Source organism: Moschus berezovskii, chromosome 14 (genome assembly GCF_049115385.1).
Source record: "Moschus berezovskii isolate FMDL1 chromosome 14, NW_MosBer_1.0, whole genome shotgun sequence".
NCBI lineage: Eukaryota > Metazoa > Chordata > Mammalia > Artiodactyla > Moschidae > Moschus > Moschus berezovskii.
In genome coordinates, this window is record NC_142473.1 from 35949289 (window position 1) to 36093467 (window position 144179).

The 144179-nt window shown below is 43.6% G+C and overlaps 1 protein-coding gene across 1 annotated transcript; it reads left to right on the forward strand.

Moving 5' to 3' along the window:
* The first annotated feature begins 2488 nt into the window (after window positions 1–2488).
* TECTA (tectorin alpha) lies at window positions 2489–84799 on the forward strand. The gene is made up of 24 exons (XM_088843023.1): window positions 2489–2670; window positions 5851–5984; window positions 8669–8956; window positions 13026–13163; window positions 13499–13664; window positions 19852–20264; window positions 26277–26847; window positions 28809–29401; window positions 30706–31279; window positions 39138–39739; window positions 48630–49191; window positions 59039–59238; window positions 63679–64062; window positions 66192–66478; window positions 67412–67414; window positions 68461–68765; window positions 71724–71834; window positions 73056–73258; window positions 74401–74564; window positions 75490–75738; window positions 80811–80973; window positions 82294–82381; window positions 82695–82811; window positions 84099–84799. Exons 1-24 carry the CDS (start codon window positions 2607–2609, stop codon window positions 84197–84199), a joined length of 6480 nt encoding a protein of 2159 aa, XP_088699149.1. The 5' UTR covers window positions 2489–2606; the 3' UTR covers window positions 84200–84799.
* The last annotated feature ends 59380 nt before the right edge of the window (window positions 84800–144179 follow it).

The following is a 144179-nucleotide window of genomic DNA, read 5'->3' on the forward strand; positions in this document are numbered from 1 at the left end:
TGACTAATTTAGACTGAAAAATCAGTTCCCCAAACCTCTTGTCCATTTTAGGACAACGTACTCAAAACTGAAGTTATGTCTTTCGACACAGCTGGCATTTAAATGTCTGGTCAGAGATAAATTTGGAGCAATTTTTAAATTTCTATTAATTTACAGAGAGTTTTTCCCTGCTTCATTCAAATGATTTCCTTCTTTTAAAACAAGTCTCAGTTTAATAATTTTGGATAATAAACTTCGTTTCTACCTTAGACAATGTTTCTCATTCTGCATCGACAGAACTGGAAATGGTTTTAGCCTTGTTCATGATGTTTAAATACCTAGAGCAAAATTTCATCAGGAGGGGTTCTGCCTCCTCCACACCCTCCAAGGACCCTCATTGGGGGGTCTGTGGAGGTTTTCAGAGCCTTTGATTTTTCCCTTGTGAAAGATCATGGCTCACGCTGCTTACCTGTTCCCTGGCCTAATCCTCTGCCCTGAGATGAATCAGAGAGAAATTGGCAGGAATAAAACCTAGAAAATTTTGAGAGCATTTCTTTAAATACTTCATGCATACCTGTGAAAAAACAAGAGTAGAGTCTATCAGTGGCAACTGTTCAAAACCAGAGAGACAAAAAAAGACTTTAGTAGCAAACCAACTTCATTTAAATGTTGGAGGCAGCAGCTTTGTTTGGCGTTTTAATATCATGCTGGTGGATGCTAATTCTGTAACATTATACAGTTTCCTTTTTTTTGGGTACAAAGGTAGAAGGGGGGGTTTCTTTTGTGTTTTCAGTGCAAAGTGATTCTGATCAGAAAGGACCAAGGTTTCAGCTCCAAGTAACTGACATTTCCATCTGAATCTACTTTTTTTTAAAGGGGTGGGAATGGGGAGGGGGGGAGAAAAGGTCTAGTTTTTCAGGAAAAGAACCTCTCTACGCAATCCTGAAACTGATCTTTAGATTTATTTTTCCTTAATCAATAGGAAAAAAAACTTGATTGCAACTCAACACTTATCTGACTCTAGCACAGGGCTAACTGAATTTTTGGTTTTAAGAGTAGGGGATTCAGACATCATTTCAGGAATCAGAAATAATTGGGAGCCAGTGGGGGAGAACTGCCATGAATTCTTGTTTTACCTAATTTTTTCCGGGTTTACCAAGATTTGGCTTAATATTTCCGACTCGATTCCTCCAGTCCCTGCCGAACAGGTTAGTGACATTTTTCATAAATACAAATATTTAAATGAATCCTCCTTCCTGCTCTCTGAACTCTTTCCCTAAGGACTTCAGTCTTAAACCTGTCTGACATCTCCTTCTGCTAAAAACTGTGTGTGATCACTGCTGAAGTCTTAGTCACGTTTTCAGCAAAACTGACGAGTATTTATGATGTGCTGGAGATTTCAATGCGTGTGCTTGACAGCTGAAGATTTACAATAAAACTCACAGAGGAGGTTCACTGATTTTTCCTTGGAAGTTTGGCTGATGAATTGTGATAGCTTCCAATAATATGGGAAGGGTTTTTATTTTTAAGAATGCTGCCGGGAGCAAGCTTCAGGGTTTCCTCTGCACTCGCTTCAGTTCCAGGTGTATGTATAACTGGGAGCTTGCATTTTAGCTCTACAGAGCGGCACAGACTGTCCAAGGGTAAAGCCACTGGTTCAACAGATTGTAACTAAATGAAAACAAGTTCACTGTTGTGATGTTCTTTCTGTAACTTGCTGCGACTAATGACTTGCTTTTGTACTGGATTCTATTTGTATTGTAATTTCAAAGAGCCATCCTGACATGATGCTTTTTCTGTTATGTGTCTATTATTTATTTCACATTTGGATGGTCACTGGACAGAGTCTTATACTGCCTGTGACTCTGGTCAGCACTTCAAAATGATGGCCTGGCTCCATACTTTAGAAAAGGGGTTGCATGTGCATGCTTAGTCGTGTCCGACTCTTTGCTGCCCCATGGACTGTAGCCCGCCAGGCTCCTCGGTCCATGGAATTTTCCAGGCAAGAATACTGGAGTGGTTTGCCATTTATTCCTCCAGGGGATCTTCCCAACCCAGGGATCGAACCTGAGTCTGTGGCGTCTCTTGCATTGGCAGGCGGATCCTTTACCACTGAGCCACCCTTAGAGGAGGGGACAGGAAACTCTAAATCCTCCTACATGTAGGACCACCTGTACTTTAACTGACTTTTATTGGCTCTTGAATGAAAGCTGTGGTGAAAATTAGATAGCCTGGTCTCAGAGAGGATGGATGTCTGTTCTAGAGACACACCAGACGTCTTTAGAGTGAGGTGTTGGTTTTCAGGGCTCTAGTAGCTGGAGCGGAGATGCCTTTCCTTGACTGGTTGTTTGCTCATTGATTCCATATAATTTCCTGACAACTTAAGTGATTCATTACACTTCCAAACTGCTTTTCATGGGGGAATCTAATTTGTCCACCAAGTATTGAACTTAAGAGGCCCCACCAGCATCCAGGGCACTTCAGCCTGACTCAGAACTGTTGATGCTGTTATGTGAATGCTCTGTGACGGTTGCGATGTGTCTTGGGATTTGCCACCAAATGCACCTGGTGTTCTGTTTACTCTGGCAAGCTGGGGATTTTTTTCTTTTTCTTTTTAAAATTCCAGGATGAATTATTCATCATTACTTAGAATTTGGGTCTCTTTCATCTTCGCACTTGTATGGCACCAAGGTGAGTACTACAAAATTCCATAAAGCTCGTGATTAGCACTCTCTTGAATTTATAAAGAGACGCTTTTGTTGGAGCCATAATTGTCAGGGCAGGTGTACATGTGTCTACTGTTATAACAAGAAAAATGTAAATTAAATTCTGTTGTCAAGGGCAAAATATATTAACTTTGAATGATGTTCACTCACATCCCTACTTTTTCTTATTTTACTTGGAACACAATTTGCTTATACCAGGTTGCCCCATGTAAATGGAGTTGGTCTTTAAGATAATGCAAATTATTTTCATTAAAAGTATACAGGGTTGGTGCATGTGCACCCTGTCCCTGATGACGGATTCCAGTGAAGGCACTGAACTGGTGGCACAAACTTTAAAAAAAAAATGCACTTATTTAAGCCAAAACCAGGAAGGTTCAGTGACATTAATGTCAGTGACTTGAGTCTCAGTGACCATTTACAGTGGTCAAAAATCTAAAACTGCAAGTGAAATAAGAAAATTATTCCCCTCTGTGATTTCTCTTTTTTCTCTATGTAGCATTGCCTGGGATAGGTAAAAGATTGCATGGATTTCTTTCTACAGTTTTTGAAACTTTCCTGGCTAAAATTCTAGAGCATCTGTCTTGGTTTTGTTTGTTTAGTTGAACGGACACATGATCACAAGTCTGAGGGAACAGGTGTATGAGGCATGTGGAGCCCTACCATTTTTCTAGGGTTGGATAAATTTAAGCAGCTATATCGGGCAGGCCATGGTGTGAAACCCCACAGTAATGAGTCCCTCTGCCCCTCACCTACTGCTACACTAAGAAAGTATGTCTTATTTGTTGGGGAAAAAACTCCTGGAAACATAGTTATGTTTACTGTAAATTCCCTGCTTAAAATGAGCATAAATAAGGAGTTTTCTTTTATTAACTCTGATGCTATCAATAAGCCATGTTGTTAACAAGTCATATTTTTATAATGGTAATGACCTCTAAAGTGGAAATTACTGTAGTTTAAACCTACTCTCTTTTATCTTTTATTAAACATCTCTTTTTTTTTTTTTTGTCATTCAACAAGTATTTGCTACATACTGGCAATATTAGATATCCTGATTCTTTGTATTCTTATATTGAAAATTTTTAATCGTCCACTCTTTTCCTGTCCAAAATCATGAAATAGTTAGGATCACTCAGGAAGAAAGGATTCTTGCAAATTTTCATTGCCTTTGGAGCAGAGAGAGAAGTTAGAGACAGTCTCTCTGACCATAGTTTTCTGTCTCCTCCAAGAGGGGTGAGGAGTTTCCATTTCCTTGGCAGCTCAGCCAGTGCTGCCCTGAATACAAATTACTCTTTCCATTCAAATGATTACAATTCAGTGTGAATCAGGCCCTTATTTACACTTGGGCATCACTCCTGAAAAGTTCCCCATGAAGGATAAATCCATAACAAGATTTGATTTATTATTATTATTAATTTGAGAAAGCTCATTACCCTTCAAATTTAATAAGTACCTATATAGAATACTATGATAAGGATCACAAAGAAATTTTTAAAAAAATTCCTCCCTTCTCGGAATTTGGAGTTTGTGACATCTATGTAATTATGACTGTTGGAAAAGAATCCTTCCTTGTCTACTGATTGTGACACTAAATAAAGCATGTGAGCTGAGAACTCCTGTGATGAAATTAATTATAGCACCTCTGAAACCTCCTTCCTTTGGCTAGCTTTGCATCGACTTTTGCAGGCTGGCTTGTTCACTAAAGACCAGACTCCTGTTCCCCGCTTTCCTCTTATATTAATCCTTGGCAACAGAGGTGCTCTTCCTCCAGGCAGACCTCCTGGAATTCCCTTCGTCAGGAGGAGAGAAGCTGGCACTTGGCCCTGCTGAGTGGCTTTCTGGTCACTCTGTTTCTCTCCTCCATGAACTGCTATCTGCTCACTAAAAGACTCCCAGAGGAGCAGGGCAACCATTGGCCAATTGCTCATTAGCCTATAGGCTCTATCAACACAGAGCAGGGACTTTTCCTGGGAGGGCCCCCCGCCTCCACCCAACCTGAGGATAGGGTGTCAGCCTCTGGATTGTGGCAATCAGGTACCTCATGAACTGTCAGCAGAAGCCCCAAATGGATGCACCGCTGTCCCTGGAAACTAACACACAGTTTTAGAACATGGAAGAAAAGATGATGTCCTATTGCTCTATTTTCATCCAAGAAGAGAAAGGGCACAGGCAGAGAAAAAGTATTAGTGGAATGTAATTAATTAATGTAATCCCAAATATAGATTAATTCACACAAGCCATTGGACCTGATCTTTGGTAATGAAGACCCTAGAGAAGCTGTCTAATTTCAATGAACTGGGCCACCCTTTGCAAGAGTTTGGATGAGAAACTTTTGAGAAATAAGCCAAGTTGCCAACAGAAGTGGTGACAGGGTTGCAGGAGGTGAGGTGTATGTGTCTGTGTGATGACTCTCACCTTTGACCAGGGTGATAAGTCAGATCCCCCAGCCTTCTCTCCAGAGAGCTCACAGAGGCCCAACCTCCTGTGCCCCAGAGTATCCCATGTCTGTCTTTTTAAACAGGAGCCAGGCAGGGAGCCTTCTCACGGGGCTGGAGCTCAATCAGGGTCATTCACGGGCCACTTACTACAAACCCTCTCTTCCCACCCTTGTCCCAGATCCAACCATTGTCTGTTTCCTCTGGGATCTGCTATCTTCTCCTATTGCGCAGTGGGAAGAAGGGGACTCCTTTCAGGAAAAGCCTTGATAGTAGAATTCTTGAGCTAGGAGGGAATTTTAGAGCCACTGGCCACGTTCTCTGTAAGCTGCCTTCTGATCAAGGATCAAGCCGGCTAAGCCCTGCCAGACCCAGAGGCACCTCTCAGTGCTCTGAGAGCTCCAGGGAGGGTCAATTTCACAACCTTCCAGCCAATGATAACCATTGCTGTCTCCTAAATGTATGAAAATATAGAATGAAGCAGGAAGTGATTTCTCTTAAGGAGAAACATCATCACTTCCATGCTCCTCTTTCCGGAGGCAGAAGATCACTCACTGTGTCCAGCTGAGGTTTAGGACAAATAAAAAGTCCACCTGATGTGTGTGCCATTTGTAACTTACTGGAAGAAGCTGTCTCTAGTGGGTGGGAAGGAAGCAGCTTGCCTAATGGAGGGGGGGATCTGCCGTCTACCTAACCACCCTCTCTCTTGACAGTTCAGCCCAGGGAACTCATGTATCCATTTTGGCAGAATGACACCAAAACCCCTAAAGTGGACGATGGAAGCTCATCTGAGATTAAGCTAGCCATTCCTGTCTTCTTCTTCGGCGTTCCTTACCGTACTGTCTATGTAAGTGAGAAACAGCTTAGCTGTTGCTCTCTGGCTCTCCCCACCTTGTTTGTCATTAAGGAAAAGTATTTTAAATACCTTTTTCCAGGGCTCTGGGAATGGAGGATTTATTGGCAGCCCAGATGACGAGTTCTGAGATTTCATGAGCTGATAGGTTTTATGATTAAGGAAGTCAAAGGTATATTTAATGGCTAATGTTCATAGTAGAGGAGTATACAGGGCAATAAATTGCTGTTGTGGGTGATTAAACACCGAAGAGAAGCAGAGGCCCCAATGCCAGGAACATTATTTCTGCCACTAGACAAGATAAAAAGATACAGTGAACCACCAATAGGGGTAATCTCATTTTTCTTTCCCTTCTGGGGGTGTAAAGAGTTTAGGCATCTGCTCTTCTTAGACTTCCTACCAATTTGGAGCAGAGTCAGAGCAGAGAAGAGGGGTAATCAACTATTATTTACACGTTGTTTGCAGAATCAGCCACCCTCAAAGGGTCTGAGATCCGCCTTAGGGTCTCCTGTCAAAGCTGCATGAAGAAATGGTATCATTTGCTGTCAGAGCTCTCCTGGGCCCGTGTTCTCAGGTTATTTTTTATTTTTTACCATTGGAATTGCTGCTAGTGACACTATTGCACATTGACAAAAAGGTTCAGAGCAATCAAACCTGTCTTTATCTTTGGCCTTAAAGAATTGAATGAAGAAAATGAAGATTATATTACATTCCGATTTTTCCTATGTTCTGCCCCGGAGGAAGAAATCAACCTCTGAACACCTCTCTCTCTGGTCATGTCTGTGTCTGGGACCTCTGTCTTCTCTGCTTTTTGTTGATAGCTTAGGACTGAGTCCCGCCAGAAAACAGTTTCCTCTTCCATTTCATCACCCATGGTGCTTGAACTTGCAGCTTTAGCACCACCGGGGCACTTGCTAGAAATGTCACTTATCAGACCCCACCCCAGACCTATGGAATCTGGGAGGTGGGCAGCAATCTGTGTGTTTTTTTTTTTTTTTTTTATACGTTCGAACAATCTGTGTTTTAACTAGCCCTCCAGGGGATTCTGGTGCCCGCAAAAGTTTGAGAACCACTGCCTTTAACTATAGAAGATAATCGAAACACATCTGAGTTATCATAAACTTCCTCTGCAAGTTTCTGTGTTTTAATTACACCATTATTTCCTAGAAAACACATTGCTCTGGCATCTTGAAATGCCCTTTATGCTCTACTTACTGTATAGCCTCCTTGGTCTGTAACAGGTGATGGTAAGTTTCTGAATATATTGACCTGATTTTGGAGACGAGAGGTATTCTCAGGGCTTCCATTCTGGAAGCTTTGGTCTTCTAGACCACTAGCCAAAACACGTGTATTTAGTTAAGCTCCTCTTTCTCCTTCACTGTATTATGTGACATGGATTCTGAAAAATTCTTGCTTTTGCAGAAGGAGGGTCCTTAATTTGGGGCAGACTTATTTGAGGGCAAATTGTTCCCTGAGTTTCCAGGGTCATATAGTGTTGTTCAAGATTCTGGGTTGTTCTCTGACTTGCAGGCTCTCAATATCTTTGTAGTTAGGTCTCCAGCTTCTTTTTCAAACCACACACCTTTGCTTCCAAAATAAGTTGACATACCCGTGGCTCAGATACTGATAACTAGCCTCTAGGATCTGGATCACCATTAATGTCCATAATATTTTTAATTAATACGAACCTAACAATAGAATATTTCTGTATTGAGGAATTGGAAGGATTCCCATCACTGACATTCCTGCTGTTGAAACTGTACAAGCCTTTGAATTAAATGAGCTTCATGAACCAACTTATTGAGCTGCAGACACAGACAGAGGCGAATTTTTTACAGATCCTGTTTATGAGTATGCATATTGGCTTGTTACTTGCATAAGGTTGAGTAATTCAATAAGCTTACTAAGCCATTTACAAATCATGAAGAAATCATTGTAAGATAGTCATTTACATATTCAATGTAAAGCTTTCATGTCTCCATTTTGTGCAGAGATTACACAAAGAAGTCCCCAGACTACAAGAGCTATAATGGAATTGGGCTTATCTGTAGATTATTACCTTGTCCCATTTCTGGGTACAGAGTGGTTGTGACATCAGTAGAAATCCTTTAAATGTCTCAGAGTGGGATGTGGTTCATTTGAGATCTGTGTTTGATGATGGAGTATTTGATCTATCTTTTACTGACACTTCTCTCTCGTCATATAATAGGAATCAAGGTCTAATACAGAGTTCCTTAGGTTTTTAATTTAACTTTTGGCTTCCATGTTGTTGTTTTTTTTTCTGTCTATTTTGCATCTATAACTCTAGACCTTCTTTATTGTCCACATAAGCCACTGCCTAACTCAACACACACACACACTCAGACACACACACACACACACAATCCAGTAGCGTTTGATAAGTGTAAACAAAGACAGGAGAGAGAACATGAAAATGAGACTGATTGTTTAAGAAATGAAGCTGACTACAAATTGAAAGTGAAAGGAAGCTGATGAGTTTGTCTGGAAGCCAACGAACCTCCCAGCTGAGCAATGGAAGCTGCTGTCTGCAGGTTCTAATTCAGTGGTTTAAAAGTTGTTTCCATTCATATGATTAGGTGAACGTCTGTTTTGGTTTATGACTCTGAAATTGTCACAGTCTCAGATCCATTGTACAAAACTTCTCCTATTTTTCGTAGGTCAATAACAACGGAGTTGTTTCCTTCAATGTGCTCGTGAGCCAGTTCACACCTGAATCTTTTCCCCTGACGGATGGGAGGGCCTTCATTGCTCCCTTCTGGGCAGATGTGCACAATGGGATTCGAGGCGAGATCTATTACAGAGAGACCATGGACGCTGTCATCCTGAAAAGAGCCACCAAGGACATCAGGAAGTACTTCAAAGACATGGCAACCTTCTCTGCCACTTGGGTTTTCATTGTGACCTGGGAGGAAGTCACATTTTACGGAGGGAGCAGCACCACACCTGTAATCATTCATATTTTCCATTTTCCACTTTCCACTTCATATCCTGACATCTAATTCTTATCCATCTTCACTACTCTGAAGGAGCCTAATTGATAGAGCTGAAGAATGTCGGTTTCCTTGAGTTAACTGAGGAGTCTTGCCAACTCACTTTTTAGGAAATAGAGGGAGATGTCACACCTAATCAGTCTGGTCAGCTGTAATAATATTTCAGAAGTTGTGTCATCTCTATCACGGATCATCACAAATGTCTAAAAAGAAGCGCTTCTCACTTTCCTTGTAGTGTGTAGCATTTCCGTTTTGCAGGAGAGTGTTTTGCACTGAGACCCTTATGATTAGGGAACAATCAGGAAACCGAAGGTCCTTTTCTCTTAAAGAGGCACAAAAGCCTCTCTCCATCAGCTAATTTCCTTTTTTTACCCTTTTTTCACAAAAGCTGATAGGAAATGGAAAATAGGGTGCCAGTTTTGGGCCAAATGATCTGGTTCATTTTATTATGTTATGACCTTTTTTTAAAAAATTGTGACCAGGGCTAGAATTATTCATCTTTGATGCTAATTGGAGTGGGCAGTTAAAGCATTTTCATGAATAAAGTTTAAACATCTGCCCAGAAATCCCAAATGAGCAATCAAATAAAAGTCAAATAAGAAAGATTATCGCTGGCATTATTATAGAGATAATCAACTTTCTATATAAAAGGACAGAACAGAGGTTTCAGGAAAGCTTGCCACGTGTTTGGGTGACTTTGGCAATGGAGATCTTTGAAGTAGCAGATGGGTCTTCGATGTATAATTTCCAGTAAGCAAAGACACTCAAAAATCTGCCCTTCGCTTTCTTAGGATTGTTTCCAGTTCCATCTGTTTTCCAATTTCCTTGGCGATGAGTCAGTTGTTTAAGGGTGGAACAGAAACTACTGAGTTGAGGGAGAGAAAGACAGAGGGAGGTGAAAAAGTGCTGTGTTTGCAGTGTGTAGCTGCCAGGCTGTGAGCACCCTGTCTCTGCACCTCCTGACCGGAACATCGAGACGCACTGTATCGCTAAGATGTTCTGGACCACAGAAAGAAACAAGTTTAAACAAGGGATGCATTGGCTAGAAATAACCTCTAAAGAAGCATACATTTCCCTCTGTCATGTTATGGGTTGCTAACAACTCCTTGGGAGATGTTTTATGTCCTCAAGTCTCACACCTTACAGTGTTAGAATGCAGGATGTCAGCGATCAATAAATTTTAGTGTCAGTGGGAGAAAAAAAAAGAGAAAAAAATGCCCATCAAATGCTGACCACCTTTTTTTTTTTTAAAAAAAAAGTGCTTCCATTGGCAGTAAAAATGGCAAGATAATTTAGATACTTTCTGGTTTGTACTTTGGAGTAAATTTCTAAACTAGGTGAAGACTCTTTCCATGAGGATGAATGAGGTAACATCTAAGTGCTTTGAGCTCCTGGGAGAGAAAGATGATAAAAATCCTCCAGAGCTGCAGGAGTGTCTATCCATACTTGTCTTTGAAATCTGCCCCCTCTCCTGTTTACCCTTATCCCAGGCCTCCGCTTCTTTAGAAGAACACATAGCAACAGGCCAATTAAACATAGGGCATGCGAGATCTTTTAGAAGTCCAGTAGAAGATCAAGGGGACCGGGACCTGTTTACTTTAAGGAAGGAAAACTAATATTTATTGAGGCTGACCATGAACCCCGGACTGTATTAGGCTATGTCTGCAAATCATTTAGTCCTATCTCTGTAAATCATTGACCCGTGGAAGCTCGCCTTCCACTTTAAAGGTGAGGGAACAGGCTCAGAGAGGTTAAGTAACTTGCCCAAGGGTCAAGAAAAGGGATTCGAACCTTGCAGAGCAGGATGCAAATCAAGTCTCCTATCTCTGAATCCTAACCTCTCTCCTCTGTTGCCCCTGCTATGTAACATTAACAGTCCTCTGAAGTATCATAGGGGCTTCCCCGGTGACTCAGTGGTAAAGCATCTGCCTGCCAATGCAGGAGATGCAGGTTAGATCCCTGGGTCAGGAAGATCCCCTGGAGGAGGAAATGTCAACCCACTCTAGCATTCTTGCCTGGAGAATCCCATGGACAGAGGAGCCTGGCGGGCTACAGTCCATGGGGTCACAAAGAGTTGGACACAACTGAAGCAACCTAGCACGAGCACGAAATGGCACAAAAAGATTTTTCAAGAATTGAAAACATGGCTTTACAAAAACAGATCCAGAGGAGTCGTAAACTCAGGTTGTAGAATTACCTATGTGTGTGTGTTGGGGGGAGTAAGTGAGAAGTTGCCTGAGGGTGAGCCAGCTTCTGGAACGTTCTTAAGGATGATTAGTTGGTTAGGACTGACTTCTGGGGTCAGACATGCCTTGCTTTCAAGATCTGCTTGGATCAAAGATATTTCCAAATTCATTTCAGAAGGAATTCACATCCTGCAGGAGCATGCTGGTCTGAAGGAGGGTTTAGCCTTGGTCCTTGCGTGACCTTGATTTCATGCCTGTCTCTTGAGCCTGACTCACAGCGGCCATGAGGCTGACTGCTTGGTCCCTTCTGTGTCCCACTTTGCTCTTTTGTTGCGCAAGGCCAGAGAAGGAGGCATATACCTGGGCGGCTCTATCAGAAATGCCATCGGCTGTGGCAGGCACGGAGCTTGAGGAGAAAGTTCTTGGTTACAAAAAGGGCTTTTCTTCACTTGTACCTCTTCTGCCTCCCTGGGACTGTCTAGGATGGGAGATTTGGGGCTTCCGAGATCCTCTAGCCCAGTTTGATTACACAGGATAAGGATGTGGGTGTTCCTCTGCGTCTGACAGAATGTTAACCAGGATGGTATCAGGCAGCTGGGGAAATGCTGGGTTTGAACGGGAAAGGTCAAAGCCACCTCTCCTTTTAACTCTAGTTTTACTTGAATTTCCTGAAAACACGCATCAAGGGGTAGGGATTAGCAAAGGAAAACAGTAAAGGACAGAGTTTGCTACAGCTTCTTTCTGGAAACTGTTTGCAGGGCTGCTTTGAATTTGTATAACATCTCTGTCCTTAAAAGTTGAAAATTAAGACAGTGTGTAATAACAGTGCACTCGGTTCAGACTGGGAGCTCTGGCTCCAGTCCCATTTTCTGTTGTTGGATCATTGTGGCATGTCCAACAATTTGTTTCCTTTAGCCCTCAGTTTTCCTTCTTTAAAAAAAAAAAATATTTGGCCACACTGAGTCTTCATTGCAGCATGCACCAGCTCAGTAATTGTAGCTCCAGGGCTCAATTGCCCTGCGACATGTGGGATCTTAGTTTCCCTACCGGGGACGGAACCTGGGTCCCCTGCCTTGGAAGGTGGATTCTTAGCCACTGGACCACAAGGGAAGTCCCAGCCCTCAGTTTTCTTAGCTCCCGAGATGTTAATGGGCCAAAAAAATTGCCCATCTTAAGATTGGTTGAGGTACAGATGGGAGGGGGGACGCAGAGAGAATTTTGCAGATATAAAGTGATGCATGAGTGCTCCATTAGAGGAGCAATTTCTCCCCACAACGTGCTTTTTAAAAAGCACTTTCCAAGCTTCACTTAAGAGAGGGGAAGACATCTCACCAAGGTTAGCTGTGTTTTCCAGGAAGCCAGAGAGCAGGGCCCACGCCACCACTGGAGTCACACCGACTGGCATTTGCGTGCCCTGTTCCCCCACCCCACCCCACCCCAGAGTTCTGGGGCCAGGTGCTCGCAGCCCTCTCCCCGACCTGACGGCTTCCTATAGTTTATTCTCCTGCTGCCATCTACGGGCACTCAGGATTATCACACGCTGAGCCGGCCTCTGACTTTCCCTTCTGGTACCACTCAGAGATGTTAAGAGGGGTGCTGAGTCAGCCTCTAGGTAATTCTCAGGCAATTTCTCTTCTGGATGCACAACCCTACGTGACTTGCTTTTCCCACTGGAGGCAAGAACATATTCGGGGAGAAGGCAGAGCAAGAGGTAGCCTGGGAGCAGCTGTGGGCAGCTTGGGGGTGGGCAGAGGGCAAGGTAAAGGAAGCTGCTACTGGGGAGACGATGGGGAATGCGAGTCATGAGACCCCCGCACCCACCCATTCTCATCCTGTAGGTGAATACCTTCCAGGCCGTCCTGGTATCTGATGGCTCCTACACATTCACGCTCTTCAATTATTATGAGATCAGCTGGACCACTGGGACTGCGAGTGGTGGCGATCCCCTGACAGGCCTTGGGGGAGTGATGGCGCAGGTAGGTGGTACTCTGGGTCATTCTCCTACGTGTTTCTGAAGCACTGCACTCTCTGCCTACACTCTCAGCATCCCCGGGGGGATCTTGTTCTGAACTGGAGAAGCACGTCTGGTCCAGCAGGTGGACCGAGGGACTAGTCTCACCTATCTTTGCTACCTTGATCCAGGTGTGGGCCTTTGTCACCTGGAATGGTGGCCCCAGGGGCTCCAGGAATAGTTAAAAGTTTGTCTCTTGATTTCAGGTTGTGCTGGGCTCTGAGAATAAGACATTGGACAAGTAAACCAAATGGGGATGGTGTGTATGCTCAAAAGTCTGCTCTTGCTTTTGTGCTCTAGGCGGGATTTAATGGTGGAAACCTCACCAATTTCTTCAGCCTGCCAGGGTCAAGAACCCCTGATATTGTGAACATCCAAGAGACAACAAACGTCAATGTGCCAGGTCGCTGGGCATTTAAAGTTGACGGAAAGGAAATTGACCCAGCCAATGGCTGCACCTCCAGAGGTAAAGGCATTTCCTCTTCTCTGAGGCAGAGCAGGGTTTGTTTAGTTTAGATTGACAGGCAGGCTTTTAAGCCACGGGGGCGGACTCGTTGCTGATGCTGTACTCTTTTGACACCGCTCCGCTGGATAATGGAGATCAAGGTAATTTTAGCATGCACATTCATCACTCCAGGAGCTGAAGCCTGCATTGGCCATACTGCGATTTCTGAAGTCTTTGCCTGGGGTGTGAACACAGCTCCCCATTGGGAACTACTGCAAAGTGCATGAGGCTCTTGAATGATTTCTCAGCCAGAGGGACAGAAGGGAGCCCTCCTGTTTAACATTATTTTTGTTGTGGTGGTGGTTGCCATTTCCCCCTTTAAATTTTCCTTCTCATCTTCACTCCTGCTCTGCCATCTGCACTTTGTAGATCCACGGGAGTGGGCGAACTTGAAGCAGCGCCAAGTATCTACGACAGTAAATCAGTGCTTCCTAGTATGATTAGAAACAAAGGGGAAAAAATGTCATAGTCTTTAGGGTAGCTTCTCCTAAAATCCTCGAAGCAGTGGCAAAACATGCAGGATTTTAGGGAGAATCAAAGCTGGCTTTACATCTGTGTGAACAAGCTATAAGTGAACCTCAGTGGGTTTCCTTTACATTGGCATCCGAAGTTTGGAGCCTTCTCTGAAATATCAAAACCTCTTTGCGTGTGCAAAACAGCCCAGGACTCTCACAGGAATGTCCTGGTTTATAGATTCCTGCTTCTTATATGTCTAAAAGTATTCAGAAAACAGGATTTCTGTTCATATTTCTGCTTCTAGAAGTGGAGGCTGTAGCAAGCTGAATTAGTGAATCAGCCATCCATCTCTCTACCCATCCACTCACCCACTCACCTATGCACCGAACTACCCATCCATCCATTCAGCCATCAAACCACATCTTTCCAAATGAGACGCTAGCCATTCTCTTAGGTGCTGAAGATGAAGTTGCTCTGGACTCCTCTGACCCTACAGTAGAGAAGACAGCCATGGGCTCGGTGATGAAACAGTGCAAAACCTATCACAAGAGATGGGAGTGCAGGGTACTGTGTAAGCACAGATGATCCAGGGAAATGCGTCCAGATGCATAAGAAAGTTATGGTTTGGGATGGAGCTTTCAGGAGGCCTCTTTCCGTCCTTCCACTGAAAGCAGGGCCTGGGGACCTGTGTGTCTCAGCAGCCCTGGGGGCTTCAATTTGTGTAATAATCAGAAGAGCCATAGTCACCTTCCCTGGTAGCTCAGCTGGTAAAGAATCCTCCTGCAATGCAGGAGTCAGTCAGTCAGTTCAGTCGCTCAGTCGTGTCCGACTCTTTGCAACCCCACGAAACACAGCACGCCAGGTCTCCCTGTCCATCACCAACTCCCGGAGTTCACCCAGACTCATGTCCATTGAGTCGGTGATGCCATCCAGCCATCTCATTCTCTGTCATCCCCTTCTCCTCCTGCCCCCAATCCCTCCCAGCATCAGAGTCTTTTCCAGTGAGTCAACTTGTCTCATCAGGTGGCCAAAGTATTGGAGTTTCAGCTTCAGCATCAGTCCTTCCAATGAACACCCAGGATTGATCTCCTTTAGAACGGACTGGTTGGATCTCCTTGCAGTCCAAGGGACTCTCAAGAGTCTTCTCCAGCACCACAGTTCAAAAGCATCAATTCTTCGGCATCAGCTTTCTTCACAGTCCAACCCTCACATCCATACATGACCATGGGAAAAACCATAGCCTTGACTAGATGGACCTTGGTTGGCAAAGTAATGTCTCTGCTTTTTAATATACTATCTAGGTTGGTCATAACTTTCCTTCCAAGGAGTAAGCGTCTTTTAATTTCATGGCTGCAATCAGCATCTGCAGTAATTTTGGAGCCCCAAAAATAAAGTCTGACACTGTTTCCACTGTTTCCTCATCTATTTCCCTGGAGACCCCAGTTCGATTCCTCCGTCAGGAAGATCCACTGGAGAAGGGATAGGCTACCCACTCCAGTATTCTTGGGCTTCCCTGTAGCTCTGATGATAAAGAATCCTCCTCCAATGAGGGAGACCTCAGTTCGATCCCTGGGTTGGTAGGTTCCCCTGGAGAAGGGAACAGCTACCCACTGCAGGATTCTGGCCTGGAGAATCCAGGGACTATATAGTCCATGGGATTGCAAAGAGTCAGACATGACTGAGCGACTTGCACTTTCACTTTCATAGTGACCTGGCCTGAAATTCCCACACCCTCTGCCCCCATCCCCTGTGCTGTGGTCACACTTATCAAACTGCTGCCTTTGCTCTGAGGGAAGGTCGTTGGTGAAGGTGGCCTGCCTGGGCATCCTTGCCTCTGTGGACGCTGTCAAGTCCTCCATGTTCTGAATAGCAAATAAATGCTTAGAGCTAAGCCAGTATTAAACCAGACTTTTGAACCTAGCTCCAAAACTCACCAGGATTTCAAAGACTGCACTCTCCTCCCTTACACAGTGTAAATACAGCTTCATCTGAGGTCTATGAAAGACACCAAACCACTGTCCCATTCTCTGTCTCCCCTTTGTGGCCCAGGCTGGGGACCTACCCAATGCCTCTCCCCTTTGTCCAAGTGTCACAGACCTGACTGGCTGTGGCCAAGCTACCTAAGGGCTGGGTGACAGCCTCTCCTCGGGTCCCGGGAGTGAAATGCTGTGATAATGGAAAACTACAGACTCACAGAGCTGTGGGGTTGGCCAGATGCCAGCCATGCACAAAGTCCTCACTTTGACTTCATTCTTTCTCCCACTGAGTGATGGCTGTGGGTTTCATCTACAGGACAAATCCAATCTCCTTATACAGACTGCTGTGCATTTTAATGTGCCACTGGACATATATCAATCTAATGAGATGGGGATTTGGCCTGGGTGATAACAGGGGAAGTGTTGCATAGAGCGGGTTTATTATATCATCATTTTGCAAACAAAATTATCTCAGAGAGTCTACCTTTTGGTCCAAACCTCCTCTATTCAAAGGCATTTCCCCCTCATTTATTGGAAGGCTGAGAAAGCAGAAACTGGAAATTATACCGAGTGGAGGCTGTTACAATATATGCAGCCTGGGTTAGTGCCAAAGAGCACTGAGGTTGGAAGGGCCTGTTTTCAAGGCTGATGCATATGACCTACTGGGAATGTGAATACGTCTATTATCTCATTCGGGGGCCCTATTCCCAACAGGTATGAAACAGAACTGCCCGCTGAGACCTAATTGTTCCTGTTGGGCAGATACTGAAAGGACTGTCACCAGGGCAGCCCTGCCCTCTGCCTGGCTCACCTGGTAGCCTTGTGCTCTGCATTAGGTATTCGGGGTTTTTTAAATTTTTATTTATTTATTTATTTTGGGGACAGAGTCAGGTCTCAGTTGCAGAATGTGGGATCTTTCATTGCAGTTTACGACCTTCTCTCTGGTTGAGCTGCATGGGCTCCGTTGCTCTGCGGCATGTGGGATCTTACTTCACCAACTAGGGGTTGAACCCATGTCCCCTGCATTCGAAGATGGATTCTTCACCACTGACCCACCAGTGAAGTCCCTAGGTATTCAGTTTTATAAAAATTTGAAAAATCTTTTCCAACTACAGTTTCAAACTATAGTTATTCCTGGCGTATGATATTGTTTATCCTTAACATTGCATCTTTGACATTTTCCTTTTCAGACATTCTCAGTGTACAGATGCTTCTACCTTATCAACCTGTGCCAGTTTTTTCTAGTGTCTCTGTTCCCCAGGAGGCAGAGATGAGAACATAGTCTTGTCCACTTTCTCCAGGGTGGAGCACTGAGTCAGGAGGAAGTTAGGGCGGCGGTCTTGGCAGTGGATGGCAGACTTGTGACCACTGCGTGGTTCTTTTGACTCCAACCCCTGACCGAGGACTGGATCACAACCCCGAGCCCAGAGGTGATTCCATGTCCACTGAAGGTTGATATGAAGAACTGGCAGATTTCAAGGGTTTTGGTGGGGGGAAATCATTCATTTAGGGAAATGGTTTTAAAGACTGAGCACCTTCCAAATAGAGAGAAGTAAGTATTTTTAAAAATCAGCACTTCCCAGTTGTGTCAGGACGGGAAGTATATGGAAACTATCAGTACTTTGCACTCAATTTTTCTGTGAACTTAAAACTGCTCAGAAAATAAAGTTTATTAATTTTTTTAAAAAACTAGAAAAAAAATTAGCACATTGCTTAGAACCATTCCCCTCCCCACCTCATTCTCCTCCTGACCCAGATTTTGTCAAGAAGTTCTGTCCAGTGGATAAAGAGTGAGGAGGGCTAGACTTAGACAGAGGGCTGAGGGTGGGTCAGGAAGATCTTCTGGAGAAGGAAATGGCAACCCAGTCCAGTCTTGGAAATCCCACGGACAGAGGAGCCTGGTGGGCTATGGTCCATGGGTTGCAAAGAGAGGTGCATGACCGAGCATGGAGCAAAAAGCTGAGGGGAGAAGGTGACTCGTGTAGATGTAAGTTCTGCTTGAGTAGTGTCTGCAGGATTTGTGAGCCCACGATGGTGCCAAGTTAGAGGTCAGCCCTTTCCAGAATCTTCCCAGGGAGCCTGGGATTTAATTTTGCGGATCTGACTCCTGATTCTTTTCTGGCACCTACTTGTTGCCGAAAGATATGTATATGTGTGTCTGGCTGCTCACTGCTCAAAAGCCAATAGATAGGCCAGGTTGGTAGAAAGGAAAGTTTGCTTTATTTCAGATGCCAGCAACTTGGGGGAGGGGGGAGGATGACGGACATCTGTCCAAAGACTGATTCCCCCACTCCCTGCTGCCGACAAGCAGGGGGTGAGAGCTCTTATAGACAGAGTCGGTCGGGGGTGGGGGGTCATCCTAACAGTCATCTTCAAATTGGTCATCAGTGGTCTGACCAGCATCATCTTGATTGTTTTAGGTACAGTAAATCTTCAGTTCCAGGGTCCATTTGTTCGCATTTCTTTGTGGTCAGTTCTTGGAATTGTGGCAGCTCATGTCCTGGGTACAGTCTGGTCACCATGTAGTTAATTTTTCCACTGCTGTTTTAGTATCTATAAGACAGCTCACAGGATATGATTCAGAATACTATCTATCAGTTCAGTTCAGTCGCTCAGTCGTGTCCGACTCTCTGTGACCCCATGAATCACAGCATGCCAGGCCTCCCTGTCCATCACCAACTCCCGGAGTTCACTCAAACTCATGTCCACAGAGTCGGTGATGCCATCCAGCCATCTCATTCTCAGTCGTCCCCTTCTCCTCCCGCCCCCAACCTTTCCCAGCATCAGAGTCTTTTCCAGTGAGTCAACTCGTCGCATGAGGTGGCCAAAGTATTGCAGCTTCAGCTTTAGCATCAGTCCCTCCAATGAACATCCAGGATTGATCTCCTCTAGAATGGACTGGTTGGATCTCCTTGCAGTATAAGGGACTCTCAAGAGTCTTCTCCAACACCACAGTTCAAAAGCATCGATTTTTCGGCGATCAGCCTTCTTCACAGTCCAACTCTCTATAGCCCTTGAGAAAGAACTAAAGGTCTTTGATTATGCTTAATGACTACATTTTTATTATTTAGTCTCCTTTGACTGTTTTCCTTTGTTTCCACATTTCTCACTTCTCTGATTAAACTCATTCTTTGACTGAAGTTTTCCACAGACAAAAGGCAGGCAGGAGACATGGTGGACTGAGGGCAAGGACCATACGGTTCTGCTCCATTTCATACTGAGTCCCCAACAACTGCTTGTTGAATGAGCGGATGAGTGAATGAAAGAACCCACTGGCAAATGAACCAACAGTGTTGCAGAGTTACCTGAGGGGGCTGGGCCTTCTTTCTGAACACCCTTCCTCTTAATGTCAAAAGGAAGGCAAGGGCAGCTGTGTGTCCTGGCCTTTTCCGCGGAGTGAAACAACGTGTCTTTCCTTGAATGAGAGTGTGCTCACCAGCTGCGGAGACAGTGTTGCCAAGAGCTTAGGCTGGATTCACACACATTTGGCTTGGAATCCCAGCTTCGCCATTGAATTGCTAAATGATTGAGATGAATCATCTAACTTCTCTTCAGCCTCAAGTTTCCTCACTTGACAACAGAGGGCAGCACTTCGTATCTAACAGGGGTTTCTGTTATGGGTTAAATGGTATAAGGCTAGTAAAGCTTTTAGCCCAATGCCCGGCATAGAAGGTAAATGCTCAATAAATGTTAGTTCTGCTGTCCTTACTCCCCAGGACAGTTCCTTCGGCGAGGGGAGGTGTTCTGGGATGACCTGAACTGCACCATCAAGTGCCGCTGTCTGGATTTCAACAATGAGATCTACTGCCAGGATGCCTCCTGCAGCCCCTACGAGGTGTGTGAACCCAAAGGCAAATTCTTCTACTGCAGCCCGGTGGAGACCAGCACGTGTGTGGTGTTCGGGGAGCCGCACTACCACACGTTCGATGGCTTCCTCTTCCACTTCCAAGGCTCTTGTGCCTACCTATTGGCCCGACAGTGTTTGCAGACGTCCAGCCTCCCCTTCTTCAGCGTGGAGGCCAAGAATGAACACCGGGGGGGCTCAGCCGTCTCCTGGGTGAAGGAGCTCTCAGTGGAGGTGAATGGCTACAAGATTCTCATCCCCAAAGGAAGCTATGGAAAAGTCAAGGTGAGACCCTCTCCATCCTCCATGGGGAGATGGGGAAGCTGGAGATGCTTCATCCTGGGGAAGACCTTCCCAGATCTACTGGTTCTGCTGTTTGCTGTTGGTATCAAAGACTTGCATGGCTTTTCCTGCCTTGCAGATATCTTGTAAAATTGTTCATGAGGCTAAAGTCTGTTTGTGCAAGAGCTAAGCTTTCTCTTGGACACATCTATCTGCTGGGTATCTTAATGTACATTTAGGTTCTTAGTTCCCTCACACACACACACTCACATGCACATGTACATCCTCAGAAGTAACTGGGAACAGAGGTAAATTTAGTTTCTCATAGACCTAGCTTGAAACAGTGGCAGCCACATGGCCATGCCCTGGAGTCAATGTAAACACAACATACAAAGCCATAATTCACTACAGTCTTTGATTAATAATCCTCACCCCACCCACTCATTCTGTTTGCCAAAGAGCTGTGGCTTCATTCTCAGAGAAACCCCTAAATTGACTGGCGTGTCCACAGGCACTGTCTGTCCAGGCAGCTAGAGTGGGCTGGGTGACTTCTTTAGTGAAATCTGGATGGAAAGTTACAGTAATTGCCCAAATGTTCCTTTAACACCCCCCCCCCCACTCCTGCTTGGAATGTGAGAGAACATGGGTCTCTATGGTTTGGTTCGGTTTCATTCGTTTAACCTATGCAAATGAGTCTCGTCCCCATCCACCTGGATGTCAGGACAGGGCACTGACAAAAGAGAGAGAACAAAAAGCCACTAGCAATTACTCAATTTGTGGAGGCCCCAGTTTTCATGATGTTAAGGAAGACACTGTGGCAGCCGTGTATTTATTCAAGCAGTAATAACCAGGACCACAAGGGGCTGATTGCTGCAACCCCATGGAGTCCTTAATCCCCAAGCACGGAGGTCATCACAGAGATTACAAACCAGAACGGATGCCAACACAAGGAGGTCTTTCTTTTTATTTTAAAATACGTTTTGTAGTTTTAATTGATGCAATGTGCCCAACAAAAGGCAGGACCAAGGAACTAACCACATTTTCTGGCTCTGCCCTTCCTAGGTCTGTGCAGCGTATCAGTGTCATAATTAGAAAAGTGGGCTATTACTGTGGTTGAAATGCCAATTTGCTTGTTATTTGGTTAGTCTCCCTAGAGACAGCTCTGTAAATCAAATCAAAGGTAAGAATTCGACTGCGGAAGTTTGGAGATTTTTCCCTTTTAAATTTCTCTTGTGCTGTCGAGCAGGACATTTGTCCTTGCGGATAGATGCTAACATTTCCAGCTAGAAAAATGCTCACTAGCTCTCCCCTACCCCCTCGTCTTGTGGGGATCATGTGTACAATATCTATAGTTGAAAAAGAAAGCTTCATGCTTTATTCCTATTTTCCATTTTGATTAAAAATTCTTTTCCCCTCACAGTCAGACTCCTTTTTTATTTTTTTTTAGAAGGAAAGGGACACCGCCAGTGCTTTCAGGCCCAGCAGCTCTGCTAATTTTGCGTGGCTCTCTTCCATCGTCCGAGCGGAGGGCACAGATTCCTCAATTTTCTGTAGCGACAGGGAGGTGTGGATATGAATGTAAATGTTTCAGAAAGAAAAGGTTATGTGATTCCAACTGCAAGCGAACAATGGCTCCCTTTTCCTTTTGCCAAATGGCTTCCAAGTGTCTCTGAATACACCTGCTCTGCCGGGGGAGGGAGGCTCCGTGGATGGCAGAGCCCCCACCCAGGGTGACGTGGGGACAGGCCAGGAGGGGGTGTGAGGCAAGAAGGAGCCTGATTTGCCTGCAAGGCAGCCAACTTCCAGACAGGCCAGGCCGGCAAACAGATCTTAGGAACGGATTGCCTTTCTCCATATGCTGGGGTTAGGAACTGGGTTCTGAATATGCATTTTCCCCCTTTGAAATGTTCTTAAGTGACAAAATAAACAATTTAGGATTGTATATGTTAATAGGGGCAAAAAAAAAAAAACAACACCAGCTAGCACCCATATATAGAAAATGTCTCCTTCTAGCTAATACTTATCAGTTTTCATCTTTCTCCCTCAGATACAACTGAGTAGTTTAGGGTGCACCAGGGAAAGGAGGGCCAATGCCAAGTAGCTCATGGTGACAAAGAGATCAGACTCTGAGGCCAGATCTACCCAAGCCCGGTGCCACCACGCCAGCCGACAGGCCTCTTTGAACCTCACTATGTCCATCTATAAAATGGGGTCATTGTGTTGTGTCTGGAAGGCAGGGCTCTTGGCTATCATTTGGACTTGATTCCCTCTATTTAGCCCCAGACAGAGGCAGCAGGGAACAGTGGAAAAGTGGGAGGGTCCTGTCACCCACAAATTATGCAAGCCTCGAACCTCAGTTTCTCCATCTGCAAAGCAGGGAGATTATAAAGACCTTATTAGATTTTTCTGAGGATGAAATAGGACAGCCACATGTGTGACAGCTGGTACAGAGCCTGGCACACAGTAGGCACTCAATACACACTTGTTCCCACACTGCCATTCCCACCAAAATCTTTTCTCATTCTAAGACCTGTCCTTCTATGATGCTATTTCTCACTCCTCTTCTGGGAGAAATATAGTTGTGGGGGAGGGTTGCCTGGAACACAGGGAAAGGAAGAGATACAAATAGGGAGACTCATCAACATTGGCTCCTCGGAAGCTGACGACTGGGACACCAGGAATGAAATAAGAAGCCATGTGATGGTAAGAGTCCCCTGAGCTCCTACCCTGAGCTCTGTGGGGCACAAGCATAGGACTCTAACATGTGCTTGAAACTGGGACAAGTATGAGAGAGGAAAGGGGCGCAATGACCACTTATGTCAGGAAGAATACCTTGGGCAACAATGTCAGCATGGGGACACAGGCGTTCTGAGTGGACACGATCAGCTGCAGAGAAACCAGGAGGGCAGTAGCAACATCCAGGCACAGCCCCCACTCTGTGGCTTCTGCTCTGAGACGCAACAACTGTCCTTTTTTTAGCAGGAGCTGAGTGAGAGGAGAGGAGGACATTCAGCGAGGGAGGTATTTGGCATTTACAATTATACCACCTTGGAGAAGATGTCCCCCCCTACATCTCAGCACAGAACAATACACAATAATCACCCAGCGCTCTTGCTGGGTGACCTCCCTTAGAGCGTGGCTCTTCTCATCTTTGCAGGCTAACTTGCTACCTGGGAGATAAGGATGAATCAGTCAACTCTAGGGGATTTTTTTCCTATTTCTAACTCTCATCGGATGGCTTACATCTCAAGCCTGTTTTTTTTTTTTTTTTTGTCCCCTCCCCCCATTAAGTCTTACTAATCTCTAGGGACAGAGAATTGCAATTGGCATTGGCATAGTAAACCTTGGGAGCAATGCTCAGTCAGTTTGTTGTCTCAAACCCTAGACAACCCAGAGAGTAGCAGCAATGTGGCACTAAAGACCCTTGGTGTTTCCATGTACCAGAGGCCAGGACAGGTCAGGGCAGCCTGGACAAGCAGTTACAGTCAGCCCACCCTGGACTGTTCTAGGACTAACCTTCTATCCCAGCCCTCAGAAAGTGATGTCCAGAGGTGCAGGCAGGGTAAGTGTGAGAAAGAAGAAAACAAACTCTACTGAAGGCTTATCAAGCCACTTACTCATGGGATTCACTCTTGATTCTTTGCCCATTTCTCACCTCCCCCACCTCTACCCCCCCGCACACACCCTGCAAAAAGCGCCAGGCCCTGTGGAGTATCCTCCACCAGCTGGCCCTTCTCCACGTCTGTGGACAGGGCAGGCCTTGCCCTCCATTGCCCCTGGCCTCCAACACCAGTTACCTGCCTGGTTTCTCTGTTTTTAATCTCCACTTCGGCTTCCCAGGTGGCTCAACGGTAAAGAATCCACCTGCAAGAGACGTGGGTTCAATCCCTGGGTTGGGAAGATCCCCTGGGAGAAGGAAATGGCAACCCACTCCAGTATTCTTGCCTGGAAAATCCCATGGACAGAGGAGCCTGGCGGGCTACAGTCCATAGGGTCGCAAAGAGTAGGACTCAACTGAGCTACTGAGCAAGCACGCCATCTCTACCTACTTCAATACACCCTTGCCACTGGCCAGACTGGACTTCCTCAAATGCAAGTCTGACCATGTCATTCCCTTGCTTAAAACTTTTCAGAGCTCTTGCTACAGAAGAGAAATCCAAGTTGTTTTTTTGTTTTAGTGGAGTTTTGTTTTGTCTTAAAAACAGACTTTTCTTCTGAGATCTGTTCCCAACACAGAAGCCAAAGCAATTCTCCCAAAACGGAAGTCAGATCTTGTCCATCTTTTGCTCTGCATGCCCTCTCGGCTTCCCTCAGAGTCACAGCCAAAGTCTTTACAATGGCCAACAAGGCCCTGCCTGTTCTGGCTGCTCTTATCTCTCTGACCTCACTGACCACTGCCCTCTCCTGGCTCTCCAATCCAGCCACATGGCCCATGTGTCCCCAGTGTGCCCAGCATGCTCCACCCTAGGGCCTGACTGTACTCTGCCCAAGCCACTCTCACCCCAGGTAATGGCATGGACTCCTCCTCATCTCAAAGGACTCCTTCCCTGCAGGGCCTTCCCTGACCCTCCTATTTAAAATTGAAAACTCTCTAGCACTTTGGACCCAAATTCCCAGCTTTATTTTCCTGCAAAACACTTTCCTGGTGTTGTCACCTATTTTCCTTATTGGTTTTGTTTGTTGTTGGTCTCCTGAAGGGAAACAGATGTTCCAAGAAGCATATTTTTGTCCCCAACTCTTAGAACAGAGCTGGACACATAGAAAGGGCTATGTTGGCAACATCTGTGAATGAACAGACCCTGCTTGTGTCTCCACCTTCCTCTCCAGCCACCCCTTCCCTCTGCAGTCCAGCAACACCCGATGACTATCCTCATATTCATGTAGCGCTATCTAACTGTGCAACTTCATCCTCTTGTCCTGGAATTCTCTAACCCCTACTCTTCCTTCAGCCACTTCTGTTTATCTCTGAAGACTCAGGTCAGACTTGATTGCCCCTAAAAAGCTGATATGAATGCCCCCTCCCCAGGCTGGATCAATGGTCAGGTACCCTTCTCCCACTGCATCACTGCATCACCTATGAATGCATATTTTAACTGGAACATTAAAATAATTGATATTTGTGTCTCTCTTCCTCAGTAGACCAAGAATTCATCAGGGGCATGGACAATTACTTGTTTTAAATTTTTTTTTCTCAACACCTAACATAGTGCTTGGTACCTAGCAGGTGTTCAAATTTGTTGTGTTGAATGATGATGTGAGAATGTCCTGGTATCAGGAAGTGACAGGGTGACATACTCAGAGAATAACACCAGGGCAGCCTCAAGCTTGATGGTGTGGGATGGTTTATAGTGCCCCTGCCTGCTGGGAGGAGTGTCCAGGGGTTCCAAGGGCAGCACAGGGATCATGGAAAGTATGTGACTTGAGCTGAGACTTAAAGAATGGATTTCGAGGAGAAAAGAGGAAAAGCCAGGTAACTAGTCTTTCAAGAAAAGACTTGAAGCTGGCCTGAAAGCCAGGCTTCCCAAGGGATGCAGTGGTAAAGAATCTGCCCGCCCATGCAGGAGATACAGGAGACATGGGTTCGATCCCTGGGTCAGGAAGACCCCCTGGAGGAGGAAATAGCAACCCACTCCAGTATTCTTGCCTGGAAAATCCCATGGACAGAGGAGCCTGGTGGGCTATAGTCTACCGGGTTGGAAAGAGTCGGACATGACTGAGCATGCACACGTGCCTTGAGAGCCAGGTAGGAAGTGTTGACCACCACCTGGTCCCCAGAGGGGTTTAGAGTGGCACTAAGCAATGCATATCTGTCACAACTCAAATGCCAGCCTGCTCTCAAGGGTCCTGGGGGCCTCCGCCTTCCTGGAAGGCAAGCCCCACCCTGCAGTGCCTGAGCAGCTTGGGGGCCATGCACTCTGGGGCGCTGAGTTGCTCCTCCTCCTTTTTCTGACCTCGGCTGGACCCGCTACCCTGGCCTCTGCTCACCTGCCTTTTCACTATTGCTGTTGTTGGCAGGTTAATGACCTAGTGGCTTCTTTGCCCGTCACCTTAGAATTGGGGGCGGTGAAAATCTACCAAAGTGGCATGTCTACTGCCGTGGAAACGGATTTTGGGCTCTTAGTGACATTTGACGGCCAGCACTACGCCTCCATCTCCATCCCAGGCTCCTACATCAACTCCACGTGCGGACTCTGCGGGAACTACAACAAAAACCCCCTGGATGACTTCCTGCGCCCTGACGGCAGGCCGGCCATGTCAGTCCTGGACCTGGGAGAGAGCTGGCGGGTCTACCACACCGAGTGGAAGTGCGACTCGGGCTGCGTGGACAACTGCACTCAGTGCGACACGGCCACCGAGGCCCTCTACTTTGGTCCCGACTACTGTGGCTTCCTCAACAGGACGGACGGCCCCCTGTGGGAGTGTGGCACCGTTATGGACCCCACGGCCTTCGTGCACAGCTGCGTGTACGACTTGTGCAGTGTGAGGGACAACGGGACCCTCCTGTGTCAGGCCATCCAGGCCTATGCCCTTGTGTGCCAAGGCTTGGGCATTCCGATTGGAGACTGGCGCATCCAGACTGGGTGTGGTAAGCTGGCATCCTGTCCACACGGAAAGCCGCTCGTGTGCAGGGGGGCTGGGAGAGGATTTCCGGGTTCCTCAGAGAGCTCCCTGTTAAGACACATTACCTGAGGGTCAGGGTGAGGTTGAAGTATCACAAATGATAAACAATGAACGATAATCATGACCTTTCTCCCCAGCCAAAATGGTGATCAGAAAACAAGAAACCACTAATGAGCATCTGTGGTCTGGACACACGGAATGTGTGGCCAGAGTAGGGCCATTAGAAGTAGTGACCAAGGCAAGGTTGAGGGGGGTGGTCCAAGCTGGAGGTGTCTATCTCCGAGGCCACTGCAGAAATGTGGGCGCTGGCCTGGGGAATCAAGACCAGATTTGGGGAAAAGAATGCACCACCCAGATACTTATGTAGAACCCATGGCATTTTTGTCCTTGGCTCTTTCTTCTTCACTGCAGTCCCTCCAAGTTCCATGACTCTTGCTTTGGAGCATTTCAGCTGGTCACAGAAGGGGCAGTAGACAGAGCAGGTAGAGGCTTTCTAAAATGCTGGGTGGTGAGGAAAAGCCCCGACAGTGTGGGAAACCCACCTGTCCCCTTGGAATTACACTTCCGGATTGAGTGTTTGGAACCATTTAGCTGTTTTATGGTTTCCTCCTATGCAACTTTCTCTCAATAACTACTCTTCCTAGTAATGTAAATGTTAAAAACCAACAAACAAAAAAACCAAATCACCTGTTGGAACTTTGTTTCTTTCCTAGTCCTTGGTTTTCTCCACAAGAGTAAATAGAAAATTATACCCCATGCATTTGAGAGTGCTATTATGGAGGTGAAATTTTTTAAGTTTCTTTCAGTTCCGAGGCCAGAGGGCAATTTTTTTTCTACCAGTTTAAATTGGCTTCGTAGAAATTAATATGCATCAGAATCAATTCTTTCAGAAGTAATCAAGCTATTAAAAGACAATATATTTAAGTTTTGTTTTTTGCTCTGGGGAGTGGCCAGCCTCTATAATGCCTGAAGTATCCAAATGCTGATTCAAGCTGAGACTGACTATGACTTCCCTTTAATCCTTGTATAATCTAAGAGCATCCAATTGCCTAAATTTTTGCTTATCGTGGCTAATTTTTTCTAGTGGTACTGCTTTCCTACCCACCACATTACTCTCTCTCTCTTTCACTTCAGTGAGATGAATTAGATTTAATTCGGAGAACTAGTCTACCAGGCTCTAGAGCACCTGCCTGTTGGATTCAACCAGACCCAAACCAGAGTCAGATGTTCTTAAAATAAGAATTGAATGCTTCCAAGGCAAGAAGGGCCTTTGGAAGGCATCTAGTTCCAATCTAGTCTCCTGGGGGAACAGGCACACAGGTTCTTTTCAGATAGCCAAGGTTCTTTCTTATTTTTCAAATCCCAGAGAATTCATCTGCCATCTCCTTTGGTCCCTGTTAGAAAAATTCACTTTTTCAAATTCCTCCTCTAAGAGTTACCTTTTTCATTTCTCCTGCAAGTTGGATTTATTTCCTTCTAAGGATGGGTCGTGCTCTTTAAAATCAGACCAACTTATACGCCCATCAGCTGAATATCTTACACCATCTCCCTGGTTGTAGATCACCCAATACTAAACCTGTATTGAATAATCGGTCAAATCTAGTTAAGATTACTAACCTGAAGTTTTCTTCCAGTCTTTCTTGCATCTTTCTTTTTCTTCCATCTTTCTTCCAAGATGATCAAATGAGGTTCTAATCCATCTCGCTGTTCAGTAGTTACTACCAAAGGAGTTGAGCACTGTAGACACAACCTCCAGTCTCCCTTTCCCCAGAGAGTGCCGGCCAGACCCTCCTCCAGGAACCAACCGGCCCAGAAAGGGCGTTCTTCCTCCAGGCACCCCCCCTCGCCCCCCATGCGTGGTGGATCTGGCCGGTTAAGTCCCCGGGTCATTCACCTTGTCACACTCTCTCCTCTCCCCCGCGGCAGTGTCTACCGTGCAGTGCCCGAGCTTCAGCCACTACTCCGTGTGCACCAGCAGCTGCCCAGACACGTGCTCGGATCTGACGGCCTCGCAGAACTGCGTCACGCCCTGCACGGAGGGCTGCGAGTGCAACGAAGGCTTTGTCCTCAGCACCAGCCAGTGCGTCCCGCTGCACAAGTGCGGCTGTGACTTCGACGGCCACTACTACGCCATGGGCGAGTTCTTCTGGGCCACGGCCAACTGCACGGTGCAGTGCCTGTGCGAGGAGGGCGGCGACGTGTACTGCTTCAACAAGACGTGCCGCGGCGGGGAGGTGTGCGCCGTGGAGGACGGCTATCAGGGCTGCTTCCCCAAGCGGGAGACCGTGTGCCTGCTCAGCCAGAGCCAGGTACTGCACACCTTCGACGGCGCTGCCTACACCTTCCCCGCTGAGTTCTCCTACACGCTCCTCAAGACCTGCCCGGAGCGGCCGGAGTACTTGGAAATCGACATCAACAAGAAGAAGCCTGAGGCAGGGCCCGCCTGGCTGCGGGGCGTCCGGATCCTGGTGGCCGACCAAGAGGTCAAGATAGGTGGCCTCGGGGCCTCGGAGGTCAAGGTAAGACTCCTGTGGCCTTGGAGAGTTTTCCGATGAGTCCTGCGGTGGAGCCGTGTTCTCTAGGCTTGCCTCGATGCCTCTGACCGTGAGCGGATTCTAGGACTGCAATGACTCTGAAATGGGAGAGCTTTCAAACTGTCAGCACCAAGTATGCATCAAATGGAGACATGGAGTGAAGCTGGGATTCCTCAAATGAGAGGAGCAGCTCCTCAGAATAGCAAATGCTTACAGGACGCCTACTATGTGCCAAGCACTATCCTAAGCAGTATGGCATTTCATCCCAGGCCATAGATAACATTGTTCTCATTTTACAGATGAGAAAACTGACGCACAGAGAGGTTAAGTGATTTCCCCAAAGACACACAGCCCTAAAATGAGATTCAAGGCTGGGTCAGCTGGCTCCAGAGTCTGTGCTTTTTACCCTGTACGATGCTGGATCTTCTATTTATAGATGGAAATCGATGTGACACTAGGGTGCCTGCCATGGTGCCTCCCGTCCCTCTGTTCTGGTCTAAAATACCCAATACTACACATACAGGCTCGTAGATAATTAGTTCTAGAGGGAATTTTTGGAAATCATCTAGTGCAACTCCTCATTTTCATAGGAGAATCCCAAAAAGGCTAAGTGAGGGCCCTGGGTCTGACAACTGGGTGGTGGCAGAACTGAGATGAGGGAGGCTGGGGGAGAGGCAGTTCACCCTCCTTCCTGTAGTACATGCATTTCATAATATCACATGACATCTAATCTAGAAAGCAAAAGTCAATGCAGTAAATAAAACATCCATCCACAAACTGAAAGGGCTGTGTTTTTATTCCCACTGACATGCTGGCAGAAATTAATTTATTGAACTAGTGTTAGGTAGATAGGCAGATGGACAGCTGGATAATTAGATATATATACCATGTGCTTCCAAGGGGCTGAGACACAGGAAGAGTAAGATTTGAAGAGCGAGGAAAGGAGAGGAAGGAGGTAGGAGGTCGGGGGCAGGAGTAAGTCACATATCTACAATGACTGTTGGTCATACTTCAATGTTTGGAACTAGCTCAGGGTCTCACACACACACACACACACACACACACACACACAGACAGCAAATGTGTTGGATCAGAGGAGCCTGGGAAAAAAGCAGCAAAGATGCCCATGAAAAAACAGTTGACATCTGTGTGGTTTCCACAGACTGTCAGCTTCTCGACATTTTTCCAAGGGCTAGTCATGGGGCAGAACCACATCTTTATTCACAGCCTAGGAAACTGTGGGCATTCTGTGCGTATCTGGGATGAATGACAGTGATTTAATTTTTCAGGTGAATGGTCAGGAAGTGGAACTGCCTTTTTTCCATCCTTCGGGGAAGCTGGAAATCTATCGAAACAAAAACAGCACGACAGTGGAGTCCAAGGGTGTGCTGACCGTGCAGTACTCAGATGTGGGTCTGCTCTACATCCGACTCTCCACGGCCTACTTCAACTGCACGGGGGGCCTGTGCGGCTTCTTCAACGCCAATGCCAGCGATGAGTTCTGTCTCCCCACTGGCAAGTGCACGGACAACCTGGCAGTGTTCCTGGAGAGCTGGACCACTTTTGAGGAGATCTGCAACGGGGAGTGCGGGGACCTGCTGAAGGCCTGCAACAACGACTCGGAACTGCTGAAGTTCTACCGCAGCCGTTCCAGGTGCGGCATCATCAACGACCCCTCCAACAGCTCCTTCCTGGAGTGTCACAACGTGGTCAACGTCACCGCCTACTACCGCACCTGCCTCTTCCGCCTGTGTCAGAGCGGGGGCAACGAGTCGGAGCTCTGTGACTCCGTGGCCCGGTACGCAAGTGCCTGCAAGAACGCCGATGTGGAGGTGGGCCCCTGGAGAACCCACGACTTCTGCCGTGAGTTGGGGCTGGGTTATGGGGGAGGCCGGCCGGGATGACGGGCGGGGCAAGAGCTGAGACAGCCCATTGGATCTTCTCTTCCTGGTGGAATCCCACACTCAAAGGCAATCTAATTACCTTGCAGAGGTTCCCTGGGTGTCCTCTGGAAGGCCTGTCCCCCCAGACCAGACTGTTTCTCACCTTTATTTTTGTTTCTCTTCACACAGTCCCTCTTTGCTGTAGAACAGTTAGCTCTTGACCCTTGGTTTTATCTAGTGGAGGAGACACATCATGTCAAAGCACCAGAAATCTTTGTGACAGCTCAGTGGGTCCCTTCTCTGTTGGCAGCAGGACCCCATTCATTTCAACAGAATGTGATCAGTCGGGGTATCTTCTGCCAAGTAGAGATTAGCCCTATTCCCAAGGACAACTTGACAATGGTTACGAAGAGCCCCATGTAGCTGGTTTTCCATTTTGTCCCCAGAATATCTCACCCCTCTTGGCACTACTGGTAGTAATTAGAATAATTGCTGGAAAGAGGAGATAGAGAACCTCCTCGGCAGTGGGGGAGCCCAGAGGGAGGAGTAAGTGGAAAGGTAGAAGGAGGGGTGGCTGAGGAGGTGGGACCCAGGCCTGGAACCGGGGCTGACCCACCTGGACTACATCTCCATATCTCTTCCCTACCAAGAAGGTCAGACCTCACCAAGACCAGCTCCACCGTTGAGAATTCCATCCCTCATATCTGATTATCTCTCTCCCATTGTATTTCTTCCTATTTAACTTTTTACTTTGAAATACCTTGAAAGTTACAGGGAAGGTACAAGCCTATCTATATAACTTTCACCCAGATGAATCTACTGCTTGCATTTTGCCCCACTGGCCTTGTCATTCCTTCTCACGGTCTCTCTGTTTGAAAAGAAGTTGCAGAGATCATATCCCTTTGCCCCTAAATACATAAGTCTGTATTTCCTTAGAATCAAGACACTCATTCATACCATAGTACAGTTACTGACCTTAGGAAACTTAACATTGATGCGATAACTTAACATCTATATTTCAATTTTGCCAGTTGATCCAGTAATGTCCTTTATGGCTTTAGTCCTCTCTCAATACAGATCTAGTCTTAGGATCCCACATGGCATTTAGCTGTCATGTCTCTTTGGTCCCCTTAAACCTGGAACAATTCTTTAGCTTTCTTTGTCTCTAATGATCTTGTCATTTTTAAAGAATAGAGTCTTCCCCCCCTTTTGAAATAGAATGTCCCCCCATTTGGGTTGGATGTGTCTCCATGATGGGGTAACACTGTACATTGCACCAAGCTTCCTGCTTAGGAGATGCGTTTTCCTCCTGGTAACAGGTCACATGGGTGGCACACTGTGTAGAGCCTCCTCTCATTAGGGATGGGCATGTTGATCCCCTGGTCAGGAGTTGTCAAATGTCTTCACTCTGGGTCACTATGGGGTTTCTCCCATGCAGCTAATGACCACTCTGTGGGGAAATACTTTAAGAGCATGTGGTCCCTGCTTGTCCTGGGTCCCCCTACTCAATTTAGTGCCCACCGATGTCATGCTTGTATTGATCTTCAGATTGATGATTACAGGCTGACGGTTTCCAGCTCCTGTACTCCCTCCACTAGTACCCGTCAGCAGCTGTTATTTTACTGAGCCCTCGCTTCTCTTCTGTCTGCCTGTCACCTATCTATCATTTATCCATCCATCCAGCTGTTTATTTATGTCAATCATCTATCTATCTTTTGAGGGTGCACATTTTGCAGCTTGTGGGATCTAGCTCCCTGACCAAGGGTCAAACCTATGCCCCTTGCTTTGGAAACGTGGAGTCCTAATCACTCAACCTCCAGGGAAGTCCTTCATTTATCTTATCAATATGGACACATGGATTCCTGTTTTTTGTTTTTTTTTTATTCAGTTATTTGTGTTTCCTATTGCTCATGCTAATGCTCAGTCACTATGTCACATCTGACTCTTTTTGACCCCATGGACTGTAGCCCGCCAGACTCCTCTGTCCATGGGATTTCCCAGGCAAGAATACTGCAGTGGGTTGCCATTTCCTCCTCCAAGGGCTCTTCCTGACCCAGGGATCGAACCCACAGCTCCTGCTTGGCAGGCGGATTCTTTACCACTGAACCACTGGGGATATATTACATTTGTTAATTATTTTGGCTTAAAATTTTTTCAAATTTGGCCCGTGGGAGCCCCTTCAAGTTGCCTCCTACCTCCTTTTCATAGGCTTCTGTCATTTTCTTTCTTTTTTAAAAAATTAATTTATTTGTAATTGGAGGATCATTGCTTTACAATGCTGTGTTGGTTTCTGCCTTACATTAACATAGGTCAGCCATAAGTATACACATGTCCCCTCCTTCTTGAACCTCCCTCCCACCCATTTTCTTACTTTCTAGATTAACAAGATGCTCCACAGCATCTTTTAGCCTTCCCTTCCCCAGCCTAGAATCAATCATTACTCCAAGAATCCCAGGTTCCTTTTGGCGGAGAATGTTATTAGAAGTTAAGGTCTGGGTACTTGCCTGGTGGTCCAGTGGTTAAGATTCCATGCTTCTAGTGCAGGGGACATGGATTCGATCCCTGCTCAGAAAACTAAGAGGCATTGCAACAGGGCCAAAAGATTTAAAAAAAGAAGAAGAAACCAAGGTCTGGGTGAGGCTTACCTCTCACTACTAGAGTATCCTTACTTTGCCTCTAAGCCCTTTCAGTAGAAACTTCTTAGACAGAACTAAGACACACACACGCACACTCATCTTTATTTTATAATAATGCCCTTGTTTCTGAGCATCAAAAATCCAAAGGAGTGTCATCCCAGAGATAGGCGGTTTTGTCCCTGGTGACCCTGACCACACTGGGGAGGGTTTAATGGCAGAGGCTGTGAATCCCGGAGCTGGAATTCTGGGAATGCTCTTTTCAGAAATTCACCTAGAGGGAGGGAGGCTCCAAGGTTTCCACTGACCACCACACCTACTGGGACCTCAGAATGCCTTCCCACGGCCTTCTTATTAACCCACCTCTCACATCCTCTTCTGCTCTACCTCCAGCTTGCCTGCAGTGATCTCCATCCCTACCCTTGCACTCAGCTTTGTAGTTATAGTTCATTCATGTTACAGGATTACAGAGTCTGCCCATACCCAATCCATGTTGTTGCCAGGCTGTATCTGTGTCATCCTTTTAGACTATGAGCTCCTGCCCAACGGGAAATGTCACTGGATTGTTTTTGTACTGCACCAGGCACAGTTTGGTGGCATTGTTCATGCGAAGTAAGTGTGGGGCCATGGCAGTGATGCTTTCTTTTCCTGGTTGCAATACCTGCTGAGAATTGCTTCTCTCCATCCTTCACCAACAGTTCTATGAAGACCTATAAGACCTAGAACCAACACCAAAAAAAAAAAAAAAAAAATGCCCTTTTCCTCATATGGGACAGGAATGCAAAAGTAGGAAATCAAAAGATACCTGGAGTAACAGTCAGGTTTGGCCTTGGGGTACAAAATGAAGCAGGGCAAAGGCTAACAGAGCTTTGCAAGAGAACACACTGGTCATAGAAAACACCCTCTTAGAACAACACAAGAGAAGACTCTACACATGGACATCACCAGATGGTCAATACTGAAATCAGATTGATTATATTCTTTGCAGCTGAAGATGGAGAGCTCTATATAGTCAGCAAAAAAAAAGACTGGGAGCTGATTGTGGCTCAGATCATGAACTCCTTATTGCCAAGTTCAGACTTAAATTGAAGAAAGTAGGGAAAACCACTAGACCATGCAGGTATGACCTAAATCGAACCCTTGTTGATTATACAGTGGAAATGACAAATAGATTCAAGGGATTAGATCTGATAGACAAAGTGCCTGAAGAACTATGCACAGAGGTTTGTGACATTTTACAGGAGGCAGGGATCAAGACCATCCCCAAGAAAAAGAAATGCAAAAAAGCCAAATGGTTGTCTGAGGAGGCCTTACAAATAGCTGAGAAAAGAAGAGAAGCTAACGGCCAAGGACAAAAGGAAAGATATACCATTTGGATGCAGAGTTCCAAAGAATAGCAAGGAGAGATAAGAAAGCCTTCCTCGGTGATCAATGCAAAGAAATAGAGGGGGAAAGACTATATAGAATAGACTAGAAATAGAATGGGAAAGATTGAAGATCTCTTCAAGAAAATTATAGATATCAAGGGAACACTTCATGCAATGATGGGCACAATAAAGAACAGAAACAGTATGGACCCTACAGAAGCAGAAGATATTAAGAAGAGGTGGCAAGAATACACAGAAGAACTATGATCTTAATGACCCAGATAACCACAATGGTGTGATCACTCACCTAGAGCCAGACATCCTGGAATGCAAAGTGAAGTGGGCCTTAGGAAGCATCAATATGAACAAAGTTAGCAGAGGTGATGGAATTCCAGTTGAGCTATTTCAAATCCTAAAAGATGATGCAGTGAAAGTGCTGCACTCAATATGCCAGCAAATTTGGAAAACTCAGCTGTGGCCACAGGACTGGAAAAGGTCAGTTTTCATTCCAGTCCCAAAGAAAGGCAATGCCAAAGAATGTTCAAACTACCACACAATTGCACTCATCTCACACACTAGCAAAGTTATGCTCAAAATTCCCCAAGCCAGGCTTCAACAGTACATTAACTGAGAACTTTCAGATGTTCAGGCTGGATTTAGAAAAGGCAGAGGAACCAGAGATCAAATTTCCAACATCTGTTGGATCATTGAAAAAGCAAGAGAGTTCCAGAAAAGCATCTATTTCTGCTATATTGAGTATGCCAAAGACTTTGACTGTGTGGATCACAGCAAACTCTGGAAAATTCTTAAAGAGATGGGAATACCAAACCAACTTACCTGCCTCCTGAGAAATCTGTATGCAGGTCAAGAAGCAACAGTTAGAACCAGATATGGAGCAACTGACTGGTTCCAAATTGGGAAAGGAATACTTCAAGGCTGTATATTGTCACCCAGTTTATTTAACTTATATGCAGAGTACATTATGTGAAATGCTGGACTGGATGAAGCACAAGCTGGAATCAAGATTGCCAGGAGAAATATCAATAACCTCAGATATACAGATGACACCACCCTTATGACAGAAAGCAAAGAGGAACTGAAGAGTCTCTTGATGAAAGTTAAAGATGAGAGTGAAAAAGCTGGCTTAAAACTCAGCATTCAGAAAACTAAGATCATGGCATCCAGTCACATCACCTCTTGGCAAATAGATGGGGAAAAAATGGAAACAATGTCAGACTTTATTTTCTTTGGCCTCCAAAATCACTGCAGATGGTGACAGCAGCCATGAAATTAAAAGACACTAACTCCTTGGAAGAAAAGCTATGACCAACCTAGACAACATATTAAAAAGCAAGGACATTACATTGCTGACAAAGGTCCGTCTAGTCAAAATTATGGTTTTTCCAGTAGTCATGTATGGATGTGAGAGTTGGACTATAAAGAAAGCTGAGCACAGAAGAATTGATGCTTTTGAACTGTGGTGTTGGAGAAGACTCTTGAGAGTCCCTTGGAGTCCCAAGGAGATCCAACCAGTCAATCCTAAAAGAAATCAGTCCTGAATATTTGTTAGAAGGACTGATGCTGAAGCTGAAGCTCCAATACTTTGGCCACCTGATGCAGAGCATTGACTCACTGGAAAAGACCCTGATGCTGGGAAAGATTTAAGGGGGAATACAAGGGGATGACAAAAGATGAGATGGTTGGATGGCATTACTGACTCGATAGACGTGAGTTTGAGCAAGCTCTGGGAGTTGGTATGGACAGGGAAGCCTGGCTTGCTGCAGTCCATGGGGTCGCAAAGATTTGGACACGACTGAGCAACTGAACTGAACTGAATCCTTCATCAGGGCCTGCAGAGATGGAGCAAGTGCTTTTAAGTACCTCATTTAGAGGGAGGCATGTGGACAGCAGCAGCCACATGGGGCGTGGCTTCCTCGGGTGGAGGGTCATGGCACACACTTGAAAATGCCCTCGATGCCTGGATGGGTCTGGCGAGGCGGTCCAGAGCACATACGCTTGATAATCAAGTCTCTGGGTACTAAGAGGTTAATCTGGCTGGGGTCTTGCAGACTGGGGATTGGATTACGTGACAACTGCAAATCAGGAACACAATATTCTTTGGGCCTGGAGAGAGACAACCACTGCTTCTGTGTTCGGATATTTTTTTAACCAGTGCTCACTGACAGAGTCAGGCTGCCCAATTAAGTAATTTCAGAGGCATTTTGGGGGCCAGGAGAAGTTTTATTACTTTGTTTCTGTATATGCCAGACTTTCAGACACATTCAGACAACACAATAAGTCATAAAACGGGAGCTATTTAAATAAGTCATGTTATTTGCTATCACCATAAACTTGCAGTCAGTGTTAGAACATTCATAATTTAGAGACAAATGTGAAAATCCCTCTCTACAGACATATTTTATCAGGGCTGAACTAGCCTTCAACTAGTCAACGGAAGTGGAGACAACCCCTTAGCCCAGAGGGAAAAAAAAGATTGGCTTTCAGTACGCAGGGCAGAACTGTTGAGTTGGTTCTCATCGGCAGAGCTATTACTGCCAGGCACTTTATTTCTCTATAGTGTCCTTTGTGTCCTTGGATTATAAAACCCTCTTAAGGAGTGATAGTGTACATAATACCTAAAGAGAGCCTTAAAGGCAAGATCTTAAACTCCCAGGAGATGGTGAGTGAGGACCTTCACAGATCTTCAGACAACACAGACCTGGAGGTAGATTTCTTCTCTGTTCCTGGACTCACCCCTGCTCATACCAAATTCTGACAAACAAAAATAATAGAAATGGGAAGGTTACACAGAACCCCACAGTGAGCTATGTATGCTTTTCTTTTATGTGCTGTGCTTAGTGACTCAGAGACTTAATCCATCAAGGAAGGCTTCTAGACAGAAGCACAACTTGAAGTGAAGCTGGCAGATGGGTAGCATTTCGCTGGTGAGGGCCATGCCGGTGGGGCCAAGGGTGTGAACAGAGGAGGCGGGGGTGACCATTTCTGAAGTCAGTGAGGAGGCGGAAGGGGTCAGAGGGCACAGGAGCAGAGAGACAAAAGACCCAGGGTGAGTCCAGCTTGTAGAGTGGTGGCACCTCCCTGAAGCCTGTCTGTAATAGAGGGAAGTATAAGAGGGGAAGAGCACAGGGTTTACTGACACTCTACTGTGGGCTTGGCATATTAGGTTCTTAGTCCTCAGAACAGCGTTCCTAGTTAAGCATTGTCCTTATTTAATTAAAGAAGAAACTGGAGCTCAGAGACGGTACACCCAGGTCTCTGTGGCCTCAAAGCATTTGTTCCTTCCAGGACTCTCTTTCCAAAGTCTTTAAGTTCGGAGACTTAGATTCAGGAGACACAGGCTCAAATCTCTCTCCAGTACTTACCAGCGGAGTGAAGTCTCTGAACTTCGGTTTCCTCTCCTATAAGACAAGAGTGATTCAATTTTCCTTACCGTCCAGGTTGTTGGGGAAATTACACTAAAATGCCTAGAACAGTGCCTGGCATGTTGCAGGTGCTCAGAACAGGCCTGTCCTCCCAGAATCTTCTATGTAAAAAGTCAAGTGCACTAGAGGGGCACATGGCAAAGGCTCACGGAGCCTCGGCGTGCTGATCACATGGCATTCGCTGAGCCCACTGTGCTGGACAGATAAGAGTCACATGCAGCATATACACACGTGTGCACACACAGGCACACACCCATGAGTGCACACACAGGCACATATACATGTGCATGCACCCGTGAATGCACACACACTCGTGCATGCTGATGAGTGTACACAAGCTCCGTCTCTACTCTCTGTCCCTTTCTCAAGCCCCTCTTCTCCTTGCCCACCCTCAGCTCTGGAGTGCCCGGAGAACAGCCATTTCGAGGAGTGCATGACGTGTACGGAGACCTGCGAGACCCTGGCCCTGGGCCCCATCTGTGTGGACACCTGCTCCGAGGGGTGTCAGTGTGACGAGGGCTATGCCCTGCAAGGCAGCCAGTGTGTCACCCGGAGCGAGTGTGGCTGCAACTTCGAAGGGCACCAGCTTGCCACCAATGAGACCTTCTGGGTGGACCTGGACTGCCAGATCTTCTGCTACTGCAATGGCACGGACAACAGCGTCCACTGTGAGAGCATCCCCTGCAAGGACGACGAGTACTGCATGGAGGAGGGCGGCCTCTACTACTGCCAGGCCCGCACCGACGCCTCCTGCGTCGTCTCGGGCTACGGCCACTACCTGACCTTTGACGGCTACCCCTTTGACTTCCAGACCAGCTGCCCGCTCATCCTGTGCACCACAGGAAGCAGGCCGAACTCAGACACGTTCCCCAAGTTCGTCGTCACAGCCAAGAATGAGGACCGAGATCCGTCGCTGGCGCTGTGGGTCAAGCAGGTGGACGTGACTGTGTGGGGCTACAGCGTCGTGATTCACAGGGCCTACAAACACACCGTGCTGGTGAGTGGGCGCAGGGCCCCAGCAGGGGAGCCGTGGGGATGTGAGGACAGGGCTCCCGGGCCAGCAAGCCAGGCTGCAGCTGAACCAGGCAGGCCCAGGATCCAAGGAACAGCAGAGGATGTCAGGGCAGAGAGGGGCCCTGAAGATTTCCTGTCACTTTATCTTACAGATAAGAAATGAAGCCCTCAGACAGGAAAATACCCAGGTCACCAGAACCGAATTAGGGACAGAACCAGCTCTAGGAACTCAGCCTTTCATGTCACAGCAGAGCGTGCTAGGGACGGCACAGACCTAGATGGAGTCCCTGCTCAACTAGTGCCATGTGGCCTCAGGCAGTTGCTGTCTATGTAGGAGAAGGCACGCCTAGTACAGGCTAGGCATCTGCAAGTGTACTGTTGTTTAATCCATCTCTTTGCCTTTTATTTCATTTGCTTTTGTTGCACTGGGTCTTCATTGCTGTGCACAGGATTACTCTAGTTGTGGCGAGTGGCGGCTACTCCCCAGATGCGTTGCACAGGTTTCTCATTGCGCTGGCTTCTCTTCTTCCAGAGCACAGGTGCTAGGGTGCACGGGCTCAATACTTGTGGTTCACGAGCTTAGTTGCCACGCGGCAGGTGGGATCTTTCCAGACCACGGATCAAACCCGTGTCTCCTGCATTGGCAGATGAATTCGTAACCACTGGACCGTCAGAGAATCCCCTTCTTCTCTTCTTTGAGATAAAACATTTGCCTGCTTGGGTCTCCTTCTGCCTCTTCCAGTCTCCCTTTGGTTCCCAGGGAACCCGGGAATTCAAGAGTCTTGCCCACATTTGGAGCACTTGGGGACTCCCTTATAATCTTCTTACTTTTTCCCACATTTTCACTCTATTGACCTTGAAAACAAGAGCAGGTAGGGGTTGAGGAGTTTTGTGCACTCCAAAGTCCAACCTGTGGACATCGGCCCCAGCAAGAGCCCGGCCACCCCTTCTTCAAGGGCCCACCCTAAGCAGAACTTGGGACACTAACAAGTCGTTACTTTAACATTTTGGAGGCGTTGACTTAGGATGTCAGCCTTCTAACACTATCTTTCCAGGTTTGTGGCGTAATATATCTCTAAGGAGGTGCTTCTTCCTCTTGTCATATACAAGAATGAAGGGATGGAGCCAAAGCAAAACAAATACAAGACATATATTCCCTTTCAAATCCTGACTTAAAGACTTCCTTGGGCAGCTCTGCCGATATCTTTCCTTTCTTAGGATTTCCTTTAACCCCCTTCTCTGACAAACAGAGGATTATGAGCTTTTTTTATTGTCATAAAAGTCACATAATACAAAACATACTATTTTAAACATATTTAACTGTACAATTTGAGACTTCCCTGTAGTTCATACGGTAAAGAATCTGCCTACAATGGAGGAGACTCAGGTTCAATCGCTGGGTGGGGAAGACCCTCTGGAGTAGGAAATGGCAACCCACGCTAGGATTCTTGCCTGGAGAATCCCATGGACAGAGGAGTCTGGCGGGCCACAGTCCATGGGGTTGCAAAGGGTCAGACACAACTGGCTGACTAATGCTACAAACTGTACAATTCAGGAGCACTAAGTACATTCATATTGTTGTGCAACTCTCATTTTCCACCCCCGAATTTTTCACTTTTCTAACCGAAACTCTGTCCCCATGAAACACTAACTCCCCATCTCCCCTCCCCACTCCAGCCTCTGGCATCTACCGGTGTACTTTCTGACTCTGTGGATTTGACTGTTCTCGGTTCCTCACGTAAGTGGAATCAAATAGTATTTGTTTGTGCTTAGCCGCTCAGTCATGTGTGACTCTTTGCGACCCCATGGACTGTTGCTCGCCAGGCTCTTCTGTCCATGGGATTTCCCAGGCAAGAATACTGGAGTAGGTTGCCATTTCTGCCTCAAGGGAATCTTCCTGACCCAGGGATCATAACTGTGTCTCCTGCAGCTCCTGAATTGTAGGTGGATTCTTTACCACTGAGCCACCTAGGAAGCCCAAAATACTGGAGTGGGTCGTCATTCTCTTCTCCAGGGGATCTTCCTGACCCAGGGATCAAACTCAAGTCTTCTGCACTGGCAGGAAGATTCTTTAGCACTGAGCTACCAGGGAAGCACAAATTTGTCTGTACCCTCTGTTTATTGGAATGCATTCTTAAGGTTAACTTAATATATGTCTTAAAAACAGATTGTACCTTTTTTTCCCCCCCTGTGCTTTACAATAGGCTCTCACCAGCCATCTGCTTCTTAAACTGTCTTCTCTTTCACGTTTACTGGAAAATGTGCCTTTTTAGCACCTAAGATGAAAGTCTCACTATGGACATTCTTCTTCTCTTTCTTGGATATTTTACCCAAACACCCTACTCTTTCCCTATGTGTTTCCTTCTGACAGTTGGTCCCTCAGTCATTGAAGGCATTAATCATAGTGCATTTTTCCCTGATGTTCGTGTCTGGCTCAGTCAATACTCATTGTGGGCCTCTTGAGGGTGGGAACCACACCTAATCCATCTTTATGTTAAATGAATATACTGAGTGCCATGACACTGTAAACATTTGTCAAATAAAGGAAGCAGATGACATAATAAGCCCTCTCTTCCAAGGTTCCTACGACTTTCATTTTGCCGCTGGTCACTTCTTCAGCAATTGGGAAGATTGAATTGCCAAGTTAGGAATATATCAGATGCCTTGCTTTTAGCCACATAAGTTTTCCAACAGATGTCTGGATATTCAAAGTCACTCATTACAGTACCTTCTCTCTCCTTTCATCAATTGTGTTAAAACAAAGACATCAGTCATCTTGTCCATGTGGCTGCATCCTGTTTGTACTTTGCTCCTCTGATATTTTTCTGCCCTTAGATTTGTAAGTTTTGATGTCATTCCTGCTCTGTGACATTTAACGCTCTTCCGCCTTTCTTTTTTTCAGGGTGTTTTCTTCTTTTAAAATACAATCTGTTCGTAAGCCCTGTCTCACCCAGTGTACTATGAAATCATATTTTCTGCCTTGCATTACACACTCTCAAGGTTTCGTTATATAGACATCTGAGGTTGCCTGTGTTTTCTGACCCAGTTACCTTCACTTTTGGACACCAGATCCTCATGGACACTTGTTCTTTTTTCTGCTCTCCCTTCTCTCCTCCCCAATGGCTGATTCCCTACTCTCACTGGGTGTTTCCCTCTCTTTGGGTCAGCTCACCTTCCCAGGCATGTGTCTCTTGAGATGCACACATGGCTAAAGTCAAGAGCCGTGAGAACCACACTGCTGGTCTCTTCCTCTCAGAAAGAGATGGAGAGGGGAGAGTATGTTAGTTCTTAGGGCTCCCATCACAAAGCATCATAGACCAGGTGGCCTAAAACAGCAGAAACTTACTCTCTTACAGCTCTGGAGGCCAGGAGTCTGAAATCAAGGTGTTGGCAGGGCCATGGTCCCTCTGGGGTCCTAGGGAAGCATCTATTCCAGGCTTTCTCTCAGCTTCTGGTGGTTGTAGGTGACCCTTGCCTTGGGGCCTCCAGTCTCTGCCTCCATCTTTTCATGACCTTCTTCCCCCTGCACCAAATCTCTCTCCTTTTAAGACCACTCGTTGGATTTAGGGTCCACCCCTTCACAGTGTGATCTGATCTTAACTTGATTAAGATCTTCAAAGACCCTATTTCCAAGCAAGGCCACGTTCACATGTCCTGGGAGTTAAGACTTTAGTGTATCTTTTGGGGGGACACAACTCAGTGTACAACAGGGAGTAATTAGAGAGTCATGGGCAGCAAGGAGGAATTGATTAATGGGGTGGGGGGGACACTTTCCACGGCCTGCCTTTCTGTGTCCCCAGATGCCCTAAGATGCCCAAGCTGGGAATAGAGTGTATAACTTTCCAATCTCTGACAGGAAGACCAAGTTCAGGATGCTTGAAGGTTCTTTCCTTCGGGGGCCTGGGGGATAGATTTAGCATTTACTTTGAATTATTAACATGCACTACAGGATCTGCTTGTTCAATGATTTGCATTTGTTTTTCCCATGATGTTATTATTAGTCACCATCTCTCCCTGAGAAGAATAACGGCCGTCATAATGCCAGCGCACAGTCAAGCGCCGGGCAGAACAGAGCAACAGAGCCGGGTCACTGCTGGTGCACACACAACCAGAGGTGACCTGGAAGGGACTCCTGGGGACTCCAGGTCCCTCTGTGACTCTCTTTCCCTGCAGTACTGAGGCTATGGGGAAATCCACTAAGCCGAGGAAAATTAGAAAGAAACACGCTGTGTGTGTACCAGGCAGGGGGTGGGGTGAGCAGGAGAGGGGACCCTCTCCCGGGCATCGCACACCCCAAGCATCAGCCATCCACAGCCCGAGCTCCAGAAAGGTGGGCCCTGTCCTCCATCTCCCCAAGGCTCAACACAGCCAGGTCCTGAGTGGTCCAGGCCGAGGGGAAGGCTTTCAGGACCCTCCCAGCCAGTGTCTTTACCAGTGACTGCTCACCCTTTGGGCAGCAGGGAGGAGAGGAGCTTTGAACATCACTCTGGCTCAGCTGTGTTTGACGGGCTTGTGTTGATGTCTGTCCTGTGCCAGACCCTGAGGGTAGAAGCATGAGTCAGACAGGGCTCCCGTGCTAAGGGAGCTCAGGGTCTGGTAGGCGAGACAGGCGTGTTCGCAGGTAACGCTAACATGACGTGAAATCCCAGAAAAATGTGATGTGTGGGCGGGAAGGTGGGTGTCACGAGAGAACAAGTTGCCTGAGCCGCCTGGGGACAGAGAAGGAAGGCTTTCTGGAAGAGATGACCTGGAGCTGAGCCCTGAAGGTATCCATTGGCCAGGCCCAGAAGGAGGACCAGGAATCGTCCGTGGAGACCCAGAGGGGCAGCAAGCTAAGAGGGCTGTGGGGGACCTCAGAGCAGCTGAAGAGGCGGCCGCGGGTCTGGGCCGGTTGTTTCAAGGAAAGCTCTCCACTGAAAAGCAAGTTTGTGGCCTGATTTCCGATACTCAGGCTAGAAACAAACAGCCCCACACTGATCCCCCGCCCTGTCCTCTTCCTCCTCTATGCCCGCCTCCGTCCACCAGGCACTGCTTGCTTACTGACCTCTTCCTTCCTCGGCCTCCCACCTTCCCTCCATTCTCACTCACAAGGACAGACAGGGCAGGGATGGAGGGATGGAGGCGGCATTCACGGGGCTTCAGAGATGGGAGAAGCCACGCAGGCCTGTTTATGTTGAGGCCTTGCTTTCCCAGGTTCTCCTGGGCAATGACAGGACTTGATGCCTCTCTGGTGTAATCCAGGTACAAGACCTCCGCAAGGTATCGCCTGCTGCTTGACATCCAGCAGCCAGGAACAGAGAATGTGGAGCAACGCCAGCCGGCACATGTGAGCCATTTGGTGCACAGCCTTTCATTTATTCACGTGTGTTGTCAAGGCTGGTGGGGGGCCCTACGGCCTCCGTGTCTCTTGGTGACCCTGAGCACCTGTATTATGGGTCTACATGGAACCTATGTCACCTGAGCTCTGGGCCTCCTTATTGAGAGAATTGTGCCTACCAGATGTGATCTCCCTCCTCCACTTCCCTCCTCCACCCTGCCACTGAAATGACCCAGCACCACGTCATCTTCAGCTCCTCTCCTTGTTCCAGAGCGTAAGGCATCTCTTCCTCCTCCATGGCCACTACCCGTCTGCACCATCTCTATCTTGCCTTCTCAGGCTTTTGCCCATCTGTCATCTCTTCCCCATCCCATGTCTTAGGTCCTTCTTTTCAACCCATAAACATATTTATTCTAAGACAAACCTTGACCCCAGTTCAACCCGGCCCCTCTTCTATCTAATCCCTCTCTTCCCCTTTCTTACCAAACTTCTGGAGTCATCTCTGCTTCCGTCTCCCCTGTCTGCTGTTTAACTTCTCCATTCTAACCTCTGGTTTCATCACGCTACTGAAATTCTTTTACTAAGATCACTGGTGACTTTTTTGCAAAATGAGTCTCTCTCAAGCTTGATCTCATGGGACATTACATACGTGGCCTTCCGTGGTCCAGGAACCTCCCATCTCTCCATCTCCCATCATCCCCGAGGTCAATTTTATACTCCAGCATCATTAAATTGCTGTAATTCCTCATATTTATGAGGCCATTTCTCTCCTCTTGGCCTTGACGTGGGCTATGCCCTCCTCTTGGGATTCTCTTTTCTTCACTCTCATTCCTTCTGTTTTGTTGTTTTATTCTGCTTTTAATTTTTATTGAAATATAGTTGATTTATAATGTTGTGTTAGTTTTGGGTGTACACAAAGTAGTTCAGTTATACATGTGCATATAGCCACTCTTTTCTAGATTCTTTTCCCATATAGGCCATTACGGAGTATTGAGTAGAGTTCTCTGTGCTAAACAATAGATCCTAACTAGTTATCTAGTTGGAGAAGGAAATGACAACCCACTCCAGTGTTCTTGCCTGGAGAATCCCAGGGACGGGGGACCCTGGTGGGCTTCTGTCTATGGGGTCACACAGAGTCGGACACGACTGAAGTGACGCAGCAGCAGCAGCAGTTATCTAGTATGTGTATATTTTAATCCCAAACGCTTAACTTATCTTGATTGGCCAGCATCATTCAGAGCTGGGTGTGGGCACCACCTTCTGTAGGTATCCTTGATTCTGTTCCCAGGCTGAGTCTGGTTCCTGTGCCTCTATTTATCTCTACTGTTAACTTTTATCAGACAATGTTTTATTACCTGCTGGTGGCTCAGAGGTTAAAGCGTCTGCCTCCAATGCGGGAGACCCGGGTTCTGGGTCGGGAAGATCCCTTGGAGAAGGAAACGGTAACCCACTCCAGTATTCTTGCCTGGAGAATCCCATGGACGGAGAAACTTGGTAGGCTACAGTCCACGGTGTCGCATAGAGTCGGACACGACTGAGCGACAGAACGGAACGGATGTGTTTGTCTCGACCACACGCCTGTGAGCTTCTAGGGAAAGAGCCTTGTGCTTTATCCCAGCATTTAGCACGGTGGCTGGTGCGCAGTAGTGCCAGACTGGTGGCTACTGGATGAGTGAGTGAGTCCTGCCTGGACAAATATTCACAGACAAGGAGACAGCTGAGCTGAAACTTGAAGGGTGAATATTGCCCCAGAGAATAAGAAGACGAGGTAAGGGCATCAATGCTGTCTTAGGTTTGGTCCCCTAGAGGCAGAATCTGAGAAGGTGGTTCCTGAAAGTGAGGGCTATACCAGGAGCAGAGAGCTTAGTGAGGATGTGATCTAAGCTGGACACCAGCTTCAGCCACACATAGAACCGGTCCCCTGTGTTGGTCAGCCATTAGTCAACGGCTGCCCTTAGGGTGGGCGTGGGGCTGGAATAGGAGGTCATAATCTCCTGGGCCAAGACCAACCGTGAGTTATCACTAGCCCACAGTCACAATTGCTGAGGATGGGTCCCCCGAAGGACGCAGAAAGCACCACCACACTCACAGCAAAGGGAGAGGCATGTGCAGTGGGGCAGCTCAGTCCGTTTGGGGAGCAGTGAAGTGCTGGGTGTGGCAGGGGTGCAGGAAATGCGCGGGTTGGGCCTGAGAGCCAGGGGCCAGCTCCTGGAGAGCCCCGTAGGATGTGCTAGTCATATCTCCCATTTCATTCACACTGCAGAGAGGGTTTTGAGTGTTAATTGCATTAAAAAATACTGGCGAGGCAGTGAACAGTGAATGAAGGAGGGGGAGGACCAGGGCAGGGAGACGAGTAGCGGGTGTGTTTAAGAGTCAAGGCGGAAGGTGATGAGGGTCTGAATTAAGGTGGTTGGGCTGGGGGTGGGAGCGTCAGATAAGAAAGAGATTAAGGAGGTCAGAAGGGGAGGTATTTCCAGTCAGAAAGCAACCTCAGACCACCCCAAAGGGCAGCCACCTTCTTCTCCACCAGGAAGACCAGCTCTCTCTTAGCCCTCGCAACAGTCTTTGTTTTCCAGCTCTCACTCACCCAGCCACAAGCTGCAGGATTTGACTGATCTGAATCAAAATGGTGCAAGGGCCATACCGTTCTGGAGTCTGAAGCTCAGGGATTTCCTTGTTTTCTCAACTTAAAATATACAGGAGGAAACGTGTCAAGTACCCTCTCCACGTGAGACATTGTGGTGGGCGCCCAGCAGGGAATGAGGGGGAGGTGGATGCATAGATCGATAAAGTGTGGTCCCTCCTCTCAAGTCGCTTCTAATCCTGTAGATGGGACAGAGGTGTAGACAACCAGCTGTAATATGAGGCTGATGTCCTGTGCACTTCAGTAGCAGGTACACGTGCCTGATCTTGGCCAAAGGTGCAGAAGAACAGGAGAGAAGTATAAATAACTTGTTCTGGTTGCCCAGACAAGGGAGTGATTCATTCTGACCACAGGCTCCAAAAATCTTGCCTTATAGAAGAGCTGGCATTTAAGCAGGGTCTGGGGGATGAGAAGGATGTTGACGGGTAAAGAATAGCATCCTTGGCAGAGGGACCAGCAAAGTCAAGTCATTCTTCAGGAAAAAGAAGATCCTAAAGGATTTAATAAATTGAAGCTTGTCTAAGATAAATACACGGAAGAGCTGGAAATAGCAACATAAGAGTTCTAGGTTTGGATATTTTAGTCTAAACTTTAATTGAATTCTTATTACCCTCTCATTACCTTGGAGAAAACAATTTGAACTCCTGGGGGAAATAACGCTATAAACAGAAGGCACTGAAATAAATAGGTGTATTAGTGTACAAAGGATAGTCATTTAAGTCTGTTCAGATCCTAATAATAATAGTTGAGTGACAGAAACGACACTAAATGCAAAGATTGGATTCAACCTGCTTCAACCCCCCTCTGGGGCTGCCTCTCAGAAACTAATCATTAAAAGAGCGGTGGCGCGCGGGGGCAGGGCGATGTCTGGGTCACCTGGATTTGTCTGTGCTGACCCGCTTCCTCTTGTAGGTCAACAATGAACGGCTCTATCTGCCCCTGAAGTTGGGACAAGGGAAGATAAACATCTTTTCTTTTGGTTTTCACGTGGTGGTGGAAACTGACTTTGGGCTAAAGGTGGTCTACGACTGGAAGACCTTCCTGTCCGTCACGGTCCCTCGGAGCATGCAGAACAGCACCTACGGCCTCTGTGGCCGCTACAACGGCAACCCCGACGACGACCTGGAGATGCCCATGGGTCTGCTGGCCTCCAGCGTCAATGAGTTTGGACAGAGCTGGGTGAAGAGGGACACCTTCTGCCAGATTGGCTGTGGCGACCGCTGCCCATCCTGTGCCAAGGTGGAAGGTTTCTCCAAAGTGCAGCAGCTCTGCAGCCTGATCCCCAACCAGAACGCGGGCTTCACCAAGTGCCACAGCAAGGTCAACCCCACCTTCTTCTACAAGAACTGCCTCTTTGACTCTTGCATTGATGGGGGCGCTGTGCAGACCGCATGCAGCTGGCTGCAGAACTACGCCAGCACCTGCCAGACCCAGGGGATTGCGGTGACCGGCTGGAGGAACTACACGTCCTGCTGTGAGTCCTTCCTGTGGGCTCTTCTCACATTTTGATTGGTGTGGGCGGGCCAGTCAGCCAGTAGAAGTCAGAGCAAATCCAGTGTGGCCATTTCAGGACTTGCACTCTGGTTTTGGTGGGGGTTTTATGGCCGTGCCGCATGGCATGCAGGATCTTAGTTCCCTGATCCAGCAACTGAACGTAGGCCACTAGCAGTGGAAACATGGAGTCTTAACCACTGGACCACTAGGGATGTCTCAGGATATGCACTTTTGGGGGGTAAGGAGGTATACCCTTTGGAATTGAGTTTGCTATCTGAAGCAAGAGCTCAAACCTCCAAGAACTTCTGTCTTCTTATCTATAAAGTGCAGTTAATACCACTTACTTCCTTTATATTCCTCTGAAGATGAATCAAAATGTACATAAAGCAGAGGGCAGCCCATGTGGCTTGGGCTCAGCAAGGACGCAGTAGGATTCTAACAAAAGACAAATGGGGGAGAATGAGATAGTAGGTTGCTTAGTTCATAGTTGCAGAACCTCACTGACTCATCACTGTACTGACTATATGCTTTTGCTTAGTATGTTTTTCTCTTTGACTCACATATGTCATTTATCAGGGGCACGAGTGGTGAAGAACCTGCTTTACCAATGCAGGACATGTAAGAGACACAGGTTCAGTCCCTGGATCAGGAAGATCCCCCGGAGGAGGGCATGGCAACCCACTCCAGTATTCTTGCCTGGAGAGTCCCACGGACAGAGGAGCCTGGTGGGCTACATTTCATAGGTCACAAAGGATCAGACGCGACTGAAGCGATTTAGCACGCACGCATGTCGTGTATCAGTTTTTTCTTCAATGAAATATAGCAGAATATTAAAAACATTGGAAAAAGAATTACATACACCTGAGATTAACATTAATATTGCACATCGATTATATGTCAATGAAAACAGAGAGAATAAAGCAAAAGAACTAGAGCGCCTGGATTCTTGCCTTGCTCTGTCCGTAAGGATGGTTGTGACCTTGAAGCATTTCACTTTTCCTACTTGGTCGTTTGTCCCCCCCACTCCCTGATAGTGCTGCTGCCTGCACTGTTTATGCCACAGAACCATCAGGAGGATCAAATTAGATAATTGAAAGCCTAGCACACTCCAGGCATGTTAAGTGGTATTGTTGTTACATTCCTGGCTCACTTTGAGCCAAGTCCAGTGCTAAACACTTTATCAACATTATCTCCTCAATCACCCAATTAGTCAGGGAGAAACTGAGACTCAGAGGAGTTAAGTAACTTGCCTAAGGTCCTACAATTTCAGTGGCAAAGTCAGGGTTTGACCTTCCAGCCTCAAAGCTCCTGCTCTCAGCCCATACACTACATAGTGGAATAATTTGTCTGCATTTAGCACATCACAATAGGAAAAAATGGGGAAGAGAAACTGCTATTGGTCTTTGGCCAAACTGCCTGGGTCTGTTTTCCCATCTCAATCTCATTAGCTACAGCAAATTTCTTTTAGGCCTAACTGTATGAGAAAGGCTACAAATGGATGCTGAATGCAAAGAGCTCCCAATAAGTGATACAGCAGGGGTCCTGGAGAATAAAATCCCTTTTCATCCTGGTAAAGGGAGATGTGGATGAAAAACCAAAAACAGTGTTGTCGTTTAATGCTCACACAGTTCGTTTACATTCCACATAATTGGATTCATGTAGATTAGGAGGGGAGGGTGGGAGGAAGGGGGGAAACGGAGGGAGAAGATGCCATGTCAGCCAGGCTCAGTCCCTGAGTGAGGGGTTACAGGGAGCAATGCCAGTAGGGGCCTCTGGTGACTTTAGTACAATAAGTACGCCTATAAAAAAGTCAGACTGTGGATAAACCTCCAGAGCTACCCGGGGTTCACTGAGGTGAGCTCACTGGGGCGAGAGTGCTTTGTTGTCAGCATGCTCAGTTGCTCAGTTGTATCGGACTCTTTGTGACCCCACAGACCATAGCCCACCAGGCTCCTCTGTTCATGGGATTTCCCAGGCAAGAATACTAGAATAGTTGCCATTTCCTCCTCCGGGGTATCTTCCTGGCCCAGGGATCGAACCCAAGTCACTTGTGTCTCTTGCACTGGCAGGCAGACGCTTTACCACGGTGCCACCTGGGAAACCCACAAGAGAGCTTACCTTCCCCTAAATCAGAAGACCAGCCTCTGAAGCCAGGGGCCTAATCATGGTGCAGGACGGGGAGAGAGTTTTAGGGAGGAGACCCTGCCTACTGCCTCTTGAGTCCTGCTACAGAGCAGTCCCTCTTTTCCTGTAGCCATGCTGTGGTGGCCGCCGTTTTGTCTGGGTTCGCTGGAATGTGGGGCAGAGAATAGTGTCTGCCCACATTCATTACCTCTAGCTGCAATGAGCAGTGAAGAATTGCTTTTAAAGGAGGCTGATACCAGGAGCTCTCAACTGAAATTATGGGTATCAAATTCTGTCACTCATGGGAAAGAAAAAGAAGCAAGTTAGCACGCGCTCATGGCCTTACCTTTGAGGAGGAAAGTCCCTTACTTCTAGGGAGCTTGGACTCATAGGGCTGAAACTGGTGCAGGATGGGGAAACGGTTTGGAAAAGGGAGACTGTTCCTAAAGGCTATGAAGGCTATTTTCTTGTCCTTCTGTCCCCTCAACCAGCATTCTTTCCTCTCCCCTGCTCAGAGTTCTGTCCAGACATTAGTGGCGTCCTCTATACATAGTCACAGGGAGCTCCATACAAGTCAGAGCAGAGTCTGTCCTGCCCACCCTTGACCATGAGCCCCATCCCTGCCTGAACTTCTGCCTGCCAGCAAGGCCTAGGCCAGCTGTCCTCACCACAGTGGGGATAGTCCTTCCCTCACCTTGCCATTTCAGGACAAGGGCCAAGATCTAAAAGAAAGCTCCTGAAGAGGTGGTGGTGGTGACTGGCAAAAAAGAAAAGCTAAAATAAGACAAAAAAAATTACACTTTAGAGACGGCGTGTGGGTGGAGATGGGGGGGGCGGTGTGCGGACACAGTTGGAGGCAGCTTAGTTTTCCATTTTGAATTTCAGATTCAGAGAAAAGCTGCGGGAGCCTGAGTCCTAACTCAGCCATTCAATCTGAAAGATTGGTGAACGCAGGCTGGCTTGAATATGAGTGTTTGTAACCAAGTTTGGGGCTTGCCTGGTGGCTCAGTGGTAAAGAACTCTCCTGCCCATGCAGGAGATGCGGGTTCGATCCCTGGGTTGGAAGATCTCCTGGAGAAGGAAATGGCAACCCACTGTAGTATTCTTACCTGGGAAATCCTATGGAGAGAGGAGCATGGTGGGCTACAGTCCATGGTGTCACAAAAGAGCTGGACACAACTTAGCGACTAAACAACCACCACGTCTGACATGGCGTTAACCTCTGAGACATGAGGGCAGGAATAGCATCCCCCTGTCTCCCTCCCTGGGGCTTCTCAGGTGGCACTAGTAGTAAAGAATATGTCTGCTAATGCAGGAGACATGAGACCTGGGTTCGATCCCTGGGTTAGGAAGATCCCCTGGAGGAGGACAGGGCAACCCACTCCAGTATTCTTGCCTGGAGAATTCCCATGGACATAGGCACCTGATGGGCTGTAGTCTATAGCGTTGTGAAGAGTTGGACATGACTGAGCGATTTAGCACACACGCATGGCCCACTTCTCTCTTCTAAGAATTCATCCATTTCAACACTCACATGTTGAGAAATGAGAATGCTGTTTTCAGAAGAAAAAGGGTTAAGCCAAAATTGCCCGTTAAATGTATGTTTGATTGGTAACAAGGTAGGATGCTGTTGGTTATCAATAATATTGGCTGTTCCTATCAATGGGATAATTTATTACTGAATTACCCTTTTTGCAAATGCATTGGAAAACTCCTTCACCCAAGTTGAACAAATATGCTTAGAGGGGGGAGGGGAGGCCAGTTGTCTTTATTGCTAACCCCTTCTTAAAATTCTTTCAGCGGCATCTGTCATTCTTTCAGTCCTTTAATGGAGAACTTAAATTAGAGCACTTGATGGTGAGGATACAGTAGGAGAAGAAAATAATAAATTAATTGCAGGTACTTAGCTCTGATCATGCACCAGGCACTCTTCTCAGTGCTGAGTCCTCAATCATTGACTCCTATAACTTTACAGCAACCCTGTAAAGTACGCCCTATTTTTAAAAATTTATTTATTTTTAATTGGAGGATAATTGCTTTACAATATTGTGTTGGTTTCTGCCATATTAATAGTCCCACTTTCTAGAGGAGGAAACCAAAGCTCAGAGTAATTCAGTGACTTTCCCAGGGAAATTGGCTTAGGTAAATTGGAAGGTGGCTCCAGAGACAGTGTTCTCTGGCTCTAGGGTGCTGCTCCTCTTATCTGGTCAGGCCAGGAAGCCCTGGGTCGGGGGGAGCTCCTGGGTACCACAGAGGATACAGAGCTCTGTAGAACCAGGTCTGGGGAGGCATCTTCCAATCTCAGTGGGCCATCGTGACAATTAAATATGATGATGGCTCACACACAAGGATGTCTGGTGCCTGGTCAGCCACTGTTGAGCATCATTTTCTCTTTTATCAGAGGCAGATTTTGCTACTTCAAAGTTCTTGGTCAAAAGTCTGATAATTAGGCATTGTCCTATATCTTTCTCTGCAAACTCAATAAATTCTAATTGAGGGACTCCCCTAGTGGTCCAGTGGTTAAGAATCCACCTTGCAATGGCATGGAACACAGGTTTGATCCCTGTCAGGGAAACTAAGAAGATGCCACATGCCAAGGGCCAGTTGGGCCCATGTGCTGCAGCTACTGATCCTGCACTCTCTGGAACCCTTGCACCATAACTAGAGAAGCCACATGGAAGAGCCTGAAGCTATAACAAAGACCCAGTGTGATAAAAAAAAATTTTTTTTTTGTTGAATAACTTTAAAAATTCCTATTGTTACTACTACAACTGCTCCCACTATTAGTAACAGAAACTTTCATTGAAGTACCAGGCACTGTACAAAATTGCACTTCATTTTATCTTAACAATGATTAATATTTGATGAGGGATATATTAGTATCTCCGTTTTACAGATGAGGAAGCAGAGGAGCCAAGGTTTAGAAAGAGTAAATAACCTGCCCAAGGTGACAGTGCTAGTTAGTCACAGAGGCCAGGACTCAAGCCAGGTCAGCCTGATTCCAGAGCCTTTCCCAGTTCTATTTCACTGCTGTGTTGCTCTTCCCATGCATCCTGCCCACCAAGGGCACAAAGGCTGTATCAGTCCACTGGCCACAGCAAGAGACACATTTGTGACCACAATAGAAATCCAGGTGTAGAACCATCATCACTTTCCGCTCTCAGTACTTCATTTGGGTGGAGAAAATCAGAATTAGGAATTTGGAAGATTGTTTTTAAGAATCAGATATTGTATTAATCACTTGTCACATTCTCAGCACTGTTTGGGGGACCACAAAAAATCAGAAGTATGAAATATGGAGTTTATTGCCTTGTTGGGGAAATAGGACCAGTATACTTGAAACAACAGTAGACATTTCTAAATTGGTAGGTATATCTTCCCAGATATTAAAATATATTGTAGAGTTTCAATGCGTGCATGCTAAGTCACTTCAATTGTGTCCAACTCTTTTCTACCCTATGGACTGTAGCCTGTCAGGCTCCTTGTCCACGGGATTTGCCAGACAAGTCGATACTGGCACATGCACAGAAAAACCAACCAGTGGACCGATGAGAAAGTCCAGAAATAGCCCAAACACCAAAGAGAAATTAGTATATAGCAAAGCTGGCATTTCCAATCACTGGGGGAAGTGTATTACTCAATAAAGGACAAACCAGCAGGGGTAAAAATAATTAAATCCTTCCTTCATATCCTCACTCAAAACCCAGACAGAGCCAAAATTAAACATGAAAATTTAAATCATAAAACTACCAGAAGGGTTTCCCTGTTGGTTCAGTGGTAAAGAATCTACTTGCCAATGCAGGAGACTTGGGTTCGATCCCTGATCTGGGAAGGTCCCACATGCCATGGAGCAACTAAGCCTGTGCACAATTATTGAGCCTGTGCTCTAGAGTCTGTGAGCCAAAGCTACAGAGCCCATGTGCTGCAACCACTGAAGCCCGGGCACCCTAGAGCCTGTGCTCTGCACTGAGAAGCCACTGCAATGAGAAGCTCATGCACTGCAAGTGAGTCGCCCCTGCTCTCCAAAACTAGAGAAAAGCCTGTGCAGCAGCGAAGACCCAGCACAGCCAAAATAAATAAATTTAAAACAGAACAAACTACTAAAAGAGAACAAAGGCATATTTTTGGTAATCTAGGAGTAAAGAGGGCCTTTCTAAGCAAAACACCTAAAGCCACAAGGGAAAACATGATAAATTTGACTACTTTAAATTTTTATATTTCCATATGGCAAAAACATCATCAAGATCACAAACAAATGAACCAAAAAAAAAAAAAAGGAAGAAGCAACAGTCAAAAAGCAGTTGGTAAATATTTTAACACGTGACAAACAAAAATATATTTTTAATTTACAAAGAGCTTTCACAATTTAATAAAAAATTCAACAAAATGTGTAAAGGACATGAAAAGGCAATTCACAGAAAAAGATATACAAATAGATTATAAACAAAGGAAAAAGGTAATCAGTCTCACAAAGGATGCAAATGAAATAAGGATATAGCATTAATTTCTTATTGTGGTAAAATACACATAACAAAATTACTATTGTAACCATTTTTAAGGGTGTAGTTCAGTGTCACTAAGGACATTCATATTGTTGCGCAGCCACCATCCTCCACCTCCAGAAGGCTTTTCATTTTGCTCAACTGAAACTCTGTACCCATTAAACACTAACTCTCCATTCCTCGCCCCTTCCAGAGTCCCCTGAAACAACTGTTCTACTTCCTGTCTTAACTACTATAGATACCTCACATAAGTGGAATCATACAGTATTCATCTTTTTGTGGATGGTTTATCTCACTTAGCATAATGTCTCAAGGTTCATCCAAGTTGCAGAATCTCCTTCCTTTTTCAGGCTAAGTGATATTCCATTGTATGTATAGACTACATTTTGCTTATCCATTCATCCATTGGTGGACACTTGTATTGCTTCCACAATTTAGCTATAATGAATAATGCTGCTATGACAACAGTGTCTAAATATCTCTTAGAGACATTTCTTTCACATTTTTAAGTATACACCCAGGAATGGAATTGCTGGGCCCATAGGGTAATTCTATTTTCAAATCTTTGAGAAACCACCCTACACTTTCCCACAGCAGCTGTACCATTTTACATTCTTACCAACAGGACAAAGGGTTTCAATTTCTCCACATCTGTACCAATATTTGTTATTTTCTGGGTGTTTTTTTTATAGTAGCAATCTTAATGGGTATGAGGTGATATCACATTATAGTTTTGATTTTCCTGATGATTAGTGATGTTGATTTTCACATGCTTATTGGCCATTCATGTATCTTCTTTGCAGAAAGGTCTATTCAAATCCCTCTCTCATTTTTGTATCAGATTGTTTGTTTTTGTTGTTGTTGAATTTTAGAAGTTCCTTCATATTCTAGATGGTGATCTTTTATAGGTATAGCATGTAGTTTTTTTCCAAGGACCAGAAAGTTTTGGGATAAACAATCAGTGAGGATGAGGGGAAAATAAATCTCATATAGCCCTGGTAGGAGGACAAACGAACACAGCCTCTTTAGAGGGCAGTTCAGTTGCATCTATCAAAAGCCTCAATGCAATACCCTCTGACCCAGTTATTCCACTTCCAGGAATTCATTGTAGAGATTCGTTTACTCATGAGGGCAGGGATAAATGCACAAGGGTGTAGCGTCATTATAAACACATAAAATACACACAGCAGTGCAAAAGCCATGATTCAAGGCTAAGTGATGCGGAGCAGAAATTCCCACATAAGAGTAGTTGTACTTTTTTGTATTGTTATTTTTGTTGTTTAGTTGGTAAGTCATGTCAATTCTTTTCCGACCTGATGGACTGTAGCCCATGAGGCTCCTCTGTCCATGACATTTCCCAGGCAAGAACACTGGAGTGGGTTGCCATTTCCTTCTCCATGGGATCTTCCCAACTCGGGGTTTAAACCCACATCTCCTGCATTGGCAGGCATGTTCTTTACCGCTTTTTTTCTATACACTGACTAAAACTACAAGTTTCTGTAAAATGTTTAAGCAAATCTGTCTTTAATGATTGACTACCAGTTGCTGCACACAGGTGCTTATTGTTGGTGTTGTTCAGTCGCTAAGTCATGTCTGACTCTTTGCAACCCCACAGACTGCAGCACGCCAAGTACTTAGGTGCTTGGCACTGTTCTAAGTACACAAACTCACTCGTTCCCTCCCAAAAAGCCATGAAGTGCTGCCCTGGGTAACTGCATAGTGCAGATAAGGAGCTGAAACCCAGAGAGATTAGGCAATGGCTCCAGTCTCTTAGAGCTGATTCCAGAGCCCACAGTCTTCACCAGGACCCCAGTTGCCTTCCAGGAAAGCATCTACATACATTCAAAAACCACAGAACATTGTTGACATGGATTGGTCTCTATACACAGGCACACACACCATGTAAGTTTGCCTTTTCAGAAATCAAGGGGTTCAAGGGCCTACTGTTTATAAACTGTTGGTTTAGAAAAGGGTTCTGGAAGTTCTGAATTAGTGAAAGAATAGGGAGTTTTGCAGATAAGTTGGGACTCTACCTGGGGCTTGAAGAATGAGGGATCCGGGTTTCCCCTTGGTGGTCCAGTGGTTAAGACTCCATATTGCCAATGCAGGGGACACGATTCAATATTGGGTCAGAGAACTAAGCTCTCACGTGCCATGGACCATGGCCAAAAGATTTTAAAAAATAAAATATTAACACATTATATGGAATCTAGAAAAATTGTACGGATGGACCTATTTCCAGGGGAGGAATAGAGATGAATATGTAGAAAACAGACATGTGGACACTGAGGCAAAGGGATGGGTGCGATGAATTGGGAAAATAGGATTGACATATATACACCACACTGCCATGTGTAAAGGACTTCCCCACTGGCTCGGATGGTAAAGAATCTGCCTGCAATGCAAGAGACCCGGATTCGATCCCTGGTTCTGGAAGATCCCCTGAAGAAGGGAGCAACTACCCACTCCAGTATTCTTGCCCTGGAGAATTCCATGGATAGAGGAGCCTGGCAGGCTACAGTCCATGGGGTCAAAAAGAGTCAGACATGACTAACTAACACATATATACACCATGTGGAAGATAGACAGCTAGTGGGAAGTTGCTGTAAAGTACAGGAAGCTCATCTCAGTTCTCTGTGATGACCTAAATGGGTGGGCTGGTGGGGGAGCAGTGGGAAGGAGGTCGAAGAGGGAAGGGATATACATATAGGTATAGCTGATTCACTTCATTGTCCAGCAGAAACTAACACAAAATGGTAAAGCCTTTATACTCCAGTAAGAAAATGATAAAGGGGGTATTTGGAGACACTGGGAGGATGAAGAAGTGGGTGGCGAAGGGAGATGAACACCAGATGGGGACCTAAAGGCAGGAATGAGTGTGGGGCGGCCCCGGGAGACCATCCAGTGACTCATTGGAGTCAAGGTGCGTGTGGGGTAGTGGGTTTAAGGCAACAGGTTGGAGAGAAGCTCAGGGAAAACAGGGCTGAGCAGAGGAGCAAGAGGTGTGAGGAGCCGAGTAACCTCCGCCTGCTCTACTGTCCGTTGTTTGTTCCAGAAGCAGCGAGGAGAGGAAAGCGGGAGGGGGTGCAAAGCTTCCCCCTCACCAGGCCTCCATCTCCCCGAGTGGGTGAGGGAAGGCCGGGGGGGAAGGCGCTGGCAGCCCTGCGGGTGGCCCGCCCTGACCCGTGTCTCCCGTTGCAGCCGTCGCCTGCCCTCCGAACAGCCACTACGAGAGCTGCGTGAGCGTGTGCCAGCCCCGCTGCGCCGCCATCCGCCTCAAGAGCGACTGCAACCACTACTGCGTGGAGGGCTGCCAGTGCGACCCCGGCTACGTCCTCAACGGCAGGAGCTGCATCCTGCCGCACAGCTGCGGCTGCTACTCCGACGGCAAGTACTACGAGGTAGGGGCGCCGGCCCGCCCGGCTTCCTGGAGAGGCCGCGGAGGTCTCTCCCCGCTAGGAGGAAGAGGGGTCACGGTGAACCCATCTTCCCTTCTGATGAGGATAAGATGCTGTGGATTCGCAGGGAGGCGGAGAGGGGGACGCGGGGGGCGAGAGGTCAAGGACAGGTCAGATGAGGCTCCGGATTTGGCCCTGCGCTTGGGTCTCTCTCTACCCGCCTCCTCGCTGGCATTGTGCGTGCCTCCCTCTCTCTCTCCTCCGTGCCTTTCTCTAAGCCCTTCTGATTTCCTCTCCTGTAAATCTTAGTCTGAAAGCTTCTGACGTGGCTGCTGTTTGGAAACAGGAAGGCAGTGAATCTGATATTTATACCTGTCTTAGCTAAGGGCAGTTTTAACTGGAAAATACGGAGCTCTAGGCTGGGAGGACGGAGAAGGCACTGGCAAGCCACTCCAGTACTCTTGCCTAGAAAATCCCATGGATGGAGGAGCCTGGTGGGCTGCAGTCCGTGGGGTCGCTAAGGGTCGGACACGACTGAGCGAGTTCACTTCCACTTTTCACTTTCACACATTGGAGAAGGAAATGGCAACCCACTCCAGTGTTCTTGCCGGGAGAATCCCAGGGACAGGGGAGCCTGGTGGGCTTCTGTCTATGGGGTCGCACAGAGTCGGACATGACTGAAGTGACTTAGCAGCAGCAGCAGGCGGGGAGGAGTGGCTTTCTCTCTTGTGTCTGTGGCAGCTCCACGAGAAGGGGAGTGAAGGCTGCCATCCCCTCGTGTGTCATTTGTCCCTCTAGGACTGTCCCCGGAGAGTTCTGTCTGGACTGCTTAATGTCCTGTTTTCCACATCCTGCCCTCTGCTTCTCTCTCTTTGGGGGCTTCACATAGAGCTGATGAAGACGCCCTTCTTAGATATCACTGAGTAAAACATATGAGCTTGTGAAATCATTTACACTGCCACCCTGTAATCTTTCTTTATGTGCGGAATACTAAGCTTAAAAAGCTCTTGCCTGGAGAGCGTATTTAGCCCTGGGTTCTGCCTCTCGCCCATTCTCTGTTTAAACGATATCAACACCTGACATTGGTGAGTAGACAGTTAACAGCAGCGTCTATGCAGTAGCTGCTGTTTGCAGACCTCTGTGCTAGTGGTATTGTTGGGGATGATAAAGCATGTTCCCTGCCTTAAGGAACTTAAAAATCTATTCAGAAGAGGGGAAAAATGCACTTTAAAAACAAGAGGACAGTTACAAAATAACATATCAACAAGTGAAAAATAATACCCTACAGGACTAATCAATTTTAAAATGAAAAAGAATCAAAGCATTAAAAAAAACCTAATTGAAGTGTCTAAATTGAAAATAAACTAGGCAAAAAAGAAACACTGCTTTCTTTCTGTAAAGAAATATTGTTCTTGTTCAAGAACAACTAAGTTGGCTTTACTTTGAGAAGAAATAGAAAGAGATGAATATGGACATTACCTTCAGTGTCATTTTCAGCGGGAAATTTGTTTAAATGTTATATTAGAAAGATGGGGGAAAGTAGAATAGCAGAATTGATCAAAGAAGGCTTCTTGGCAGAGGTGAGTTTTGAAGTTAGCTCTTAGAGATATTGATTATTTGAAAGGAAGAGGCAAAACATGTGGGAGAAAATAATAATAGATTCCATTTTCCCACAATCTGGGAGAAGAGATAACCAGGCTCAAAACTGAAAAACACTATTTCAATCTCTGCTCCCCTGTCCAGAGATTTACTGAAATGTATCCATTTATCAAGTGTGTCATGCTTCCCTCAACAGAGATCCTGAGTATCTGTGACATAATGGATTGAGATTTGGGCTTGATCCTAGCTGAACCAACACTGGTGATGTGACACTGAACAAACTGTGTCATTTCTCTGAGCTTCTGTGGCCTTATCTCCAAAACATTACTAATAATACCAACTCAGTATGGTTGCTGTATAACCTATGCAGGTGCCTTAGTACCTGGCACCTAGCAGTTCAGTAACTGGTAGCTGCTTATTGTTCTGTTAATTCTCTTAAGAGGCATTTTATAAATTAAAAAAATCCAGGAATGTTAATGAAATTATGCATATAAAAGCCCTTGGAGCTCTCAGGAAAAGCACAATACAGCTCTCGGCAACTATTAGCACTATCAACATTAGTATCCACTTTTCATCAGAAAGTCAGTGGGTTTTGACAACAGCTTATATCTGAGAAGTAGCAAATTCACAGAGCAAATAATCCACACCTACTTGCCACAGTTCAAGCAAGCTTGGAGGCTTGTTTATATGACAGATTTCTTTGGAAATAAAAAGAGAACACATCTAGCCATTAGCATGTAGGGTAATTACCCAGCTGTCCTTATCAGGTCTAATTAAGGTTGAGCAAGCAGCACTGGGCCAGTCTCTTCACTGGGATGCTACTTTCATGATCAAGTTCTCCTGTGGGATGAGTTATGGACCCTTGATCATATCCACATACATCAGGTTATTTTTCTCTCTCCACCCATGCAATGTCTGACTTCTTATCTGAGAGAGGCCAGACCATCCACTCAGTTATTCTGCAAATCTGATAAGAGAAAGGAAGCCAATTTGTGAAGCTGCTGGCACCCAGAATATTTCACGGGTCTGGAAAGAGGTTCCAGGAACTACTTATACTCCATTTTAGGGGTGAAAGAATCAGGAATGGTTTTCTTGAGAAAACTCTTCCTGGAAGATTTCACCCTATTCCTACTTACCCCTGGATCTGAGTCAGATCTCTATTTGATATCCAGGGTTTTGATAAGTCTATCGTTAATGCAGAAAATTGTGACCAGACAGTAGAATAGGCCCTTCTTGTGCCATTAAAGCATCTTCTCTGGAAAGGACTATTTTAGAAAATTGAATTAATGCCTTGAGTGCCCTCATCTCTATGAAGTAAACCACTCATTGGGACCACACTCCACTTGAACAGTCATGACCAATTTCCAACAGTTCCCTGGAATTCTTAGTCTAGAACAGGTACAATCAAGAGCACAGACTCTACAAGTATAGCTGTGCCTACAGATTGTAGAAAGAGTGAAAAATAATAGCTGCCACCAATTGATGATACACTTCGTTGCAGGTATTTAATATAAATTTTTATAATTCCCCACTATCTGAAAGAGGATGAGTGGTTCTTCTCTGGTAATAACAGCAGCTATTATTTATTGAGTACCTACTCTCAGCCGGGAAATGTGCATCACACGTCTTATTGAATTTAATCTTCACAACTGCCTTGCAAGACATTATTATTAACTTCAATTTAGAGAAAGCAAACCAACACTCTGGGAAGCTGGCAGAGCCTCTCAGGGTGGCATGAGTAGGGTAGCAGAGCTGGGATTGAAACCCAGGTAATCTGATCCCAAAGCTTTCCCTTCATGGAACCTGTTATCTAGGTTTCTCACTTCAGAATATAGAAATAGAGGTATCTGCAACAGAAGTAAATTAGAAGTAGATTATTTACAAGGAAAGAAGTTTGGAACAGTGAGTATTGTGAAATGTTGAAACTGTCAGCTACAAATTGGCACTTGCCATCTACCTCTACAGGGATTAAAACATGTGCTGCTTCAGCTGCTTATTTTTCAACATTCCCTGAAAAGTGTTCAGGGTGAAGAGCAGAAATCAGGCATTCTGTGCTCTGGGAAAAAACTGGCAGGATAGGTCAAAATGGATATTTTTAGGAGCTGATTTTATGTGCCCAATTCTTGTAGCTCCTCATATCTAGAAAAGCACTAAAATCCTTAATGGTTGTGACTGCTCCTCATGACTAGCAGAAACCTGCAAAAAATAAGTACTTGATTGCATATATTCTCCCTTCACCAAAATCACATATATACTGACCCTCCCCCTTGCCTCTTTGGAGGAGTTTCCCAGAGCTATCTGAAATGCTGTCTCCTGGGCTATAGTCCTTATTTTGCCCCAAATAAAACTTAAACTTGCAACTCTCACATTGTGCATTTTTTAAGGTGACAAAAATGGTTCACCATCAGAATTGGTTCTCCCTTTCTTTAACCTAGTTAAGATTGAAGGGTGGGGTTTATCATTATTGAGTGACTTTAAATTTGTTCCTTCAAATAGAGCTGATACTTGTTAGATTAATTCCCTACCAAGTATTTTCCTCTTCACCTAGTTTTCCTTGACCTGCTTCCCATTATGATTAGTTGGCTGTGATTAGCTCTACAACCCACTGTGAAGATCCCCAAATTCTTGATTGAAACCAGTAGAGACTAGGCAGCATATTGTTTGGCATCGGAGTTACCCGGACGGCAGGTACTGTTTGACTTGAACCAGCCTCCCTTGTTGCAAATTCCAGCCCGGTTACTGACAGGCCCAGCCCAGCCCGGAAAGGGTCCAGGTGGACTGGGCTTTGGGGTCCCCAACTTTGACCACCACCAGAGTTTCATGCAAAGGGCGCCTCTCTTCCAGCCCAAGCAGCTGTTCTGGAACAGCGACTGCACGCGGCGGTGCCGCTGTTTCCGGCGCAACCTGATCCAGTGCGACCCGCGCCAGTGCAAGTCAGACGAGGAGTGCGCACTGCGCAGCGGGGTGCGCGGCTGCTTCAGCACCAAGACCTCCTACTGCCTGGCGGCCGGCGGCGGCGTCTTCCGCACCTTCGACGGCGCCTTCCTCCGCTTCCCGGCCAACTGCGCCTTCGTGCTCTCCACCATCTGCCAGAAGCTCCCCGACATCTCCTTCCAGCTCATCATCAACTTCGACAAGTGGTCGGCCCCCAATCTCACCATCATTTCGCCCGTCTATTTCTACATTAACGAAGAGCAGATTCTCATCAACGACCGGAACACAGTCAAGGTGACGAGCCTGTCCTTGATTCTTAAGAAACGTGTCCTGGAACGAGGGCCTATCTAGGGGTCTGTTTACTATGTTTTTCCTGGATAATGAGCTCAACAGGCTGTTTATTTCATACATACCATACACAGGTAACCAGATTTTAGAGAATTGAAAGTGTAAAGATTCTACAGGCATAAGCAGGGGCCCCATTTAGTCCTTCGCTTACTAGTGGTAAAGAACCCACCTGCCAGTGCAGAAGACATAAGAGATGTGGGTTCAATTCCCGGGTAGGGAAGATCCCCTGGAGGAAGGGCAAGGCAACCCACTCCAGGATTCTTGCCTGGAGAATCCCATGAACAGGGGAGCCTGGCGGGCCACGGTCCATAGGGTCACAAAGGGTTGGACACAACTGAAATGACTTAGCACATACGATTCCAAAGGCCTTGCAGGATATGCACAGTATCTCAAGGACATAAGGTCAGCGTGTATGCTAATAAAGCTTCGGGTGATAAAATGGTAGTTAAGTCAGCTTTTACTCTGAATTAATTTCCAAAAAGATTCTCATTTGTTTATAAGAGTTTGAAGTTATTCTTGGCTCTGACACCTGAATGAAGACCGACTCTTTCATCTCTGCCATCCTTTCTAGAAAATGAAAGACAGCAAGCGTTCGCCTGTAAACACAGCTACCTAAATAAAAACGGGTGGGAGGGATCGTCCCTCACTATGAGAGCGCCCCCTAATGACACGCGGAGGGAAAGAGCACAGAGGAGAGAGACGGTGGATTTCTCTTAGAGTTGGCTCTTCTCTGGGAGAGTTGCCGGGTTTCTTGTGAATCTTACAACGGTATATAAATAAATGTGAATCTCCAACCCACCCCCATAACTAATGCACCACTCCGACCTGTATTCCTCCCATCCTTCCATCTGGGAAGATAATCTGCTCTGAAGTAGTGGTGGTGATTCCCAGTTACCCAGTCACTGCTAAACCAGTTGGGTGCAGGCAGACTTTGGAGTCACCCCGCCCTCCCCCCACCCCGTGTTGCAAATTCCAGCTAGGGAGGGCCAAGGAGAGAGCCAGCACAAGCATATTAATGTTTTTGGAATTCAGTGGTACTGTATCTGCTTTCCACCACTGGCTCAGATAATCATGCACTGGGATATCTCTATTTAAAGAGTCATCTAATAGCTTAGTATCCAGCATTAGGCAAAAGACTGGTAGGGTTTTGCAAGCTTCAAAGGAAGAGTCTGGATTTTAATACTGGTTTTTACCTTCAATGAAAGTTAATCTGCTACTGTTTTTGACACTCTAATTCCTTTTGCAAATTGGATCACATGGACATGACTGCGTGGGCCCAGAATATATCAGCAAGAAAGCAAAAAGGGATCACCTGAAATCAAAACTGACATTGTGCTGAATGAAATAGTCCCAGCCACCAAAATAGTAAAGAATCATATTTTTATAAGACTTCTGCTATGTTTTTTTAAGCAACAAAAGTTACTGATAACCTAGGGGGGGAAAGAGCAATTTCTTTTGTAAGTATAGGAAAGGCATGTTATGTTCTGTCCTAAGGGCTAAGAAAAGAAACAGTTATAAAGCAAGAAAATGACAAATGGAGAAACTACTGTGCCTATAGGGCCTCTGGGAGGGCATCTCCTGTTCGAACATTATAAATAAGAAAACAATAAACATAGCAATGATCCCCAGATTCATTTTAACTGTGTTAGACTCTCCTTAGCGCAGGATTGGGATTTTCAGTAATTGGTTTATGCTGGAGAAAGTTTTATACAAAAATCTAGCCACTTGTTGTGCATTTTACCTTTCCACCATTTTTATGTTAATCTCTCTGCCATCATAGTTTGCTTCTTTGGCAGGAACTGTGGACAGCAAGATGAGTGAGCACTCACATTCCTGGGCAAACGTCAGCAAAATACGAAATTCAGCCAAATCTCCTTGCTGCCTATTCCTGTAAATAAAGCTTTAGTGGAACATAGCCTTGCTCATTTAGTTACTTTTGTCTGTGGCTGCTTTTTTTGCCACAAGGATAGATCATATGGGCTGCAAAGCCTAAAATGTTTACTCAGGACTTTTACAGTAAATATTTGCCAATCTCTGCTTTGAGGGTCATTTACTTCTTCTTTCTCCTTTAACAGGTGAATGGCACACAAGTGAATGTTCCGTTCATAACCGGCCTGGCAACCAAAATCTACAGCAGTGAGGGGTTCCTGGTGATTGACACCAGCCCCGACATCCAGATCTACTACAATGGCTACAACGTCATAAAAATCAGCATCAGCGAGAGGCTGCAGAACAAAGTGTGTGGCCTTTGCGGCAACTTCAATGGGGACTTAACTGATGATTACGTGACCTTGAGGGGGAAGCCAGTGGTGAGCAGCGTGGTGCTGGCCCAGAGCTGGAAAACCAATGGCATGCAGAAGAGGTGAGCATCTCCAGTCACTAGACTCAGTGATCCTAGTCCTCCCGCGTCTATGACCAATGTTGATGAGGGAGGCCCTTCATATAGCAGCACCCTTTCTCTCCTACAGAGAGCTAAGCTCACGATCTTTGGAGTTTTCATCATACAAACAGGCACAGTAATTTCTTGAACAGCAGAGGAAGTAAATAGGCTTAGATGATAAGTCTGAATTTTTGTGTCATCCGGCCCTTGGCCAAACAGAAGAGGGTTCCTAGGATTAGAACTCTAAAGCCTTGACCAACTGCCCAGCTGGTCAAGTTTAATTTAAATGCGACTGGGCATCCTTGCTGAGGGTGGTATTAAGGGTTAACCCAGGAGAAGAGGGTTGAGACGTCATGTCTGTGCATGCTAAGTCACTTCAGTCATATAGCCTGCCAGACTCCTCTGTCCATGGCATTCTCCAGGCAGGAATTCTGATGTGGGTTGCCATGCCCTCCTTTAGGGGATCTTCCCGACCCAGGGACTGAGTCTGCGTCTCATGTCTCCTGCCTTGGCAGGCGGGTAGTTTACCACTAGTGCCATCTGTACCTCTTACCAGAGGCTTGGTTGCGTAGGCAGAAGTTGGTGGAAATCTAGAAAGCCCAAGAAAGCAAGAAAGTAGAAGTCACTGAGGTTATTATCAGGCCCCTCTCTGGCCAGCTGAGATAGAAGGAGCTAAGCAAGTTATTTCAAAGGTGTTTAACTTAAGAGTCCTTCCAGACTGCCGAATCATGTGAATTCCTCTCAGGTTCTAGAGATACACTTCTCTTTCTTGGCATATCTTTGCTTGTACAGTGATTCTGTCCCCTTGAGCTTTAACATGCCAAACGTCAGCTGAATTCCCAGATGTGGGAATGAAGCTCTCAATGCTCTCTGACTTTTCTGCAGGTATAAACTGAAAAATGTGCCATAAATTAGACCGTCCTGTGAATTGTGGGACCCAGAGCTGGAAAGAACCTTGGGCACAATCTGGTCCAGTCTCTTCCTTTTCTAGGTGCAATGGAGGCTAGAGTGGAATGATTTAGATGAGGGGGCACAGTAAGTGCAAAGCCTGGATTAGATTTCAGAATTCCTAATGTGATGCTTTCTCTAAAATGTCACTTCTGGGACCCACAGTTAGAAAAATGACTCCTTTGCACATTAAACTATTCTGGGGCTTCCAAAGATGAGCAAGATTCAGCTTCTCCTTAGGAATCATCATTCTGTTTGAGTTTCCTTTCCCTTCTTATTTCCTCTTTTCTTCTTTTATAAATGGTTTTAGCTTGACACCAATTTTCTTGAGATTTTCCTTATGGTCTCTGGTAACTAGACTAGAAATGGTTTAGAAGCTTCTGGATGTCCTTTCAAATCTTTTACTTTACCAACAATTATTATTTTAATTTTTTATTAATATATGTTATTATCATTATTGTTATTGGTTATTATAGCAATATCTGTTAATAGTTATTGTGTCAATCATATCAGTCGATTATATCAAAGGTTGTTGTTGTTTAGTCGCTAAACAACAGAGTTGATCATGTCCAACTCTTTGTGACCCTGTAGACTGTAGCCCTCCAGGCTCCTCTGTCCATGGGATTTTCCAGGAGGCAAGGATACTGGAGTGGATTGCTATTTCCTTCCCTAGGGGATCTTCCCAACCCAGGGGTTGAAGCTACATATCTTGCATTGGCAGGCGGGTTGTTTTTTTTTTTAACCACTGAGCCTCCAGGGAAGCCCACATCAATGGTTTATGGTTATCAATATCTACCCTTGTCTGACACGTTGGCTACTATCATTTTATATTACCCTCGCTCATCCCAGTGGTATAACAGTAGAAATTACCCTGACTTTCAAACCCTAGCCTGGGTTAAGGTTGGGATCAGCACCCACATTCACTTCTGGGTTAGCTGAAGAGGTCACCACTGTGGTCTCCCCTCCCCCACCCCCACCCCCACTGGCCATCTCAGATGCCTGGTGTTGCCTCCTAGTCTGACTACATCTTTCACCCCCAGCTGCAACGAGCTGCAGTTCTCACAGTATGCAGCCATGTGCGACAACGTGCACATCCAGAACATGCAGGGCGATGGCTACTGCCTGAAGCTCACGGACATGAAGGGCTTCTTCCAGCCCTGCTACGGGCTGCTCGACCCCCTGCCCTTCTACGAGTCCTGCTACCTGGATGGCTGCTACAACCAGAAGAGGTTCCAGCTCTGTGGCTCCCTGGCTGCCTATGGGGAGTCCTGCCGCTCCTTTGGAATCCTCAGCACTGAGTGGATTGAGAAGGAGAATTGCTGTAAGAAAATTATTTTATTTCTGCAGACTCTTCTGTGTGTTAGAAAGCACAGCTTGGCCAGTGGCGTCACTTTGTCCGGGGCTAGCCACTGGTCTCCATCTCAACCTGTAGATCTGCTTTGGGGGTTGAAGGGTGGAGAGGTGTGGGCTGCAGGAGATTCTGTGAGGGGGCACTTTCAGTGGAGCTTGACTCCCGCTAGGTCCAGTTATGGAATTCAAAATATCAACTGAGGAAGGTGGGGTTCTCTGGGTTGGAAGAGCACCAGTGTAATGACTTCTAACAGAGCATGGGACTCCTAATTGATTTCAGTGCCCCAAATTCAGCTCTCCAAAAGCTCCTTTCACATGAGTCAGAGCTCAGATCACAAAGAGAAGGCAGGTGGCAAATGGCAGATTGAACTGGCTGTATCTGCCTGGTTTCAAGGAAGCCATGATTAGATTTATAAAGGGATTATATGTGTGCTGTTGATAAAATAAAAACCTATAGACTCTTGCATTTTTTTCTGTTGTAAGAAAACTATTTTGATGTCCATTATCCATTATTCTCTTTGTTTGTTTTCTTGCCATGTTAATCAGATAGAGCAAGTAAGTGTGTGCCTCAATGCACATAAATTTGTCATATCCGTATATGTGTGTCCATGTACATAAATGGTCACTCTGTCCCATGAATGCAGTGTGACACTGCGTCCGTCAGAATGTGTGCTTGTCCCTCAAGGCACAACACCAACCCCATATACATACAGGTACTGCCGTGAAAACTGGCCCTGTTTGTTTCAAGGCGGAGTGTTCTCATCAGTAAATCTGCACACCACACCTGACAAGAGTAGGAATACACAATTCAGAACCTAAAAACAATGTTGTTAATTAAAATATGCACTCAATGATTTCAGAAACTCAAGCAAATGGAGTAGTTTCTGTTGGCAATCAATAGAAATGTTTTGTTTGATAAACTAATATTTTACCCTCTTCTGTTAGTAAGCAATACTTTAAAGAGCCTAAACTGTTTTGAACTTCAGAAATTGTCTGGAATTTTTTAAAAAATATCAGTTTTTGTTTTTAACCTCAAAACTTATGTCTGTATTGGGCATGTTGTATTTGCCAAGTAGTAAATGGCCCACTCTGTAAGTGAGGTTTTTGCCTTCTTGGGAGCTGTAACCTCCACACTTTTTTTCCCTTATTTTCCTAGGTGGTTTGCATATTGTGTTAATCAGCCAGCACATTCATTGGGTGGCTGCTGGGTGCTTAGCACTGTCTTAGGTGCTGAATGCACTCGGCAATAAATGGGTATTTAGAAAAAGAAGCTTTTAAGAAATAAGTATATTTGGTGGAATATTACTTAGCCGTTAAAAAGAAATAATGCCATTTGTAGCCACAAGGGTGGACCTAGAGAGTGTCATACTGAGTGAAGTAAGTCAGACAGAGGATAAGAAATATCCTATGTGTGGAATCTGAGAAGAAATTATACCAGTGAACTTATTTACAAAACAGAAAGAGCATCACTGGTTTAGAGCACAAACTTATGATTGCAGGGAGGAAGGATGGGAGAAAGGATGGTTAGGGAATTGGGAACGGTCATGTACACACTGCTATATGTAAAACGGATAACCAACAAAGGGCTACTGTATAGCCCAGGGGACTCTGCTCAATGTTATGTGGCAGCCTGGATGGGAGGGAAGTTTGGGGGAGAACGGATACATGTATATGTATGGCTGGGTCCCTTCACTGTTCACCCGAAACTATCACAACACTGTTAATTGGCTGTTCCCCAATACAAAATAAAAAGTTTAAACTGAAGAAAAAAAAAAAAATAAGTAAGTGTAGTTAGCTGATGGTGAGGGCTCTACTTTAGTCGTCTTTCCAGGAATTAAGACAGACTGATGCGACTCCATTCCTGTCCTCTCACCTGTTATAATAGTTATTTAGCAGAAGGTCAGGAGAAGCATCTGCAGTTATGGGACAGCTTGAGGGGTTTGTTTTGTTGTGTTTTTAAACTCTTGAAGCTAACTTGGCTCATGCTGGAGTTGAATCATGGCTGTTTCTTCAACACTTACTGTTAGAAACCATGACAACGAGGAAGATGATTACACCTGGATAGGGAGCGAGAGTCTTTAAATAAAGAAATGAGTGTCTAAAAGAAAGTGTTTTCCATTAGTGGTTCTCAAACTGAGATGTTAATGCGCTTGCAGGTGGCCTATGGGCTCATCTGCTACAGAAATATTGTTTGTAATCTGTCGGTGATGACACTTCGCATACATTTGTAGTTTACTTAGAGTTTTCCCTGTTTTGGCAAAAAAGTGTCATTAATCTCAGTCAATGCTGGCGAGTTGTGTGTAGATTTTGGTTTGTCTATTTTTACAAAATTAAGTAGAAGCATGTGGACCACGAATCAAAAAAAAAAAAAAAAAAGATTAAGAAGTCCTGGTTTAAGGGACCTCTCTGGGACCTTACTGGCCCTGAAGTCTTCATTCTTGACAACTACTTGTTGAGCATCTACTTTGAGGTGGCCAGGTACTAGGAATATAGAGGTAAATGGTTTGGACTCTCCAGCTTATATAAATATGAAGATTTGATGCACATGATGGTGGTCCAGAGCAGTAAGTGCAGGAGTCTCGGGACATGCTGGCAGTTCAGCTTGTCTGTATCTTCCATCCTCCTCAGTTACCTTCACCTGTGCGTGACCTTGGGTACATTTCAGCTGTGATGCCAACTTACAATACTTAGCTGGCAGAGATTGTAAGGGTTGGAAGAGATAATGCCACCAAAGCATGCAGCACATAGCAAAGACCCAATTGTTAGCTATCGTCATTACTTTCTGAAGGCTGCCCTGTCTGTTAATTTGTGTCTGCCATCTGACCATCACCAGGTCCATTGAAGTGGCAAGGTCAGAGTGTGACCACATGCTGCCGGGCATGGGTGTGAAAATCAAGTTGTGTGTGTTTCTGTTTGTTTTCCTTTTTAGCAGGAGTGGTTGAAGATCCTTGTGTGGGGGTGGACTGTCCCAACCGAACCTGTGAGCTGGAAAATGGAGGGGAGCTGTGTGGCTGCATTGAACCCCCTCCCTATGGAAACAGTGAGTGACCCCTGCCACCCCACCCCCAGGACAGGCCCAGTGGGAGACGCCTGGCAGCCTTGTAGAAAGCTCCCGGGTAGGAGACCGCATGTCCCATGCTGTGGGTTAGGGACCCAAATGACGAGGTTTTCATGAGCATGTAAGCAGATCAAGAAAGGAACCCGACCTCTTCAAAGTAGGCTAATGTTCATTCCCTTGTAGCTACATCCCTTTCTTCAATAAATGATAAATTTAAGTTTGAAGATTCATAGAATCAGTCAGCTCCATCTGAGGCCACGTTCAACATCAGAAAGATCCAAATTGATCTTTTAGACTCACAGGGGGATAGGGTGGTTTGGCAAAAACATGAAACAATCAGGACGAGAGTGCCAGGTGCTTAAAGACGTGTTTAAAGCCAGCTTTATCTTCCCCGAAGCTTTTCAGCAGGTCCCGAAGAAAACTGAGATGTTGAAGCAAACTGCAAGCAATTAAGACTCCAGGTCCTGTTCTTAACCACAGCCCCCTTAAAGTAGCAATGACCTTGTCCCTGGCCCAGAGCACACCCATTGTGTCAGCTTGAAGGGGAGCTGCTTTGCTTCCCAGCTCCATGCCCTTGGTTGAACCACGGAACTCAGGGGGCATGTGTTACGTTTAGCATCATCGAATGAAAGCCTGGTTGACCAGAAGGCTCTGCAGGAGGGGACCACATGAGCTGTTGAAAGGCTTCACCAAGGCAGATAAAAGTGTTTCTGTCTGCTTCTTTAGTGCTCATTAGCCTGTGTTTGTGTACTCATGGAAAATGTCCATTGGTGCACCCCATGACAAAAAACAAGAGCTCCTAGTGCTGGCCTGGGTACCAGCTGGGGCTGTAGGGGAGCCTGCCCAGGGCTGCCCTCACTGGAATCATGTTTTTAAGCCAGGCCACAGCAAGCCAGACACAGTATGGAGCTTACAAGAGTAGCTACTACCAGAGTGGGGCAGGAGTCCTGGGTTTAAGAAGAAAAGACCAAAGATGCTTTGTATAGAATTTTCATCTTTTAGAAAAAGGCTCTAGCATTGCTCAGGATATTGGTTTGAATGACTTCGTGTACTCATTGAGATTGATCAGAGCTTTGTTAGCTATGCCAAAGCCTCTGTGTGAAGATCATCAGCCTCTTCTGAAGAGGACAATGTACCACGCCCACTCCCGCAGCAAGGAGAGCTCCCAGTGACTCGCCTTTCATATTACCTGTGTCCCCGCAGACTCCCACGACATCATTGATGCAGAGGTGACCTGCAGGGCGGCTCAGATGGAAGTGTCCATATCTAAGTGCAAGCTCTTCCAGCTCGGCTTCGAGAGGGAGGGCGTGCGGGTCAATGACAGGCAGTGCACCGGCATTGAGGGCGAGGACTTTATCTCCTTTCAGATCAACAACACCAAAGGGAACTGTGGAAACATTGTGCAGGTGAGCACCAGGGGCCAGAAAGAGCACCCGGCCTTGGTGGTGACAGCTCTGAGCATTTGCACACTGATCGTCCTTAAGCCAACTTCAGGGGTCTAACTTAGAAACATGCTCCTTGGAAAACAGCAAAAGACACCCATCATTGAGTGCTAAGTGGTTGATTGAACTGAAGGCAAGATAAGTGACATACTTCCTTCCTTGCTTTGCCCTGTCTGCTGTCATCCTTTGCCCTGAATGTTGACACATGTTTTTATCTCTTTCATGCTTTTATTGTTCTTCCAGGTAAAGACAGCTGGGTTCAGCTATTTCAAGGGGTAAGGGTGTCCCAGACATCATTTAACAGTTGGCTGCAGAAGTATAGCAAGGTCACGTTTTGTCTTGGGCTATCCAATTTCTAGGTTAGCAAAGCGTCTCACTTCTCTTCCTCCTGTGCCTTCCTGCCAGCTTTCTTTTCTAAAAAACTTTTTATTGCATAATATTTGCTTTATAATATTGTGCTGGTTTCTGCCAGTCATCGACATGAATCAGCCACAGGTATACATATGTCCCCTCCCTCTTGAAACTCTCTCCCGCCTTCCTCTCCCCGCCCTTCCGGGTTGTCATAGAACACTGGGTTGAGCTCCCTGTGTCACACAGCGAATCCCCACTGGCTATCTAATTTACATATGGTATTATACATTTTGTTAACTGTGTTCATTAACACTTTTTAATCAGCGAGTGAAAGGAGCAAGATGGTAAAACATGCATGTATCCATTTTGGTATTTGTGGGCATTCCTGGTACGAGATTTGACAGGGGGTGGATTTTGAATTAAGAATCGAAAGATGATGTGTATATTACCTCAGGATGGCAATACTTCATGCTGTCCCCAGTTGGGTTCCCACAGATAACTGGGGGCTGGTAGTACGTAGAATTCAGTGGTACATGAAATCACCCTTGGTGGGCATTCAAAGTTATCAGACTTAAGGCTGTTGCCATCCTTTTAATACTTTTTTTTTCCGAGACTAGCTCCATCCTGATTTATACTGGCCTCTGGGTTATGTATGGAATGAAGCCATTTCTCCACTTTCAGGCCCATGGATTTAAAATGCAAGCCACATACTCACACCCAGATTTAATGATATCTGACCTTCCTTTGCTCTGCAGTCCAATGGCACTCATATCATGTATAAAAACACTATTTGGATCGAAAGTGCCAACAATACTGGCAACATCATCACCAGGGACAGGACAATCAATGTGGAATTTTCATGTGCTTATGAGCTGGATATCAAGATCTCCTTGGACTCCGTTGTGAAGCCTATGCTAAGGTAGAGAATCTCAGCGGCTGTGCACATTGCTCTGTCTTTTCCTTGACAGTTAAGGTTAGCATAATCAAAATTGCTAGCATCTGTCTTTGAAGCACTAGGAAAGAATAATTCATGTTTTCTGAACTCAGATGTCTTACACCAGTGCTGTTCGATAGAACTTTCTACAGGGATGGAAATGTCCCATATCTGTACTGTCCAAGGCAGTAGCTGTATGTGGGCATTGAGCACTTGAAATGTGCCTGGGGAGATGGGCACTGAGGAAGTGAATTTTTAGTTTAATTTTAATGGCCATGTGTAGCCTATTAGACTTTACTTCTCTCTGCCTGGCTTTCCTTCTGCATTTTCAGCTTGGAAAATGGTAATTGGATAGATAACCTTGTTTGGGGTTCCCTGCTCATGACTGTGAGAATCAGAATATTTCCTGCCATGTCAGTAAGCAAAGGATGTCACAGTCATCAGGGATTGCAGCCAGCATGAATGATGAGCTGATGAGACCTGCGGCAACTCAGGAAGTAAAGAATACCTGCCATCTCGCAGCCACCAGACTGTCGCCACGCCCTAAGTTGAGCCCTGAAAAAAAGCAGCTTAGGATGTGAAAACAGGATACTGGCCCCAGATAGCTGAGGTGCATATCCAAGGAATGATTTCAGTGAGCCCAGACTCTTGCATCTTCCCGTACATAGAAAAGCACTAAATTCCTTAACTTGGGATATCTGATTTTCTTTAATTAACAATAATTTTTGGGTGCTCAGATTACCTGCCCTTTGTTGCAAAACTTCTATATAACCTGGCCCCTCCCCTCCCGTTCTTGGAGCAGTTCTGTCAGGGTCACTTGAAGTCCTACAAATTCCCACCAAATAAAACATAACTGTCAACTTTTAGTTTGTGAATATTTTTCTTAAGTCCAGAACTTTTTCCCTTATAGTGTCATTAACCTGACGGTTCCAACTCAAGAAGGCAGCTTCACCACCAAGATGGCGCTCTACAAAAACGCCTCCTACAAACATCCTTACCGCCAGGGTGAAGTTGTACTGACAACTCGAGATGTGCTGTACGTTGGGGTCTTTGTGGTCGGAGCTGACTCCACACATCTCATTCTGACACTGAACAAATGCTACGCCACCCCGTCCCGTGACAGCAACGACAAGCTCCGATACTTCATCATTGAAGGAGGGTGGGTAGCCTCTTCTTGAAGGACAGTCTCAGAGCCTTTAGTGTTAGATTTGTCTACATCTTTTTTAGGGAAGAGAAAGGTGACTAACATTTGTTGACTACCTATAGGACCAGCGTTTTGCACCCGAGAACTATCTAATCCTTATGACAACGTGTGAAGTCAACGTGATAAGCTCCTTTTTTATAGACGAGAAGGCTGAGGCTTAGTGAGAACAAGCAGTTCTTGAAATCACACAACAATTTAGTGGTAGATCACCAGTTTTCTGTGACATTAACTCTAAAATGCTCTGTTCTCAATGTGATCAAACAGGGCATTCTGTCCTGCCTACTTTGAATTTCAATCTGAGTTGAATGTGGATTATCTCCAAATGAAAGGAGGTAATGAGAATGACTAAAGTTGGTGAATAATGCATCTATCAAAATTCAAAAGGAATTGGAGTAATAGCCTGTAGGTGAGTTTCTCTGCTCACCAGTATGTGCCCAGCACCTAGTATATTTCCTGAAAAACAGTGGTTATGCAACAAAATTACTGAATGAATGAATGGGTGGATGAAAAAGAAGAAAAGACTATGAACCAATCAACAATCATGACAATTATCTTTATTTTTTAAAAACACTTAGTGGTTTTGTCAAGCAACAATAATTTCTTAACAGGTTTATTGCATACATAATTTATGTGCAATAAAATGCATTTGCTCTAAGTGTAAAATTCAACAATTTTTGGTAAATTTACGGAGAAGTGCAACCCTCACCATAATCTAATTTTGGAACATTTCCATCATCCCAGTACATGAATTCTTAAAAGCAGATGACTGTATTAATCAAAATTCTTTCTTTTATAAGTGGTAGAGACAAAACCAAATCACATAGGAGATGTGGCTTCAGGAATAATTGGGTTCAGGCCCAGTTGCTGTCAACACTCCCTCCCTCCCTCTGTCCTTTGTCTCTCTGTTTCTGGCATTGTCTCTGTCTTTCTCATTGTCCTCATTAGACACCGGCATTTTTTCAACATTGTAACCCCCAGGGATCAGCATTCCTTCTAATCCCAATTCAGGGAATCCCTGGGAAGGAGTATGATTAGCTCTTCTTGGATAGATTTCCCTCTCCTTCGTTTGGAGAAGATGCAACATTAAAGTGCCTGGTGTTGGGGAGGACAGTTTTTTTGACCTTCTTAGGGTTCCTGGCTGGGTCTGAAAATTATATGGACAAAGATTAACAGGAGAAAAGCATACAGATTTATTTAATATAAATTTTACATGACATGGGAGTCTGCATAAGGAAATGGAGACACTAAGAAACCGTTCACACTGAGTATCTTTTTGCCCCCTTTGACAGAGTGGACAGTTGCGTATATGATAGGTCAGTCGCGTGTGGTCCCTGTAGTGAACTGAGGGAAATCTTAGCCAGACTCTTCAGACTCTGCTCAGCACCCCCTTGACTTTGGAGATAAGACTGCTCCTTATCCCTGGTGTACCTCTGACAGGGGAGTTTTATGGCCTCTTTCAGGGGAGAAGCGTGACCTTCCTGATTCTGTCATTTTTCTCAAACTCCTTCAGTTGAAAATATTCAAGGTGCCAGATTTGGGAATAGTGTTTCTTGAACCCTATCTCAGGCCTGAGTCAGCATCCTTCCCTGAGGTGCTATGGATAGGGTATAATTAGCCTTCAAGTAGGGAAGAGAAGGAATAGTCCCCCCCAAAGAAGACTATGCGTCTAAGCAGACAAACAATAAACATCCACTATTTTGCAGATGAACAGGCTCAGAGCCTAAATACAGCTCACCCAAGGCTACCTAACCAGCAAGGGGCAGAGGAAGAAATCTTTCAGGTACCAAGATATATCAGCTCCCTAACTGGCCAGGTGTGGCTTGTGGCCTGGGTTGCTGAGGCGTCGAATGGGATTTTCAGCAAAGGCCTCATGAAGGCACTATCTTTCTGAGTTGATTTTTAGCCTCCCTGGAGGCAGAGGGAAGGGCTTGAGGATTACATGGTATCTTGCAGATCCAGATGCTCAGGCTAATGTAACAGGTCTCTTTCTCCGTGTGTTCCCTTGCTCCCCACCCCATCATGGTCTTTTCTCCCAAAATAAAAGGCCTACGATTTGAGCCACTGTACAAACCCTGGTGGGTGGGCTTGGGCCACCTTTGAAGGACACTGTGGTATTTAGCTTTTTTTAAATAGTATTTAATAGAGTTGACCCAGAGAGGGAGAGTAAGTGAGCACGTTCGTAAATCTCAGCTTCCCCCAGGGTCTAGATGAAGGTCTTCAAATTAAACTGTTGGGTGAGAAGTAATTTCATCATGTGAGAGAATTTTAATTCATGAGTCCTTTTGACCTTTCTTGGAGGAATGTGGTTATTGTTCTTTTTTTTTTTTTCCCGGTGAGCTTATGGAAAAATTGACGCTCAGGGTGGAATGACTGAGCAGCAGAATGGTTCTGCATTGGAATTTGGGGGTGGGGGGGTCAGCTGTTTCTCTCCAGCTACACGGGGGTAGGGGCAGGGGGAGAGAGATGCCACTGCTGTCTACCAGTGATGCAAAGTTCTGAGCACACAAAGGTCACTTCTCTGTTCTCTCTGTATGCCCAGACAGAGGAAAGGACACCATCCTTCCGATTGTGGACAAAGGATCCTAGTGTTCCATTTGTTTGCTCCTTAAGGCGACATTCAGACAGACTGTCCCTGCTTCCTGAATCCCCTTCCTTCTGCTTCCTGTTTTTCTGACACTTAAATCTCAAATCATCTCTCTGGGAGTTGGGGGTCTAGTTAAGAGGGAAGGTTTGGGGACTTTCCTGGTGGTCCAGTGGCTAAGATTCTGCATTCTCAGTGCAGGGGGCCTGGGTTCCATCCCTTGTCAGGGAACTAGATCTCACATGCCAGAACTAAAGATCCTGCATGCTGAAAGAAAGGTAGAATGTCCCACATGATGCAACAAAGACCTGACACAGCCAAACAAATAAATATTTTTTTAAAAAAAAAGGAGAGAAGAGCTTCATGAAGACCAGAGGGCTGAGAACACTGCAGAATCCTTGAACCAATTTAGATTATTCAAATGAGTCACAGTGACAAGGAAAAGTATGGCTAGTAAGTTTTTGTTTCAAAGCTTTTAGGAAACCATTGCCTTATAGACCGAATTACCAAACTGAGCAGGTGTGGGGATCCTGAAGAATGACATCAATTTAAAATTTTCCTTATCACTAAACTATTGAATTCTGTGGGCCAGGGGAAGAAAACATAAGGAGAAGAGCCACCCATTTTATCTTGATAAGATCTTTTTAAAGAGCTTCTTGGCTGCGATGGGACAGCCTTGGCCATGGCAGCACAGTTCATTCGTTCACTCACTGATTATTCCCGGAGTTTTTTGGGGGTCTAAAAATTAAGTATAATTTTAACACCACATTTCAAAGAAAACAGTTCTAAGAGTTAATACTGTTTGTAATGTTCCAAAAGTAAAAATACAATTTATATATAATTGTGTGTATGTATATATATATATATATATATATATACACACACACACACACAGAGAAACATTCTCTTGGAGTTAAAAGATGTGTCATAGCTTTTATTTGTCAGGCAAATATTTGTATGAGTTTGACTACACATCATCTAAATATTCTTTTTTATTTAAAAATTTTATTTTTTTACACTAGGTCCTTGTTTGTTGTGTATTTTAAATATAGCAGTGTGTACATGTCAACCCCAAACTCCCAATCTCTCCCTTCCCCCAACCCTACCCACCCGGTAACCATAAGTTCTTTTTTTAGGTCTGTGAGTCAACTTCTGTTTTGTAAATAAATTCATTTGTATCATTTTTTTAAGATTCTTCATCATTCTTTTTAGATTCCTCATATAGGCGATATCATATGATGTTTGTCTTTCTTTGACTGATTTAGTATGATAATCTCCAGGTCCATCCATTTGCTGCAAATAGCATCATTTCTTTCTTTTTAATGTCTGAGTAATATTCCACTGTATATATGTACCACATCTTCTTTTGAAATACTTACTGCATGCCCATCAGTGTGTTGGAGACACAGTGACGATTACACCATGGTTCATTATCCCCAGGGGCTCAGCAGGGTGTTGTCGGCAAATTTCAGGCAAGGCCACTGGTTCCTGTCTAATCAGGGCATGTTTATACTGGAGGGGGAACCACAGAGGGACATTGGAGAAAGAGCAGGGTTAGTTAGGTGTGCAGAGAGGCTTCCAGGTGGGGAAACAGTGTGTGAAAAGACCCTGGGGCACAAGAGACTGCGGTCCATTGGGGGAACGCCAACGAGTGGAGGCTGGAGAAGGCAATGGCATCCCACTCCAGTACTCTTGCCTGGAAAATCCCATGGATGGAGGAACCTGGTAGGCTGCAGTCCATGGGGTCGCTAAGAGTCGGACACGACTGAGCGACTTCACTTTCACTTTTCACTTTCATGCACTGGAGAAGGAAATGGCAACCCACTCCAGTGTTCTTGCCTGGAGAATCCCAGGGATGGGGGAGCCTGGTGGGCTGCTGTCTATGGGGTCGCGCAGAGTCGGACACGACTGAAGTGACTTAGCAGCAGCAGCAGCAACGAGTGGAGGCAGATACCTTCATCCCTTGCCTATTGGCTCAGTGCCGCAAAAAGGGGAGGAGGGTGGTCCCTTCAGCTCATCTGTCTTCTCCACCTCCCACGTGTTTTCACTTGTAGGGAGACTTCCCAATAGAGCTTGAAAAATGGGCCCCTCGTCAAATTGCTAATTAACTGAAGAAAGTACAGAAGACATAGGGACTCATCTTGTGTTTGTTTAACTGATATCCGTAAAACACAGCATTCTGAAGGAGAGGGATGAGAAACTGGCGTGTAGGGAAATTGAGTACAGGCCCTCCGGTTGTTTTGTCTTTAGTTGCAGTTAAGATGCTAATTTGAGGTGCTATTTGACGCTTCTCCAACAAACTAAGAAACTGTAAGGGAGTCCTAACAAATGACAAGCCCACACACTCCAGAGGTCACTTTCAAACGCAAAGGCATTTTTCCCGTTTGTGATGGTTTTGTGTGGGACATGAACGTGTGAAGCAGAGAGTCCCTTTCTTTCTGAACAGGTGTCAGAACATTAAAGACAACACCATTGGCATTGAGGAGAATGGCGTCTCCCTCACCTGTCGCTTCCACGTCACGGTCTTTAAGTTCATTGGGGATTATGATGAAGTCCACCTGCACTGCGCAGTGTCCCTCTGTGATTCAGAAAAGTACTCCTGTAAAATAGTAAGTGAGAGTCTGGAAATCCAACACACATCTTTATTTCTCACGGCCTCAGACTTCCCCACGTGGGGATGGTGAATGCCAAGTTCGGGGGCTCTTTAGAGGCTTTTTTTTAGGGCTCAAGGCACCGGCAGTGGCTGAATAACAACCATCTTCAGATGCCCAGGAGTGATAGTCATCTGTGCCAGAACAAGAGAGCAGGGCAGAATGAGGACCTTTTACTCTTCTCTGTCTCTGAAATGTCAATCTGTTGTTGCTGTAACACTAGACCAGGGTTTCTTAAACCTCAGAGCTACTGACATTTTGGACCAAATGATTCTTTGCTGTGGGTCTGCCCTGTGCTCTGTTGACTGTTCAGCACATCTCTGACCTCCTCCCCTCTTACAACACCTGAAATGCCTCCTGGAATTGCCCAGTGTCCCCTAGGGGAAAAAACTGGCCCTGTTTGAGAACTACTATGCCAGAGCCTCAAGAAGCCAGGTCACCTGCCTCTGAAGTGAAGGCTGGGGCCAAGCTCTCCTCCACTTGGAAGCAAACTCCCAGGCTCAGTATGCATTTTATCCGGGTCGCCTTTAGGCAGGGGCTATCCCACAGATTATCCAGACCCACGCTCTGGGCCTGTGGCTCTGAGGAGCTGGCAGATGAGGTGACAGACTCATCATCTGGTCCACGCCAGGCTTACATCTCCACCACATACAGCTATGTCCCTAAGGTTTTACTGCGCTGGTTCCTGGCCCCTAACCCTTAACATTGCAGCTTTACCCTCACCTCATGTTGACAGATGACCTCCCAGGTGGCTCAGTGGTAAAAAACCTGCCTTCCAATGCAGGAGACGAGGGTTTGATCCATGGGTTGGGAAGATCCCCTGGAGGAGGAAATGGCAAGATACCCACTCCAGTGTTCTGGCTTGAAAAATCCCATGGACAGAGAAGCCTGAAAGTCTACAGGGTTGCAAAAAAAGAGTCAGACGTGACTGAGTGACTGAACAACAACATGTTGGCAGAATTGAGATGGGGGCGATGGCCCAAGCTGCTTACTGATGCTGGTCCATACATTACTCTCTGATCTGATACAGGATCCTCCTTCCTAGGAAGGGAGCCTCTTTGAATCTAATTCTAGTGTGGAGAATATATTAAATTCTGTTCAACATAAAGCCCCAAGTCCCAGGGGGCTCAATGATCAAGAATACATTGCTTCTAATTAATCTGAGCTGCAATAGTGCTCCGGGCTGAGCCCCTGCCTCTTTTGGAGGTGAGGATGTGGTGAAGAATAAGTTATCAGCTTAATTGTGTGAAATGTTCCCTTTGGTTTTCTGTCTTTCAGACTTGCCCTCAAAATTCCAGGACTGCCACAGATTATACCAAGGAACCTAAAGAACAGATCATTTCAGTGGGACCTATTAGGAGAAAAAGTATGTATGTTCCCTAAAATATTATAAATGATTAAAACAATGGGATTTGAAGATTCAGGCTAATTCTGGGGTGTGTTGTGCCTATGATGTGAACCTGGTGAACCAGGAGCTTGAGGACGCCTGTTTGGGGACCCCAGTTTACAAAGTCTGCCATTATCACAGTGTCCATAATGACATCCTTTCATGGCCTACTGAAAACTCATGAGAGTGCTGGGTCTTTTCCCTTTCCACTCCTCTCTTTAAAGGCTTGCCTGTAGATATGAGATGAGGAGCTGGACTGTCTGCAGATAACTTGTCCAGGGCTGTCTTTCAGGGCTGGACTGGTGTGAAGACAATGGAGGATGTGAGCAGATTTGCACGAGCCGGGTGGATGGGCCTCTGTGCAGCTGCGTGACAGGCACCCTGCAGGAGGATGGCAAGAGCTGCCGAGGTGAGCGCACAGCCTCCGGGCAGGCAGCTGGGGCACAGGAAGGAGACATTCCAATGCAAGGCCCATTGGGTCAGCAGCTGACCTATGAGACTTCCAGAAAGTAAGAAGGAAAGACAAAGCAAACACCCAAAGAACTTATTGTTGTTGTTGCATCACCAAGTCATGTCTGACTCTTTTGCACCCCCATCGACTGTAGCCTTCCAGGCGCCTCTGTCCATGGGATTTCCCAGGCAAGAATACTGAATGGGTTGCCATTTCCTTCTCCAGGGGATTTTTTTGACCCAGGGATTGAACCCACGTCTCCTGCATTGGCAGTTGAATTCTTTACACCTGAGCCACTAGGGAAGCCCACTCAAGGAATGCTAGCATTTTTTTGTTTTTTTTTTAAACCTTTGAGTCCCTGATCTTTTATCTAAGAGATGGAATTATATTTTTTTTTAAAAAAGAAAGTTATCCAGCCATTTAATTGGAAGGACTGATGCTAAAGCTGAAACTCCAATACTTTGGCCACCTCATGCGACGAGTTGACTCAGTGGAAGAGTCTGATGCTGGGAGGGATTGGGGGTGGGAGGAGACGGGGACAACAGAGAATGAGATGGCTGGATGGCATCACCGACTCAATGGACATGAGTTTGAGTGAACTCCGGGAGTTGGTGATGGACAGGGAGGCCTGGCGTGCTGTGATTCATGGGGTCGCAAAGAGTCGGACACGACTGAGCGACTGAACTGAACTGAACTGAACAGAGCTTCCCAGGTGGTGCTAGTGGTAAAACAAATCTGCCTGCCATTTCAGGAGACACAGGAATCAAGGGTTTGATCCCTGGATCAAGAAGATCCCCTGGAGAAAGAAATGTCAACCCACTTCAGTATTCTTGTCTGGAAAATTCCATGAACAGAGGAGCCTGGAGGGCTATAGTCCATGGGGTCGCAAGGAGTAAGACCACAACTGAGCAACTGAACACACACACACATCCAGGCATTTAAGAACCAAGTAGTGACCTTAAATCTGGCCCCCAAGTCTAGGATTGGGGTGTGTGATCCATCAAACACTTTCCTGCAGTAGCCTTAGCTACCAGGTTTCCCTGGTACCCTTTAAGTTAGCAGGATTCATCTGGAGGTTGAGTCAATTTCACTTCCTCGCTGCCACAGTCAAGTCCATTTGGAGAAAGTGGGTTCTTGGCATTGAAGAAAGAAGGTGCCTTTATTTGAATCCACCAGGATGGCTGATCCATGCCAAGCAGGTACATTTTTTCATAGGACTTACCATGTCTCTCTTTCTGTTTACAGCCTCTAATTCTTCCATCGAACTTCAAGTCTGGATGCTGCTTCTCGTCATGACCCAGATTTCATTGTGGCATTTTGTCTATAAGTCAGGCACGACCTCATAATTCACTCAAGGTTATATATAAAGTACTGTAATTTACTTACTTTGACCCCCTGTAGGCGATCAAGTGTGTGCCCTTAAGTCAGAACCTATTTGAAATTGTCCACAGTCTCAAAGCGATGCCATCTCCCCCGTATGGTCAGAGTTCCAGAAAAGAGGGAAAAGCCATGCCACCACCCACCCCTTTCAGAGTATGCAAACCGACTTCTAAAAGTTGGTTGTGGAAAACATGTATCTTGCCTAACATTTCCAAACAACTGTCACTAAGAACATTGGGCTCATAGGACAAACCAGTTAAGGAAAAAATTCTGGTGAGACAAGTCTACCTGGAAATCTAACCAGAGAAACCTACCCCACCAGTAGATCCAGTGCTGTGTCTGGATCATAGTTTTTACAGAGGGAGGGCCTGGTGGAATGATAGTGAATATTGAGAAGCAGTGATTGGAAGTCTTGACTCCCTCTGAGGGGTCTCTCCGATGTTTGAAAGTGTCTGACCTCCAATGCACCTGTGTGCTCCTCCCCCTGCCCTCATGTCCACCAGTGTTGCCAGGGCCAAGTGTTCACCTCGTGTATTGTTTGCTGACCTGGGGAACCCCACCCCCATCCTTCCCTTCAGACCCAAACTCTTCTTTTACAAATCAACCGAATAATTTTTAATATGTTTTATGCTTAAATAAACTCTGTGTTCAATTATTCTCATTATTCGGTGGCCAGAATCATTCGTATCGATGTTAAGTTTTGCACACCAAATAGCATCCTCTGATATAAATAAAGAGGCAGCTAGAGCAGCAGCAATTGGAGCAGGTAGGCCCTGCTGGCTGGAGCTCATATGCATTTTGTTATGTGGCTGTTTGTACTGACAGAGCATTAGCGGGGCATTTAGTAAGATGCTGAGAAGAAGAGAAGCAGGCAGTGGCCTCTTTTGTACATGATACAAAAACCCACATTTACTCTAATTAGCTACAAAATGGAGGGCCTGGCAAATACATCCCTGGGGTGCCTCTCTTTTTAAGGTTAAAAACAAAGTAAACACCACTTCCAGTTCATTTTGAAGTTGTTTTGGATTGAAGCTGAGGGTATTTCTGCCCTTTCCTGGGAACTCTGGGAAACGCTGAGCTGAAATCCTAGTGTCCTTGACTATGAGTGTGAGGATGGTTCCTGTTGTCTTGCCTGTAAAAGGCTGTCACTGTCACTGGTCTGAGGAAGTCGGGTGTAGACTCAGTCTGGGCCGAGCGGCTTTGTTCTCTCAGCCCCCGGGAGGGTCTGCAGGCTCTAGCTTGGCAGCCATAGATGCGGTGCAGCCAGGAAGACAACTGGTATTGATGGAGAAAAATATGCGTCTGCTGCAACTTGGACATTTTAGGATCTTTTGGGAAAACGCTGAACATTGAGATGGATTAAGGAATGAACTGCCCGTTCGAGGTGAGATGCAGTACTTCTTCTTCACTGTGATGGAAATTGATGCTACGCACATGTTCTTTTTTCACATGAAAATCCCCAGCTCCACACTTCCCCCACTTCAGGATCAGCAGCTTCAGAGCTAATGTTCAGTTCTCATTTCCAAAGTCTAAGGTATAGGTTTTCACAATCAGATTCTGAGCTGAACACAGTAACATTTATTTATTTATTTCTACCTGATTGGGCTTCCCTAGTGGCTCAAACAGAAAAGAATCCACCTGCACTGCAGGAGACGGTTCGATCCCTGGGTCAGGAAGATCCCCTGGAGAAGGAGACAGCAAGAATACTCCAGTATTCTTGCCTGGGGAATCTCATGGACAGAGAAGCCTGGAGGGCTACAGTCCATGGGGTCTCAAAGAGTCAGACACACTGAGCAACTAACACATAAGATTTCCTTAGATAAATTTTAAACTGAAGACATATAAGGAGGAAATATTTTCGCATGTAACAACTTCTCTTTATTGATCTTCATATCAAAGTCATTATAAATTTCTAAATTAAAGACTATAATTTTTTAAAATATATTTTTAATTAAATCCTTTCTGGCCACAGTTTGATTCTTGGCCTCTGGTTTTGTCACAGAGGGTTGACAGCCTCACCTGTCATCAGGATAAGGTAGGTATAGAGGCCTAATAGAAAACCCCAGAATCTAAGTGGCTTAAACAACAAAGGTTTCTCTTTAGCTTATGTCAGGGGGCTCTGATCCTTATTTCCATCCTGGGGCGTGGTGGGGGATGGAGATTTCATTAGCTTGTTTTTCTCTCATTTTTACTGAGCAATGTATTCTTTCTTCATAGGTCCGCAGTACCACCTTTAGCATAAATCAGCTTCAGTCTCTGTGGTTCTGTGAGCTCTTGATTCTCTTCCATTGGTTATTTTTCTGTTCCTGTGTCAGAATCACGTTTATATGGAGATATAATTGACATCTAACATTATGTTAGTTTCAGGTATACAGTGTAGTGATTCAATATATGTATATACCAGGAAATGATCATCACTAAATCTTAGTTAACATCCATCACCATTCATAGTTACCATTTTTATCCTGTGATGAGGACTTTTAAGATCTACTCTTCTAACTACATATAGAATACAGTTATTCACTGTGCATTACATCCCCAGGACATAATTATTTTGTAACTGGAAGTTTGTATGTTTTGACCCTCTTCACCTATTTTACTCTGTCCCTAGGAACCACCAGTCTGTTCTATGCTTTTTGTTTTGTTTTTTAGATTCCCCAATAAATGAGACCATACTGTTGGTTAGCCAAAAAGTTCTTTCCAGTTTTCCATAAGATGTTATGGAAAATGTACTTCTCGGCTAACCCAATATATTTGTCCTTCACTGTCTGACTTATTTCATTTAGCATAACCCCTCAAGGTCTATCCATGTTATTGCAAGTGGCAGGATTTCTTCCTTTATTGTAGCTGGATAACATTCCATTATATGCATGTGTGTGTTCAGTCATCAGTCGGGTCTGACTATATATGTAAATGTACCACATCTTCTTTATCCATTCTTCCGCTGATGGATATTTGGTTGTTTCCATATCTTGGCTATTGTAAATAATGCTGCAATGAACACAGGGGTGCAGATATCTTTTTAAGTTAGTCTTTTCATCTTTGGATAAATGCCCAGAAGTGGAATTGCTGGATCGTGTGGTGGTTCTATTTTTAGTTTATGGAGGAATCACCATACTATTTTCCAGAGTGGCTACACCAATTTACATTCCTAACAGCCAGGGGTTCCCTTTTCCCCACTTCCTTGCCAACACTTGTTATTTCTCAATATTTTATTACCTTTTGTTGCTGCCAGCTCGACAGGAGACTTCGGGGCTCACCTCCGCAAGGGGAGAGAGTGTAGGGAACCACACCTTATAAGAGACACAACATGTCTGTTCCCATTTCACTGACCAAAGCAAATTACATGGCCAGAACTAACGTTCAGAGAGAGGGCATTGTGAACTTTCTGTAGCCTGGGAGGGAGAAGAACCGGAAATCTGTGGTGATGGCTTCCAAGTAGTCTTTGAACCAATCATGCTTATCTGTATTAAAGAGAAACATAAATCTATGGAACTAAAAATGAACAGGTCCCTTAGCTGACTGTCTGCAAGAAGAACTGAGAGATGGTCCTGACCCTTCTACAATGCTGATTTAATTGTCTGCTTGAAACAAATTATTCCGTATCACAATACCTTAACTTTCCTCTCTATAAAATGAGAACTTTAAGCTTCTTTAAAAATATTCTTAGGTTAGAAAATGACAGGATACAAACATAAACCGTATGATAGCATATATTTAGAAAACTCCAGAACATTGTCTTCTCCTGCCACTCAAAAAGATTTGCCTCAAGAAAGGAGGGTGAAAGAAAGCACATGCTTAGCAAAGGTGAAAAGGGAAGCTAATTAGGAATCTTATTAACTTGGTATTTCTCTGATATCAAAAGAAACAACATCCTGGGGTCTGGCATTTCTGCCAATTGGGAATTCTATAATTAGTTTCTTAACTAGTAGCAAGTATACGTTCTATTCAAAATCCTAGTGCCAAACCTTGAGAGCAGGAATTGTTTCACATTGTCTAATATTCTAGCTATTTTTAGAACCATTTGACATTTACTGAGAGCTTGAAGTCTAATAAAATTTCTTTCAACCAAGAAAATTAAGTAACTATTTAAAAAATGACAATCATACAGGGTTAGAGTAATAAAGAATTACTTCTTTACTAATTCTGAATTGATTTAGCGTCTACACCATTCTGAACCTTCCGGCCTCTCTCCTTGAACTCAGGGATATCTACATCTTGTATTGCACTGCAATTTGGTCCTGGCTAGGAGAACACGATGGTATTTTCCAGTGCCCTGAATCACGGGCATCTGCGGTACAACTCAGTGGAAAAGAAAATCAAACAGCACCCTCTAGTGTCTGCTTTTATTTTCTCATGAAGCACAAACGTACATTGAACGACACCAATCAAAATATGATTTCTCCCTCTCCTTGAAACCTTAGACGTGGAACATTACCAGAATGTAGCTTTAGAGAACACATCAAATGCCAAGGACATTTCTGGAGAACAGTATGATATTTATTCTTACGCACCCAGGAAGCATCATTCCAGGAAAAAAAATAGCAGCTCTTGGCATCCCATGCAAATTTTGTCCTTAATATCCATTTCTCTTAACGTGTTGACAAAAATAGCTGTTGAGAAAAATTAAGTATCTCTTTAAAATGTTGAGAAATAAACAATCTGATATGGAAAAAGCCATGAAATATTTAGTGGTCTTTCTTTCCCCACAGCAGACTGTGAAATACTTTCTTATGCGTCTAAACCACAACAACCATAACTCTGGTCTGACTAATGGAAGACTCTGTTTGTGATGGTTTAATTATGTTTGCTGAAATATGACTCTCATATAAGACAACGTCTTCGTGGCAGAGGGACAGATCTCTGTGTCTATTGATAGAAATAAAACACAAAAGACTCATCGTTTCATGTATAACTCGGTGATCAAATTCTGTTTGTTAAGAAAACCAATGGAGGAAAAATGTTCACTGTACATTTTGCTGTGCTTCTGTTTGCATGTGGCCTCTGGGTTAGCTACTATTTTATTCATTAGCGTAAAATATTGATGATGAGACAGTTTTAAAACTCAGACATTCTCTCATTAGATGAAATAACAGTACCTTGTGCTCATGGAGCATCCTTCATAACGAATGCTTTCCCACCTGTATTTACTATTACTCAATCCTAAATCATGCAGCATTTTGACAGAGAAATCAGAGGGAAAGCACTAGGTTGAAGTTATAATTACATTGTTGCTGCTGCTAAGTCGCTTCAGTCGTGTCCGACTCTGTGCGACCCCATAGAGGGCAGCCCACCAGGCTCCCCTGTCCCTGGGATTCTCCAGGCAAGAATACTGGAGTGGGTTGCCATTTCCTTCTCCAATGCATGAAAGTGAAAAGTGAAAGTGAAGTCGCTCAGTCGTGTTTGACTCTTCACGACCCCATGGACTGCAGCCTACCAGGCTCCTCTGTCCATGGGATTTAAGTACCAGCTAAAGAAAAATGCAACCCCACTCGTGTATGTGTGCTTGTAGGTTTATCTAGTCATTTCCAACGTCTAGTGAGACATATGAGAATGATAGCAGATGTTGGGAAAGGTTGGGGGCGGGAGGAGAAGGGGACGACAGAGAATGAGATGGCTGGATGGCATCATCGACTCTGTGGACATGAGTTTGAGTGAACTCCGGGAGTTGGTGATGGACAGGGATGCCTGGCGTGCTGTGATTCATGGGGTCGCGGAGAGTCGGACACGACTGAGCGACTGAACTGAACTGAAGAAGAAACAAACTGTGACACACAGTTCTTGATTTCTCCCCCTAACTCTTGAATTTCTTTGTAGAATAGTTCAGGGTACAAAATACCACTGATATCACCCTATTTTTAATTGGGCAAAAATATATGATTTTACTGAAAAAGATAACATAGGTAATTAGGCTTGACAAATATTTACATTGAATATATGTAGAACTCACAGAATTTTTTTTATTTTAACACTGTTCACAGACATATGCTATTAAGTTAATTATATGCTAATCAAAGACAAGAATGCATGGCTCCTAGTGTTTTCCTCTTACCTGACATGAGAATTCTCAGAACAACTGGCTGTCCTGGTCCTTGAATGTAGTTTACATATCTACATGGATCATTCAGACCAAGGAGTTACAAGTGTATATTCAATGATGTTCTTCCTGAATCCCAGAGTTCATGACTGCAAAATGCTGCATCCTTGCAAAGGAGGGAGTCTGCTCTCTTGAAGAGTCCTGCTCAGAAAGCAATTTGGCAAAGTAATTCCATGAGGGAAAATGATGGAACGTATAATGCAAAAATGTCTAGGTGTCATAGCAGAATAGTCAAGGCATAAAATGAGAAGCATTGTGGATGGCACAGAACACATTTTTTTTTCTTGTAACAAAGCCCTAGATTCTAAATACTTACCATTAATCTCCAAAACAGAAGTGGAAATATTCTAAATTTTAATTCCAGATTAGCAGGATCTAGAGATGCTTGGGCCCTGTAGATTTTATTCACATCTCCCATGCGCTAACATTTTCTAATTGTACTTTTGCCCCTTTGATCCTTTTCATAAACAATTCCTTTCATTAATTAACTTTAAGTGGAAATCAAGAACTAAGTCAACAGAGGGAGAGAAATCTTACCTCCTTTATCTTAAAAACCCACCACCACCTTGGACCACAGTGAACAATTTAGCGAGTGATTGCAATCAGTTTAAATGCACACTAGGCAAATTGCCCTGAAAACACAGGCTGCTTAAATCCTAGAGAAACATGTCTTCACATATAGCTCTAAATACTTTTAATTTTAGGAAAAGTAGTTTACGACAGTCACAACAAATGAGGACTTTGTTGAAATCCCAGGTGTTACATTCTAGAAACACAAATTCGTAAACATCAGTTTTCCTGGTAAATCTCCATCTGTGACTCCTAGAAGCAAAGAGACCTCACAGCTACATCCGTATGAACTCCTCATATCGTCTCTGCCTTGGAGTTTTCCATACTGTGTTGGTAGCTTGAAACTATGGTCTTCCCTGGTGGCCCAGATGGTAAAGAATCTGTCTGCAATACAGGAGACCCGAGTTAAAGTTCAATCCCTGGGTCGGGAAGATCCCCTGGAGAAGGGAATGGCAACCCACTGCAGTATTCTTGCCTGGAGAATTCCAAGGACAGAAGAGCCTGACAGGCTACAATCCATGGGATCTCAAAACTATAGAACTTAAAACTTGGATGGTGACTAGAAATTTTCCATAATAAAATGTTGCAAAACATATGGGTGTATTTGTCTTCTACTAAAAAGTGTCATTTTGGGGCACTCAAATATTATACAAAAACAACAAAATTCCTCATCTTTTAGTCTAATCTTAGAAGTGGGTTCCTTAAATGCCACCTCCAAAAGCTGCTCCTATGGCAGTTTCGCTTTTATAAACAACTTGAAAATGCAAGCATCTTTACCAATTCCTACATTAATTATTCCAATCCTATTCTGGGTTTTTCCTTCTCACTGCATGCATGCAGGCTAAGTTGCTTCAGTCATGTCCAACTTTTTGTGACCCTATGGACTGTAGCCTGCCAGGCTTCTCTGTCCATGGGAGTCTCCACGCAAGAATACTAGAATAATGATTGCCAAGGCCTCCTCTAGGGGATCTTTCTGACCCAGGGATCAAACCTGAATCTCTTGTGTCTCCTGCATTGGCATTTGGGTTCTTTACCACTAGCGCCACCCGGGAAGTGCTATGTGAATGCACGTAAGTTGGGAAAAGGAGAGTGGCATGACCCTTCAGTTTTTATAGGTTGGACAAGAGACTTCACTTCAAAATGTAAGAAGGTGCAGCTGAGGATGGTAGTGAGAAAACAGATGGATCAGGCTTGGCCCTTCTCGTGGGACCTCGAGAGAACCAAGTTGACTGGACCACCATCAAATGTAACTCATGTCCCCTTCCAAAAATGTCACAGAAAAGGAAAGTTCACTTTTAGAAAAATTCCTAAGCAGATTTCATGAAAAGGTAGGAGAAAATTTATCTTAATTTTCTTTCTGAGATATTTAGAAATACCCTAAGAAGGATGATTGTGACTCACTCACATTTAATTCAGTGAGTAAAAATCTAATGGAAACCAGATCCAAGAAATGGAGAGACAAGATTACTCTAAGGAAGAAACTTTGAATTGAATAAAATATTCCTTGTAGAAACTAAGCAATGTAAGGAAAAGAAAAAAGTGTCTTGATACAATTACCTTCGAAACAAATGCATATTTTAAAACAACACTAAACTGATTGAACAGCAAGTGAATAAATTTAAAGCCCAATCCATAAGATACATAAGAAATACCAATAACTTCCCCCTTGGACATTGTAAAACTATTAATATTTCCTTGGCCAATCTCTTTTGTCCAAGTCCCAGTCATTAAGATAGCTAAGGTTCCATTTATTTCTACAGGTGTGTGTGTGTGTGTGTGTAAATGTAAGACTCCAGAGTGAGTTGTAAGGAAAGACTCTCATTATGGTGAATCTTAAAATCTGTAGTATTTGGCACTGAGCTTTCGCTTTTTTTTTCTTTTTGCCACACTGAGCAGCATAGGGAATCTTCATTCCCCGACCAGGGATCGAACCTGCACCCTTTGCAGTGGAAGCATGGATTCTTAACTGCTGGATCGCCAGGGAAATCCCATGAGCTTTTAAAAAATATTTAGCACAAGTTCTATTTAATTTCTCCTGAGTTAGACGAAGAATCTGTCATTCAAAATTCATTCAACTGCATTTGCTATGTTTTCAGATTCTCAAAAAATTCCGTGGCTCCCTCTGCCAGCTTGTCTAGTTTTGTCACAATAACATCCAAAACCTGAGAGACAGAAAAGAAATTCTAAGCTTTTTTTTCTTCTGAAAGAAATATGGTCCTCTCAAACTGATCTCAAAGAAAAATGAGACCCAAGACTTTCATTAAAACGTGAAATAGAGCAGTTGGCAAATACTGGAAAGCAAAACCCTCTGACACCTATAAAAAGGAAGAAAGGAAAGAAAAGAAAAATTCCTGTTCCTAAGTATCAGTGTGTCTGTTTGTTGTTGTTCTAGGCAGAATCAATGGACCGACTCAAACATCTCTTTAAAAATAATTTGGGGGCTTTCCTGGTGGCTCAGTGGTAAAGAATCTGCCTGCCAATGGAGGAGTCATGGGTTTGATCCCTGATCTGGGAAGATCCCACATGCCACAGAGAAACTAAGGCTGTGGGCCACAACTGCTGAGCCCCAGCCCCACAGCTACTGAAATCCATGTGTCCTAGAGCCTGCACTCCATAAGAGAAGCCACTGCAATGAGAAGCCCACACACCACAACTAGAGAAAGCCCACATAGCAACAAAGACCCAGCACAGCCAGAATAAATGAATACATAAATAAAATATCTTTTTAAGTATTTTGGAAAAAAACATATATGTTGCTCTCTTCTGGCATATTCCTCAAAGCTTTGTGGGAAATGTAAGCTCATGAACCAAACACAGCCTCCAAGAATGGCACTGACTTCAAAACTGGGACTGTAGCTGTCCTTTGCCATCAAGTGTAAACTCAGGAGAAACTTAGAAGCCAGTTCATGGAGATTCAGAAGCTTCCTGTGGATTTCTTGGGTCCCCCTGAAGAGGCAGTTCTCTTGCCAATTTTCTCTAGCAATCATTAGTCTTTGATCACTCAGCATGTCAATCCAGCTCATCCAAATCATGTCAAAGTGTAGAAATAGTAAAAGGAAAAAAAAGGGAATCTTGTTTAGTTAACCCTGAAAGTTAGAGTTTTTCAGTCAACGAAAGAAGTAAGACTTTTTTTTAAAGAAGCACAGTTATTATTTACTAACTGTATATCAACCCTGTGGTGAGGGTTTTTCATCTATTTCCTTTGTTCCTCCTAAATGAGCCTGTGAAATCATTATTTTCCTATTTTATAGATGCTTGTCTAGAGAGGTTAAGTAACTTGCCCAAAGTCATGTTATTTGATTTTCCAAAATATTTGACAGAGTTGAAAGAGTTATTGCAAGGGATCTTGTCTGGCATCTTAGTAAGCAAACTGCCAAATATGACAGATATACTTTATGTTATCCAGCATCACTAAGATACAAGTCAGTCAAGTACTCTATTATCCTTGGAGGGTTGTCATGTGGATGATCAAATTTTAAAAGAATTTCAGACTTTTTGTGCTGAAATGAAATTTTACAGTAAAATTCCACTGAACATGAGCTGATTTTACTCCTAGCATAAGAGTTCAGAACACAGATTCTAGAGTCAGACAGATTCTGGGTTTGAGTCCTAGTTTCACCACTTACTAACCAGATGTACTTCATTTATTCATTTATTTTTTCAAATATTTATCAATTGTTTTCCTCGTACCAGGGCTTCCCTGGTGGCTCAGATGGTAAAGAATCTGGCTGCAGTGGAGGAGATTTGGGTTCAATCCCTGGGTCAGGAAGATCCCCGGGAGAAGGGAATGGCAACCCACTCCAGTTTTCTTTCCTGAGAAATCCCATGGACAGAGGAGTCTGGCGGGCTACCGTCCATGGAGTCACAAAGAGTTGGACACAACAGAACGACTAATACAGACTTTCTTTGTACTGGGTATTGGTCTACGGTGGTAAATGAAAACTGATAAAGATGTAATTTCCAATGGAGAAAAGTCCTATGAAAAAAGCAAACAGGATGTTATGGGAGGAAATGAGGGTGGAAAACTCATTTAGATACAGTGGTCAGGTAGGCCTTCTTTCAGCTGAAATTTGAGGGAAAAGAAGGAACCAAGTGAGCAAGAAGGAGGGCATGTCTGGGGAGGCTTTTTGAACAGAGGCCAGAGCATGGGCAAGGTCTTGAGTCTTGAGAATGCCATTTGCAGGAACAGGGAGGAGCTAGGGTGCTACAAGTTAGGCCTGGTGAGGTAGACAGTGGTCTTGTCAACCAGGAGAAGGCATCTGAATTTTACGTTAAGAGTAATAGTAAGCCACTAGAAGATTTTAAGTAAGAGGGTGGTATCATTCAATTTACTTTTTAAGAAGAAATTTATTTTTTAGAGCAGTTTTTGGTTCACAGCAAAATTGAGCAGAAGCTACACAGATTTCTCAAATATCCCCTGCCCACACACATGTATAACTTTCCCCACCATCAACATCTCACACAAAGTGGTACTGACACATTTGTTACAATCACTGAACCCACATTGACACATCACCATGCAGAGTCCATTTACATTAGAGTTCATTCCTGGTGGTATACATTTTTGGCAAAAGTGTGGTGACATGTACCCATTATATCTATAGTATCATACAGAACAATTTTATTGCTCTAAAAATCCTCTGTGCTCTGCCTGCTTATTTCTACCAATTTACATTAAAATAATAACTCCAAATACTATGTAGAGAATGGATTTGTAAAGAGCAAATGAGGAAGCAGGAAGAATTAGTGACTCTTGTACAGGGCCGGGTGGTTGGCAAAAGCCCAGGGATGGAGCCTATGGGAAGAAACAGATGACTTTGAGCTATATTTTGGAGGAAGAGCCTATGGGACTAAGTCATCCATTGGGTTTGAAGATAGGGGAAAGATAGAAACCAAAACTATTTCTGATTTGTACAACAGGATGGATGATGATGTCATTTATTGAGACGGAAAAAAGTGAGAAATAGTTTCAGGGAGAAAATCTACTGTTCGGTTTGGTACACGTTGAGCAAGCAGTGTCTGTAAGAGATCCAAGCAGAGGTGTCAAGTAGGCAGAAGATATATGACAGGAGCTTGTCAGACTAGACTGGGGTGGTGATAGCCACATATAGGAATCTTATACATTTAGATGGCATTTAAGTGGAGGACAGAGCTTGAGAGAGAGAGAAGGGGTCCCACTCTCAGGGGACCTGAGAATCTGCAGGATCAAAATCTAGAAGGTAGGAAGAGAGGGAGATGTGACCAAAGGAAACCAAGGACTAGCCTGAAAAAGCCAAGGAAAACTCAGGAGGAAGGGGGACTGATACCATAGAAAGAGGATTTCAAGTAGGATAGGGTGGCCAGTTGTGTTGAGAGTAAGAAGATGTTCAGTTCAGTTCAGTTCAGTCACTCAGTCGTGTCCGACTCTCCGCGACCCCATGAATCATGCACACCAGGCCTCCCTGTCCATCACCAACTCCCGGAGTTCACTCAAACTCATGTCCGTCGAGTCGGTGATGAAATCCAGCCATCTCATTCTCTGTCGTCCCTGTCTCCTCCCACCCCCAATTCTTCCCAGCATCAGAGTCTTTTCCAGTGAGTCAACTCGTCGCATGAGGTGGCCAAAGTATTGCAGTTTCAGCTTTAGCATCAGTCCTTCCAATGAACACCCAGGACTGATCTCCTTTAGAATGGACTGGTTGGATCTCCTTGCAGTCCAAGGGACTCTCAAGAGTCTTCTGCAACACCAGAGTTCTAAAGCATCAATTCTTTGGCAATCAGCTTTCTTCACAGTCCAACTCTCACATCCATACATGACCACGGGAAAAACCATAGCCTTGACTAGACGGAACTTGTTGGCAAAGTAATGTCTCTGCTTTTTAATATACTATCAAGGTTGGTCATAACTTTCCTTCCAAGGAGTAAGCGTCTTTTAATTTCCTGGCTGCAATCAGCATCTGCAGTGATTTTGGAGCCCAAAAAAATAAAGTCTGACACTGTTTCCACTGTTTCGCCATCTATTTCCCATGAAGTGATGGGACCAGATGCCATGATCTTCGTTTTCTGAATGTTGAGCTTCAAGCCAACCTTTTTACTCTCCTCTTTCACTTTCGTCAAGAGACTTTTTAGTTCCTCTTCACTTTCTGCCATAAGGGTGGTGTCATCTGCATATCTGAGGTTATTGATATTTCTCCCAGCAATCTTGATTCCAGCTTGTGCTTCTTCCAGCCCAGCGTTCCTCATGATGTACTCTGCATAGAAGTTAAATAAGCAGGGTGACAATATACAACCTTGATGTATTCCTTTTCCTATTTGGAACCAGTCTGTTGTTCCATGTCCAGTTCTAACTGTTGCTTCCTGACCTGCATACAGGTTTCTCAAGAGGCAGGTCAGGTGGTCTGGTATTCCCATCTCTTTCAGAATGTTCCACAGTTTATTGTGATCCACACAGTCAAAGGCTTTGGCATAGTCAATGAACTAACACCCAAAAAAGATGTCCTTTTCATAATAGGAGACTGGAATGCAAAAGTAGGAAGTCAAGAAACACCTGGAGTAACAGGCAAATTTGACCTTGGAACACGGAATGAAGCAGGGCAAAGGCTAATAGAGTTTTGCCAAGACAACGCACTGGTCATAGCAAACACCCTCTTCCAACAACACAAGAGAAGACTCACCTGGACATCACCAGATGGTCAACATCGAAATCAGATTGATTATATTCTTTGCAGCCAAAGATGGAGAAGCTGTATACAGTTAGCAAAAACAAGACCAGGAGCTGACTGTGGCTCAGATCATGAACTCCTTATTGCCAAATTCAGACTTAAATTGAAGAAAGTAGGGAAAACCACTAGACCATTCAGATATGACCTAAATCAAAAAGAAGATGTTAAGCAAGCTATTTAATCTTTCTCAGAACCTGTGTGTGTGTGTGCTCAGTTGCATCCAACTTTTTGCAACTCCATGGACTGTGCACTGCCAGGCTCCTCTGTCCTGGCAAGAATACCAGAGCGGGATGCCATTTCCTACTGCAGGGGATCTTCCCAACCCAGGGATCAAACCCATGTCTCTTGCATCTCCTGCATTGGCAGGCGGATTCTTTACCACTGTGCCACCTGGGAAGCCCCTTCTGACAACCTACAAAATCTATAAAATAGGAATCATATTACTTATTCCCTCTGTTTGCTCAGAGAACTTAGTGAAATGACAAATCTAAGCTACTTAGTATGGCGCTCTGTATATAAATAGTGTACAGTAGGTTTGTTTTTTCAATCTTCATTGTCTCAGTGTTTTCTATTGTTGTGTGGAAGAGAAGTTAGTCGAGGACTGTGTTTATAAGACTGTCAATTAAACCAGCTTTTAGTATTTCTCTTTCCTTATTGACATTACAGATCATTAAAAAGGTATAAGAATAAATTTCTTCTTGTAGTAAAACACTGCTTTTCAGCATCAGTGGGAGAGCATGCCATTAATTAGTTCAAAACTTGCTTTACTTGTTTACCATTCCCTAATATCTTTTCACTGCCCTGTGAAGTATGAGTATCTTTTTCCCCCAATTAATTTTAACTGCAACTTGCACAGGGACCAATCAGCAATGTTATTAACATCTTAAGAATACTAGCCCACTTACTGTAAAAGCGTTCATATAGATATCCCTTATGGGAATATTCTCTAAAAAGCTTGCTGGTGTTTCTGAGTGCTGAAGTACTGTCTAAAAAGGAAAATTATCAAGCATGCAGCCTTTCCAAAAAGGCATGAGACATTAAAAGCTATTAAAAACAGTGAAGCATTAATGAAAAGAAAATGAGCAGCTTTCATTTATTAAAAATTATGTAAACACACTAATTTCAGATCCATTATTATTGCACTTGGATATTTTCCCTAAATGTTATCAGCAGGTAGAAATAGAAGATGAACAATTGCTCTTAACTAGCATTTAAAAATAGAAACTTCTCACAATCTTGATCCTCACAAAGTCCTACTAAGACTAGTTAGACTGATAACAATCCCATGAGCCTAGGAAAATTCAGCCAATGAAAATTTAAAGCTTGGAATAAATCTTCTAAGAATACAAGAGAAATTGAAGAAAGATTGCTCCTCTATCATTCTCCAAGTCGAACATTTGGAAAGTTTCCCCAATTAGTAAAGATGCATCTCAAACCTTGTATGATACAATGGAGATCAGTCTATAAGCAAAAATAACCAATAATTCTCTATAAAAGAACTGATTATTTTGTTAGTATTTACCCAATATAGAATTAGTGGATACATATCCATGAAAGAGAAAGAAAAATATCCATATAATATTAATTGGATACTTGAGTGCTGCCCAGTGCTCAATCGTGTCGGACTCTTTGCTACCCACATGGACTGCAGCCCTCCAGGCTCCTCTGTCCATGGGATTTCTCAGGCAAGAATACTGGAGTGAGTTGCCATTTCCTCCTCCAGGGGATCTTCCCTACCCAGGGATCAAACCCACGCCTCCTGTGTTGCAGGTGGATTCTTTACCCACTGAGCCATCTGGGAATACTAATTCTGATTATTGCTCCAGGGCATGAAGAAGCTTGAGCTTATTCTAGTTACTCTGTTTTTTTCCTCTTCTCATCCGTGTTCCTACTCACTCATTCCCTCTTCTTTCCCTTCCTCTTGGTCTATTCCAACATCTCTTTAAGGCAATAACAAGAATATGGAAATAACCCCCAAACTGCATTATTTAGAAGCAGGTAAGAAAAATGGGTAAGAATATAAAATAGTATAAAAACATACATGCTTTTTTGTCTATCAAGAAATTCTGTACAGGTACTAAGGAAGAGCCACTAATTTGGTTCTAAGCTGCCTGGGAAACAACACGAAGTCACTCAAGGGAGTGTCTAGAGAATAAAAACAGCCTGCTTAAGATAAGTGGTAAGTGAGAGAGGAAAAATAGATATAATCATTTTGTAAGTCCAACTGATGACTCACTTCTCTGTTGGAATCTATACATTCGTGGGAGGTGTCTTTTGTCAGCTATGACAGCCATTTAACCCAGTATCAAAATAAATTGAACTAAGAAGCAGACTGTCAAATTGCTATATTATAAAGAATAGCATAATTATTGCCTATACTTAGAGCAGAAAGAACTCGCTCCTAAGTGCTCTCATAAGGAGAATTAACACATAATACAGAATTACAACATAAGAAGTCACCGTTTATTGAGTATGCACTCTGTACTGGGCTTTATGAGCTGCCCTCTTCATACACTATAACGTCGATTACAGCTTCAATCCCAGGTGTTGGCATGAATTTAAAAGGGCCATTTCCTTCTGACAGAGCCCCTCCATGGCATCACGCCAAAGTTCAAGTCAGTCAAAGCTGCTCTGCACAGTCTCAGGACATAGCTTCCTAAAGATGTGGTTGGATTGTTGTCTAATCTTAGAGCAAAATTGTGGCAGGTGAACTAATATCAGAACAGCCTGCTAAGTCGTTTCAGTTGTGTCTGACTCTTTGCGACCCCATGGACTATAGCCTGCCAGTCTCCTCTGTCCATGGGATTCTCCAGGCAAGAATACTGGAGTGGCATGCCCTCCTCCAGGGGATCTTCCGGACCCAGGGATCAAATTTGCATCTCTTACATCTCCTGCATTGGCAGATGGGTTCTTTACCACTCGCACCACCTGGGAAGCTGAACATCTTGGAGCTCGTATTAAAAATGAATGTTCCTGGGCCCTCTCCATATTAACTTAACAGAATCCTGGGGGTACGTCCAGGAGACAGCATTTTAAACATATGCCGGGGTGACTCTGCTGCTGCTGCTGCTGCTAAGTCGCTTCAGTCGTGTCCGACTCTGTGCGACCCCACAGACGGCAGCCCACCAGGCTCCCCCGTCCCTGGGATTCTCCAGGCAAGAACACTGGAGTGGGTTGCCATTTCCTTCTCCAATGCATGAAAGGGAAAAGGGAAAGTGAAGTCGCTCAGTTGTGTCCAACCCTTAGCAACCCCATGGACTGCAGCCTACCAGGCTCCTCCGTCCACGGGATTTTCCAGGCAAGAATACTGGAGTGGGATGCCATAAGGCACCCTTAATTACAGAGGTGCTGCCAAACGGTTTCTTGAACGGTGGTCTCCAAATGTTTTTCATTACCCACTCAGTAAGAAAATTTTTGAGCATGCCCAGTATAATATCTATGCTTATGCACAAGTTAGATATCCAACTTCCCAGATTGTTTCACCAGGTGGCTCAGTAGTAAAAGAATCTGCCTGCCAATGGAGGAGATGCAAGAGATGTGGGTTTGATCCCTGGGTAGGGAAGATATCCTGGAAGAGGAAATGGAAATCCATTCCACTATTTTTGCCTGGGAAATACCATTGACAGAGGAGCCTGGCGAGCCACAGTCCATGGGCTTGCATGGACTTGCATGGAGTGGGACATGACTGAGCACACACACATGCACAAGTTAGATATCAGTACTAGTTCAGTTCAGTCGCTCAGTCGTGTCCGTCTCTTTGCGACCCCGTGAATCACAGCACGCCAGGCCTCCCTGTCCTCACCAACTCCCGAAGTTCACTCAAACTCATGTCCATCGAGTCGGTGATGCCATCCAGCCATCTCATTCTCTGTCGTCCCCTTCTTCTCCCACCCCCAGTCCTTCCCAGCATCAGAGTCTTTTCCAATGAGTCAACTCGTCACGTGAGGTGGCCAAAGTATTGGAGTTTCAGCTTTACATATATTTTTAAAGATCAGGTTTTATATAATTATTATGTAGGAATATCTTAGTAGGAGCAAAGTATAGAATAAGTTTTGTTATTTTTGAAAATTTTTGATACTTATCCAGAATTCTATAATTATCAAGCACATATCAGCAAATTAATTGGGTTTTCTAGTGTAATGTTATTTTTGCTTACAAATGTGATTTCTACTTTATTAAAAAGCTTTGAGTCATATGTTTATAAATAGTCAAAGAAAATGTCCAAATATTCACTCTGCAGAACTGTAAATATTTAATTAAAATTTTGTTGTGAAATAGATTATATATACAAGAGTCTATAAAGATAAACAGACAATTATAATAAGCTGAACACTCACTTACATGCCAACCTCATTGGTCACAAAATAGAATATTACCAGTACACACCTTGAAACCTCCTTGCTTGACTCCCCAACCAAATCTATGCACATAACCCTTCTCAAAGTAACCATTATCTTTTAAATCACTCATCTTTTTCTCCTTTTAATTTTACCATATATATATATATATATATATATATATATATATATATATAGTGTGTGTGTGTGTGTGTGTGTGTTAGTCGCTCAGTCATGTCTGACTCTTTGCAACCCCATGGACTATAGCTCGCCAGGCTCTTATGTCCATGGAATTCTCCAGGTGAGAATACTGGAGTGGGTAGCCATTCCCTTCTCCAGGGAATCTTCTTGACCTGGGGATCGAACCTGGGTCTCCAGCACTGCTGGCAGATTCTTTACCATTTGAATCACTAGGGAAGCCCACCTGTATATGTAGCCCCAAACAATATGTTGCTTCCCTTTTCCTTTGTTCAAATTGTGTATAAAATAGATCGTAGTGTATGTATTTATGCATTTTTTCATTCAGCACCATCATTTTGAGATTCATCCATGCTAATGTGATTAAAGATGCTTGCTCCTTGGAAGAAAAGCTATGACAAACCTAAACAACATATTAAAAAGCAGAGATACCACTTTGCCAACAAAGGTCTATATAGTCAAAGCTATGATTTTTCCAATAGTCATGTATGGATGTGAGAGCTGGACCATAAAGAAGGCTGAACTCTGAAGAAGTGATGCTTTCAAACTGTGGTGCTAGAAAGACTCTTGAGAGTCCCTTGGACTGCAAGGAGATCAAACCAGTCCATTCTAAAGGAGATCAATCCTGAGTGTTCATTGGAAGGACTGATGCTGAAGCTGAAGCTCCAATACTTTAGCCACTTGATGCAAAGAGCTGACTCATTGGAAAAGACTCTGATGCTGAGAAAAATTGAAGGCAGGAGGAGAAGAGGGCAACAGAGGATGAAATGGTTGGATGGCATCACCAACTCAATGGATATGAATCTGAGCAAACTCTGGGAGATAGTGAAGGACAGGAAAGCGTGACATACTGCAGTCCATGGGGTCGCAAAGAGCTGGACATGACTTAGGGACTGAACAAGAACAGCAGCGTGAGTAGCTCCAGTTCATTCATTTCTACTTCTGTATACAGCCATTCTTGATATCCTCAGAGAATTGGTTACAGGACGCCTTTCAGATACAAAAATCCACAGAACTTCAAGTCCCTTATATAAAATGGTGCAGTATTTACATATAACCTACACACATTCTTCCCCCACCCTCTGTACTTTAAATCATTTCTAGGTTACTTATGATACTTAATAAAATGTAAATACTGTGTAAACAGTTGTCAACCCACAGAAAATTCAAGTTTTGCTTTTTGGAACTTTCTGGAGTTTTTTCCCAAAATATTTTCAATCTGTGATTGATTGAATCTGCAAATGTATTATAGTAGTCAAGGATACAGAGGGCCTACGGTAGTACTCCATTATGGGAATGAGCCGCAGTTTGTTTATGATTATATTACAGAAGGATATTTGAATTGCATCATGTTTCTTTTACTGTTATTAACAACAGTGCTACCATGTACATTTTTGTTTCCCAAGGTATATATCCAGGGGTGAATTTGCTGGGTACTGGGGGATATTCAACTTTACAAAGTAATGCTAACAGTTTCTCAAAGTAATTGTACCTATTTGTTCTCTCAACCTCATGCATGAGAGTTGCCATTGCTTGGCCTCCTTGCCCAAATTTGGTTTTGTAAAGCTTTTTTTATTTTTGCCAATCTGTTGAGTGTGAAACTGTATATCATATTTTTGACTTAAATTTTCTAGATGACTATTAAGAATCTTTACATGGGTTTATGAGTCATTTTTGTTTCTTCTGTGCCATCTGTTTATATCTTTTGCTCATTTTTTTTTTGATAAATTGTCATTTTTACTGATTCATAGAATTCCTTTACATTCTGGACACTCATCTTTATGATTACATATGTTGAATATATCTTCTCCCAATCAGTGATCTGTTTTTATTCTCTATTGTTTTTGTGAGGAATACACATTCTTAATTTTAATATAGTTGATTTATCAATCAGTGATAAGTGGCATATGCCTATGTGTGTTTTTAAAAATCCCTTCTTACCTCAAGTTCATAAAGCTCTTTGCCTAAAAGTTTTAAAATTTCAATTTTAATTTCAATTTTTAGGTCTTTAATCTACTAGGATGATTTTTATGTGAGATTGGGGTGCACTTCTTTTCGTTTGGTAACAAATAGCTCAAGCACCATTTGTAGAATTATCCTTCAGATAATTATTTCCCAGTGCCTACTTTGTGTGTATGGATTATTTCTGAGCTCTCTCTACCTTATCTGTTGGCCAATCTGTTTATCCCTGACCTAAAACCACACTATCTTGATTACTTGTCGCTTTATATCTTGATACTTAGAAGGACACATTCTTCTCTTTTGTTTTTTTATCAAGAATGACGAGGGAGGGGATATATGTGTACTTATCGCTGATTCACGTTGATGTACAGCAGAAACCAACACACCATTGTAAAGCAATTATCCTCCAATTTAAAAAATTGATTCAATAAAATTAAATAAATAATGAAAAAAAGAATGATGGCTATTCATAGGCATTTACTCTTGCACGTAAATTTCAGCATAATATAACGTGCTCTTCCATATAAATTCACATGAACAAAAGTTACAAATTTCCCAACAGAAAATAGCACACAAAAAAACCTGTTTGTGTTTTGATTGGGATTGCACTGAATCCAAAAATCCATTTGTGAACTAACATCTTTATAACGTTGAGATTTCCTAATTATTGTCCATTTACATTTTTAATAATTCCAAATATTTGCAATTTTTCTTCCCAAAGTTTTATATATATATTTAAATATTCCTAGGTATTTGGTTACTGTTGGTAAGTAAATAGTATTTGCTTCTGAATATGTTATCTAACTGGTGCTGATGTGTTGAAACACAATTACCTTTTCTGTATTGAGTTTCTCCTAGTGATTTCTGCTGCTGCTAAGTCGCTTCAGTCGTGTCCAACTCTGTGCGACCCCATAGACGGCAGCCCACCAGGCTGCCCTGTCCCTGGGATTCTCCAGGCAAGAACACTGGAGTGGGTAGAAGCTCCCTAAATAACTCTGATCATTTATCTGTAGAGTCTTTGGGTATTCCCATATATAGCATACAATCTGAAAACAATAATTTTGTTCTTTCCATTTCCATACCTTTTACTTTTTTCTCTTTTTTTGGCCACTCCATGAGACATTGTGGGAGACTTGTGTTCGACCCCTGGGTTGGGAAGATCCCCTGGAAAAGGAAAAGGCTACCCACTCCAGTATTCTGGCCTAGAGAATTCCGTGGACTGTGTAGTCCATGGATTCGCAAAGAATTGGACATGACTGAGCGTCTTTCACTTCACTTCACTTCCATGAGACATGTGGAATCTTCCCTGACCAGGGATCAAACCTGTCTCCCCTGAACTGGGAGCACAGAGTCTTAACCACTGGAGCACCAAGGAAGTCCACCTTTTTCTTTTCTTACTGTGTTGGTAGGATATCAGGGACTTTCTTTAATATGAATGATGGTAGCTGCTTTTGTCTTAATACTGATCACAAACAAAAATTTTCAATGTGTCTCCACTAAGTATATCTTTTCTTTCAAACTTTTTATGAATGTTCTTTATAAGTTTATGAAAGCTCCCTTATATTTTTACTTTGTTAATAGTTTTCACTATGAATGGATGCTGTATTTTCTCAAATGCTTTCCCAGCATCTACGGAGCTGATTATATGATTATTTTCTCCTTTAATTTATGAATGTGAATTGCTTATTTTCTAATACTGAAAAGATAATACCTTGCATTCCTAGGATATATACAACTTGCTTGTGAAATATCAACCTTTTGTGCTTTGTTGGACTGCTATTAATTAGTTTATATTGGCCTACAGTTTTTTTTCTTATGCTAACCTTATTGTAATTTTATACCAAAATTATGCTACATTCATAAAATTAGTTCCAGAATATTTATTATTTTAAAAATTCTTTGCAATGGATTTTGGAAGGCTTGAGTTGCTTTTTCTTTGGATGTTTTGTAAAACACATGTAGCCCCAGAGTTTTCTCTATGGAGCAATATTTAACCACTGACTCAATTCCCTTAACAATTCCTAACTATTGTGGTTCTCTATTATTTGAGCCAGTTTTACTTTTAATAAAATATTTTAATAAAACTTTAATATTAATTATGATAATCATTATAAATTGTAAAGTAAATAATTATTAATATTTTTAATAAAACCAGGTTTTAGCAGTTATATTTTTTCAGGGATTTTTTTCAGTCTATTTAAATTTTAAATGTTATTGGCATTAAGTTGATTATTTATTATCTTTCTGATATCTGTAACATCTCCAGTAATCCCCTCACTCCCTTGTTTTCATCCCTAGTACTGATCATTTGGGCCTTTTCTATTTTTACTTAATCAGTCTTGGCAAAGTGTTGTGTTTGTTGCTCAGTTGTGTTCAACTCTTTGTGACCCCACGGACTGTAGCCCACCAGGTTCCTCTTTCCGTGGAACTTCTAAAGTTACAAATTTCTTTATAAGAATTATGTTAGCTTGATTCTAAAATTTTATATGTATTTTTATTGTCACTTCTTTAAAATATTTTCTAATTTGTACTGCAACATTTAGTATTAAGTTTAGTGAAGTTATAAACTGTGCAGAATATTGCATGACTCCAAAATTCACTTAAAATTGTATGGATGTTTTCATATTATAGATCTAATTACTGTGCGTGCTTATGTTTACAAAGTTGTTATTATATTTTATCTATGATTTTTTTGTAGGAGTCTTTTTTGTAGGCTATGTTCATCTGAAATGCGTAACTTCCACTGAAAGCTGGTGTAAATGGCCTAAGTCACAATATGAAGAAAGGTTACAAATGAAAGAACCACGGTGACGCTATCCACATTGTGACAGCTCCAATCTTTCCTCAGAATACTCAGGTACCTGACTCAGAAATCAAGTGACGGTGTCGGCGGTATCAGTGTTAACTAACTTATTAACTGTTATTAAGGTTTAATGTGTTTGTCTTGATAACCAGAAATAATCATATAAATATAACTTTCGTGTTTTCTCCCCCGCACCAACACACGTCTGGAGCCATAATTCTCATCCCTGGGAGATAGGAGCAGGACCTAATCTTCCAATGGAGACGTATCAGTTTTCTAGGGAAAACAATATGTTTGTGGAATAAAAAAGCATATTTAAAATTATATTACACTTACATATTTGGAAAACAACAAAGGCGTCTGTTTCTTTTATAATACAAACCACACAAAAGATTGACATCTCTGCTGGGGAAAATTTGCAAAAAAAAAAAATGCTGTGATCCTCAAGGGAATGCACATTACAGTCTCCGGGAGGGCAGAGAGATTTTTTTTCACCTATATCATAGGAGGCCTTGGTATCAAAAAGATTAAAAAACATTGATCTGCTTTGAAAAATGATTAGACTATGTACCTTTTGTCTCCGCTCTGCAAAAGTGCTTTCTCCCTACAGAACTATTGACAGATACTGTCTGGTAGATATCTGAAGGTCAGCAAGGGTTGGTTGCCAAGCAGAAAGAGAAAAATGACTTTTACACATATTTGATCTGAGAATAAGTCCTATAATATATATTCTCAGTACACACTGGCCATGAACTTCCCTTCTCCACTACAGTTTCCAAATCTCCCTTGCTCTATTCTTTTTCCATCTAAATTAAAAATTGAGAAAGGGTTTGAGGAAGCCAAGGACACAATGACACCCCAAGGGTCAGGAGGCACTGATCAAGAAATGGCTTTTATTTTTCAATATCTCATTCTCTAAAATGAATGTCATATAAGATAATTTAAATTATTGATGTTAGCAAATGTTTATGAGGCATGAAAAAAATCCTCTTACAGAAAGAAATACCATATAAAATACATATAAGTATATTTAAGTTATGCAAGCTCTCACTTTTCTAATTCAGTGCCCACCAGTGAAAAATGATGCTTGAATGATTCTTTCCAGAAAACATAGTCTCATGCATTTTAATCACTCTTACCAAGTGTTTCAAAAGAAACATATCAATAAGTTGTTTACCAGAAAATATGATAACCCACATGATAGGCCAGTCATTCTAATTACACTTTAAAAGGAACAGAAATGAAAACCCACTTGTAGGAACTTCTCTTATTACTGTTCTTGCTGCTCAAGCATTGGAAACAAGGATTCTCCTTTCCACATCTGCTTGTACGAAAGGTCATGCTTCCATGGCTTGCCAGAAACTTGTCTTAGTTCTTGGAATAGTAAATATAAAAAGACAGAACTGAATTTTAGACTCAATGACAAGATTATTTTGTTATATAAAAGTTAACCTCAAAGCAACAAAAAAAGTTAAGCACAAGCAAATACAACCTAAAACCTACCAAACCTTCTTTAGGTTGTCTTCTAAGTGAGAGTGTATTTTTTCATTTCAAATGTAGGTGTTGTCTTCTTGAGAAAGCCTTCTCTGAGCCCAAAGATGTGGCAGGTTCCCTAGCACCTTGTACTTAGCTCTATTAGAGGGCTTTTCACACTATATTGTAATTGCCTGCTTGCTGGTCTGTCCTGCACTAAAATGTAATCCTTCTCAAGAAGATACAGCAGAGTTAATCTATTTTACTCTCAACATTTAGCATAGTGTTTGTTTGGTCCATAGCAGAAATTCAATAAATAAATGTTAAATTAAATCTCAAAATTTCACAAGATGGCAGTGAATATAGATTGTTTCATCAAAGATGAATCCCTGGTGTTATGGAGTAACCAACCACTTCACTTATTCTCCTCTCTAATAATAGTGGTTTTCAAAGTGGCCCCAGACCAGCAGCAGCATCACCCAGAACTTGTTAGAAATGCACATTTTCAAGGCAACCCTCCTCAGCTGTTAGTAGGAATGTAAGTCGGTGCAGCCACTATGGAGAGCAGTATGGACGTTCTGATCCAGCAATCCCACTCTTGGGCATATATCCAGAGAAAACTATAATTCAAAAAGATACACGCACCTTGATGTTACTGCAGCACTACTGGTAATAGCCAAGACATGCAAGCAACTGAAATGTCCATCAATAAGTGAATAAAGAAGTCATGGTGACAAATATATTCCACAATTCCATATATGTATATGGCTTCCCTGGTGGCTCAGGTGGTAAAGAATCTGCCTGCAATGTGGGAGACCTAGATTTGATCTCCGGGTAGGAAAGATCCCCTAGAGAAGAGAATGGCTACCCACTCCAGTATCAGGCTACAGTCCATGTGGGTTGCAAAGAGCTGGACATAACTGAGCGACTAACACTTTCACTTTTTCATATATATATATGCATCTCCTGCATTGGCAGGCAGATTCTTTATCACTGAGCCACCTGGGAAGCATATATATATAAATACATCATATATACAGAGAGAATACTACTCAACCATGAAAAAGAATGAAATAATGTCATTTGCAGCAACATGGATAGACCTAGAGATTGTCATACTAACAAGGAAATCAGAAAGAGAAAGACAAATACCATATGATATTACTTACATGTGGAATCTAAAATATGACACAAATGAAGCAGAAGCAGAATTAGGGGCACAGAGATAGACCGGTGGTTGCCAAGGGGGAGAGCATAGAGGAGTGTTACATTGGGAGTCAGATTAGCAGATGCAAACTGGTATACATAGAATGGATAAACAACAGGGTCCTACTGTACAGCACAGGGAATTATCCTGTGATAAACTGTAATGGAAAAGGATATGAAAAAGAACGTGTGTGTATATATACACACACACATAAATAATAACAATAACTTTGCTATACAGTAGAAATGAACATAATATTGTAAATCAACTATAATAAAACTTTAAAAGAGACCACATATCATATGAAATGTCCCAAACAGACAAATCTGTAGAGACAAAGCAAATTGGTGGTTGCCTAGGGCTGAGGATTGGAAGGAAACTGGGAGTGACTGCTAATGGATACAAGGTTTCTTTGGGGGTGATTCTAAAATTGATTGTGGTGATGGTTGCAAAACTCTATAGATATACTAAAAACCATTGAAATGTACACTTTGAAAGGATTCATAATATGGTATCTGAATTATATCAAATTGTTTTAAAAAAGAAATAGAAGCACATTTTCAGATACTATTCAAGTCTTACCAAATCAGAAACTCTGGTAGTGGAGTCCAGAAATCTGTGATTTAACAAGGCCTTCAGGTAATACTAATGTTTTTTAAAGCTTGAAAGTTACCACCCTATAAGGTTTTACTCTCCAAATAGGTGTACTGAGCTTCCAAGGCAGATAATTTCCTAAACACATGCACTGATGGAATTGCTAATTAAGCTCACAGCCTTGCATAATGCAGAAGGGTAACCTTCTAGGCTGATTTTTTTTCAAGACATACAGTTTAGGAACTTCCCTGAGCCAGTGGCTAATAATCTGTGCTCCCAGTGCAGGACCCCGGGTTTAATCCCTGGTCAGGGAGCTAAATCCCACATGCCACACAACTAACAGATCCCCCAAATCACAACAAAAGGATCCAGCATGCCACAACTAAGATCCAGTGCAGCCAAAAAAATTAATAAATTAAAAGGAAAAAAAAACATACAAGCTAGGTTGGACATTGGACTTCGTTTTACATGCTCACGTGTTGCCAAGAAAGAGAACATTGGTATTGCAAGAGCATGACCAGACTACAGGATTTCCCACTGTCTTCCTTGGATGCTAGAATTCCTTGTGACTCTATAAGTGCTGCCACAGACAGAAAAGATGGGACTTCAGACCTCCCATCTGACCTCCCATCTATTTGCACAGAACTCCCAGTGCAAATAGAGCATCTGTTTGTTATTGTTTTCTGCACTGGGGTTCTTCATATGATTTCATGTGATAAAGGATTCCATCTCTAAAACCAAAAAGGCTTCCAGATTACTGACACGTCCTGAATGAGTAGAAAAAGTTACTCAGTGTTTAGTATTTGTTGTTGATGTTCAGTCGTTAAGTTGTGTCTGACTCTTTTGTGACTCCCATGGACAGTAACCCATCAGGCTCCTCTGTCCGTGGGATTTCTCAGGCAAGAATACCGATATGAGTTGTCATTTCCTTCTCCAGGGCATCTTCCTGACCCCGAGATCAAACCTGCGTCTCCTGCTTTGCAGGCGGATTCTTTACCACTGAGCCACCTGGGAAGCCCAGTAATTTTATTTATGTAACTCTAAATCCTTTAAGAGTTACATAACTCTGATTTATGTAAGTCTAAATCATTTCAAGCAATCAAGTGCAAGGTGAGTCAGAGTGATCTGTTGCAAACAAAAGAGTGTCCACTATAAGAAGCAGATTTGGTCCTTCATATATGTGATTTCAGGTGTCTTCACAGCGGCCTTATGACACAGGCACCGTTATGTCCACTTGATGGATGACGATGCTGAAGGACAGAGGTTAACTTGCCAGAGGATCACACTGCTAGCACATAATGAAGTCAGGTTCTATCCTACACAATCTGGCTGCACAGACTATGAACCAAAACATTATGTTAAGTTGTTTTTAGCTAAAGTACTGAAATTTCCAAAAGGTTTACTTTAATATGTATGTATGTATGTGTGTATATTGGAGAAGGGATAGGCTACCCACTCCAGTATTCTTGCCTGGAGAATCCCATGGACAGAGAAGCCTGGCAGGCTACAGTCCATGCGGTTGCAAAGAGTTGGACACAACTGAGCAACTAATACACACACACACGTGTGTATATATTCCTATAAATATATGCATCTATGAATTCTGGGAGAAAGGGGTGACATTGTAGCCAGAAGGCTGGGACCATCCTGCCATACAGTCCAAGTTTATCTCTGCCACGGGTCACAAAGAGCCTCCACTACAGATGGGCAGTTAATTGTTGTGATGATTACAAATTACCACAATGCATGACTTTCAAATTTGAAATGTTTGTCCAAATATGAATGTGCCCTTGAGACTATTTCCCACATAAGTGAATCATTCATCAAGCATGTCATGGCAGCATAAAGGCTGGGAACTGACCGTTGCTTTAGAGGGTATATATTGCTGTTCTGTGCTGATTTTAATTATCTACCGGCCAGAGGATGGTGTGACCTAGTGTACCTTTTAAAGAATCTAAAATGTCTGAAAGCTCTTAGTCTGGCAAAGAGACAAAAATGTTTGAGAGATTTGGTTGTATAAGTTGTAAAGTCATTTGTTGGAAAAGCAAGAAAGCACAAAAATTAAAAAGCAAGAGACTGTTTTTCACGAAGATGGCGCCAAAGCCAAAGAAGGAAACTGCTGCCCTTCCAGAGTCAAAGCCAAAGCAAAGGCTCTGAAGGCCAGTAAAGCAGTCCAGAGACTGCTTTTGAAAGATGTCCACAACCACAGAAAAAGATCTGAGCATCACCTACCTTCCAGTGGCCCAAAACACTGCGGCTCAGGAGGCAGCCCAAATATCCTCGGAAGAGCACCCCGAGGGAAACCAGCCTGATCGCTGCCGTCATTGAGCCCCCCTCACCACTGAGTCGGCCACGAGGAACGTAGAAGATGACAGCACTGGTGTTCACTGTGGATGTCAAGGCCCACAAGCACCAGGTTATCAGGCTGTGGAGAAGCTCTGTGACGCCTATTGTACGCATGATAGCGTACATATGTCACTGCTACTCTCTCAATTTGTCTGACCCTCAGCTGGGTCCACAAGTCCGATCTCTACTAGGTTCATTAGTGGGAAGTTGCTACATAACACAGGGAGCCCAGCCTGGCGTTCTGTGATGACCTAGAGGGGTGGGGTGGGGGAGGGGAGCGAGGCTCAAGAGGGTCACGATATGTATATAACTATGGCAGAAACCAACACAATATTGTAAAGCAATTTTCCACCAATTAAAAAATGTTTTTAAAGGAAGCTCTACGCCATTGAGCCTGGTGTGCTGCAGTGCATGGGGCTGCAAAGAGTCAGACACAGCTTTGCGACTGAACAACAATGACATTTTCGTGACTCAGGTCAACACCCTGGTCAGGACTGATGGAGAGAAGAAGGCATGTGTTCGACTGGCTCCTGACTATGACGCTTTGGATGTTGCCAACAAAATTAGGATCATCTAAACTGAGTCCAGCTGGCTAATTCCAAATATAAAACTTCTCACTATATAAAAAATACTGAGAGGTGGACTTCCAATGCTTAGGGGAGCTGGGAGCTGAATTTCCCAGAGCAAAATATTCCTCAGTCGTCTTTAGCATAGCCATCCAAGCCACCTCAATTCCTAACAATATTCCCAATGTTTTATTAACAAATCTTGAGGAAGGTGGGTAATTTATTTCTTAATTCATTTAATGCATAAATAAACCTCTCCTCAAGCTGATATTTACATGCAGCACCTAGCCATATAGATCACTTACAGAATGATGATGCAAATCAAACTCATCGTAACCTCACTGCCTTTCCATCAGCATTTCATTGCACAGTAAAATATTTGGCTGTTGGAACATCTACATCCACATTCTTTGTATGCAGTGCACTCTTTCTCAGTACTTTGTATATAGACCTTTTTCTCAGTACTTAAAACACATTTGACAATGAGCGACAATGTGGCTGCTTGTCACTATGAACTTGAAGAGAGTTTTATTTATATATGAAATGAATTAAATCTGGAAACAAATTATCCATTTTCCTCAAGATTAATAAAACATTGGAAATATTGTTAGGAGTTAAGCTTTAAAATCTAAACTTAAGAAGACTGTAAGGGTGATATTAATAAAAATACAGAATGCATGCATGCATGTTAAGTCTCTTCAGTCATGTCTGACTCTTTGTGACCCCACAGACTGTAGCCCGCCAGGCTTAGGACCTCTGAAAATTCTCTACTCTATAAAAAACTGAGGCTGGCAAGAACTGTCATGATCAACTTTTTGGAACTCTGGAAATTAATCAAAGGCTATAAGCTGTCAGGGAACATTTTTTTCAAGAAAAAAGGCTCAGTTTTGGTAAAGAACAACGAGCCTTGTGGCATTTTTAATTTGCCCTATTCCCATCCCCCTCTCACTCTATGATAATCATGAAAATCAGTAGCCCACAATCACAGTTAAAAACTGCAGCCTGGGGAAATTTCCTGGTGGTCCAATGGCTAAGACTCCACACTCCCAATGCAGGGGGCCTGGGTTTGATCCCTGGTCAGGGAGCAAGATCTTATATGCTTCAGTGAAGATCGAAGATCCCGCATGCCGCAACTAAGACCCACCACAGCCAAATAAATAAATAGAATAAATATTTAACAACAACCAAAAAGTTAAAAATAAAAAACAAAACACAGCAGCCTGGCAACCACTGAAAGTAGCAAAAGGGGCAGATATTCATGCAAGACACAGTAGGATAACCAAAAAACTGGGGGTAAATAAAAAGTTAAGGAATAAGATATTTATGTGGGGCTTTGCAATTATCTGATATATTCATGGGAATCTAGAGGGCCATGTAGTTGCATAATAGAGCATAAGTAGTGCATATGTTCTCACCACTTCCATTAAACATTGTAAGGAAGGGCCCCAGCAAGAAAGGAAGAAGCAAAAGTATTTCTATTTGCAGATGTCATGATTTTATATTTATAAAACCTTATGGATTTATAAGAAATCCATATATACAGAAAACCAACTGGAGCTAGTAATCAGGTTCAACAAGGCCGTAGACTTGAGAAACAACTATATTTCCACACAATCCAAGAATAAAAAATTTTAAAGTTTATTTACAATAGCATCAATAGAACAAAAGCCTTAGGAATAAATTTAACAAAAGAAGTGAAAGACAAATACACTGAAAATTGTCAAACATTACTGAGAGAAATTAAAGATCTAAATAAATGGAAACACAAACCAGGTTCATGGGTTGGAAGATTTAATGATGTTTAGATTGTGTATGGATTTCCCAGGTGGTGCTGCTGCTGCTGCTGCTAAGTCACTTCAGTCGTGTCCAACTCTGTGTGACCCCATAGACGGAAGCCCACTAGGCTCCCCCTTCCCTGGGATTCTCCAGGCAAGAAAACTGGAGTGGGTTGCCATTTCCTTCTCCAATGTGTGAAAGTGAAAAGTGAGGTGCTAGTGGTAAAATAATCCACCTGCCAGTGCAGGAGATGCAGGAGACCACAGGTTCCATCCCTGGGTTGGGAAGATCCCCTGGAGAAGGGAATGGCAACCTACTCCAGTATTCTTGCCTGGGAAATCCCATGGACAGAGGAGCCTGGTGGGCTATAGTCCATGGGGTCGCAAGGAGTCAGACTGGACTGAGCACAGCACACAGATTAACTCGAGTTTCTTACAGCTGCTGTAACAAATGACCACAGAGTGGGTAGCCTAAAACAACAGAAATCTCTTCTCTCCCACAGTTGTGAAGGTCAGGAGTCTGAACTCAAGGTGTCATCAAGGGTGTGCTCCCTCAGGATCTTTCCTTGCCTGTTCCAGCTTCTGGTGGCTCCAGGCACCTGTTGATTTGGGGTTTCATGATTCCCATCTCTGCCTCCATCTTTATATGGACTTCTCTGTGTGTCTAAGTCTTAAAATCTCCCTCTATATCTTATAAGAACAACTGTCATTGGATTTAGGGCTCACTGTAAATCCAGGATGATCTTATTTTGAAACAATTACATCTAAAAAGAGTCAATTTCCAGAAAAATTCACTTTCACAGTTTCCAGAGTTTAGGACGTAATATATCCTTTTGGGACCACTATTCAATCCACTACAGGTGGAGGGATTTTCCAAATTTATCCCTGGAATCAAAATGAAATCCTTATCAAAATTAAAACTGCCTTTTCCCCCTAAGAAGTTGAGAAGTTGACCCTAAAGTATTGATACATAAGAATATGCAAGGGACCTAGGCTGCCAAAACGATCTGACAAAAAATAACAAAGTTGGATGGCTTACATTCTCCAAGTTCAAAGCTTAATACAAGTTCACTTTAGTCTCTCAGTCATGTCCGACTCTTTGCAACCCCATGGACGGCAGCACACCAGGGTTCCCTGTCCATCACCAACTCCCAGAGCTTGCTCAAACTCATGTCCACTGAGTTGGCGATGCCATCCAACCATTTCATCTGTGTTGTCCCCTTCTCCCCCTGCCTTCAATCTTTTCCAGCATCAAGGTCTTTTCCAGTGAGTCAGCTTTTCGCATCAGGTGGCCAAAGTATTTCAGCTTCAGCATCAGTCCTTCCAATTAATATTCAGGACTGATTTCCTTTAGGATTGACTTAATATAAAGCTTTTTTATAATATATACTTAATATAAAGCTTTAAAAAGCTCCATATAAAGCTACAGTAATTAAGACTATATGGTTCAGTTCAGTCACTCAGTCATGTCCGACTCTTTGTGACGCCATGGACTACAGCATGCCAGGCTTCCCTGTCTATCACCAACTTCCAGAGCTTGCTCAAACTCATGTCCATCGAGCCAGTAATGCCATCCAACCATCTCATCCTCTGTCGTCCCCTTCTCCTCCTGCTTTCAATCATTCCTAGCATCAGGGTTGTTTCCAATTAGTCAGTTCTTCCCATCAAGTGGCCAAAATATTGGAGTCTCAGCTTCAGCATCAGTCCTTCCAATTAATATTCAGGACTGATTTCCTTTAGGATTGACTGGTTTTATCTCCTTGCAGTCCAAGAGATTCTCAAGAGTCTTCTCCAACACCACAGTTCAAAAGCATCAATTCTTTGGTGCTCAGCTTTCTTTATAGTCTGACTCACTGGAAAACCATGGCTTTGACTGGAAAAACCATGGCTTTGACTAGACGGACCTTTGTCAGCAAAGTAATGTTTCTGGTTTTTAATATGCTGTCTAGGTGAGTCAGAAGCTCCTTAGGCTTCTTCTAAGGAGCAAGTGTCTTAATTTCATGGCTGCAGTCATCATCTGCAGTGATTTTAGAGCCCAAGAAAATAAAGTCTGTGACTGTTTCCATTGTTTCCCCATCTATTTGCCATGAAGTGATGGGCCCGGATGCCATGATTTTAGTTTTTTAAATGTTGAGTTTTAAGCCAGCTTTTTTTTTATTGGAGGCTAATTACTTTACAATATTATATTGGTTGGTTTTGCCATACACTGACATGAATCCGCCCCAGGTGTACATGTGTTCTCCTTCTTGAACCCCCCTCCCACCTCCTCCTCCCCATATCCTCCCTCTGGGTCATCCCCATGCACCAGCCCCGAGCATCCATCATGCTTCGAACCTGGACTGGTGATTCATTTCACATATGATAATATACATGTTTCAATGCCATTCTCCCAAATCATCCCACCTTCACCCTCTCCCACAGAGTCCCAAAGACTCTTCTATTCACCTATGTCTCTTTTGCTGTCTCGTATACAGGGTTAAGGTTACCATCTTTCTAAATTCCATATATATGCGTTAGTATGCTGTATTGATGTTTTTCTTTCTGGCTTACTTCACTCTGTATAGTAGGCTCCAATTTCATCCACCTCATTAGATGATTCAAATGCATTCTTTTTGATGGCTGAAAAATACTCCATTGTGTATACGTACCAAAGCTTTCATAATAGCAAGGACATGGAAGCAACCTAGATGTCCATCTGCAGACGAATGGATGAGAAAGCTTTGGTACATAAGCCAGCTTTTTCACTCTCCTCCTTCACTTTCATCAAGAGGCTCTTTAGTTCCTCTTCACATTCTGCCATAAGGGTGGTGTCATCTGCGTGTCTGAGGTTATTGATATTTCTCCCTCCAATCTTCATCCCAGCTTATGCTTCATTCAGCCCGGCATTTTGAGTATGGTACTGGCATACCTAGACAAATAGATTGAGGGAATAGAGTTGAGAGTCCAGAAATAAACCCGTACATTCATAGTTTATTGATTTTTGGCAGAGGGGTCAAGACAAGTCAACGGGGAAAGAATAGTCATTTCAACAAATGGTGCTGGGGCAAATAGATATCCACATGCAAAACAACGAAGTTAGTCCTTCCCCCACACTATACACGAAAGTTAATTCAAAATGAATCATAAACCTAAAGAGCTAAAATTCACATTTCTTGAGTAAACTTTTACATATATATTTATTCCTCTAGATTAGGCAATGGTTTCTTAGCTATGACACTAAAAGCAAAATATAAATAAATTTTATTTAAAAATTAAAATTTTTGCTCTGAAATGACACCATCAAGAAGGTGAAAAAACAACCCACAAAATAGGAGAAGGTATTTGCAACTCATATGTCTGATAAAGCACTTTGTCTAGAATATGTAATGAACCCTAACAACTCAATAATAAAAAACAATCCAGTTTTTCAATGGGAAAATTATCTGAAGAGATATTTTTCCAAAGAAGATATACAAATGACCATAAGGACTTGCAAAGATGCTCTGCATTGGGACTGCCCTTGTGACTTCCACTGCAGGGGGCACAGGTTCAATCTCTGGTTGGAGAACTAAGATCCTGCATGCCACCATCTGGGCCAAAAAATATATATACATGTGCTCAGCATCATGAGACCTCGGGAAAATGCAAATCCAAACCACGATGGGGTAAACATGTTACTTCACTACCAAGATGCTTAGAATAAAAAAGACAGAATTTAACAAGTACTGCTAAAAAATATATTAAGAAATTGGAAAACTCAGACACTACTGTGGGAATGTAAAATGTGTAGCGCCCTTGGAAAACATTCTGGCAGTTCCTCAAAATGTTAAACACAGGACTAGCATATGACCCAGCAGTTCTGCTCCTAGGTATACATCCAAAGTGCTGAAAACACATGTCCACACAAAACCTTGTTCATTAAGGTTCACAGCAGCATTACTCATAACAGCCAAAAATATGGAAACAACCCAAATATCTTTCCACTGATGAATAGAAAAAGAAAATGATATATCCCTGCAATGAAATATTATTCAGCATTTAAAAGGAATGAAATACTTAAACATGCTATAACATGAACAAACCCTGAAAACATCATGAGTCACAAAAGGCTGCTGCTGCTGCTGCTGCTGCTAAGTCACTTCAGTCGTGTCCGACTCTGTGTGACCCCATAGACGGCAACCCACCAGGCTCCCCCGTCCCTGGGATTCTCCAGGCAAGAACACTGGAGTGGGTTGCCATTTCCTTCTCCAATGTGTGAAAGTGAAAAGTGAAAGTGAAGTCGCTCAGTCGTGTCCGACCCTGAGCGACCCCATGGACTGCAACCTATCAGGCTCCTCCATCCGTGGGATTTTCTAGGCAATAGTACTGGAGTGGCTTGCCATTGCCTTCTCCGCACAAAAGGCTACATACTATATAACTCCTACAATAGGAAATGTCCAGAATAATCAAATCTACAGAGACAAAAGGTAGAGGAATTGTTGGTGAGGCTGAGGGAAAATGGAGAGTGATTGCCAATGGGTTTGAACTTGAAGTGATGAAAATGTTCTAAATTGTGGTGATGACTGCACAACTCTGTGAATGTGCTGAAAACTACTAGATTGTACACTTTCAACAGGTGACTTGAATAAAAACCATTTGTACAACATTAGAAAATACAGTAAGAGAACAGGAAGGAAAGATGAAATATCCATACCTGACCTTTACAAAAAATTCTATTAGTATTTTGATATGTGTATTTCCAGAGTTTTATCTTTCAATTTTTAATAAGACTACAATATACATATACCTTAATGATATTAAAATTTTTAATATAATTTCAATATACATGAGTTTTGGGGTTTTATATACTGAATAGCTTTTTATCCTTAAGACATACATCCAAAATAATATTAACAATGGCTACTGAGCATTTTATTACCACAATTTATTTATGCAATCTCCTAATTTGTACATTCAGGTTGCTTTACATTTTATTATTTTCAACACTTTTAATGAATATTCTTGTAGATAAATTACTGTATACTCAAGATTACTTACTCTGGATTGATTCCTAGAAAGGAAGGTGCTGGATAATGGATATGTACATTTCCTCCAAAAAGATTTCTGCTCCCACCAATCGTGTATGTGACCATCTGTTTCTTCACATTACTTCTCAAACTCCCCTGATTACTATCATTTTTAAAAAATAATTTAATTCTATTTTATTTTTGGCTGTGCTGGGTCTTCATGGCTGAGCGGGCTTTTATCTAGTTGCAGAGCGTGGGGGTACTCCCTGGTTGTGGTGCATGGGTTTCTCTTGTTGCAGAGCACGGGCCCTAGGGTGCATGAGCTTCAGTAGTGGCAGCACATGGGCTCAGCAGTTGCGGCTCCCAGGGTCTGGAGCACAGGCTCAGTCGTTGTGGTGCACAGGCCTGGTTGCAGCATGTGGGATCCTCCTGGGTTAGGGGTCGAAACTGTGTCTCCTACATTGGCAGGCAGATTCTATACCACTGAGCCACCAGGGAAGCCCCTTACATCACTTTTGAATTTTTGCAATTTCATGGGTGGAACACAAATTCTTCTAATTTAATTTGTCTGATTATTAATGAGGCTGAACTTCCTTCCTTCTTTCAGCCATAGGTATGTTTTCTTCATGAATTGGCTATCAGTTAATTTTGTAATTGGGAGTTTGTCTTTTACTATGAATTTATAAGATATTGAGGATTTATCTTAAATATATATATGCACATATATATATTCTTGGGTTTATTCTTGGGCTCCAAAATCACTGCGGATGCTGATTGCAGCCATGAAATTAAAAGATGCTTACTCCTTGGAAGGAAAGTTATGACCAGCCTAGATAGCATATTAAAAAGCAGAGACATTACTTTGCCAAACAAGGTCCGTCTAGTCAAGGCTATGGTTTTTCCCGTGGTCATGTATGGATGTGAGAGTTGGACTGTGAAGAAAACTGATCGCCAAAGAATTGATGCTTTTGAACTGTGGTGCTGGAGAAGACTCTTGAGAGTCCCTTGGACTGCAAGGAAATCCAACCAGTCCATTCTAAAGGAGATCAATTCTGGGTGTTCATTGGAAGGACTGATGCTAAAACTGAAACTCCAATACTTTGGCCACCTCATGCGACGAGTTGACTCACTGGAAAAGAGTCTGATGCTAGGAGGGATTGGGGGTAGGAGGAGAAGGGGACGACAGAGAATGAGATGGCTGGATGGCATCACCGACTTGATGGACATGAGTTTGAGTGAACTCCGGGAGTTGGTGATGGACAGGGAGGCCTGGCGTGCTGTGATTCATGGGGTCGCAAAGAGTCAGACACGACTGAGCGACTGAACCGAACTGAACTGAACTATTCACTTTTTAATTTGTGTGAGAGGGTTTTAAAAATCTATACAATTTAAAATTTTATTGTCCGAGGTTTCTCTGATGTCATATTTAGAAATCCTCCCTTACATAGTTACTCATAAAATTTATGATTTTATTCATGCCTTTTTCCATAAAATGATTCTACTTTCTCCCTGGCACTGTTTATAACACCCAGTAGCTCTCTATGTTTACATATCTCCAGACACATCCAGTGTCTCTTCTATTTCCATTAATGGTATCACCAGCAGTAGCCAAATTTGTCAATTCTTCCATTAAAATTTAGCTCATGTTTCTCCTCTCCTTTTCCATGGTCCTTAGTTAAATCTCCCTAGAGTCATTCTCCTTCCAAACTGTCCTCCACGTAGACTTCTTTTTCAAAATAATATTGCGACACTGTTCAAAACCTCCAATGACCTGCTTGTTGATTTAAAATAACATCAAATCCCTAGACTCTGTGTTCAGTATCCTCCCCAGTCAGGTCACTGTAACCGCACAGCTCTTGAAAAACCTTTGGGAGGTTGGCTCATCAACATACCTGTACAAAGTCAAGTGAAGGCAGTGGGAATGACGTGCCCCAAGGAAACTGAAGCTTACAGGCTTCAGATGTCACTTTCAAAACATTTTATTTTACATTTTTATTCTGGTGGAAAAAAAACCACATATCACGAAATCTGCTAAACATTTGTTTGGGAATAATTTCAGACTTACAAAAAGGTTTAAAAATAGTTCAAAAATTCTCTGATGCCTTAGGAGATAAATCTTATGCCTCTTCCCAGATTCCCCAAATGCTAACATACTTGACAAATAAACCATGCTTGGTCTACCATCCTCTCCAAGTCCCTCTCCACGTTTGGACACAATGGAGAGGACGTGCTTCTATCTTCTTACTGCCTGCTGTTGGTTATGACTCATTTTTTCAGGAGTCATGAAAAGTCCCAACCCAGGGGCTTTTAGCACTGAAGCTGAGGAAGAGTTGGGCCTCTCCTATTAGAAAGATATCCTTGTCAAATTCAAGAGCTGGTGGTCTGTCTCCTGCCGTGTGGAGAGGAATGTGGGGGGTGGGCAGACCATGGGGGAGAGGTGGCTATGACAAAGTGGGGAGGGCAATCCGTCAGAGAAGTCAGAGGGAGTCTGGGACAAAAATCCCCACCCATGTTTACTCCTGCTGGAGTTCTTAGAAATGACTTCATAAAAAACCATGGGGGTAGGGGTGAGAAGAATTGGGTGATTGGGATTGATGCACATACACCGAGTCTATGGATAAAATAGATTACTAAAGAGAAGGTACTGTACAGCACAGGGAACTCAACTCAGTGCTCTGTGGTGACCTGAATGGGAAGGAAATCCAAAAAAGAAGGGGTATCTGCATATGCATAGCTGATTGACTTTGCCATATAGCAGAAACTAACACCACACTGTAACACAAGGGAATTCCCTGATGGTCCAGGGAACTCCACACTCTGAATGCAGGGGGCCTGGGTTTAATCCCTGGTCAGGGAACTAGATCCCACATTCTGCAAATAAGAGTTTGTACTCCACAGCTGAAGATTTCACATGCCACATCGAAGACTGAAGAGCCCATGTGCCACAAGTAAGGCCCGGCACAGCTAAATAAATAAAATAGAGACCTGATGATATTTTTTATAAGAGCGGGGGAGAAGCAAAAAAATATACTCTCTAACAAGTGAAAATGGAATCAATATTCGACAAAAGATGAGATGGTTGGATGGCATCACCGACTCAATGGACAGGAATTTGAGCAAACTTCGGAGGGAATGGAGGACAGAGAACCTGGATGCAGTCCACAGGGTTCCAAAGAGTCAGACACCACTGAACAACAATAGATATACACACAGAATGTTTATTCAGCCTTTAAAAAGAAGGAATGCTTGCCATTCTTGACAGCATAGTTTGAGGGCATTATGCAAAGTAAAATAAAGGAAGTCAAATGCTATATGATCTCACTTATATTAATCATTAACTCTAAAAAAGCTGAACTCATGGATGCAAAGGATAGAACTATTTCCAGGGGTTGGGAATGGGGAAAGAGATGTTGGTCAAAGAGTACAAACTTCAAATTCAGAAATTTGAGTACAACTTCAAAAGAGAAGTAAGTTTGAGAGATTTAATGAACAGTGTGGTGACTAGAGTTAGCAACATTGTATTGTATACTTGAAAGGGAGAAGTGATAAGGTTAGATTTTAAATGTTCTCACAATAACAGCAGTGGTAATTATGTGAGGTGAAGGATGTGCTAACTAACCTTACTGTGGTTAACATTTTGCAATATATATATGTGTATCGGTGGCTCAGAGGTTAAAGCGTCTGCCTCCAATGCGGGAGACCCGGGTTCGATCCCTGGGTCGGGAAGATCCCCTGGAGAAGGAAACGGTAACCCACTCCAGTATTCTTGCCTGGAGAATCCCATGGACGGAGAAGCCTGGTAGGCTACAGTCCACGGGGTCGCATAGAGTCAGACACGACTGAGCGACAGAACGGAACGGATCAAATCATGACATTGTATACCTTAAACTTACACAGTGTTATATGTCCATTATATCTGGTGGTGGTGGTTTAATCGCTAAGTCTAGTCTGACTCTTGTGACCCCATGAAGTGTAGCCCTCCAGGCTCCTCTGTTCATTGTATTTCCCAGGCAAGAATACTGGAGTGGGCTGCCGTTTCCTTCCCCAGGGGATTGAACCTGAGTCTCCTGCATTGCAGGCATATTCTTAACCAACTGACTCACCAGGAGAATAATTAAACTGTAAATTTCTTAAATTATAAAGTTTGAGTCTTATGATTTTATTTCTAGTTCTGAGCTCAGTGTTTCATAGGTCTTAGGCATAGTAGATGAAGAAATACAACTTAATGGGATCTCAATCCCAAATCCCCCATTGTCACTATTAAGCAACATTTCTGAATTTAAAGTACTATTCCCTAGGGACATACAAATCATACAACACCCATGTCTGGTTCAAACCAATGTAGATCACTGGGCATACTTCTTACCAAATGATGCTATTAAAATATTTATTTATACTTTCCCTGCTTTGGATAAACGGGTGTAAATGAATGGGAAGCTATTTTGAAATGATCTGATCATTTAGGATAAATGTTCTACTTACACAAATACAAATCACTGTTATTATTCCACCTCACTCTCAGGGCCTGAGCCAGCTTTTAAAATTTTATATATAAATTTGTTCACAAACTGGTAGGCCAAATAGATAAAGCAAAGGCAGTGAGCCAGGAAAATTTGCATCTGGATTCTCTGTAGGACTCTGGGAAAGTGTTGCCTTGCAGTTTCGGAGACAAATTTATTTGTGTAGTACAGATGGTTGCCTCAAGAACAGTTTGTAATACAAATTGCTATTATAGTGTATCATTCTCATTAATTTAGAATCTGATCAGTTTTACCTTAGTTACAAGTGAATAAAAAGTCTGTCAGTTTCAAACTTTCAATAATATATACATATATATGAAAATATAACATATGGAATAAAGTAAAAATATTTATATGAAATAAAACATAATAAACCGAAAATATAATAATGTTATATACCTCCTGCCACCTCTTTTTAATATCTTCTGCTTCTGTTAGGTCCATACCATTTCTGTCCTTTATCGAGCCCATCTTTGCATGAAATGTTCCCTTGATATCTCTAATTTTCTTGAAAAGATCTCCTGTTTTTCCTGTTCTGTTGTTTTCCTCTATTTCTTTGCATTGATCGCTGAGGAAGGCTTTCTTATCTCCTTGCTATTCTTTGGAACTCTGCATTCAGATGCTTATATCTTTCCTTTTCTCCTTTGCTTTTCGCTTCTCTTCTTTACCCAATTATTTGTAAGGCCTCCTCAGACAACCATTTTGCTTTTTTGAATTTCTTTTCCATGGGGATGGTCTTGGAGCCTGTGTCCTGTACAATGTCACGAACCTCCATCCAGAGTTCATCAGGCACTCTATCTATCAGATCTAGTCCCTTAAATCTATTTCTTACTTCCACTGTATAATCACAAGGGATGTGATTTAGGTCATATCTGAATGGTCTAGTGGTTTTCCCTACTTTCTTCAATTTAAGTCTGAATTTGGCAATAAGGAGTTCATGATCTGAGCCACAGTCAGCTCCTGGTCTTGTTTTTGCTAACTGTATACAGCTTCTCCATCTTTGGCTGCAAAGAATATAATCAATCTGATTTCGGTGTTGACCATCTGGTGATGTCCATGTGTAGTGTCTTCTCTTGTGTTGTTGGAAGAAGGTGTTTGCTATGACCAGTGCGTTCTCTTGACAAAACTCTATTAGCCTTTGCCCTGCTTCATTTCGTGCTCCAAGGTCAAATTTGCCTGTTACCCCAGGTGTTTCTTGACTTCCTACTTTTGCATTCCAGTCCCCTATAATGAAAAGGACATCTTTTTTGGGTGTTAGTTCTAAAAGGTCTTGTAGGTCTTCATAGAACCGTTCAACTTCGGCTTCTTCAGCATTACTGGTTGGGGCATAGACTTGGATTACTGTAATATTGAATGGTTTGCCTTGGAAACGAACAGAGATCATTCTGTCGTTTTTGAGATTGCATCCAAGTACTGCATTTCGGACTCTTTTGTTGACCATAATGGCTACTCCATTTCTTCTAAGGGATTCCTGCCCACAGTAGTAGATATAATGGTCATCTGAGTTAAATTCAGCCATTCCAGTCCATTTTAGTTCACTGGTTCCTAGAATGTCGACGTTTACTTTCATCATCTCCTGTTTGACAAGAATATACAGAAGAACTGTACAAAAAAGATCTTCACGACCAAGATAATCATGATGGCGTGATCACTCACCTGGAGCCAGACATCTTGGAATGTGAAGTCAAGTGGGCCTTAGAGAGCATCACAACGAACAAAGCTAGTGGAGGTGATGGAATTCCAACTGAGCTATTTCAAATCCTGAAAGATGATGCTGTGAAAGTGCTGCACTCGATATGCCAGCAAATTTGGAAAACTCAGCAGTGGCCACAGGACTAGAAAAGGTCAGTCTTCATTCCAATCCCAAAGAAAGGCAATGCCAAAGAATGCTCAAACTACCACACAATTGCGCTCATCTCACACGCTAGTAAAGTCATGCTCAAAATTCTCCAAGCCAGGCTTCAGCAATATGTGAACTGTGAACATACAGATGTTCAAGCAGGTTTTAGAAAAGGCAGAGGCACCAGAGATCAAATTGCCAACATCCGCTGGATCATGGAGAAAGCAAGAGAGTTCCAGAAAAACATCTATTTCTGCTTCATTGACTATGCCAAAGCCTTTGACTGTGTGGATCACAATAAACTGTGGAACATTCTGAAAGAGATGGGAATACCAGACCACCTGACCTGCCTCTTGAGAAACTTGTATGCAGGTCAGGAAGCAACAGTTAGAACTGAACATGGAACAACAGACTGGTTCCAAATAGGAAAAGGAGTACGTCAAGGTTGTATATCGTCACCCTGCTCATTTAACTTATATGCAGAGTACATCATGAGGAACGCTGGGCTGGAAGAAGCACAAGCTGGAATCAAGATTGCTGGGAGAAATATCAATAACCTCAGATATGCAGATGACACTACCCTTATGGCAGAAAGTGAAGAGGAACTCAAAAGCCTCTTGATGAAAGTGAAAGAGGAGAGTGAAAAGTTTGGCTTGAAGCTCAACATTCAGAAAACAAAGATCATGGCATCTGGTCCCATCACTTCATGGGAAATAGATGGCGAAACAGTGGAAACAGTGTCAGACTTTATTTTTTTGGGCTCCAGAATCACTGCAGATGTTGATTGCAGCCAGGAAATTAAAAGACGCTTACTCCTTGGAAGGAAAGTTATGACCAACCTAGATAGTATATTAAAAAACAGAGACATTACTTTGCCAACAAAGGTCCGTCTAGTCAAGGCAATGGTTTTTCCCGTGGTCATGTATGTATGTGAGAGGTGGACTGTGAAGAAAGCTGATCGCCGAAGAATTGATGCTTTTGAACTGTGGTGCTGGAGAAGACTCTTGAGAGTCCCTTGGACTGCAAGGAGATCCAACCAGGCCATTCTAAAGGAGATCAGTCCTGGGTGTTCACTGGAAGCACTGATGCTAAAGCTGAAACTGCAATACTGTGGCCACCTCATGCAACGAGTTGACTCACTGGAAAAGACTCTGATGCTGGGAGGGATTGGGGGCAGGAAGAGATGGGGACAACAGAGAATGAGTTGGCTGGATGGCATCACCGACTCGATGGACATGAGTTTGAGTGAACTCTGGGAGTTGGTGATGGACAGGGAGGCCTGGCGTGCTGTGATTCATGGGGTCGCAAAGAGTTGGACACGACTGAGCGACTGAACTGAACTGAACTGATATATCTCCTGAGTTAAAGTAGATATATATGTATAAATAGATCTACTTTAACTCAGGAGGTAAGATAAGGAAATGTGAATTTTTTTTAATAAGGATTCTTTTAAAAAATTTTTTTGTTTATTTTATTTATTCAGCCGTGCCAGGTCTTGGTTGTGCCAATTGGGATCCAGCTCCTGACCAGGATTGAACCCAGGCCCTCTATATTGGAAGGGTGAAGTCTTAGCCACTGGGCCACCAGGGCAGTCCCTGTGTGAATGATTTTAATCCACTTGTCTGCCTCCCTTTTTATTTTTTTAATTTATTTTTTTGATTGAACTATAGTCGATTTACGAAGTTGCATTAATTTCTGTTGTACAGCAAACTGATTCAGTTATACATATACATACATTCTTTATTATATATTCTTTTCCATTATGGTTTATTGTGGAATTTTTTTTTACTTAAAATAATAGTTTAATAACACTGCTATCTTGTTTATTTCAAATACACAGGTTTTTTTTTTTAATTGGACAAAAATTGCTCTACAATGCTGTGTTGGTTTCTGCCATACAACAATGTGAATCAGTCCTAATTATATATATGCATATCCCCTCCCTGGTAAGCCTCCCTCCCCTGCCCCAGGCCACCCCTCTAGGTCAACACAGAGTGCCAGGCTGCTCTCCCTGTGTTCACAGCAGCCTCCCACTAGCTATCTGTTTTACATATGGTAGTGTATACATGTCAGAGCTACTTTCTCAATTCACCCCACCCTCTGCTTCCCCTCTTGTGTCCACAGGTCCATTCTCTGTGTCTGTGTCTCCATTCCTTCCCTCCAAATAGCTTCATCAGTACCATTTTTTCTAGATTCCATGTATATGTGTTCAGTTCAGTTCAGTTCAGTCGCTCAGTCATGTCCGACTCTTTGCGACCCCATGAATCACAGCACGCCAGGCCTCCCTGTCCATCACCAACTCCCGGAGTTCACTCAAACTCACCTCCATCGAGTCGGTGATGCCATCCAGCCATCTCATTCTCTGTCGTCCCCTTCTCCTCCCGCCCCCAATCCTTCCCAGCATCAGACTCTTTTCCAGTGAGTCAACTCATCGCATGAGGTGGCCAAAGTACTGGAGTTTCAGCTTTAGCATCAGTCCTTCCAATGAACACCCAGGATTGATCTCCTTTAGAATGGACTGGTTGGATCTCCTTGCAGTCCAAGGGACTCTCAAGAGTCTTCTCCAGCACCACAGTTCAAAAGCATCAATTCTTTGGCGATCAGCTTTCTTCACAGTCCAGCTCTCACATCCATGCATGACCACGGGAAAAACCATAGCCTTGACTAGACGGACCTTGGTTGGCAAAGCAATGTCTCTGCTTTTTAATATACTATCTAGGTTGGTCATAACTTTCCTTCCAAGGAGTAAGTGTCTTTTAATTTCATGGCTGCAATCAGCATCCGCGGTGATTTTGGAGCCCAAAAAAATAAAGTCTGACACTGTTTCCACTGTTTCGCCATCTATTTCCCATGAAGTGATGGGACCAGATGCCATGATCTTCGTTTTCTGAATGTTGAGCTTCAAGCCAACCTTTTCACTCTCTTCTTTCACGTTCATCAAGAGGCTTTTTAGTTCCTCTTCACTTTCTGCCATAAGGGTGGTGTCATCTGCATATATGTGTAAATATATGATATTTGTTTTGCTCTTTCTGAACTCACTTCACTCTGTATAACAGGCTCTAGGTTCATCCACCTCACTAGAACCGACTCAAATCCATTCCTTTTTATGGCTGAGTAATATTCCATTGTGTGCATGCACCACATCTTTTTATCCATTCATCTACCGATGGACATCTATGTTGCTTCCATGTCCTGGTAACTGTAGATCACAGGATATTGAATATAGTTCCCTGCACTATACAGCAGGACCTTGTTGTTTATCTATCCTCTACAGACTAATTTGCATCTGCTCCTGCCTCCCTTTCTTCAGGGAGCATTTTCCTCTAGCATATTTAGGGGTTGGTGCTAGTTTGACTCCTGAGTCAGTCCTTGTTACACCTGCTACTTAATCTTCTCTTTGGTTTTCTGCTCACTTCATATCTGATCATTACTCAGACTAACTTCTCCTGATATAAAGCTGTTATGTAGCCAAGAGGGTTTCCCTGGAGTTGTGCTCATGTGGACACAGTTCAATGGAGAAGACCGTCAGAAGTTTCTCAGAGGAATTTTCTCTTGAGTCATTTTTTAGGGTGCAAAGGAATAAGCTAGACAAGCGAAAATGCTTTCCAAGAAGGGGACAGCATCATGTACTTCTGTGTTCAGGCAAAAGGCTGAATTTGAAGCTGGAAGGCATTACTGATCACCAGCACAGTGTACCCATAGACACACAAATTGTTTGCTTGCCTGGAGTTAAGGGATGAGCCTACAGATCATGAAGGACTAGAGGACATAATGAGCATGATTTTGCAGATACAGGCACTGTTTGCAGAATTCAGTGTGGTTGACAGCTATTTCCCTTTACCTCACATTTTGACCTTTTTTTTCTGAGTTGAATCCACTTCAGTCTTTCTGGCATGGGTGACCTAGCAGTCTAGTTCTGTCTTACCTGGTTCTCATGTTCTTGAGAGTATAATTAAATGCCCTCCAGCTTTGTCTTACATTCTCCCAGCCTCTCTCCCTAACAACTGCCTTGTTTGCTCACTATTTCTAAAATGAAACAAATAAGAGTGAGAATTTAGATCATTCATCTCTTCTCTAGGAGGGCTTTCCATGACAGACCACATCGTAAGCTACTAGCCTGACTTCAGATGGTAGGCCCTTAGGTGAGACCCACAGCCCTGGTGATGGTACCCGGGGCAGTTGAGGTAAAGATGAAGAAACCACGGAATGTGCTAGCAAAGGTTTTCCCTCGGCAGGATTATGAGCCAGGCCTGTCTGTCTGACCAGGCAGGCCCTGGGTGTGGCAGGCACGGTACCGAGAAAAAGTCAAGGCTCAGCTCCAGCACTCACTGGCTATGCTGCCTTAAATAAGTGACTTCATCTCAGAGAGCATCTGGACCCAGATTCTCAAAACTGAAAAGTACTTAACTTGCAGAATGATTATAAGATTTGGAAATAAAGTATCTGCTTCATAGCTGCTGCTGCTAAGTTGCTTCAGTCATGTCCGACTCTGTGCGACCCCATAGACGGCAGCCCATCAGGCTCTGCCGTCCCTGGGATTCTCCAGGCAAGAAACTGGAGTGGGTAGCTATTTCTTTCTCCAATGCATGAAAGTGAAAAGTGAAAGTGAAGTCGCTCAGTTGTGTCTGACTCTTAGCGACCCCATGGACTGCAGCCCACCAGGCTCCTCCATCCATGGGATTTTCCAGGCAAGAGTACTGGAGTGGGGTGCCATTGCCTTCTCCTGCTTCATAGCTAGTGCTCAATAAATGGTGATACACAGACACTAATCTTCAGTTGGGTTTTTTTTTAATGATTCAATTAATTTTTTACTTATTGGCTGTGCTGCGTCTTCGCTGCTGCACGGTCTTTTCTCTAGTTGCAGAGGGCGGGGGCTACTCTCTAGTGCGGTGCTCGGCTTCTCATTGCAGTGGCTTCTCTTGATGAGGAGCACAGGCTCTAGGCGTGTGGGCTTCAGTAGTTGCAGCATATGGGCTCAGTAGTTGTGGCACACGGGCTTAGTTGCTCCTGGCATGTGGGGTCCTTCTGAACCAGAAATAGAATCCATGTCCACTGCTTTGCAAGGTGGATTCTTAACCACTGGACAACCAAGGTAGTCCTTTTACACTTCTATAATTGAAATATTCAAGAAATTCATCCTGAGAAGGGTATTGAAGATCTAGCCTAGATACTGTGTAATTTCTATACGGAGGGGTTTTCTTACTGTTTTACTGAATTATGCACTACGATGCTTCCAGTTGAAAGTAATAGAGAAACCAACCCACCCCATTTGATTCAAGGAATGAAAAATTGACCAGTTGGCATTTACACCAAGTCTAGCGATAAGGCAGACTCCAGGGTTGGTTGTTTAAGTGACTCCCTTGTGTCATCAAGAACATAGGTTCTTTCTCTTTACTCTGTAAGCACAGGATCTGTATCTTTCTACGTCTGGTTCCCCCTCTGGGTAGTGAGACAGCTACTGGTTACCGTAAGACCTGCTGATTTCTTTATTTACATCCAGCAGATGACAGAAATTGCCTCTCCATAAGCCAACCAATGGAAAGTCTTTCTCTTCAGTCTCTGGGGGCCAATTTACATCCCCTCATGCAACGGTAGGTCCTTGATGCAACCCCTGGATTCCTAACCAGAGCCCATCAACGGAGCTCAAGTCAGTTCCTCAAAGCTCACTGCTGCCACACAATGGGAAAAGAGAGTGAGTGTTGAGGAAACAAGCCTTGCTTCCACTAGAAGAGATCTGCTCAGAAAACACTCATGCTTTGGCTGAAGTGATACTTGACTGCACGTTCATTTGGGAGTTTGCTATACAAAATGAATTACAGTGTTTCTCCCAATTACCGTCCAAAGTAGATCTTTGCAAAGGTCAAGTGGCAGTCTGAGATCACTGTTAGATTTCAGGCAGTTTATAGAGTATTGAGGCTTGAACATCTGTCCAGAAAAAGTACAAACTGATTTTTTTCAACATAATTGGAAAAATATGTCAGTTGTCAGATAAATCATTTGCAGCTAAAGGCTGTAGCTAAATATTATGGGCAATGAATATGTCCAAAGACAGGCAGGAGAGATTTTTTTCCATCCAGGTAAGCCCATTCCCCTCAACATTCAGAAAACAAAGATCATGGCATCTGGTCCCATCACTTCATGGGAAATAGATGGGGAAACAGTGGAAGCTGTGTCAGACTTTATTTTTTGGGGCTCCAAAATCACTGCAGATGCTGATTGCAGCCATGAAATTAAAAGACACTTACTCCTTGGAAGGAAAGTTGTGACCAGCCTAGATAGCATATTAAAAAGCAGAGGCATTACTTTGCCAACCAAGGTCCATCTAGTCAAGGCTATGGGTTTTCCCGTGGTCATGTATAGATGTGAGAGTTGGACTGTGAAGAAAGCTGAGCGCAGAAGAATTGATGCTTTTGAACTGTGGTGCTAGAGAAGACTCTTGAGAGTCCCTTGGACTGCAAGGAGATCCAACCAGGGATTCTAAAGGAGATCAATCCTGGGTGTTCATTGGAAGGACTGATGCTAAAGCTGAAAGTCCAATACTTTGGCCACCTCATGCGACGAGTTGGCTCACTGGAAAAGACTCTGATGCTGGGAGGGATTGGGGGCGGGAGGAGATGGGGACGACAGAGAATGAGATGGCTGGATGGTATCACCGACTCTATGGACATGAGTTTGAGTGAACTCCAGGGGTTGGTGATGGACAGGGAGGCCTGGCGTGCTGTGATTCATGGGGTCGCAAAGAGTCGGACACGACTGAGCCACTGAACTCAAGCCCATTCCCCTGAGAAATCAAAGCTGCCTTACACCACAGCATTGGTGCATAACCACTAACATATAAGATCCATTAGAAAGCATAATGCTGTTTATCTGTAGGAAGTTATTTATCAGTGTGTAACATCTCCATAGGGCTTCCCTGGTGGCTCAGACGGTAAAGAATCCACCTGCAATGACAGAGACCTGGGTTCAGTCCCTGGGTTGGAAAAATCCTCTGAAGGGGAGGGCAAGGCGACCCGTTCCAGCATTCTTGTCTGGAGAATTCCCATGGACAGAGGAGCCTTTGTGGGCTACAATCCACAGGGTAGCAAAGAGTCAGACATGACTGAGCGACTAAGCACAGCACAGCATCTCCACATATAGAACACACACTCTTTTCTCTTTAAAATTGGTATGAGGAAGTCATACAGGCACATTGTAAAAAACTGAATCAGTATCATTAAACAGATAGTAAACAACCAAATTAAATTTCTTTCTCAATTTCCCCAGAGTCCCCCTCCCTAAAGGTTTGTCAGTTTCTTGTGTGTCCTTCCCCAGATATTATATATATATATATATATATATATAAAACAACATATACATCCTTTTAAAAATATGAATGGGAGCATATTTCTGTCCCCTGCTCATTTTTATTGAATGATGTGTTCATACGTATAAGTGGGCTTCCCTGGTGGCTCAGATGGTAAAGAACCCACCTTCAATGGAGGAGACCTGGGGAGGAAAGCACCTGAAGTGAGGGGGAGAAATATGCCCACAAGGGGCAAACGTGATGCACACAAAGGAGGCCACCGGTGTGTCGTGTTAAGTCGATTCAGTCGTGTCTGACTCTTTGACCCCATGGACTGTAGCCCACCAGGCTCCTCTCGCCGTGGGATTTCCCAGGCAAGAATACTGGAGTGGGTTGCCATTTCCTCCTTCAGGAAGCTTAAAGGAGGTCAGGGCCTTGCAAATTACCTAAGGTTGATTTTTAATCTTTCAACCAGTTAGAGACAAACCAAAGAATTTTACCATGCATCTGAAGTCAGAGTTATTCACTCAATTAATAAAAAATTTTTTCTACTTGTGTACATGGTTTTCAAATGATATTTTTGAGTAAAAGCCTTATCTCCAGTGTATTTCTTCAGCTGGATACCCTTATATTTGAGATTCTCTAATTCACCACTAGATGGACCTATTTGATATTTTGTCTTTCCAGAAACAGAATGGTTTTCTATGCAGTGAGTCCTTCCTAGCAAGGATTTCTCTTTCCAGTTGTTCTGATAACCTTTTTTTTTTTTAATAATTTTTTCGTTTATTTTTTATTGGTTTATAATTGCTTTACAATGTTGTGATTTTAGACCATGGATCTTGACACAAGAAACCCCAATAAATCTTTTTTTAGAATAATTTTTTTAATTAAAAAAATTCATTCATACAAAAATAATGAATAAACTATATTCATATACTTAAATGATGTTAATAAAAACAAATATGTTAAACCTCCTGGCTTAAGAAATAAGTGAAGTGAAAGTCGCTCAGTTGTGTCTGACTCTTTGTGACCCCATGGACTATATAGTCCATGGAATTCTCTGGGCCAGAACACTGGAGTGGGTAGCCTTTCCCTTCTCATAAGAAATAAACACAACACAAAAATCTTCTAAGCCACTGTGCCCCTTCTCTGAGCTTTTACCTCTCCTTTCCATCAATATGAAACCAACATTTGGATTATAAATTACCAGCTACTTTTAAAAATAGTTTTATAATATTTAATGTATCTCTAAATAATAGAATATTTAATTAATTAATTTTTCCAGGTCTTGGAACTTACATAAAAGAACTCATATGTATTTTTTAAAGTTTTTCTCACTCATCATTCCATTTCTGAGAGTCCCCCATCTTTATATGCATATCTCTAATTCATTTTTTAAACTGCTCTATGATATTTGTAGTATAGATTAAAATTAATTTATCTATTTTACTGATTTGGGACTTGCTTTTGGTTGTTGTTGTTCAACACTGTGATTTTAAGATTCCCGTTTTCATTCAAGCAGCTTAAATTTAAATAGATAAATATTCTTGCTTTGTAGTCTAATAATTCTAATATCAATCTTGGGAGTTTGACACTTCAGTTTTTTACATTTTTTTCCTGGTGCCTTTTGTTTATTTGGGCTTGTTTCTTCATGTATCTTAGTGTTTTTTAAAAATTGTGAGTACATGCTCCTTTGGTGGAAATTCCATGAAAATAAAGGTTTATTTTTGTTTTATCCTCCAGGCTAATGCACCTTTAATTAGCCTCAAGGAGCTTTCCACTTCTCTGCTCTGGAAATCATTTCACCCATTGCTCTGTTTGGCTAACAGTCTCTCTGTCTTTAGCCATGATGAGGCAAGTACTCTTTCTTAGGCACAGGGAAGTCCATGGTTTGCTCTTTTCTCCAATGACGAATATGTTGGGAAAGCCTGGGACAAAACTATTGCTGTTGGCTTCCTACACATGAGTCATTCAAGTCAGGTTCTTTCTTTGTGTGTATGTGTGTGCATGTGCGTACAGGTGACACCATCAATTTGTCCCAGGTTAGCACTTATTGTCAACATACATAGGCTAGCCAAACTTGATGAAATAGCAAATTGATTTGGTTGAGCTGCAAATCAATTCAGAAGATATTCAAAAAGATCCTCCTTATTTCACAGAACTTATATGTGGCCTCCTCAGGCCCAATTTGATGAACAATTTGGGTCACAGATCAAATGGACATTCCCACCACTCTTGTCAATGTCAATGACATCCATGAAACTGGCAGGGTACCTCACGTCAGAATGCAGCCTGTCCTCAATCTTAAGGAACCATGTGGACAGATCTTCTTTACTTTCTCTCCTGCTCTGACACACCTGAGTCTGTTCCTTAGTAAAAGGATGAGAGGGCCCAGTGGATGCATGAAGGCAAAAACATCAGTTAGGATGTCCAGCATCTAGGGATTTGGAGCTGCTGTGTACTTTAGGACCAGGAGTCATGACAATACTAGGCACAGGAAGAGCTGAAATCAATCTTTTACATGAATTACACAGGGAAGATTTTCTTTGCTTCTGTCAGGCATCTACGGTAGTATCAGCTTATGGCTACTTTAAAATGAAATCTGTGTCTGATGTCAATCAGACTATGCAGATCAGTTCAATTCAGTTCAGTCACTCAGTTGTGTCCAACTCTTTACAACCCCATGGACTGCAACATGCCAGGCTTCTCTGTCCATCACCAACTTCCAGAGATTGCTCAAATTCATGTCTATCGAGTTGGTGATGCCATCCAACCATCTTATCCTCTGTCATTCCCTTCTCCTCCGGCCTTCAATCTTTCCCAGCATCAGGGTCTTTTAAATGAGTCAGTTGTTCACATCAGATAGCCAAAATATTGGAGTTTCAGCTGCAGCATCAGTCCTTCCAATGAATATTCAGGACTAATTTCCTTTAGGACTGATTGCTTTGATCTTGCAGTCCAAGGGACTCTCAAGAGTCTTCTCCAACACCACAGTTCAAAAGCATCAATTCTTCGGCACTCAGTTTTTTCTTTATGGTCCAACTCTCACATCCATACATAACTACTGGAAAAACCATAGCTTTGACTAGACGAATCTTTGTCAGCAAAGGAACGTCTCTGCTCTTTAGTATGCTGTCTAGGTTTGTCATAGCTTTTCTTCTAAGGAGCAAGCGTTTTTTAATTTCATGGCCGCAGTCACCATCTGCAGTGATTTTGGAGCCCAAAAAAATAAAGTCTGCCACTGTTTCCACTGTTTCCCCATCTATTGGCCATGAAATGATGGGGATCTTTGCTTTTTGAATGCTGAGTTTCAAGCCAACTTTTTGACTCTCCTCTTTCACTTTCATGAAGAGGCTCTTCAGTTCCTCTTCACTTTCTGCCTTAGGGTGGTGTCAACTGTCATCTGAGGTTATTGATATTTCTCCTGGCAATCTTGATTCCAGCTTGTGCTTCATCCAGTTTGGCATTTCTCATGATGTACTCTGCATATAAATTAAATAAGCAGGGTGACAATATACAGCCTTGATGTACTCCTTTCCCAATTTGGAACCAGTCTATTGTTCCATGTCCTGTTCTAACTGTTGCTTCTTGACCTGCATACAGATTTCTCAGGAGGCAGGTAATCTCTTTAAGAATTTTCCAGTTTGTAGTCATCCACACAGTCAGAAGGCTTTAGCAAAGTCAATGAAGCAGAAATAGATGTTTTTCTGGAACTCTCTTGCTTTTTCTATTATCCAATGGATGTTGGCAATTTGATCTCTGGTTCCTCTGCCTTTTCTAAATCCAATTTGAGCATCTGGAAGTTCTCAGTTCATGTACTGTTGAAGCCTAGCTTGGGAAATTTTGAGCATTACTTTGCTAGTGTGAGATGAGTGCAATTGTGTGGCAGTTTAAACATTCTTTGGCATTGCGTTTCTTTGGGATTGGAATGAAAACTGACCCTTTCCAGTCCTGTGGCCACTGCCGAGTTTTCCAAATTTGCTGGCATATTGAGTGCAGCACTTTCACAGCATCATCTTTTAGGATTTGAAATAGTTCAGCTAGAATTCCATCACCTCCGCTAGCTTTGTTCGTATTGATGCTTCGTAAGGCCAACTTCACTTCACATTCCAGGATGTCTGGCTCTAGGTGAGTGATCACACCATCGTGGTTATCTGAGTCATTAAAATTTTTTTTGTACAGTTCTTCTGTTTATTCTTGCCACCTCTTCTTAGTATAGTCTACTTTTGTTAGGTCCATACCATTTCTGTCCTTCATTGTGCCCATCTTTGCATGAAATGTTCCCTTGATATCTCTAATTTTCTTGAAGAGATCTCTAGTCTTTCCCATTCTATTGTTTTCCTCTATTTCTTTGCATTGATCACCGAGGAATTCTTTCTTATCTCTCCTTGCTATTCTTGGAACTCTGCATTCAAATGGGCATATCTTTCCTTTTCTCCTTTGCCTTTCACTTCTCTTCTTTTCTCAGCTATTTGTAAAGCCTCCTAAGACAACTATTTTGCATTTTTTGCATTTTTTCTTCTTGGGAATGGATTTGATCACCACCTCCTGGTCAATGTCACAAACCTCCATCCATAGTTCTTCAGGCACTCTATCAGATCTAATCCCTTGAATCTATTTGTCACTTCCACTGTATAATTTGTAAGGGATTTGATTTAGGTCATACCTGAATGGTCAAGTGGTCTTCCCTACTTTCTTCAATTTAAGTCTGAATTAGGCAATAAGGAGTTCATGATCTGAGCTACAGTCAGCTCCTGGTCTTGTTTTTGCTGACTGTATAAAGCTTTTCCATCTTTGGCTGCAAAGAATATAATCAATCTGATTTTAGTATTGACCATCTGGTGATGTCCCTGTGTAGAGTCGTCTCTTGTGCTATTAGAAGAGAGTATTTGCTATGACCAGTGTGTTCTCTTGGAAAAATTCTGTTAGCCTTTGCCCTGCTTCATTTTGTACTCCAAGGCTAAACTTGCCTGTCATTCCAGGTATCTCTTAATTTCCTACTTTTGCATTCCAGTCCCCTATGATGAAAAAGACATCGTTTTGGGGTGTTAGTTCTCGAATGTCTTGTAGGTCTTTGTAGAGCCATTCAACTTCAGCTTCTTCGGCATTAGTGGATGGGGCATAGACTTGGATTACTGTGATATTGAATGGTTTGCCTTGGAAATGAACAGAGGTCATTCTGTTGTTTTTGAGATTGCACCCATGTACTGCAAGACTGTGTAGGTAGCATGAATTATGTCCCCAAATCAGCATGAGTGTGGGCTTATGGTTCAAAATTCTCAAAGAAGATCTTTTCTTTCTTTCATTAATTTTACTTTAATTTTTGGCCACACCACATAGTATATGGGATCTTAGTTTCCCAACCAGGTATCAAACACATGCCCCTTGCATTGGAAGCACAGTCTTAACCACTGAACCACCAGGGAAATCCCTCTTTATCTCATTCATTCTTTCTTTCCTCCCTCCCTCCCTTCTTTCCATCTCTCCCTCCCTCCTTTCTTCCTTTATTCCCTTCCCTTCCTCCCTTTCCTCCTTCCTTCCTTCCTTCTCTTCTTTCTTTCTTCTTTTCCTCCTTCCTTTCTTTCCCTGCTTATTCTAGAGCAATGCCCAAACACATAAACCTCCTTTACAAATATCATTTTCTACATCAACCCTTCCTAGAGTTCTGGCTTATGCTAGAATCTTGGATTTTACTTCCCACCCTTCTTTGGATCCAGATTTTGTCTCCTATTCATTTGAGGCCATTAAAATTCAAGGCCTTCTAAGTTCAAATCATAAGGGCAGTTGCTGCTACCCTAACAATAACAACAAACCAGAGAAGCTACAAAATCATAGTTTTCTAAGCCCACCAGAGATCTGAGGATAGAGTTAAATCTAACTAAGTGACAATCTAGAATGTGAAGAAGTCTTCCTTTAAGAATAGAGACCTGTAGCTATTTTTTCCCAGCACAGCACCTGAAAGAGGAAAGAATGCATCCTGTTAGATGATAAGGAGAAATCAGCCGTATTTTAGTGAATTTATAAAGACCACATGTGAGCTGGCAAGATGCACTGAATCCCATGGAACCCCAACCACAAAAAGAGGATGCGCCTAGCTGCCAACTGTTTCCCACAGGCCTTCACCAAGGGTACACAGATAGGATGCTGAAGGCCGGGAGGAGAGCAGAACAGCTTCCAAAGAGCCCTTATAAGGTGCTCAGACCTTTTCCAAGTTAAGACAGTGGCCCACTGCAGAGAAGAGGCAATGCAGAAAGAGGAGAAGACAAATCTCTCTGCAGCGCTTGGGCTTATTCTGAGTGCAAAGCAGTTACTGCCAGACTGAAACCCACTCCGGGATAGTAGAACATAGAGAGATCTTCTTAGGTACAAAAAGGTAGTGATGGAACTGAAGGACAAAGAGGTATTTCCAGCAACTCGAAAAGCTAGAGTCCAGGCTATGAAACAGAAAGGAATCTCTCATGATTCAGAAAGATGGAAAGAAGTAAAGAAACTTCTGATGTCTTACTGGTACTTACTTGGTGCTTCTGCAGAGCTAGGGATTCTTAGCATCCTGACAGAAGCAGGGCTGAGCAATTTTCTGGGGGAAATATTATTTACTTTAGCCTCAACTATTCTTTTATACACTATGTCCAATATACAAGGCAAACTATGAGACAAACAAAGAACCAAGGAAATGGAAATCATGGTCATGGGAGGAAGGAATCAGACCAGATATAGAAATTATGAGATGGGGAATTAAAAATAACTTTGAAAATGTGTTAAAGGACCTAGTGGAAAAGCTGGAGAAGTGGAAAAGTTTGGACATTCACAAACATATGGGGAATGTCAGCAGAGAGATGGAAATTTAAAAAAAATGGATCACATGGAAGTGCTAGAAATGAAAAACATATCATAAGTGCAGAATTTATTTAATTGGATTAGAAGCAACCTGGACACAGAGGAAGAAAAAGATCTATACTCTTAAAGGCAATAGAAATTATATAAACTGAAATGCAAGAATAAAAACAGAAAATACGATAAAATATCTGAGATCTATAGGACACATAGATGTAATCGTTAGAGTATGAGAGAGAATGGCACAGAAGAAATTGTGGAAGAGATAATGGCTGAGAACTTTCCAAAGTCTTTGAAAGATTTCTATTAGCAAACTCTGAGCAAGAGAATCACGTGTCTATGGCCACACACACACCCACACACACACAAAACATACACATACACAGAACACAGCACACCTAGGCGAATCAGACTCAAACTGCTGAAAACCAAGATAAACAGGAAATCTTAAAAACAGCTGATTCTTTGCAACCGCATGGACTGTATACAGCCTCTGTCCATGGAATTCTCCAGGCAAGAATACTGGAGTAGGTTGCCATTCCCTTCTCCAGGGGACCTGCCTGGCTAAGGGATTGAACTTGGGTCTCCCGCACTGCAGGCAGATACTTTACTGTCTGAGCCACCAGGGAACCCACCAGGAAAGTTACATACAAGGAAACAACAATAAGAATTATTGCTGCTTCTTATTAGAAACACGGTGGGCCAGAGACAATGAGAAGACAACTTTTAAGCACTTGAAGGAAAAAAAAAAGACAACCTACCATTCTACATATGGCAAAATATATCCTGCAAAAGCACAGGTAAAATACATTTTCAGATAGACAGAAGTGAAGCCAGACACTTTCAGATAGACAAAAGTGAAACCATTTCACCTCCAAAAGAGTTGCACTACAAGAAATGCTAGAAGAGTTACTCAGGCTAAAAGGAACAAATGCCAGATGAAAATTTAGAGCTGAAACAAGGAATGAAGAAAACAAGAAAATAGGTGGGTAAATAAAAAAGACCAATTTCCTTATGTTTAAAAGTTAGACATCCACTTATATCTAAATGGCTTTAAAACACTATGGACTATGCAAAGCAGAAACAGTAGCAGTGTTTTGTGGTGTTTATAGCATATGTAGAGAGAGGTAAAATACACAACAGAAGACGAAAGAAGAGGGACACATAGTACCATGTTATTGTGAGGTACTTATATAGCTCACAAAGTGAAGGTGAAAACTGGTCTCTCAGTCGTGTCTGACTCTTTGCAACCCCATGGATTGCAGCCTACCAGCTTCCTCCATCCATGGGATTTTCCCGGTAAGGGTACTAGAACCGGTTGCCATTGCCTTCTCCAGGGGATCTTCCCAACCCAGGAATTAAACCCAGGTCTCCCACATTGCAGGCAGATGCTTTACCCTCTGAGCCATCAGGAAAGCCCCAAAAGGAAGTTCACAAAGCAGTATACTACTATTTGAAAATAAACTATGATAAGTTAAAGATATTTATTGTAATTTTTAAAACATCACTGAAAAATTCCTCAAATAGGAATAGATAGAGGAGGTAAGATGGAGTTTCAAAGAATATCCAGTTCACTTTATAAAAGGGTAAGGCTTCCCGGGCAGTCCAGTGGTTAAGACTCCACCTGCCAAGGCAGGAGACACAACTTTGAGCCCTGGTCCAGGAAGATTCCACACGTCGTGAGGCAACTAAGCCTGTGTGCCACAACTACTGAGTCTGCGCTCTAGAGCCTGTGCTCTTCAACAAGAGAAACTATGGCAACAAGAAGCCCGTTCACTGCAGGGAAGAGTAGATCCCACTTGCCCAAACTAGAGAAAACCCACATGCAGCTGCGAAGCCCCAGCACAACCAATGAATAAAAGTAAATTTAAACTTTTTTTTGGAAAAAAAAAAAAAATTAAACAGTAGAAAGGCCTGGATCAGCTGTGGAGCAATGAGTGGGTCAGTGGATGATGAGTGGGGGCTAGGTGCAGTGGCCAGGCTGGTTCAGCGTCTGGAGGTAGACAGAGTACCCCTAACCCCCAAGATCCTCAGCAGACTGTTCAACTCATTGTCAGTTTAGCAGTGTGTTGGGGACTAGTAGAACCTGGGGTGACTATATATGCAGAAATTGAGTATCCAGGGAAAGCTGAGGTCCTTCAAAGGGAAGAGGAGCTCCCAGAACATCTGACTTTGAAGGCTTGAAGAGAAGAGCTGGAGGGCTATAAGCAAAAGAGATTCCATTCTTAAATGGCTCATGCAAAAACTCATGTGCTCTGAGATCCCATTCAGAGTTATGGGATCTGCAGTTAGTTGAAAGCTCCTAGGTCAGACCCACTTATTGATCATGGAGAGCTTCCTGGAGAAACAGAAGACAACCAGGGTTTCTCCTGGGGACACAGATCCTGGAAGCAGTCATTTTTGGGCAACCATTCTACCACAAGGACACAGGTGCTGGCAAGTGCTATTGTGGAGTCCCCTCTCTAGTCTTAGCACCAGGGATTGCCTGCCCGCCAGACAGTCAGCACCAGTACTAGGACACACCCAGGCTGTACAACCAGCCACCCTGAGACCTGGCCTCACCCATCAGCAGCTTGCAGGCTCCAAACCAGGCAGACCCTGGCAGCCAACAGGGCCAGGGAGCAGCCTCACTTACCAGTGTGTCCACAGTAGTTGGCCCCATCACAACAGAAGGGCACGTTCAGCCCACACAGGGGGTACTTTTAGAGCATAAAGCTCAAGGAAACAGTGGGGACTGTGCTGCTGGACACCATAGGATGTCTCCTACATGTCTTCTCCATGATCAGGAAGTGTAACCAACCTATTTGGGCTTTCCCCGTGGTGCACTGGTAAAGAATCGGCCTGCAATGCAGGAGACAAGGAAGACGCGAGTTTGATCCTCAAGTCAGGAAGATCCCTGGAGGAGGGAATGGCAACCCACTCCAGTATTCTTGCCTAGAGAATCCCATGGACAGAGGAGCCTAGCGGGCTACAGTCCACGGGGTCGCAAAGAGTCAGACACGACTAAAGTGACTGGGGACACTTGCACGCAACAAATCTATTCAATACACACACACACAGACTTGGAGAATTCGGTTAAATGAGGCACATAGGAACATGTTGCAAACAAAAGAATCAGATAAAATTCCAGAAGATGAACTAAGCAAAGTGAAGATAAGCAATTTACCTAATAAGGAGTTCAAGATAATGATCATAAAGATGTTTGTTCAACAAACTTAGGAGAAGAAAAAAATGTACACAGTGAGAAGTTTCACAAAGACTTAGAAAATATGAACAAGAAGATCCAAACAGAGTACAACGTCTGAAAAATTACACTAGAAGGAATCAACAAATTAGATGATACAGAGGAATAAACCAGTGAACTGGAAGGTAGTAGAGTCGAAATTACCCAAGCTAACCAGAAAAAAGATGAAAAAATTGTTCTAAATGAGAATAATTTAAAAGACTTGCTTGACACCATCAAGCATCCTAACAGTAACAAGCTCACAGAAGTAAAAGAGCAAAAGAAAGGGGCAGAGAATTTATTTGAAGAGATAAAAGCTTAAAACTTTCCTATCCTGACAAAGGAAACAGTCATCCAGATCCACGTAGTACAATGCCAAACAAAATTAACCCAGAAGGGAATGCACCAAAACACATTGCAATTGAAATGGTAAAGCTTGATGACCCTTAAAAGCAGTAGGGAAAAACAACTAGTTGCATAAAAGGGAACTTTCGTAAGACTGTCAACTGACTGTCAATAGACAGTTTCAGTAGAAACTTGGCAGGTCAGAAGAGAGTCACATGATATAATCATAGTGATGAAAAGAGAAAACCTACAACCAAGAATAACCGCCAAGGCTATCAATCAGGTGGA

Coding starts and splice junctions, on each gene's coding strand:
- TECTA (XM_088843023.1), top strand. CDS start 2,607: ATGAATTATTCATCATTACTTAGAATTTGGGTCTCTTTCATCTTCGCA. Junction 2,671..5,850: donor CGCACTTGTATGGCACCAAG/GTGAGTACTACA, acceptor CTCTCTTGACAG/TTCAGCCCAGGGAACTCATG. Junction 75,739..80,810: donor TACTTCATCATTGAAGGAGG/GTGGGTAGCCTC, acceptor CTTTCTGAACAG/GTGTCAGAACATTAAAGACA.